The sequence below is a fragment of the Saimiri boliviensis genome, chromosome 12, assembly GCF_048565385.1.
Source record: "Saimiri boliviensis isolate mSaiBol1 chromosome 12, mSaiBol1.pri, whole genome shotgun sequence".
NCBI lineage: Eukaryota > Metazoa > Chordata > Mammalia > Primates > Cebidae > Saimiri > Saimiri boliviensis.
In genome coordinates this window covers 106791169-106935347 of record NC_133460.1, presented here as the reverse complement: position 1 = coordinate 106935347, position 144179 = coordinate 106791169, and the positions used below count along the sequence as shown (strand labels likewise).

The following is a 144179-nucleotide window of genomic DNA, read 5'->3' as shown; positions in this document are numbered from 1 at the left end:
TTTCTGGTAAGGCAGAGGAGCTTTAGGACCCGCGTTTGTCAGAGACAACATGGCAATGTTTTCCCATGAGCTGCTTCTTTATTTTTTAAATTTATTTTTTCAAATATGTTATATATTCATGTGATTCTACATTCAAGACAATATAATTATGTAAGCCATGAATGGCTCTTTCCCATCACTGTTTCATCTGTTGAATACCTACTGTTTTATTAGTATTTGTGTTATTCTAAAGTTTCTTTATGTAAATACAAATATATACGTGCTTATTTTTCCCCTCCCCAATACAAAAAGGTAGCGCAGAATTTAAATATGTTTGCCTCTTGCTTTTTGCATTTGATTATGTTTCTTGGAGTTATTTCCATATAAGATCTTTCTTCCTTGATCTTTTTCACTACTATAGTCCTATACGCCTGTGTTACTCCATTGTATGACTAACCAGAATTCTTGGAACAATTCCTGGTTAACTAATATTTGAGTTTGCTATGAGGTTTGTCACCTCAAACAAGGTTACATTGACCAACCTTGTGCATAATTTATTTTGTACACATAACTGGGTGAAATGCATTTATATTTTTGATACATATTGCCAAATTACCTTCCATAGGGTTTTGGCAATATCCGTTCCCACCAGTGCCATTCTTGACCAAACCTTTGACCAGGGACTCACGACAATTGTTTACTGAGTCAGCAAACTGAGCATCTGCCCTACACCATTCCTGAAGAATAAGATGCTGTTGATAACTTTTTTCAATAGAAGGAGAGACAGACTTACCAAGAAATCTGACTTACCAAGCAAGTCGATATATGAGAAAGCACCATAGCATGATGCTTTCAGTGCTGTGAGAACATGGACAAAGGGTGATCTATTCTACAAGGAGACATTCAGAGGAGGCAACAATTAAGCTGGGTCTTGAGAAACAAGCAAGTTGCCAAGGATAAGAGAGGTATCCAACACATGAGGGGACTATGAACAACAGCTTAGATCAGGCGTCCCCAAACTTTTTACACAGGGGGGCAGTTCACTGTTCCTCAGACCGTTGGAGGGCCGCCACATACTGTGCTCCTCTCACTGACCACCAATGAAAGAGGTGCCCCTTCCTGAAGTGCGGCGGGGGGCCGGATAGATGGCCTCAGGGGGCCACATGCAGTCCGTGGGCTGTAGTTTGGGGACGCCTGGCTTAGATGCTTGTTTTGAGAATGACGGATAGTGTGTTGATCAAGCATGAGGAGCTAAGGCTGAAGAGGCAAGTGAAAACCCGAGAGACTTTAGTTGACCGAGTCTTCCTCTTGTGAAAACTGAGCAGTCTTGTGGGTTTGTCAATGGCAGTGACATGGTCAGATTGCCTCCCAGCCACATTCTCTATCCATTTTTCTTTGGACTCCAGCACACCAGGAGCCTGGTGGTGTGTGTCCATTTCACCCCAGGGGATCATTTGATGTCTTGAACTCAGACCTCACAATAGCACCCAAGTAAGCCAGTTATGATGCAAGAAATATTTGTGACTGACCCTTGGGCTCCCATCACTTTGTCTTAGAAACAAACTCCAGACATGAACATCTCCTTTTTAGCCTATTGCCAGAGTTCAATCAGAGAATGGGAGAATTACTGTCAGAAGATTGGAAAACAGAGGGTTAGTGATACAATGGCCCAAGAAAGAAAGAACAAAAAGCCAATCAGAGTATTTAATACCAGCTATTCCTTTCAGGATCAAGCCCCAATGTGTTGCCAAGAGAATATGACTTCTGCTTCACCGTTGTGGTAAGTGTGACTTGTGCTTTAATCGGTCCATGTCAGAAAGAAGCCAAGTGGAGGAGCCCACTCAGTGGCTACAGAAACCCCTGCTCATTGCAGCCTCAGCCTGGCTAGTGTAGCATAACCTTTGTGAGCCTTCCCACTCCAGGAGGGAAAAGTAGGAAGAACCTCTCAATGATTCTGATACTCCTGCTTCTGTTCTTCCAGGACATGGAGCAAATTCTACAGATCAGACCCACGGATTGCCCTCGGGAAATACTCTCCCTTGGAAAAAGAGATCCTAGTAAGTATCCCTCAGTTTTCACACAGAGGCCTCACTGAAGCCAGCCAGTTTAGCTAGGGAGAGCCAAAGGTTCAGAAACCACCAGTAACAGAGATGCCTCTCAAACAGTGAACTCACATTGGCTGAGTCTGCTAGTGGCTTCCACACTTGCACAGCAAAATACCCTTATTGACAAGTCCCAATTAGAAAGATAAGTAATAACAAATGATGCAAACAGTTATCTCTTCAGCTCCTACCTTGCACTGGTCACTTTCATATATGTTGTTTTGTCGAGGCTTCACCATGACCCTGTAAAGTCAATAACATTATTCTGAATTCATTGTAGGTCAGAGGAGAGTCAGAATTTTTACCCAATCTTATCTGACCCCAAAGGTTCATCCTGTTTTCCACTACAGAGGGTCTCAAACACTTTCTGCAACGGAGGGAGAATCAGCTACTAGCGAATTGTGTCTGTGAGTGCTGCCTGCCCCTGTACTACTGTGATTTTAACATTTTTTTTCTCCATTGTCAGCGTCTTGGTGGCATTCACACTATAGCAGCAAGAAGGCTTTTGGCTTACAAGCAAGAGGAAGAATGGAGAATGCTCAAGAAACTACAGCTGCAGTCTCCAGACTACAAATGGGCAATGGAGTTTCAAAAAGAACATTCCTCTCCTTGTGCTATTTGTGGACCCCTAGAAAAAATATGGACAGCAAAGGTGATTGTGCCCCCAGAGGAGTTTCAAATGCCGCAACGAGAGCAGGTGAACGTCAGTAAGCACATAGAGAGAATGAGGCTTGCTCGGGCTCTGAGAAATAATCAGCTTTTACCCTATATTGAAAAGTTTAGATACTCCTCATTTCTGTCTGGAGTGGGACTGGGTCCAATGGCAAAAAATAAGGCCAGACAAGAGGACAACCATGACAGCCGTAATTGTGACGATGCCAATCAAGCTGAGAAAGAGAAAGCAGAGGGTAAAAACACAAAAAGAGGAAAAATAAAAATGAATGTAGTTTTCAAGTCAGAAGAACCAAAAATACGTTTAACATACCATGCAAATGATCGCAAATCCTTCCTCCCTGCAAAGAAACCGGAACGGTCCATCACAGGCCTAACAAACCGAAATCTTTTCTGCATATCGGAATTCCCTGGCGACTTAATGCTAATGAATCAGGATTTTATATCACGGAGAGTCCACTTCAGTGATGTGGCCAAGACCTAAAGCCCAGAAGAAGAGAGTATCTGGAAACAGCGCATGGGTAAAGCAACTCCTTGTCATTATTAAAGTTTTATTTATTACCCAGGGTAACCACGTGTGCTGGCCCTTATTATTCCTGCCAGCTGTGCCCCAGGCTCCTTCCCAACCCATCTTATTTTGTGACTCTGGCTTCCCAAACCCAGTCTCCAGGTGGGCCTTAGGGTAAGACCTACCTGCTGAGGCTCCTGACCTCAGGTGACTCTTGGCTGTTGCTCCCACCCTCAGCAACAGCCCAGGTCTTCTCCTAACCTACTCCCATTGGGGTGTGTGTCTGTTATCTATTTCCGTGAAACAAATCACCCCCAAATTTAGTGGCCTAGAACAACAACCATCAATTTTGCTTGTAATTTTGTGGGTTAGCAATTTCAGCTGGGCTCAGCTGGGCGCCTCTCCTGATCTCCGCTGGGTTCCTCATGTGTCTGCAGTTAACTGCAGGTAAATTAGTTGGCTCTCCTTCTGGGAACTGGCAACTATGAACTAGGTCAGGCATCCCCAAACTACGGCCCGCGGGCCGCATGCGGCCCCCTGAGGCCATTTATCCGACCTCCCCCCCCCGCACTTCAGGAAGGGGCACCTCTTTCATTGGTGGTCAGTGAGAGGAGCACAGTATGTGGTGGCCCCCCAACGGTCTGAGGGACAGTGAACTGGCCTCCTGTGTAAAAAGTTTGGGGACGCCTGAACTAGGTCAATGGGGGTGACTGGGCCACATGTTTTTCTTCATCCGGTAGGCTAGCCCAGGCTTGTTCACAGGGTCATTGCAGGGCCCAGGAGGGTGAGTGGAAGTTTGCAAGGCCTCTTAAGAACAAGGCTCATCACTGGCACACTGCTACTTATTTGCCATATTTCTGTTGTCCAAAGCAAGACCTGAGGCCAGCCTAGATGCAAGGGTGGGTAAATAAACTTTATGTCTTGATGAGAGGCCACATTGCAAAAGGCATGAAGACAAAGAAGCAGGAATATTTGGAACCATTGCTGCAGCCAGTAGCAGAGTCCCTGGAGCTGGGAGCAGCCTATAGCACAACCGAAGAAAAGAATGGTATGCCCACATCTAAAAGTTGGAGGTCTAGTTCATGCTCTTGACTTCCTTCCCAGGCATACAGCTTCTGCCTTGGAAGGCAGAGCCAGCCCTTTCCAGCCTTATTTCTTTGCTATCCTCCTCTTCCGTGCAACCAGGCAGTCCACACCCTCCCCATCAAGTCAAGTGGAGCCACAGGGCAGGCATGGCTGTAGCATGCACAATTCCTTTGGGCATGTCAGGAGGAGGTACCAAATGTCTCTGAGGTCACTGTTGCTACTTCTATCAAGGGTTTGCCTGTGCCCCAGTGTGGCATATTTAGTAGACAACTAGGGCAGTCAGACTTTATTAAGATGGAGTTCTTGTTTCTTACAGACGCTTGGCCATCAACAAGGAGGATGGATGGCTCAGAGAAGGGCTGGCCCTTCAAGGTTTGCTACAAAATATGAAAATGGGTTTTTATGGGAGGAAAGAATTTGAAGCCGGGAGTTTTCTAGCCTCTTCCCTGTACACTGACTCCTCTAAACACATACACACACCCACACGTAGACACTGCCATGGGACCTTGCTCATTGTGCAGTTCTTATGACAAGTCTGGTTTTCACCAGTGACCCTCAAACCTACTCTGAGCCACACTCACAACCAGCTGCCAACTCAGAGCCATTCTGTCACACTTTCATGGCTAGCACAGACTTCATCAAATTCAAAGCACACATAGCCTGTATAGAACCTGGACATGTCAGTCCAATTTCCTTCCCTCTTTCCCAGTAATCAAGACAGAAGACAGCTGGCCATTGTCCATGACCTCAGAGAACTGCTCCAAATTGTAGGCTTGCTCATAGGCCATTTTCTTCTTCTTCTTCTTCTTTTTTTTTTTTTCGAGACAGAGTCTTGCTCTGTCACCCAGGCTGGAGTGTAATGGCGTGACCTTGGCTCACTGCAACCTCCACCTCCCGGGTTCAAGTGATTCTTCTGCCTCAGCCTCCCGAGTATCTGGCATTACAGGTGCCTGCCACTGTGCCTGGTTTATTTTTGTATTTTTCATAGAGACAGAGTTTCACAATGTTGGCCAGGCTGGTCTCGAACTCCTGACCTCAGGTGATCCACCCGCCTCAGCCTCCCAAAGTGCTGAGATTACAGGCATGAGCCACGGTACCCAGCCCAGCCATTTTCTTGATTCTAAGCTATTCAGTGAAAAACTGCAGTGCCCATTAAACAGTAGGCTATGGGAGCTGGGGGACAAGCAGACCCTGAGCTGCACAGGGACGTGGGCCTTCAGCCTCCTAAGTCTCTTACAGGTCAGACTTGAGTTCTAGGTGTAAATATGAGGTGAAGCACTTTGGGACATCTAGAAGAAATGAGGAAATTTTTTTCCCAAAAGACAGAAATCTTGTTGCCAAAAGTGGGGGTCGTTTTCCAGACACCAAGAGAGGGTCTTGGATCTCACACAAGAAGAAATTCAAGGCAAGTCACAGAGAGCACTGAGAAGAGATAGTTTATTGAAAGCTACTCAGTTGCAGAGTAGGGCATCCTCAGAAAGCAAGCAGAGAAATGCACCATCTTTGTTTTAAGTTTTTCTTATACAAGCATCTTATCTATGTAAAAGCCAAGCTATGACAATGTGAGCATGGGCTGACAGCGTGACGAAATATATTACTTTGTTGATTCAAAAAAGTTATTTTCGGTATTTTAGTGTGTAAGTACATCACAGCATGTCTAGAATCATCTTAAAGCATGTATTATTATGCAATATCAGGACATCCGGATGTCTCATTGTAGTAGGAGTTTCTTCTTGCAAGCTTTATTAAGCTGTTTCCTCAGCTGTTAACATTTCATGATCATGCGTCGTGACTGGCAAGGAATATGCCTTGCTAGTTTTAAGATGGAGTTGATTTTAAAATGGTGTCACCCTGTTTCCCTAACAATCTTACCCTGAGATTGTTAGGAAAACAGCACATTCACCATTTGAGATGCATGATGCACTTGCTCACTGTGTCTGAAGCGTACAGGGATTCCTCGGTTAATCACACCATGTCCTGAGCAGCTCCTCACAGAGTTGGGAAGACCCTGAACTTGTCCTCAGGAACCTACAGCTGCCCCAGGAAGGACCAGATTCCTTTCTAGCTCCTGTTTGCCAGTTGATTTTCCATAATCAGCCCTTTCAGAGCCACAGCTCCCTTCCAAGCAGAGGAAATGTCATTAGCAGGGGGCTTTACCCTGTCTCATTTTCCAACACAACTCCATTGGCCACAGCTACAAGTTACGAGCATTTTGTTTTGTTTTGTTTTAATTTAAAAATACTTTATTGCTAAAAAAAATGCTATTAGTCATCTGAGCCTTCAGGGAGTCATAATCTTTTTGCGGGTAGAAGGTATGGCCTCGATGTTGATGGCTGCTGATGGATCAGGGTGGTAGTCATTAAAGGGTGAGTCACTGTGGCAATGTCTAAAATAAGACAACAAGGAAGCTTCCTGCATCAATTTGGTCTTCCTTTCAGGAAAGAATTCTCTGTAGTATGTGATGCTGTTTGACAGTTACTTTCAAAATTGTCAATGTGCAAAAATCACAAGCATTCCTATACACCAATAACAAACAGAGAGCCAAATCATGAGTGAACTCCCATTCACAATTGCTACAAAGAGAATAAAATACCTAGGAATCCAACTAGCAAGGGATGTGAAGGACCTCTTCAAGGAGAACTACAAACCACTGCTCAAGGAAATAAGAGAGGACACAAACAGATGGAAAAACATCCCATGCTCCTGGTTAGGAAAAATCAATATCCTGAAAATGGCCATACTGCCCAAAGTAATTTATAGATTCAATTCCCCATCAAGCTACCATTGACTTTCTTCACAGAATTGGAAGAGCATTTTGAAGTATTGTATCTATGACCAAGACAGTCATTCTGGGCAGTGTAGCATTGTTCCCAAATATCAGTGAATTCTGATTAAACAATCAGTATAAACCAAAAAAATGAGTTAACTTTTCGGTTGAGGGAAAGTTAGAAATTGGACGTGTGTTGGGGGGAGAGGGGGAGGAAAACATTATTTCCAATGTTTCTATAACTTCCTTAATATGTATAAAACAGTGAATGCCAAAGCATCATCTGAAAACTCAAGCCAGTCTGAAAAAACTAAAAACTATTTATCTGGACCCTAAAAATTGCTTATGATGTGGTACAAAGTTCTCTGAATGAGAAATAAGGAGATCAGTACTCTCCTTACAGCTCTGATCTCAACCAGCTGTGTGGCATGGGTAAGCCACCAGGCACTCTGTGACTCAACTGACATCTGGATGTCCTGATTTTAAATGAGTGCATCAAACTCAATAGTCAGCAAGGCTCAGTTCTATAATTCATTAATTAGCTGTGTTCAATGGAGTTGGGAGTTGACTCAATACTTGCCAACTCCTCACCATCTGCTTAGTGTGGATAGTTCAACCTAAGTATTGTGTTATAAAAAGGCCAGGTGGTGCTGGTGTAGAGACATTTTCACTGACCCAAATTCTTTGAGATGCAGAAGTCACCTCTGAGAACAAATTCAACCCTTTGGAAAGAGCAGAGGTCAACAGAATGCCAAGATATTGCCCTACTGGCTGTTGTCAATAGCAAACTTGTTGATAAGTGTGATATTAATAGCAATAAACATGAATTACCTGGAGCCATCCAGAATATACCCACAGTTTACCATCCCGTCTTTTAGGAAGTCTACATAAAAATAAGTAGGTTAGATTTGAATTTTTGAAGGTTTTAGAAAGTGTCCTGGATTAAGTACTTATTTATCTCAACCACCACTTACCTGAGTTTCATAAATACATCCAGATGATAATATCTGATAAAGAGATCAGTGACCACAAGGCCCTATGAGAGTCTTAAACTCAGTAGATTATGTTGATGGTGATGACAAATTTAGAAAGACTTTGACATCAGCACTGGACACAAAAGAGACCTCTGATAAGGAGTTGCTTAATCTGACATTTCTAACAACCCCTGTTCCCTGAGAAAGCTGATTAACAAAGAAGTGAAGAACAAGTGATCAATTACATTTTTGACCAAAAGTTTATTATTGTGTTATCCAACAGACGAAAGCAAAAAATAAATAGGCTGGGGATGGTGGCTCACACCTATAATCTCAGCACTCTGGGAGGCTGAAGTGGATAGAACACTGGAGGCTTGAAGTTTGAGACCAGCCTGGTCAACATGGTGAAAACCCATCTCTGCTAAAAATACAAAAATTATCCAGAATAGTGGCATGCCTGTAATCCCAGCTACTTGGGATGTGGAGGCAAGATAATTACTTGAATCTGGGAGGTGAAGGTTGCAGGGAGCCAAGATTGTGCCACTGCACTCCAGCCTGGGCAATAGAGTGAGACCCTGTCTCAAAAAACAAAAAGACATTTTGGAAGAAAAGAGTCAAATAGTAGATTTTTATATAAGCTGAAAGTAGTCATTATTGAACAAGTCAGAACTTCTTTGAACTTCTTATACTTTAAATTGGTACTGGTTTTATTTAGAATTGCTTTTGTAAACAGACACCATCATTTTTTTCCATTTCTAGAGGCTATACAAGTTTTAATGTGGTCTCATCTCTGACTCACAAGGGCCCTGTGAAATCAGAAAGGGCTCATCTATGATGATGGTGTCAGAAGTGGGTGACTCAATTAGGGTTAAATAAGCTAAAGAAGGCCAAATGTGGTGGCTTATGCCTGTAATCACAGAACTTTGGAGGGCTGAGGCAGGTGGATCACTTGAGGTCAAGAGTTCAAGGCTAGCCTGCCCAACATGGTGAAATCCCGACTCTACGAAAGAAAGAAAATACAAAAAGTTAGTTGGGCGTGGTAGTGCGTGTCTGTAATCCCAGTTACTCGGGAGGCTGAGGCAGGAGAATAGCTTGAACCAAAGAGGCAGAGGTTGCAGTGAACCAAAATCATGCCACTGAACTCCAGCCTGGGTGACAGAGCAAGGCTCATCTCAAAAACAAAAACAAAATCAAAAAACAAAACAAAACAAAAAAGCTAGCTGCAGGATTCTGGGGTAAAACATCTGGCTAACAATTTGGATGTGACCAGACATTTACCTCCATTTCCTGAAGAGACATTGCACTCTCTCTGTAATCCATCCCTAAACCAATTCCATTGCCCTCTTTAGGGAGCCCATAGCAACTTGACTCTGCTCCTTCCCTCTCACTGACTGGTTTCCTCCTTCCACATGCCATCTGTCTCATGTATAACCCACTGGATGGCAAGCCATTTTTGTAGCCAGTGCGTAAGTCCAATTTAATTATTCTAGTCTCCCTAGCATCTAACATACTGTATGTACTTCAATAAATGATTTCATAATCGTAATGAGGTGCCATTCACATTCCTGAAGAGCTGGCACCCAAATTTATCTTAAGGTAAATTGTTTTTCTTGGGGAAATATACCTTACAGTTTATTTGGAGCTGGAAGGAGATACTTGAGAAGCCTCCTAATAACTAAAGAATGGTTAGGCTCTGCATGAGGAAATGAGAGGAATTTCGTTTTTCTCTTGAAAAGGAGAGGAAGAAGGAAGGAAGAGGAGAGAGCTGCTAGTGAGATGTACCGCACTGCATGCGGATGAAGGACCGTGTAAAACCCCGTGTATCAAGGAGGCTGTGGGTTTTGAGACAAGTACCCAACATGTTGTTGTAAGCTGTTTTCCATACAGAGCTCCAGTGATTCCTCCCTGAGACTCTCATCATCAGAGCCCCTTAAATTTGTGAGTACATGGTATGAATGAGCTTCAGGGACTGGTGTTTGTGGATTGAGGATAGGGCTGAGTTTCATATCAGGCATAGAGTTCAGAAGAGAGACAGCATGTGTGGATACAGTGTCCAGCCTCCTGGCAGTTCACAGGAATCCCAAAGGCTTTGAGCCTCAACCGGGGGGAAATTGAGAAGTTGAGCCTGACTCATGTAGACCCTGAGAAGGCAGTGAGCTCAAGCTAGATTTGAGATTACAGACTGAATGAATGAGTAAGTGAATAAAAAGTATAGATGCTTAGAAATGCAGGCAGTTTAAATATTGGGTTGGCCATTAATTATCCCAGTTACCCAGCTACTTGCTCTAGTCAGCTGACCATGAACACAGAACAAGATCACCGTCTGTTATCCTATTATACTCTTTTCAGAGATGGTTCCCTCTGTAGAAAAATTGGTCTCAAGTCCACCTTGCCCTGGTCAGGATGGGTTTCTCACCTGGCTCTTGGAGGGCAACCCCAGTGGCATTGGAATGAGCTACTGTTTGCTCTGCACATGACCACTTTACACTGAAGATGCGCTGCACTGTGTTAAGAAACTGGGAGCCTTTAAGCTTAAACTTGACCACTCTGGAGTTGATAGAATAGTGATTAAAGTAGTTGGAAAATAAAATTAATATGAATGAGGTGCTTGCTGCTCTGGGGGATGGGAAGATCTAAATTAAAAGTGTGTGAGTGAGTCAGGGTGGGGCACAGTGGTCATGTCTATTTGTAATGCTGTCACCAAAACCTTGACAATGTAAGAGATAGAAGGGAGCACTCAGGGCTGCCTGTAGACAATGTAGTTTGGGACTAGATGCCTTGGACCAGGCGTCCCCAAACTACGGCCCGAGGGCTGCATGCGGCCCCCTGAGGCCATTTATCCGCCGCCCCCCCCCCACGCCGTACTTCAGGAAGGGGCACCTCTTTCATTGGTGGCCAGTGAGAGGAGCACAGTATGTGGCGGCCCTACAACGGTCTGAGGGACAGTGAACTGGCCCCCTGTGTAAAAAGTTTGGGGACGCCTGCCTTGGACTGTAAGGAGAAATAGATCAAGCAAAGGAGAACGTTTTAAGGTCCCTAAATCCAGAGCTGCATGTAAAAGGAGGAAGAATTATTTCTTCTGATGAATTTATAAGGAACATGCTACATACTACACACAAGATATTTTACTGGAAAGGAGATCATGAGGAAGTTGAGTGCCTATTTTTCCTCTTTTATCTCTTTCCTGGATTTTTAGTGTTTCTTTTTTTAATGCTGTGTCATTTTTAATTTCACTATCATGGAATCAATTGGCATTCATCAGGTCTCATATAATTTTGTCAACCAGTGATAATTGAATAGATGCATTGCATTCCTGTTGGATTATGCAGTGATGCTGCCCCTGAACTTAGAATAAAAGTTTAAAAAAATGGTAGGTGGTTTTAATTTAATTTAAAGGCCATGTTGTAGCTTTGTTAGCAAATGGAGATGTTTTTCTATTCACTGCTCACTTACGTCTTGGAAATTACTGGGAGCCAGTGAACAGTAATTGCATTAAACATTCATATCGCTTCTCAGCCTTTTTGCTAAGATCAAGTGTAAACATTCACAGGGCAGGAGGTGTAATTAATCCTTATGCTTTTATTACCGAAATGTCTAGGGAGTGACAAGACACAGGATGCCTAGAGGATCTTATGTAATTCGGGAGAAAAAAAAAATTCTTCAGAGAAGAGGAAAGGAGGAAGCAGAAAAGCCTCAGTGGTCTTTGGAACACTTTCCTTCCTGGATGGGGTTACCCTCTAATCACTTCTGACTCCAGGCCCAAGGATCCCAAATATGAAGTTATCTTTGAAGATGGAAGGGAGTCTCTGAGTTTTCTGTAGACTTCTGCTTTTCTCAGATCACTACTCTGGTCAAAAACCTTTCATGGTTTCCTATCATGCTTAGCCATGTATAAACATCTCTGCCTCAATGTCAAAGCCACCTGCAATCCACTCAGCAATAGCTACCACGGACTTGGATGCTGGAGGGGTTATATGAACCCTGGCTGTATCATCTGGGACATCGATCTCAGCATCTCTGAGCTTCGAGTTCCTCTCCCACAAAAGGAATCAGAACAGTACCTGCCTAATGGGGCTCCTGAGCATGTTAAATGTGAAGTATTGTACAGTAATTCTCAACCAGGGGCAATTTTGTCCCTCAGCGGGTATTTGTCATTGTCTGGAGATATTTTTAGTTGTCGCAACTGGCGTCTAGTGGAGGCTAGGGATGCTGCTAAACATCCTGCAATGCACAGGACAGGCCCACGTCAAAGAATGACCTGGCCAAAAGGCCAATAGTGCTGAGATTGAGAAACCGCAATTTAGAATGAGGCCCCAAACATGCTAACAGCTCAATATTAGCATTGTTATAGATAGATACCTGTATCTCTCTCTCTCTCTCTCTCTCTCTCTCTCTCTCTCTCTCTCTCTCTCTGTGTGTGTGTGTGTGTGTGTACAGTTGAAGAATAAGACAAATAGTCATAAATGATGGAAATAGGAGTCTGACCTATCCAATCTTATCTCCCTCTGTGCCATAAATCTCCAGTCTCAGCAAACAAGCCTTCAGCATATTCTGAAATAGACTGCTGAAACGTCACCAAGAGCCTGGATGTGGCAGCAACAGACTGGGGTGGAAAAAGCTGTTTCATTATGGGGTGAGCTGTGGGATCTCAGCCAAATTCCTAGACAGTGCTCAGCTTCATGTTCACCATCTGTGAATAGGGGTGATGATAATGTCTACCTCATAGGGAGGTGGAGGATTAAATGAGATAATTCACAGGAAAGATTAAAAACAGCTAATTGAGCATGAGGCTTAGTGAGTACTTCATAGTTGCTTCACATTAGCTAAGAGTTTGTAATACCTGAATCTCTATTATTATCATTGGCTTCAAGCTGCCTCACTTCTGCCTATACCACAGGCTCAGGCCAAGGCTACACCCAGGAAACCATTTCTCTCCATCTACACAGCCACCCCTTGGTCGAAACTACCATCATCTTTCACCTGGACTAATGCAGGAAGCTCCTCAAAGGACCCTCCTCATAATTCAAAATACACCCAGCAGCCAGTATGATATTTTTAAAACACATCATGTTACTTCCTTGTTTAAAACTGTTACATATTGAATTGTGTCCCCCTCCCTGCAGAAGATATGTTGAAGTTCTAACCCCAGTACCTTTGAATGTGACCTTATGTGGAAATAGGGTTTCTACAGAGGTAGCTAAGCTAAAATAAGGTTGAGAGGATGGGGCGTGATCCAGTATAACTGCTGTGCTTATAACAAGGGGGAATTTGGACACAGACACTTGCAGTGGGGGGAGGATGTGAAGAAACATGGGGATGAGATGGCATCTACAAGTCAAGGAACACCAGAGGCTACCAGAAGGTGGGAGAACCACCCTGAAACACATTCTTTTCTAGCGCTGTCAGAGGAAGTGTGACCCTGTTGACAGCTTGCTGTTGGACTTCTAGCCTCTGGAACTGTGAGAGAAGTTTCTGTTGTTCTAAACCATCCAGCTGGTAGTGCCCTGTTACAGCAGGAAATAAATGTCAAACCCTTCCATGCTTCCTCTTGCAGTTAAACAGGATTCAGTATCCTAACTGTGGCCTGAGAAACCTCCTCTGGTCTAGCCCCTAGTCCCTTCTCTGCCCTTACCTCCTCCTTTTCCCCTACCCTCACTCACTCCAGCCCCAGTGAACCTCTTTGAGCCCCCAGAATAAAGGCAGCTTGCTCTTGCTAAAGATCCTTTGCACTTCCAGGAAGCTCTTTCTGCAAATAGCTGCCTCCACATTTTGGCTGGAATGTTACCTCTCCAGAGACAAAGGTCACTAAATGCTTAATATTGCTGGGCTTCGTCAGCGTGACAGGACAAATGGTCTTTGCTGAGCTTCCCTCACCCACAGATGGTTGCTAAGGTCAACAACATGTCCCCCAAAATCAGAATATTTGATGGGCAAAGACAGTCTCCTCATTCCTCTGCTGGATTCATTTTTCTACTGGCCATGCTCAGTTTGTCATCACTTTCCCTTTTTCATTTCTTCTCTTTAACCACTCATTTCCTACTGCATACCTGAAGTACTCAGTAAAGATAAGATAAACTCAAGTTCAAGAGCAATATGGTAAAAAAAAAAAAAAAAAAAAAAAAAAAAAAAAAAAAAAAAAAAAACGTTGGCCAGGCAGACACGACAGGTGACACTGTAGTTACTTTCTGCAATGACTGCTCTTCGGGGCCCCCACAAACCTCCCTCTGAAACCTGAGCCCAGTGCTGCCTGAATGGGCACCCTCACAATTGTGCTCTGAGTCTGCCCTGCTGGTGATTGGCCATCCAACCAGAGGTGGCTGCTCAACCTAGTTCACACAAATCAGTCTCTCCCTGGAAGTTTCCAGATAGAAATCACAGGTGCAAGTGAATCTTTGCTGTCACTTTGAACTATGAACAGTGACATGGCTTGGATCTGCGTCCCCTCGCAAAATTTCACATCAAATTGTACCCCCCAATTTCCCAGTGTTGGAGGTGGGGCCTGGTGGGGGGTGATTGGATTATGGGAAGGATTTCTCATGAATAGTTTAGCACCATCCCCTTGGTGCTGTTCTCATGACAGTGAGTGATTTCCCTCAACATCTGGTCATTTAAAGATGTGTGGCACCCCCACCCCCCTCCTCTCTCTTGCTCCTGCTGTGGCCATGTGAAGTATCTGCTCCCTCTTTGCCTTCTGTCATAATTGGAAGCTTCCTGAGGCCTCTCTGGAAGCCCAGTCGATGCCAGTGCCATGCTTCCTGTAAGCCTGTGGAGCTGTGAGCCAATTAATCCTCTTTTCTCTGTAAGTTATTTCTTTATAGCAATGCAAGAATGGACTAACACAAACAGATACACTTGGGAGCTGAGCTGTGAGACAGCCATCCTCCACAACAGGAACAGAGAAGAGGATGTTATCAGACTAGAGGGGAGGAAAAAGTAAAACATCAAGGTCAGGAGAAGTGGCATCAGAAAGAGAGGTAAGGGCAGCTTCCCAAATTGCTTTCCTGTCTCCACCGCCCCTTCAGTTCTGAGAGCTACTCCTGAATCCTGCAATAAATTTCCTCATTTTTTGTTCAATCTACCTAAATTGTATTTCTGTTACTTGCAAACAAAAGGACATTCACTAGTGTAATAGCAAGTGATTCTTCTCAGCATTTAGTCAACCTGGAAGAAGCGGGTAAATGGATGTAGATAAATAGATATATTAATATATTGGTTTACACAGAAATACAGATATAGGAACAAATGTTGGTTGTGCTTCTTGACGGTGTCATTATCCTTTTTGTGGAAAAGCATGGTAAGAAGTACTGAAACAGATTGACTGGCCAATCAGTTGGGTCCCTAACTGATATAGTATGGATGTGTATTCCCTCTAAATCTCACATTGAAATGTAATCCCCAATGTTGAAGGTGGAGCCTGCTGGGAGGTGATTGGATCATGGGGGTGGATTTCTCCTGAATGCCTTAGTACCATCTCCTTGGTACTGTATTTGCAAAAGTGAGTGAGTTTTAGAGAGATGTGGTTGTTTAAAAGCGTGTGTGTAGCACCTCTTCCCCAACTCTCTCTCTCTCCTGCTTTGCCTTCCACCATGATTGGAAGCCTCCCAAGGCCTCCCCAGAAGCAGATGCTGCTATGCTTCCTGTATAGCCTGGAGACCCATAAGCCAATTAAACCTCTTTTCTTATAAATTACCCAGTGTCAGGTATTTCTTTATAACAATGCAAGCATGGCCTAACATACTAACCCAGTTATAGTATAGTAATAGCCATTAAGGTAGCTCACCAAAGCACTGATTTCCTGCTAAAAACTCTCAATAAACTAGGTATTGATAGAATGTATCATAAAATGCTAAAAGCTATATATGACAAACCTACAGCCAATATCATACTAAATGGGCAAAAGCTGGAAGAATTCCCTTTGAAATCAGGCACTAGACAAGGATGCCCTCTCTCACCACTCCTATTCAATATAGTATTGGAAGTTCTAGCCAGAGAAATCGGTCAAGAAAAAGAAATATAGGGTATTCCATCAGGAAAGGAGGAAGTCAAACTGTCTCTATTTGCAGATAACGTGATTGTATATCTAGAAGACTTCATTGTCTCAGCCCAAAATCTTCTCAAACTGATAAGTAACTTCAGCAAAATCTCAGGATACAAAATCAATGTGCAGAAATCACAAGCATTCTTATATACCAATAACAGACAAACAGAGAGCCAAATCAAGAGTAAACTCTCATTCACAATTGCTAGAAAGAGAATAAAATACTTAGGAATACAACTAACAAAGGATGTATAGGACCTCTTCAAGGAGAACTAAAAAACACTGCTCAGCAAAATAAAAGAGGACACAAACAGATGGAGAAACATTCCATACTCATGGTTAGGAAGAATCAATATTGTGAAAATGGCCATACTGCCCAAAGTTATCTACAAATTCAATGCTATCCCCAGCAAGCTACCAATGACCTTCTTCACAGAATGGGAAAAAACCACTTTAAACTTCATATGGAATCACAAAAGACTCCACATAGCCAAGACAATCCTAAGCAAAAAGAACAAAGCTGGAGGCATCACACTGCCAGACTTCAAACTATACTACAAGGCTACAGTAATCAAAACAGCATGGTACTGGTACCAAAACAGAGACATAGACCAATGGAACAGAACAGAGATCCCAGAAGAAACACCACACATCTACAACCATCTGATCTTTGACAAACCTGGCAAAAACAAGCAATGGGGAAAGGACCCTATGTTTAATAAATGGTGTTGGGAAAACTGGCTAGCAATGTGCAGAAAGCAGAAACTGGACCCTTACCTGTCACCTTACACTAAAATTAACTCCAGATGGATAAAAGATTTAAACATAAAACCTAATACCATAAAAACACTAGAAGAAAATATACGCAAAACCATCCAGCACATAGGCATAGGCAAGGACTTCATGACTAAAACACCAAAATCAATGGCAATAAAAGCCAAGATAGACAAATGGTACCTAACTAAATTCCAGAGTTTCTGTACAGCAAAAGAAACCATCATTGGAGTGAATTGACAACCAACAGAATGGGAAAAAATTATTGCAATCTACCCATCTGACAAAGGGCTAATATCCAGTATCTACAAAGAACTAAAACAGATATACAAGAAAAAAAAGAAACAATCCCATTCAAAAGGGGGCAAAGGATATGAACAGATACTTTCCAAAAGAAGACATATATGAGGCCAACAAACATATGAACAAATGCTCATCATCACTGGTCATTAGAGAAATGCAAATCAAAACCACACTGAGATACTATCTCATGCCAGTTAGAATGTTGATCATTAAAAAATCTGGAGACAACAGATTCTGGAGAGGATATGGAGAAATAGAAACACTCTTACACAGTCGATGGGAGTGTAAATTAGTTCAACCATTGTGGAAGACAGTGTGGTGATTTCTCAAGGATCTAGAAATAGAAATTCCATTTGACCCAGCAACCCCATTACTGGGTATATACCCAAAGAACTATAAATTGTTCTACTATAAAGACACATGCACACCTGTGTTCATTACAGCCCTGTGTACAATAGCAAAGACCTGGAACCAACCCAAATGCCCATCAATGATAGGCTGGACAAAGAAAATGTGGTAAATACACACCATGGAATACTAAGCAGACATAAAAAATGAGTTCCTGTCCTTTGTAGGGACTTGGATGAATCTGGAAACCATCATTGTCAACAAACTGACTCAAGAACAGAAAGCCAAACACCATATGTTCTCACTCATAGGTGGGTGTCGAACAATGAGAACATGTGGACTCAGGGAGGGGAGCATCACACACTGGGGGGCAGTTGGGGGGGTTAGGGGAGAGACAGTGGGGGGTGGGGAGGGATAACATGGGGAGAAATGCCAGATATAGTATGCACCTAAAGTAAAATAAATAAATTTTTAAAAATAAAATAAAAGCAAAATTTTTTATTGATCAGTGGGAAATAGAGGAAATTTAACATCTACTCCCTAAAACACTTCATTTTCACCACATTTCCAGATTTTTGAGCAGAAAGCCAGCACCAACTTCTCATTTGTGTTCCCTGGAATTATTTTGCTACTGAAGGCCAGAGAGACAGCAAATTGTCAATTCTGCCTCAAGACAGATTGCATTCATCAGGATTCTCTAGAGGCAGAACCGATTTGATAGATGAGAAAGATACAGAGAGAGAGAGATGATGGATGGATAGATAGCTAGATAGAAGATAGATAGATAGATAGCGAGAGATAGGGAATTTATTTCTTAGGGGAATTGGCTCATGCCATTATGGAGGCAGGGAAGTCTCATGAGAGGCCATCTGCAAGGGATGGAGAGACCCAGGGATGCCTATTGTGTGGCTCAATCTAAGTCTGAACAACTCACAATAAGAGATGATGGTGGTGACACTCTCAGTCTGAGGATGAAACTCAAGAAGCTAAAAGACCACTACTACAAGTCTCAATGTCCAAAGGCCAAATAACTAATAGTTCTGATGTCTAATGGGAAGAGAAGGATGTCCCAATGCTAAAAGACAATGAAAGCATTTCACCTTTTACCTGCATGTTTTTCCTATCTGGGCCCCAGTGGCTTGGATGGGCGACCACTCACATTGAAGGTGTATCTTCCCAACTCAGTTCAGTGACTCACACACCAATCTGCTCCAGAAACACCCTCACAGACTCACCCAGTAATGATGCTTTCCCAGTTATCTTCTTATCCAGTAAAGTTGACACTTACAGTTAACCATCACAAAGGCTTAACTCCTGAGAAAATGAGAATCCACCTGCCTTAAAGATATGTCTGATGGGCTCCCATCATTTTCAGTGAGGGCTCAGTTTCTGCACTGTATAATGAGGACAAATATAGCAGTTTCCTCAGGGTGTTTAGGACCCAATGCGTTCACATGTTTCAAGATTTGTCCTGTAGGAAAATACTTGTTAAACAAATAAATCATACTTGGTAAACAAATAAATCAACAAGCAGCCTACATCACAAGGAAACCACTCCTCCCCCTAACCTGCATCCTCCATGCTACAGTTCTTCCCTCTTTCTTCAAGGCTGTCATCTATGACTCGGAAGATGGAGCAGCCCCTCAGCTCTCCAGACTCTAGGCATTTACATGAGGCTCCTGTCCTCCCCGGACACAGGCTCTGTGGAGAGGTGGCTCTTTCCCTGCCCAGTGAGGCTGTGCAGATGAGGCCTCCTGAGGCTTGGAGGACTTGGTGGGAGAGCACAGAGAGGGAACCATGTGTGCAGAGGGCAGTTTTGGACTTGAGCAATGCTTAAGCTGACATTCACATACATGTACCACTTTACTTTGGCTGAGAAAATGGCCCAGCACATCCTGTTGAGACATTTGGTGTCCAACTCAGATAAACATAGTCCCTGTGTGAGAATAGGGAAAGGGTGAAAATACATTGCTCATATTTACTTCTTGTCATTTTCATAAATGGATGATTTCTAAATAAACATAAAAACAGAAAAGCAAAATTGAAACCTGGAAGCTACCAATGGGTCAAGGCAGGAGAATGGAAAGACCACACTGTGAAGAGTTGCTTCAGTGCAAAAGGACAGAGCTGAGCAGGAAGAGGAGGTGGCATTGCTGTCCCCATCCCTGGGAACAACACTGGGTCACCTGGAAGAAAGGGAGGAAAGAAAAAACAGCTCTGAACAGTCGAGGACCAGCTCGCTCACTGCTTTCCCCTTGTTTCTCTGATTCAACTCAGAGTGCCATAGCCCCAGTTTGGCACCATGGGCTGAAAACTCTGCTTTGACCAAGGTCAAAGGTCCTGGTTTTAGATAGCTTTTGCTGCTTCATCATTGAAGATCTCTTGCCTGTGGGACCTCTGATCTTGGGCAAAACACAGACGATTTTTCCACACCAAATTTTTCCTACTTTTTGGTTACCGTAAATTACATAATGAAATCAATAATAAACTTGAATGCAATGTTTAGGTGAGGGGAGATGACACGTCTTAATTCATGGAGGTATCATTTCAAGCACCCATCACATAGTATCTCTGAGTGCAATCGCAGGCATCCCTTGAGTAACGTGGCTCTGTGGCTCATGCTTGTGATGGATGTGGTGGGAGGAGCCCGGACCCTGCGTCAGATGGCCTTTGTCACAGCCCTAAGCTGGCATGACAGTGAGTGCCTCTGGAGAAGTTATTTTCAACTCTCAATTTCCCCAAAGCTAAAGTAAATTAAGAACAGTACTACTACCCCAAAGAGTTCTTGCCGTGAGGAAATGAAGTGTCCTGTGTGAAATTATTCCTGTTGTACCTAGAGTAGGCTGTGTGGAGTAAATGTTTAATGGTTGTTTCTTTATCACCTGTTTGTGTCTCCAGTTCATACATGAGAACATCATAGTCGACAGGTGAAAAGTCTGACCTAGAGCCGCATGTCAGTCAGCAGGAGATTGGACACAGGAACTTTGTTATTTCTTTGGCTGCTTTTTGGCTGAGGTCTCCCTGGACCATTTCCAGTCAAAGACATCAGAGTGCTAAACAGAAGCCAGGACTCAGCTGCTCCCATCATATTATTCTACTCCAGGGTGCTCTGGGAACTTTAAAGACCTGAACCTGCTCACACTAAGTCCCAGGCTTCTGTGTGCCGTGCGTCAGAGCTAGCGGACAAGGTCTGCCTGTAGTGCCTCTGTACCTGTACATTTAGAAAAACCAGACAGGGCAAATAAAAGCAGGATTCGTTTTTCTTCTCCGAACATGTCAGTGAGTTTCAGGTGATCCTTCAAGCTCCAAGACAAATATTTGGAACAACTTAGATAACATGACGGAGGTGCCTGCTTCACATGAGGTTTACAGGATCCAGATGCTCCTTCCAGCTTTATAGGTAGAGGGATACTCTGCAAGGTCAGCTCTGGAAGGTCACTGGCCCTCCTCTCCCCCAGTCACATACAAGAAGGACTGTGTCCCTCCCTGGGGCCTACTGAGTGTCTTAGAAAAAAAACCCAGGCCCACTCAGAACCAAGACAGACCTGAGCCCTCTTCTGTCCCCTGAGAGACCTCACCCATGGTGAAGGAAGGAGTAGTCACTTCAGCAATGTGCTTGAAATGCACTCAAATGCCCAATGCAGTCCCTAGTGTGAGCTCTGCCCTTCCTGAAACCCTCAGAGGGGCTACGAAATGAACATCTTTCTCTGTTGTTTTTGTTTTTAAATACACTGCACTGGGGTGACTCCACTCCTGCTTATGGCACCTACTCAGCACTTCCTACTCCAGCCTTTTCAGACTGCCTTATGCTGGAGTCCAGCCTGAGCTATACCTCACTGGGAAGCCTGGTGTGATCAGCACAGCTGGGCAGACCCCAGAGCTGGCAGTGTCTGCAGTTCCCACCCACAGCCTGGTGCAGGTGTCGGGGGCCATTGCTTCTTGTGCTGCTGTTTGACCTTTCGTGTGAGCTGGTTTCAGTTCTCAATTGAATATAAGCCTCCTAGGGATGGGGAATATGTGCTGTGTGTTTCAGTGTGTCCAGAGAATGACTCATAGGGCACCAAGTATAATCTCAGTCCAGGAGGCACAAGTGTCTTGTTTATACACGCACACACACACACATATATACATACACACACATACATATCTCTTTATATATTTTCTAGGATTAGTCATATAGAATATGTATATTATACATTCCTTATAGTATACAGTTGATATACTACTCAGTTTGCATAAATACATTAGAAAATGCCACAGGGCTTATAAAATTCAGTAGAAAGAAAGATGATGGCTTCTCAGAGATACATGCTTCTACATCAAGAGGACAGGAACGATAAAGGAAGTTTTCACATCTGATCTTCCAACCTCAAAGATGTGTATGTATAGAAATGCTGGGACAGAACCCGTATGTTTCTCTGGAAGGGTCACTGGGTCACACTCCCTCTCCCTCACCCAACACTGGTCCAAAAGAACCGTGGCTCAATCTTATTTCTGCAGTCACAGGTGTACCTTCTGCCCAACATATACAAAACCAGGCTCAGGCAGGGCAGGGGAGCATGAGCAGGTACCTCTTCCCCCCACCTACCTATTCCCAAAGGTCAATAAAGTAATATATTTCAAAGAAGGAGGGTGGGTGACTGGGTTCTCTGGAGTACTTGATGGTGATAATGTTGGAAGAAGAGCGATAGATGTGAGTGTAGCCGCTGCACTTCCTGGCCAAGGACTCAGACCCTGGAGGTCCATCCAGCACTTCCACATACTCTTTGCCACAGGTGAGTTTGCTAGGTCAGAGGAAAAGGGAAACATCAGCATTTGGATTTGTCCTCCAGCTAGACTGCCACCTCCCTCCACCAATGACTCCACATTGGATCCTAACAGCTTTGCTTGTTAGAAATGCAAGGACGGATAAGAACAAGGGAAGGAAAGTTCATCAGTTCTTCAATAATGCAGGCAGGGCCCCGAGCATCCCCTCCATCTTCCCAGAAACCTTCCCCTCCACCAGGGCAGCAGGCAGCTTCCCAGTCTCATGGTTTCTGTGTCTCCCAGGAAGCCCAGCCCATGGCCCTAGGATTCCAACCCAGGAATTTTAGTCAAAGCAACAGCTGTGTTTCAAATTCCCCAAACAGTGAATGCAGCCAGCACAGTGGTGTGTTTCCTTAAACCGCAACCTGTGTCAGGACGAAAACCACCAGAAATGAATGTGTGAACACCACTCGCTGGTTTCTGCCTTCCTCTCCCCTGACAGATGGCACAGGAAGAGGTGCGGCATGAACCCTCTCCCAGCGCACGCTTGGCCTTGCTTACTCACGGCAGAGGGGAGAGGGGTCTCTATCTCCATCCTGTGAGACAAACTGCACATGGGGGCTCTTAGTCCTGGGAGGCCTCCCCACTTCCTTCTCCTCCCTGTGCTTTTCCAGTCCTGATCTCCACCCCTCATCCTCTGCCCCCAGCAGGTCTTGGTTTCACAGGGGGAGGCCTGGAGCCTCTCTGGGGTATAACAAGACAACAAAGGGACACCCCACCAGGATACACACAGCTGACTTTATACTAGTTTTGCTCTTGGCCCTGCCCGCGTCCCTCCTTGGTGCCAGGGACAGTCAGATCCCAAATCAACTTTGAAAAGGACAAAAGGACCATGTGGGGAACTGTCCAGAGCTGCCCATCCCTCTGGCCCTGGGGAAATTATGACATAGGAAGTGCACAACTATTTCATTCCAGGTTCTTCCTCAACCTCCTTCTCTCCTTGTTTCCCCATCTGGGTCTCCTTGGCCACTCATCCTTTTTTGAATTCCTGAGCCTCAGGGTGGGTAGATTGTTTAAGCCTTGTATTTGATGCAGCTGTCTCTAAGTGTCCTTTACCCCAAGAACTCCTGCATAACCCAGTGGGATTCTGAACCCATAGGCTGCCTGGAGGGAACAGGACCTCTGGGTCACACAGATTTCACCATTTGCCTCAACCACCATTGTGGGCTGTGTTTGGCTTGGTCTGGACTTGATAGAAATGTGGCTCCCATGCTGAAATCCATGAACAGTGCCCTGGTATAGGAATGCACTAACTCAGGCTGCATTGGAAATGCCTTCTGTGGCTTCATCACTTCATTCATTCGTTCATTCATTCAAGAAAAATATCTGCAATCCAAAGACAGACTCCTAGTAAACACAAATGAAGTCATACGCAAGAGTAACCTTACACTATAAACTCAGTGTAGAGCTTTCCAGGGGGTACTATGTAAGCCCCTGTGAGAAAAAGACCTGTCCTCCTCTGCAGAGTCAGGAAAGGGGTTTTATTGTTACGGAGGTTGTTGCTCTTGAGCCAACTCATGAAATACGACATGAAAACCCTTTGCAGAGGGCAGATGAGTCTGGCAGGGATTGAAGAATGCATTTCAGGCAGAGGACAGGTGTGAGCAAAGGCAAGGAACTTCTAGACTCGGGTGTGTTCAGGAAACTTAGTGTAGTGGCTCAGCTTATAGAGGGGTCCAGAGAGAAGTGATCAAAAGTGAGCAGAGAAGAGAAGCCAGTTCTGAAGAATGTGCAAGGCACGACAAGAAGGTAAATTTTATTTGGAGAACAAGGAGTCAGTGAAAAGCTTTCAACAGGAAGTGAAAATGCAGTCCGATTATGTGTCAAATGGCTGTCATGGACGGGTAGAGGGTGAACCCTAAGAGTCAAGATTAGATCCTTCCTAGAAATAACAACATCATCATCAAAGAAAACTCACAACCCAGTACTCACCTGAGGTTTTGAAGGGCCACCATGGGTGTCTCCCCGGGGCTGTACTCAATGACCCAGACACATTCAGTTTTCGGCCCAACATAGTTGAGGATCCTGCCATAGTCATCCGTGTAGTGGCCCCCACAGTCACTGGGTGCTACAAGAGGAGAAATGGGGCCCAGGCATTGCAAGGATGCTCTTGGCCCGGGATTGGCTCGTGCCATTCCCTGGGCCCCTGACATTACTGATTCCCCAAACCTCCCATCCTTGGGAAGAAAGTGTAACCTTAATGGCCCAGTCTGATAGCTCCACAAACAAGGTGGGCTTTTTGGTTTTAGTCTATTCAGAGATTATGAGGGGACCCACATGCATTTTAAAGTACAATTCTTTTATGATGAGTGGGAAATAGAGGAACTTAACTTCCCTTATTAAAATTTACTTTCTCACCAATCATATTGCCTGATTGGTGAGCAGAAAATCAGCACAAACATTTTCTTTTCATATATTTTCTTAGGGCATGTCAGACAAATAACAAATAGGCAGTGCTCCTGCCCCTGTAGCAGCCCAATCCCTGAACAAATGAGAATCCATCTCCTTGAGGTTCAATCATGCCTCCAGCTCCACAAGTGTAACTGAGGATGAAAAGAGCACCTTGCTTGAGTGGTCAAACCTGTTCTGGTTTCTAAAGCACTTAGCCTGTGCCCAGCAACTGGTTAGGCTCTAGATAATCCACCAACCAACAAGCCACCCTGCATCACAAGAAAACTGCTCCTCCCTCTAGCCTGCATCCTCATGGAGAAGCTTGAAGGAAGACAGAAGGACCACAGCATGGAGAAGGCAGGTTAGAGGGAGGAGCAGTTTTCTGACACCAAGGATAGACCAGCTGCTCAGATCTCCAGACTCCAAGTGTTTAGAGGAGGCTCCCATCCTCCAGGGACACAGGCTCTGTGGAGCGGTGGCTCCTTTCCTTTCCCAGCAGGCTGCTTAGACAGGAGGGCCGAAGCAGTAAAGGCTTACTGGGGCTTGGAGGTGTTGGGGGGAGTTGGGAGGAGGCTCATAAGGGGAGCACTGAGAGGGTGGGAGGAGGAATTAGGGATTATGAAGGCTGAATCCAATTATCAGGTACAGAAATACCAAGTTCTTTTGGACAAGAATTGTCCGTGGTACATGCCTTTCTCATTGATCCATTTGGAGTTCAACCCCAAAACACAGTATCTCTGTGTGAGGCAAGAGAAAGAGGGAAACAGTCTTGTCTGCATTTACCTGTGGCATATGGAGCTGTAACAGTTGTGGCTGAAAGACAAAAAAAAAAAAAAAAAAAAAAAAAGAAAAGAAAAATGAAAATCTGAACTTAGTGATGGGTGAAAGCAGAAGAAAGAAAAATGACCACACTGTGAAGAGGAGCTTTAGTGCAAAGGGTTGGAGCTGAGCAGGAAGAAGAAATGGCATCATTGATCATTGTCCCATTCTGGGAGCAGCCCTGGGTCACCCAAAAAGAACGGAAGGAAGGAACTGCTCTCAGCATTCACAGATTCACAAACCAGCTCAGCCACAGCATTCTTCTGGCTTTTCTGATTTGATTCAATTAAAGTTCAATTGTCTCACTCTGGAGCCATAGTCAGAAACTACTGCTCTGACAGGGTGGTCAGCTTGTCCTAAATTATCTGAGACATTCCTGATTTTTTAGCTAAAGGTCTCATGTCACAGGAAACCCCACTTTCCTGGGAAAAAATAAAAAGCGACTTTAACTCTGACATAAACATTTCTCCTTGTAAATTCTATAACAAAACCAGTGATTAATTTGATTTCAAAATAAATATGTTGACTACAATTTTTAAGTGAATTTCCAACTCAAATACCAGCTTACAGCTTCCATCAAAATTAGGGCTATACTGAGGCCTTACGGCAGGTGTAGGAACCCTGAGAGTTTAGTGGAAAAACTTAAACTCACTGTATCCCTGATTTAGATGGAAGATGTAAGCTGGTATCTCAATGAAAATTATTTTCATCTAGATTCTTAGTCATCTTTATTTATGGAAATTTCACTATTCAGGGACCTGAGTTAAATACCTAGATCCAAGCGTGCTCTGCATGCAATCCCATGCATCCCACAGTGCACATGACACTGGGCTCATGTCAGGGGATGGTCTAGTGGGCAGGCGCATGGGTTCAGAATCAAAAGGCCCTGGTCAACCACCCTAACGGCCTAGAGCTGAACAGCTTTGGACAAAGTTTTTACACTCCCTAAGCCTCAGTCACTCATCTATACAATGGGCATCTGGATTTTAACAACCTTATAGGATGAGATTGGGTGCACGATCCTATGGCCCAATACCCAGCACAGGGTAGCCTGGCACACACCTGATCTGTCACTCTAAGAAAGCTCTCCAGACAGTTGCTTCATTTACCAAATTAGATGATGTTTCCTTACTCAGTAAATGAGCAATCCTTATAATGCTACAGAAAGCGCTACACTATAAATTCAGTGTATTCTGACAAGAAAGTCAACCAGGACATCTTAGGTCCTTCCCGGGCCTGAGACTATATGGAGTCTTTGGGGTGCAAAGAAGAATCTCCCCACAGCTGGGACCTCTGTCAATTTGGCTCCGGAAGAAATAAACCATGATTCTCCAGAAAGCAGATCTCAAGTGCAAATCCTGACCATGCCTGTCATATTGAGTGACATTTCTGCACTGTAAGCATGTCTACCTTAAATTATTTTCATCTAGATTCTTAGGTAAGGGCCTTGAGGGATGGCGAAGAAACTGCCCCTTAACAATCACTGACTATACAACCTCCCAGGCTATGAGGCTAATGATCACTTCAGGGAACTTTAGTAATAAACCTGTCTCAATTTGCTTGAGTGGAATCTTTTCCTTCACTAACTCCTCACAACAGCCCTGTTGAGACACCCCAATTTTCCTGCTGAGGTTAGGAGAGGCTGGGTGACATGGCCAAGCCTACACAGCACTCACCGGTATCTGCGTTTAAACTCAGTACCTCTGCTTCTTTTTCATCAGGTTGTCTCTGTGTCTCCTGACTTCACCAAGGACAAGGAAACCAGATGTCAAGCGTATTAAGTTTTTCCACCAAGCTCTCAGGGTTCCTATGACCAGTGGCCCTAAGGCCTCACTGTAGCCCTAATTTAGACAGAAGCTGTAAGCTGGCGCCTGAGTTGGAAATGTAGATGAGCATTTGAAGCTTTAGCCAGAGGAGACCATGTAGTACTGGGGTCTACAGCGAGGCTGAACTTTGCAGGAATCCTGGCAGGGGAGGAGAGCTCCCGGCGATGAGCAGCCCCTGAGGGGAGTGTGCAGTCAGCAAAGCGGAGCAGCGCAGGAGAAATGGGCAAGGCTACAAAGACAGGGCAAGGGCAAGAGAGGAGAGAGAAGTGAGGAGAGTGGGAAACAAGAAGGTCAGGAAAGAACGGGGAGACAAAGAGGAGGATACAAAGAAAGAACGTGGGGAGAATGAGGGAAACAGAGAGCCAGGGGAAAGAGACAGAGACAGAGAGCTCTTTCTGAAGAAATTAATACTCTCTTGCTTTTCTGCCTGCATTTAAAATCAGTTGGCCAATCCTCGTGCATTTAACTCAATTCCCAGGGCCCAGCCCTCTAGAGGGCAAGTGACTCCCCCTCTTTCAGGCATTTCCAGCCAGTGTTGGGAGCTGCTGATTATTGCTGCTCCTGAAGTTGCTGCAGCTGCCATGTGACAACCCACTGCGCAGATGCAGAGCTCCCTCCTGCTGTGGGCTCCCCCAGGGGTCGCAGCTACCCCCTCAGAAGACCCCAGTCACATTTCATGCAGGGAACGCTCACCAAGACACCCCCTTCAGTCAGACCACCTGGAAAACCTCCAAAGCAATTCTCTCAGCTGCTTCTGGGTGAGCCTTGCAGAGTCTCAGCATAAGTTGCTTAAGGCGGGAAGGAAGGTCACCAAACATATCAAGACAGGGAATTCAGGAACCCAGAAATGTTTAAAAATCACAATGGCATCAGCACAGTGACGTAGATATTTTCCCATTTGTCTCTTCCTCCACCAGCACTAAGGGGAAAGTGAAACGTTTTGTGTGGAAGACAGTATCTTTCAGCTAATCAGCCATGGACTTCTTCCTTGGCAATAAGCAAATTCAAAAAATCTCTGCAGCTGAAAAGGAAAATAGTTTGAGGCCCAGGAGAAAGGGCCTGGGGACATGTGTTACCTGTACTGCACAGCAGTGCCCAAGCAAAGGCTCTGGCCAGCCTCATCCTCAGCAGGGTCTGGCACCAACCTCAGGAGTGAGCTTAGCTCTGGTGGCTTGGGTTATATAGAAACATCTGTGAAATCTGATCTTCTCCCTCCCACCTGGAGCCAAGATTGGCCAAGCTGTAGGATCACCGGGGTGGTCTAGAGAGGGAGGAGAAAGGTGTGGCTAGATGCTAATCAACACTGATCTTTCTCAGCCAGGTTCTGGGTTTCACCTAGGCAGAGATATAATAGCCAGGCGTTCCTTTCCTCTCCAGGCAGGTTCAGGGGAAGCATCACAAGCTGGCCTCAATTTGTGATCTCCTACCTGGGCAGCCCTCTTTCTTTGGGCTAACTGGTAGCACTTGCAGCTGTATTGTGTTGCAGAAGCCTCATAATACCCAAGAGGTGAGGCAGGCCAGGGGTCTTTGGAAAGCTGAAGATACCAGATCCAGAGAAAACCAGGAGACTTTCCCACAGTCACAGGGCATCAGGGGCACAAGTAGGGTGAGGTCCCAAACTCCTGACTGCCCATCTCTCCCACAGCCCTCTCTGTGTCACTGGAGAGCAAAGGCATGAAATCGGGCCCTTGAGCGGCTCAAGGTGTGAGTGGGGTACAGTGGGGCCACTGCAGGGGCAGGCCCACCCATGTGGGAATGTTCAGGTGGATGGCATGAGTACCTGTGTCTACATGTGTCATGCAAGGATCCACATGGCTCCGTCCCAGGGGCAGGGTCATGGTTAAAAGAGGTTTCTGAGGAAAATGGGCTGGCAATTTCTTTTGAGATTACACAGAGAGTTCCCTTATGCTCTAGCAATTCCACTAGTATACGAAGGAGAATTAACAGCATACGTCTAGATATAAATAGAAGCATTACTCAATTAATGGAAGAGGGGACACAATCTAATATCATCTGATAAACAGATGAAGAAAACCTGGTATAGCCACAATGGGAATTTCTTCAGCCATATGAAGGAATGGGAGCCAATTTGCCAACCAAAGACTGCTACCAATTTATACAACAGCCAGGACTTCGTGAGGACCCATTTTCCTGAACTCTAACCAGCTCCTGATTTTGTCATATCTTTCAACATGTCCTCTAATCAAATACGATCAGAATAATACCTAATGTTATAAAATGCATTTCCCTGAAGTCGAGTGGGGCTGGCATCCTTTCAATGCCTCTACTCCCACAGCAGCTCTTTCAGAAATGCCTGTTCCTATCTTCAGGATGATCTTGTATTGCATCACCCTTCTTAGGCATCTGAGAAGCTTCCCTTGGCCTTTCCCTCCCACAACTTTATTTGAACAGGCCCTGATGGGTTCACTTTGTGAAGGAGCTTCACCACTCAAGCAGAACAGCGTGGCACTGCTGGGTTGGCGGCCATCTAGACACTCCGCGCATCCCAGCTGAGGAATGGAGGGAGAAGAAAAGTGGGTAAGTTTTCTCTCTGAGCACAATCACCGCAAAAGGTTGTTTTAGTGTTATGCCTCCAGGTATTACAGAAGTAAATTTCAATACTTCCTCGCAGTTCTCCTTCCTCCTCTTACTCCAGATACCCTGTCCCATTACTCCTCATTCACCCTATTCCTGGCCCTGGGCTGGGAAGAGGACAAAGCTCCCTGCCACTGGATGTGAATGCCCAGATGGAGCAAATGCAGGAGCCCATGGAGAGGATGTGTCCTTTTTCTTGTACCCCAGTCCGAGGATCTTGCCATGGGCTCCAATGGGTCAGGATGGCTATGTGACCCCCAGCATCATCCCCCCATGGCTGTGGCTGCCTGAAGGGACAAAGACCTAGTATCTTTTCTGGAGGACCCTGGAAACCAAAGTCTTAGGTACCCCAAGACCCAATGTCCGCGTGGAGGAAAGATTTGGTTAAGCACCAGCTTCCCAGGATTTGCATCCCTCAGAAATTTATCCTCCCCAGTCTTTCCTTGCTCCTACATAGCCCTAAGTGGATTCATCTATTTCCTTTTGTATGCTCTTCTCTCATAGCCTGCTACACTCAGATGTGTCCTCTGCTTCTGCATGAGAGGTTAGTAATTTTCTGCACCTTATTCAAAGACCCCCGTGACCAACTGCCATAAGCAATGTCAGAACTGTCCAGCTGGTCTCCTCTCCACCATTCCAGGTCAGCCATCATCTGCCTCCCCAGCACCCTTGCTCTTATTTTACCAGGAAGAGTTTCAGGGTCTGATGGGCATTTTGTGTGTTATCTCTCTAGTATGGTTTCCCACTTGGAAGCAAAGAACCCCAACTATTTCCAGGTATCTATTTCCACCCAGCATACTCAATGTGTCTTGGAAGCAGCTGACCCCAAACCCAGCTCCAAAAGCTAGCTAGTCACTGATGCAGACTTGAATATGTCACCCAGGTTGGTCCAATGGTGTCAAAGGAAGGTGTGACATAGAGGGAGGTGGACACGGCTGCTTCCCACTTGCTACCAGGATGAGGATGAAGCCAACTCGCAGAGCTGCAGAGCAAAGGCCACTCCAGAGCTGCTGGTGACGTCAGCCCCAAAGCGTCTGCACATCCAGACTCAGGTGTCAATTCCTTTCCTTGTCGTTTAAGCCAATTTGAAATGAGGTTTCTGTGCATGTAGCTGAAAACAACCTAAGCTCTACAAGGCCCCCTGAAAACCAGAAATTAACGTGCTTGCTCTTTAGAGAGTCTCAGAAGAACGAGAACCATCCATCACCTGCTAGAGTCCCCCAGGCTGAGCAGACCTGTCACAGCACCTCATTTTGGAGATTTCAAACAGCTTAAGCAGGTCGTGCCACAGAAACATTCAGGATTTGACAAAATGCTGACTATATCAATTTCTCAGAGGCCCTGAGGTACGTGTATATACTGGGTGCTTCCATTTACTACTTCACCAAAATCTCCAGAAGCCAGACACAGCCATCAGAAAATACAACCATCTAAATTACAAGAATCATCAGAGGGAATTTGTTCTTGCATTTATTTTTCTTCCACCCTGTTGCCATCTTCAGTACCAAGTGAAGAAAACAATCTAGAAAAGGTTTCTGATAATTTGGATCCCTTAAAGAACTTGGAATAAATACACCACTCACTCCTTTTAGGGGTGTTCTTCTTTCTTTGTGGAGTTTCAGCAGTCATGGGCAGATTCTTAGGTCTAAAACTCTCCGTTTTTGTATTTCATTACCTGGTTTCTTTGGCTTTTGGGGGTACTAGAGATTACCTTGTACTGTGAGAAGATCTGACTTTAGTGTGTGTAATGGTGGACAACAGCTACAAATTTAGGGGTGGCTGAGGACAGTTGACAGGAAATGGTCATTACTACAGGGAGGTACTCCCTTCTTCACACATTTGGATAAGAAAATTGTGGTTTAGTCCTTAAAAACTGCATGCTTTCTTGGCCCCATTCCTTAAAGAGCTCTATCCTAAAGCCAGTAATCCAATTAAGCCCAGTTAAAAGATCACCTATCAAATTAAGTTACTTTAATAAAACATTTTCTAAAGAAAATTTACATCATTAAAGGAATTCTCCATTTTGTAAGGGCATTTGTCTCTGTGTCTGTACCACTAGGCACTTTAGGGGAAAAACAATAGCTTAAAGTTTATGTAACAGACCTTGACTTTGCTTAGATCTAAGTCTGTGCCTTTGAGAAGTACATTTTGCAACCTGTTTGACTGAAGTCATGGCTTTGGAAAGGTACGTTTAGAGTTGCTTAGTTAAAAATTATTTTGGACATGGAATAGATCATCAGGAGATTAATAATCTAAAGTAGGGGAAAGAAAAATTTTGAAAACACACAAATGAAAAATCTAAAATGTATAAGATCTGCCTCTGTCTGTGTCCATCTATAGAATTATATGTGTCATGGGGAAGTAATATTTTATGACCAAGTTATATGAAAGAGCTCTAACCAATTGTCTTAAAGAAAAGTCTAAGTGTTTATCAGACTAACAAAAACTAGTTCAGAGGCTTCTCAGTTCACATGATTTTAGTAATCTTTTGTAATATTAACTTGGTAAATTTAGTCTCAAAATTCTCTCCAGTGATTTGAAATCTTAAAGTCATGTTATGTTAAATTAAGCAATCCCAGGATTTTCACTGGGAATTAGAGTTGCTAAGAATTAGAGAAGTAGGAGAGTAAGATGTGTTTTTGGTTAAACAAAAACGTAAGGATATGGTATTTGCTTAAAAAACAGTATATTTTTTTCTAGTATAGAGGACCATTCTACTGGTGTTAAGATAAAAACTACTGCTTTCATCCAACCATTTCAATACACTGGTGAGTTTGTGATGATATCTCTTGGCTAGAGTTCCAAAGTAAAAGCTATAGGATCTCTGTATGGGTGTCCATGTGTGCTTAGATGTATTTATGTGTGCATACATCTTTTCATTTATGTTTTGTAACCAGAGGGTACTAAATTGGCTTTAAAATAAAGCAGTACTCATAAATTAAGGAAATAAGCCTAAATTCTTTTCAAGTTCATGTGACTTAAGTAAATCATTAATAAATAAGCTGGCTTTAAAATTGCTGGAAAAATTAGAGATATCTTCAGAACTACCAGCATACTTTGTTGTTTTTACTTATTAATCAAGCAGCTTTGTAGTTAAAATCTCTACTAGATACTTTAAGATGTCAAAATTTGGCATGAAGGATTTAAAACTATAAGCCCAGCCCAAAACAGAATGATCATTTTGTTTTGTTGTGTTTTGTTTTGAGATGGAGTTTTACTCTGTAGCCCATGCTGGAGTACAGTGGCTCGATCTCAGCTCACTGCAACCTCTACCTCCCAGGTCCCAGTTCTCTGTAAATTAAACATTAATATCAAAGGCACATTGATGCAAGACCAGCCTCTAGGCCCCTATGTCAAATTAGCAATGTTTTCTTGAAGCATTAACCCACTTTTTAATTTTAAAAATTATGTAAGTTTACGAAATGTTTATGGAAATTTTATCTTATGATCAAGATGATTAAACTTTAACAGATTGCTTATAAGAATTGAAAGAAAGATTTAACTGGCCTCTTGCTATCTTCATTAGGATTTATTGTTTGGAAAAATTAAGTCTTCTCTCTCAAAGAATGAAGGTTTGTTACATTTTTAGACTCTGAGTTATGACTTTGGCTAAATGAATGATTTATTTTATAATGACCTGTGGTTCTATTTTGTGATATGAAGTGTTGTAAACTTTTAATATTTGAGACTTTGCAAAATCAAATTCTAAATTCAGTCTCTTTGACCTCTTGAATTTTTTGATATTAGGTCACCTGAAGTCCAAACAAAGCATATTCTGCTTACTGGTATAATAAAATCAAACAGGAAGCACTGTCAAATACAAAATGGTGTTTAACCTTCTTTAGATTACATTTTTATATGTGTTTCAAAAGTGTGTGAGATTCCCAATTCTGATATGTGTTAGCATATGTTATTAGTAATAACTATGACTATTATATAAAATTGTTATATTACAGAAATAACCAAATTTCCTTGTCAATTGTGTCTTTAGCCATGGCTGTTTCAAGACTTCTGCTATCCACAATTATTGTTTTACTTTGACCCTTTTATAGGTCAGTATATAATCAGTGATAGCACTCTGAGGAGTACTCTTAAATGTAGGCTTCTGATAACTTTAGAGATCATGCCATTGAAACAGAGAAAAATTTCTAGGACTCTCATGGACAGCTGATGTATTATTCATGAGGATTTTTTTATCCAATATCAAGCAAAACAGGAGTTAAATGCATGGACTGAACTAATAAAAGACTGAAATAATATTTTATGACTTTTTGTTTAAAACACTTGCTGATTCTTTTTACTTTTTCTGTCAAGAAAATTTTAGCTTCTCTTAAGCTATTTACAGCTTTTAACAATTGAGTAAAGTATACTCTAGTGAGCAAAATTTAAAACATAATTCCTTTCTCTCTAGTTAATTTCTCCAAAATTTGGAAACTATTTGTGAGTATACTTAATTTATGGCATTGTAATTATTTGCATAAGTTCAGTAAGAATCTTTTTTTATAACAGGGCATAATTGAAGACACTGGTTATTTTACCAAGGCTTTGACTGGAATTACATATTTTTAGACTGCCTCGAGAAAATGAGCTGACCTATAGAGCCAATAAAAGCCCCTTAGAAAAACTGACCTCATGTCTTATCCTTTACAGAGTCCTGACCAGTGTTAGTTAAGAATGTCACTTTCTGACAGGCCAAGGCATTTCAAGTTTTCTTGAGATCTTGAAGAGAGGAATTCACCAAATTCTTACAGGCATCTCAGGTACAAATAAATCCTTGGCTAGGCTACAGGCTTTTTATTTTTCTTTTTATTTATTTAGTTTTTTTGAGACAGAGTTTTGCTCTTGTCACCTAGACTGCAGTGCAATGGCATGGTCTTGGCTCACTGCAACCTCTGCCTCCTGGTTTCAAACAATTCTCCTACCTCAGCCTCCCAAGTAGCTGGGATCACAGGTGTGATGCCATGACACTCAACTAGTTTTTGTATTTTTAGTAGAGATAGGATTTTACCATGTTGACCAGGCTGGTCTCCAACTCCTGACCTCAAGTGATCTACCCACCTAAGCCTCCCAAAGTGCTGGGATTACAGGCATGAGCAACCACACCCTGCCTGGGCTAGAGGCTTTTTAAAAGTTCTGATCTTAGATTCCTTATGGAAAAGGTTCCAGCAAAGCCACTGTTTAAAAAAGAGAGGGAGAGAGCCTATATGACAAATGATTATTATTGCTGTACTTTATGCAAATAATCAAGCCAAGATTAAAACTTACTTTGCAAATAAATCGGTTCTACTATAATTTTGTCTTTAATAAAACTGGGGAATTAGAAAGAAAAAAAAAATGTTTCAAAATAAACTATAATATTATTAATGTCCAGCCTTGTCCAGTTTTCCAGTTTTTGTTTTCTATAATTTGAACTGAATCCTAAAACTTTTTCTGCCTACATGTCTCCAAAATAATGTTTAAAATGTTTTTTTATCTTTGTTTTCTTTTTTCATTCTTTTCTGGTTTGAAATTGCTAAAATTTAAACTGTGTTTTCTTAAAGCCTTGCAAACTGAAGCTAGACAACAAACTTCAAAAGAAAATAACAGCAACCTATTAATATACAGAGATCATTTTTATACCTGCCCAGTGACGTATGGAGTTCAGAGTAATATGTTTCATATCAGATTTCCAGGATTGTTCTCCCTTTTTTTTATGTATTATTTCCTCCTTTTATTCCTCTTTTTTTTCTCTTCTTCCCCCTATTTTTTTCTTCACAGGACACAAGACTTCACAACCTGCTAAAAATGAGCTTTTCTAATAACATAGGACCTATCCATCTAGGAATAAACTGTCCTAGCCATGAGAAAACCCAAAACCAGAGACACATTTCTTTTAAAATGCTCTCTCCAAAAAGGTTTTAAAAGTAAAGGAAGAGAGAAATGTGAAAGAAAAATAAAAACTCTGCACACCAAATTACTTTGCCAAAAGGAAAAAAAAAAAAAAAAAAAAAAACTAAGCTGAAAGCTGGATCATGCAAAAAACTGCCTTTCCTTTTGTTTCTAGGCATATACACATTGTTTGTAAGATGTCTTCTGTATATGTAGGGTTATTTTTGTACACAATATAGGGTCTGTATATATTTCCCCTTCTTTTTTATCTGATCAGTCTTAATAGTGGTTTGTCTCTTACTAGCTTCAAAATAAAGCACACAGACTTTGGTTTTGTTGGTCTTCTCTGATATTTTTCCTTAGGTTGACATTACTAAAACCTTAATACTCACTTTTTACTTTTTGTTTATAAGTAAATAAAATTTAAGGCTATATATTTACCTCTAAATGCCACTTTAGCTGCATCTTACAAAATTTGATATGTGCTACATTCACCATCATTATTTCAAAATGTTCAATAATTTCTATTACAATTTTATTTTATACTTATTAATTATTTTGGGTTTTATTTTTACACATGAATAATTTGATAATTTTGTTATTTATGATTTAATTGCACTACAGTTATGAAATACAGTTTATATGGCATTGGCTTGTTAGAAATCGTTAGATTTTCCTTAAAATTTATTATATGATTAATATAATACCACTATTTTCTGACTTATGAAAGCAAAGTTTGGGTACAGAGTTGTAGTGCTGTTTTTGTAAGAGCCATTTCCAAGGTACCCTTCATCCTAGAAAGTCCCTGAGTAACTTAGTGGGCATCCTGACACCACCCACATCTGGAGAGGCTAGAGCCCTTAGTCATACAGATTTCATCACCTGTCTCATCCGTCACCATGGCCTGTGCTTAGCTTTGTCTAGAGTTAATGGAAATGTGACTCCCACGTTAAACTCCATGATGATGGTCCTGATAGCAGGGCAGTAACTTATTGCTAGGTTGCTAATGGCTTCCGTGATCTTATCATATTATTCAGAAGTTCATTCATTTAGGAAATATGGCTTGAACCCAGAGTTAGAGTTTCCAAAGTGGCAGACAAAAATAAAAAATGCTAATAACATTTTATGCTAAAATCCACTATAGATTTTCATGGAGTGACTGATGGGGCAAAGGGAGAGAGAGGTACATTGACCTGAGGAGCTTTAAAAAGTTGGCATGGAAGAGGTAGCCCTCAAGATGCATCAGAAAACATTAATAGAGGACCCTCAGAGGAGGGCAGATGAGTCAGATGGGGAAGAAAGATATGTTCCAGGCAGAGGGGATGGCGTGAGTGAAAACATGGATCTGCCAAAACAGCTGGTGTTTCCAGACGTCTCCATGAGTTACACCTGGCACAGAGAGAGGCTTCCAGAGGAGAAAAAAATGAGAAGGGAGGACAGGTGTAGAAGCCGGGCTGTGCAGGATTTTGAGAAGCCATGCTAGGATGAGAAACACGAAACAAGCAGGGAGTTATTAGCAGGGTCTGTAAGTGGATTCAGTTTTATTTTACAGGCCTGCTGCTTTAGATGAGCGGAAGATGAAGTAGAAGAGGTCAAGGTGAACTTCACCCTAGAAAACTACAATACCTTCAGCAAAGACAACTCATATCCTGAGCACTCACTTGGGAGCAGGAAGTGCCAGCAAGGCTCGCTCAGTTGGCCTCACTAGTATGGTCCAGATACAGGGAAAGTTGTTCCAAAGGAAGCTGATAAACCAGCCCTGAAGCATGCATGAAGGGGCCCCCACATACCCCAGGCTCTGAAAACAGAAGGAAAGGACATCAGGGAACCTCAGGACTGCTCCAGGACATGAGGGGCTGTGCCATTCCCAGGGCCCATATCCTTGTTCATCCTCCTGAATTCCCAGCCCTTGGGAACAGCACACAGCAAAGATACCCAGAGGGTGAGGCTCCCACAGTGTATGCTTTTTTGTTTTACTCTTCTCAGAACTGTTAAAGGGACCCATGCCCAGATTCAATGTGCTATTTCTTGTTGAACAGTAGGAAACAGAAGAAATTTAACACAAATCCCTAAAACATTCTTTATTTTCACTACATTTGGCAGATTTTTGAGCAGAAAGCCAAGGCCAACATCTCATTTGTATTCTCTGGAGTTCTTTTACTACCACAGGCCAGAGAGACAGCAAATCAACAGATCTGCCTCAAGACAGACTGCATTAATCAGAGTTATCCAGAGAGACAGAACCAACATGATAGATGATTAAGAGAAATGATAAATAGATAGATAGATAGCATTAGGGGAATTCGCTCCTGGTATTATGGAGGCAGGGAAGTCTCATGAGAGCCCATCTGCAAGCTAGAGACCCAGTTGTGTGGTTCAGTACGAGTCTGAAGGCCTCGCAATGGGAGATGATGATGGTGTCATTCTCAATCTGAAGATGAAACCTGAGAACCTATTAGTGCACTGCTGCAAGTCCTAAAGTCCAAAGACCAGAGAACCAGGAGTTCTGATGTCCAGAGCAGGAGAAGAAGAGTGTCCCAGCACCAGGAGACAGAGCACATGATTGCCTGGTTCCCTGGTGTTTTTGTTCTACCTGGACTCAATGAATTGACTGGTGACCACTCACAGTGGTGGCAAACTTTTTAAATTCAGTTCACTGATTCACACCCATCTCCTCCAGAGACACCCTCAGAGACACACCCAGAAATACTGCTTTCCCAGTTATCTGTATGCCTTTTAATCAAATCAAGTTGAAATTTGTAATTAAACATTACGGAGGCTAAACTACTCAGAAAATGAGAATCCATCTGCTTTGAAAAGTGCATCAGAATGGGCTCCCATTACGCCCAGTAATGAGGGCTCAGTTTCTACACTGCATAATGTGAACAAATATAGACGTTTCCTCGAGGGCTTTCTAGGATCCAATGTGTTCCTATTTTAAAAGGTTTGTTCTGTACCTGGCAAGTCCTCTGTCCTTGGTAAACAAATAAATTAATAAGTTGCCTGGATCACGAGGAAACCACTTCTCCCTCCAACCCACGTCCTCCATGCTGCAGTTCTTCCCTCTTCCTTCACAGCTCTCACTTTTGACTATGAAGATGAAGTCGCCCATCCACTCTGCAGACTCCAGGCATTTAGAGGAGGTGCCTATCCCCCTGGGACACAGGCTCTATAGAGAGGCAGCTCCTTTCTCTGCCCAGTGAGGCTTCCCACTGGCTTGCAAGAATTAAACCATGGAAAACAAGGACATAGCTAGATTCAATGGACAATATATTGCTAACTACAGCTACAATTCCACATTCACAATGCAACAAATAACCCCAGTACCATTGTGAATAATTATTGCTCATCTTTGGTACAGAATCAGAATACTTTAAATTAAATAGACCTAGAAAGTTCAAAATACTTCATTTTCAATGAAAATATTCAAATTCCTATATAAATTAATTGATGCTTTGGTTTCACCTCTCTCTCTCTCTCTCTCTCTCTCTCTCTCTCTCTCTCTCTCTCTCTCTCTTTATTCTGTGGTAATAGCCATCAGAGAGACTAAGCACTTAAAGTCCACAAAAATACCAAATGCATCACTGAATTTTACTCTATTCCAAATTAGCTTATCACTTGTCATTTGGTAACTGCTGTTATTAATGAGTTGTATGGCTTTTAGCTTTCAAGTTAGTCATTATCTTGAAATTCTTTCATGCACTGCTTTTGACCATCCAACTCATCTCACATATCAGAGGTTGTTTCAACCATTTTTGACATGGAGAGCATAAAATATTCTTTTCTGCTTAGAGGGGAGATTTTTTCTATTTAAATATGAAATGCTTTCAAAGAGTCAAAAAGCATTTCTGTTTTTAAAATCATGGTGGTATTTATTGATTGCAATGTAGGGGTGAAATGTTAGCCAATTACATTTTCATCCTAATGAGTAACTGGTTCATTGCCCCAAAAGGTAAACATTATGACCTTAGTAACTGTGTCTCCAATAGCAGAGAGAGAGAGAGAGAGAGAGAGAGAGAGAGAGAGAGAGAGAGAGAGAGAAGAAAGAAAGAAAGAAAAGAAAGAGAGAGAGAAAGAGAGAAGAAGGAAGGAAGGGAGGGAGGGCGGGAGGGAGGGAGGGAGGGCGGGAGGGAGGAAGGAAAGAAAGAAAAGAGAAAAGAAGAAAAGAAAGAAGATCAACCCATTTTCACATTGCTCCTTACATCCAAGCTGATTGTGGACACCCATAAATGTAGGCCTTAGAAACCTTTATTACAATTATACAGACTTATACAGTTCAAAGCTATATGCCAACTGATGAAATTATTTGTTTAAGGAAAAAATGTCCAGGGCAGAGGGAAGGGTGATGTCAGTAAGATGGCAAAATAGGAACCCCCAGCTCTCACTTCTCCACAGAACAACAAGTTGACAACCATCCACAGACATATACACTTTTATGGACCAGGACCCAGGTAGGAGGTTGTGACACCCCATTGGAACCCAAGAGCATGGAAATCTGCTTCTAGAAGGTATGCCTGTGCCCCAGGAACAGGCCATCTACCATAGCGTCAGCCCCAGACCCAAAACCAGCCTGCATGGTCAGCTCTAGCCCTGCTGTCCACAGTGTTAAAGGCAGTCTTTTTTCTCTGGGGACCCCACAGAAACGATCACCTGCACCCATGATAACAAGACTGCCAACCATGGACCCAAATGAAGACATGAAAGAAGTCCCATGACCAACAACCATCCCAGCTTGACTGCAGTCCCAGAGGCAGCATATCTGTCTAGGGACCCAGTAGATCTTTTCCTGCAAAATCCAGTCTTTAACGATCAAAAGAGGTGATGACTCTTCAGATGCAGACACCAATGCAAAATTACAAGGACCATGAAGAATCAGGCAAACATGATCCCATCAAGGGAAACTAATAAAGCTTCAGTAACCAACTCTAAAGAAGTGGAAATCTATTAATTGCTTGACAAATAATTCAAATAATCGTCTTAAAGAAGTTCATAGAAAAGAACAGTTTTAGTACTACATGAAATCTGCAAAACAACAATGAACAAAATTATAAGTTCGTTAAAAAAATAGAAACATAAAAAAGAAACAAGCAGAAAATTTACAGCTGAAGAATACAATGACTGAGCTGAGAAACTCAATAGAGATCTTCAATAGTAGGCTCAATTAGCAGAAGAAAGAATCAGTGAAACTCAAACACTGGTTATTTTAAATCATCTGGTTAGATTAAAAAAAAAAAGGAAGAAAAACAAAAAAGAGGGGAGAAAGACTGTGGGATTTATGTGACACCATCAAGTAAACTAGTGTACGTATTCTGAGAATTCCAGGTGCAGAAAAGAGAGAGAAAAGGGAGAAAAACATATTTAAGAAAACCACAATTGAAAATTTCTGATATCTAGGCGGAGAGAGGGACATCCAGATTCATGAAGGTCAAAGGTTACCAATAGGTCAAATCCTAAAAGATTTACACTGAGATACAATGTAATTAAATTTTCAGTAGTCAAAGAATTTTGAAAACAACAAGAGAAAAGCAACTTGGGATATGAAAAGGAGATCTCCTTAAGACTATGAGTGAATGACATCATAGCAGAAACTTTGGAGGCCAGGAGAGAGTAAAAATAATAAATTCAAAATACTGAAAAAAATATCAGTCAACCAAGAACACTTTAGATAGCAAAACTGTCCTTTGTAAATGAAGGAAGTATAAAGACTTTCCCAGACTAACCATAACTAAGGGAGTTCATCAGTTCATTACCACTAGACCTTCCCTACAAGAAATGCTAAAAGGAATTATTCGAATTGAATTGAAAAGAGACTAAAAAAAGTGGAAGTCTAAATTTCATGGCTGAAGGTTTTCCAGTCTTCTGTGTTTGATGATTGTTATGGCACCTGGACCTCCTCTCCCCTCTCCCCTCAGAGACTCTAGAGTGATACAGCCATTCTGGCTTGTCTGGGATTGAAGGGTTCCATAACTTGAGGTTTGCAGTGCTAAAACTGGAAAAGTCCCAGGAAAATCATACTGAATTGATTCTCCTACCAGAGCTCTGAGTGTAATTTAAAGGAAAATCCAGTGTATCAGAGAAAGGGAGAAGAGACAGAGATTGTATTAACTGGGTGGACATCCTGACATAATGGGAGCCAACCAAATCCTGACCAAACCTAACAAGAGAGGCTTCCACAAGATTTAAGGGTTCCAATAGCTTCCTGATACCCCCTCACCAACTCCACTCCTCTCCTCACAGCACACAGAAGGCATCCCTCTGGGAGAAGGTGACAAGTGGGGGCAGTCACTGTGGGTCTCTATCCTGAGAAGTTACTGATCCTGTGTCCCCTGTAAGTGTCTTCATAATCTTCCAACCCCACACACCCCTCCAATACAAAAGTCTGAACTTGGCACTATCCCTAGGTACCCCAGGCCCGCATTCTGCCCTTCAGTATTTACATACTTGGGAGAAGACAGGTATCAAGAAGCAAAGACTCTCCATCTTTGCCACCTGTAGCCCCATACATAGAAAGCCGCAAAGGTGTACAGGGTGGAGGTGGGTTGGTTGAGGAGAGATTCTAACTTCATCAGAACACAGGAAAGTCTGGGTGGCCATGCATCTATTCCAAGCCACCTTGAGCATGGAGAGTTTCCCCATGGGCCGTGAATGAGGATGGAGCAAATTTTGAAAGAGTTCACTCCTCTATGTTCCCAACTAGCTGTGTACAAATCTTAGATCTCAATCAGATTAGTCATAACTCAGCATGGTGGCCTCACCTCCCTTGGCCTCTCTCTTGTCCTGAGCAGCTGTCCTAGGCCAGCCCTTTAGACCATCAGTGCTCCCACATGACTCCATCACTTAATCTTGGAGCTTAAGCCTCTGGAAGATACTGTTGCAGAAACAAATGTTTGTCTCTGATTCAACAGGGATGCCGTTCCTTATGTCAAAGCTTGGACAAACCATATGGGCTCCCAGGCACTTATACAGGAATAGAGTTCCAGGGAGAACAGAACTGTCACCTGAAGGTTGGCTTAGGCCAGATATCCAAAGCTGGGGCTGAGGGGGATCAGACTTCCTCATGGCTAAGAGGAGCAGGAGAGGGAATTTGGTGCTGGACTCAGGCAGGGGGAGATGAGGCAGGGCTCCGATGCGTGCCATCCCACAACCTCCACCGTTTGACTTCCTGTCTTTGACCTGCCCCTAACCTTGACCCGGGCAGCTGCCTTTCCCCAGGGGTCCAGAGTAGGCCAAGTACAACCACCACTGTTTTCATCAGAGCCTGTAGGAGCTTCACAAGACATCTTCTTTCCCGGGTAGCTTTAGATTCCACACTTGCTAAAATACAGATGCTTTCCAAAAAAAACGTGATGCCAATGGAGGAAACTTGAACATGGCAGCAGACCAATGAACGCTTTTGCCAAGCTCTCCTAGTGTATTTGCCCCTTTCTGGGTAAACTGTAGGCAGTGGGGTGTTGGGAAATCTTTACCAGTAGGCTCTGAGAAAGGGGAAGCCTCCTTTGTAGCATGATTTCCATGGTGTGAATCCTCTCCCCATTGGCCATTTTATACCAACAATATGACATCACTACATGTGGAGCTGGGAGAGCTGGGCAGTCACTCAGCAGTAGACAGTATTTCCAGCAGACAGACATGACATGACGTAAATATCCTTGGGCACAGATAGTAGTAAAAAGGAGTCAGATAACCAGAAAGTGCTGAGTTTTGGTATTTCATACTTTTGTCCTTAATATAATTTTTAATTGTGGCCATATACCATCCAGCTTGCATAATTTCTGAAAAAGCAGCATTTCACAGACACAGGTTTCCCAAGAGGACCTTCTCCCTCCAGTCAGCACACACTTGGGTGACCTCGCCAAGCATTCGGGACACCAAGTGTTCCAGCCAACCCAGGCAATGCGGGGAGACTCTGAGGTCAAAGGTTTCATCCCCCACAGGAAACAACCATAGGCTGGGCTGTCCCTGGCTCCCACACAGCAGAAGCTACTCAGGTGCCAGCAAACTTGCAGAGGACAGAACCTCTGCCCAGAGCAGAACCCCTTGCTGGCCACTGCTGGGATCCAGATGCCAGGGACAGGGCTGGAGGGTACAGGATCTCGAGGGGCTGCTGGGTGCCACCTTTAGCCTATGGTAGGGACCAGGCAGAAAAGGGAGCTACCATCACTCTGTTGTCAGACAGTAGATCAGATTCTGTTCCCTTAAAGTAAGGAAAAGGGGCCAGGGCAGGCTTTCACAATAGTCTTTCATTACAGCTGAAAACTGTGGACCCCTTCCTATAATGGACAACGACTGACATGCACAATAAACACAGCAACAAGTCCCTCAGGAATAAAATAGCTCCAAGGTTGTTCTGCAGCGCCCTCTGGCATTGGCAGGTGGGATAACAGGAGAGTGGTGAGATGCTGGTGTGGTTGGAAGGGGCTGGAGGGCAGCCTCTGTCCCTACAAGGACACAGGAGACAGCTCAAAACAGGTGCCATGTGGCCTGGCCTTGTGTTCTCCTGGCCCCTGGTTGTCAGTCACTCTACTGAGGGTGGAGCCCAGGGCAGGATCACTGGGCTCTGAGCAGGTCCTGGAGGTGCAGAGAGCTTGGAGGAGCCACCACAGGTCCATTGAGTAGTCCCACGGGGCCAGCTGGGGTATGGGTGTAGTGTGGTCATCACAACCCTCTTGTAACCCCTCCTTTTGCACCTGGTATCACATCCCACACAGGAGCTGCAGACAGGAGTGTGACTGATGCAGTTCTCTGTGCAAACTCAATGTGAGGCCAGGCCTTCTGGACTCATGGTGCCTTGGGGATGATGGAACAGAGATGCTGGAACCCAGGACCAGGAGTCAGTGTCCCCAACTGAGGCCCCAGCTCTGCCACTCTCTGCCTGAACCCTGTGCAGTTCTGTGCTGACTCACGTCTCTCAGCCTCAGTTTCCATCCCTGCCAGGTAAGAATGATAGTACCTGGTCACGCGGAGGATTAGAAGATTATGCCCAAGGTGCCCAGCTGGCAGAAGAGGCTTAATCAGTGTTTCCTCTGTGGCATGTTCTTATGGATGGCAGAGACTGGGGCAAATGTGAATCAGCAGAAATGAGGCACTTCAGGTCAGTAGTACTTTGATATGGTCTTTTGAGACTTGGAAAGTAGGTCTTTCAGGACCATTCAGGGTAAGCCTGCCAAGAGCCCAGCCCCAGGGTCCCCCTCATCCTCACCATGGGAACCCATAGCCTCCACTGCTCCTTCTTATGCACAGGGCACAGCCTGGACTCTTTCAGGGGGACTTAAGGAGCCCTAAACCAACAGCTCTCAATCTCGGAACAATCTGAGTCTGGTGGGTCACCAATCTCCAGAACTACCCCTTGGTTAGATTCTCATCTAACTGTCCCAGGTGCAGTCTGGCAGCAGTAGGTTCAAAAGCCCCTGGGCCATTCTCATGTGCAGTAGAGCTGAGAACACTTGCCTCAAACCACAGTCTCAGTTGCTGGGAACCACAGCCACTTGGTGTCAGCCCAATCCTCCCTGACAGTGATGTGGATGGTAGAGGGGTCGCTTCACCCAATCAAGCCCACTCCTCTGTGTCCCCTGTGACTGGACCCTCAGTCACACTCTGAAAGCTTTAGTCCAGAGCCCCTGTCACCAGTGGCCCTGTCTTCTACTCCACCTGTCATCTGGACCTCACTGCCTCTTGCTACCAAACTCATCTCTCCCTGATAGCCACACGCTTGGCTGGGCCCTGCTGACAAAGGAGCCATTACCTCCTTCCTTGAGGGGCTGACAAGTGGCTAAGACTGCGGTGGTCATCTGTGAAGAAGCACTAAGGAGAGACGACACTTCAGGAGGTGGAAATGCTTCCAGTAGAAATAAATTTCCCCTTTATAATGGTGGGGTCATGCATGACCCCTCTTTGTATCCACAGGTCCAAGCACAGAACCTGATTTGTGGCTGTCACCCATTGGGACGACTCAGGGCAAGCCTGCTGAGCCCCCAGCCCCAAGGTGCCCCTCATCCTCACAGCAGGACCTGTAGAGCCTCCACTGCTCCTTTTCAAGCTCAGGGTACAACCTGGACATGAATGAATGAATGAATGAATGAATGAAGTTGGGATTCCATGTTGGGTTCCCAGCCTCTGAACCTTTTGTGAATTATCAGATGTCTGAGTTGAGGGTAAGTGACCCTCAACCTCCCAGGCTGGGGCAGTTAGGGAAAGTGTGGGAGGTTAAAGGTAAGTGTGGGAGGTGATGGCAAGGAGAATGAAAACCAGGAAGAGACAGTCCCTGGGGCACCCTAGCTCCTCTGAATTCTGGTAGGGCCCGAGACTCATCCTGCATCCCATGGAGGCTCATGGCCTCTCACCGCAGTTGCAGGGGTGGGCAGCTCTCGGGCAGCCCTAGTCAGCCCTGCAGCTATGACCAAGTCTCTGTTGGAATTCTCTGTCCCCTCATCCTGGGGTCTCCCCTGCAGCTGTTGCCCTGCTGGGATCTCACGCAGCTCAACTCACACATCTAGAGTTAGGTTGTCTTGGCTCTTCCCCGCCTGGGACAGGGGTCCTGAGGTTGCCTTCATGGGGCAAACATTGGTATTACCACGGCAGTACACAAAAACTCCCATTCCTGCCAAGCCTGACCTAGGAGTCCTGAGTCTGGTTTCACTCTGACTTTCTAGGCAAATTCACCGCCTCCTTGGAACCCAGCTCATTCCTTTGTTTCTTCTGAACTCCTTGGGTGGCCTGTCAATCCCCTTCTCTCTAGAGACTTCATGCAGACAGGACTCCTTTCCTAAGGGACTGAAGGAGTTTGCTTCTTTCCCTGAACTGCTCCAGCCCACAGTTCTGCAGATGTCAAAACCCACAAGAGGCGGATCCGTAAAGAAGTGGGAGCTCAGAGGCCGACCACTGCTGCTGCATGTCTTCCTTCCCAGTGTGAAGGCCGCCACAGCCAGGACCACAGCCAGGAAGACCCCTGCAGCGATGGCAGCGCTGTGACAGCTCCCCTGGGAGCTGGCCATCTCCTCCGCCTCAGCCACCAACAGGTCTAGGAAGGAGAGGAGATGGCAGTAATAGAGTAGGGACCAGGATGGAGCCTGGCAGAGGAGAAGAGAGATAAGCAAAGGCCGTGGCCCCCTACGCATGGTAAAGGCCATCAGAGCTGTTTGGTGGGGAGGGATAAGAAACATGGAAAAGGAAGTGCTAGATGGGAAACTGAGGGCAGGCCCCAATGGGCAGCTGAGTGTCAGACTAGAGAGATTTCACATTTGTCAGCCAAGGAGAGAGTCAGGGAAGGTTTTCTGAGCAGAAACCGGGAACTGGGCTTTGGGAGAACAAATCTAGCCTGAGGCTCCAGATGGATAGGAGGGGAGAGAGTTGGGTATTTTAGACCAGCTGGAAAATGATCACAAGAGTCCTAGGTAAGAGGTCCCCAGGACGTGAGCTACTGCAGCGGCTGCAGGGAACAAAAGGGAGAGGAGGAAAGTTAGCCTGTGCCCGCAGGTGCCGTCACCCTGCCCTGCCGTCCTTTGCTCCTCGCTCCGGTCCCGTTGCATGTACCATGCATGAGACTGACTCTGAATTGCATCTTTTCCTGCAAGACTGTAAGCCCCTCAAGGGCATGGATTTGAACTACATCTGTTTATTTATCTGCCTCTTGGCGCATAACAGGCCTTTGTCAAACATGCATTGAATGAATGAATAAGTGAGGAAAGAGTCCGGAATCAGCTGGACATGAAGATGGCCTGAATAGGAATCAAGATGAGAGAGAGCTGTCACAGATGCCCATGGGCAGTGCCCTGACCGAGGAGAGGGCATGTGACAATTACTGCTGCCCCATCCACCCCCAACACCATGGCCACCACGTCCATTGACCTGGCCCTAGCCTGGGCCAGAAATCCTGGGCATCACTCTGCAAACATGCATTCCCTCATCCACACCCACAACACAGCAGCAGGTGTGCTCCCCGTTCTAGAGAAGAAAAGTGACATGGCTTGTGCCGAGCAGAGCCTGCCAGCGGTCAGAACAAATCCATGCTGCTGGCATCCCCACGGCCCTGTCTAGACCCTGATGTCAACACGTCTGCTGTTACAGTTACCATCATTGTGAGGAATACTGTCATCATTCGTGTTGTTAACATGGGTGAAAACAGCAAGAGTAACAAAAACTACCATTGACCAAGCACTCAATGACTCGCACCAGGCACAGCCTGAGGCAGTTTCTCCAAAATTCCTTTATGTAACTCTCTCAACAGTGCTAAGAAGTAACAACGTTTTCATTTTGCAGATGGGAAGCATGGTTTCTGGGTGGTCAGGTCTGTGGGACATCCAGGTCAAAAGTCTCTGGACCATGCCCTTCAATGGGTCCTCCAAGGACCATGAGCCTTGGGGGAGGTGGGAACCAGGTCTGATTCAACTCCGTATGGCCAGGCGTATCACAGTGGAGTGCTCAAATTTCAGTTGGAACATGAAACCAAGAGAAACATCTCAAGTCCCCGAGAGTCAAGGGTGTGCGCCCCGCTGGCCAGTGGGGTCTGAGAGCGACCACCTACCGAGGCTCCTCTTCTTGGCGTGGTGAGTCTGCAGCTGGATGGGACCCAGGACGACATCCACCTTTTCCTGGTAGGAGCCCACATCCCTCTTGGACCTCACCACGCAGCCTCGGTAGCAACGGGAAGAGTAGTCATACGCCCTGCACACCACCATTTTACACTGCAGGTACACGGAGGGGAAGCGGCTCAGGAAGTGGAAGGCACTGAACTGGAAGCGGGCAATGCCAGGAGACGGCTGTGAGTAGGGCCGGTAGCTTTCATCCTTCACGCATCTGGAAGAGAACAGCAGCCCCTTAGCTCTTACCAAGGCACGATTCCTCATGACTCAGCTGTGCCAGGCGAGAAACTCCACAGCCTGTCCTCACTGCCCTGGCCTCCTGCACACCTCGCCTTCCTTCTGTCAGAACGTGTGGCTCAGACACTCACTGCGGGGCCTGCAGACAAATCCTGGCAGCTGAAGCACCTCACCGGTATCTTTAGGCAGCAAATCCTGTGGGGACTTTCCCAACAGAGAAGCAGGCCCCATACTGCATAGTGGGTTGGGGCCTAATCCCACAAAGACCACATCCTCGATGGCCCCAGGTAAGCCAGGTGAGTCAGGGAAATAGCTGGAGTTTGGAGCCCAGGAGCGGGACCCAGAGACAGGGCAGAAAAGAAAATGACCTTTCCTTCTGTCTCCTGGTGCCAGAGCCAGGCAAGGTCCCATCTGGCTGCACTCTGAGTACAGAGTCCTGGCCCTCCTTCTCCCAAGGCCAATCTCTCCTGACCCTTCTCAGCCTGCCCTGAGTTTCAAGAGCTGTAGTTTCCACACTGGCCTGCAAACCCTCCGGAAGTCCCTACCCCAATATCAACTCCATCCTCTTTCCCTCAGGCATCTCCTCTCAGGTAGTGTCAGAAGGAAAATAATCTCAGGATATACTTACAGGAATTTTCCTAAGATATGGAGGAAGCAGCTCACACCACCCCAGTTATTATAGAATTGTGGGATTTTGAAGAACATGGGAAAGAGAAGAGCCAGGACAGCTGGCCCACGGGCCCAGGATGGGCATTTCTCACAGGTGGTGGGTATAGTCTCCAGGGCAGCCTGGCTGCACCCGGGAACGTGGCCAGGGCCCGCTCTCCTCCTTCTGTCTTCCAGAGCCTCCTTCCTTCCTCCATGTGCAACCCAGATTCTCTCAAACACTGAGATTTTTTTTTTTTTTTCACAGCAGCTTCCTTAGTGGCAAAGGAGGAAGCAAAAATAGCCAGAGGCTTGTTCAGAGGTGGGGTCCTTGGGAAAAGGTTAGGGTCACTCAGAAGCCTCCGGGCAGTCACTGCATTTGTCATAAAACCCTGCCATTCAGGGCTCCACACAGACCAGAATGCCACAGCCAAGCACAGCCAAGGCTACACCTTGGAATCACTCAAGGAGTGCTTTCAGTGGCCCAGAATCATGCACCTGCCACATGGCAAAGCTGGCAATTCAACCTTGGTCTGCTCCAAATCAATGCTTTTTCCACTATACACAGGTCTTTTTAACCCTATGGCTGCAGTTCAGTCACCTGGAGTCTAATCCCAGTTTACAGCTAACGTACTGGGTGAACACTGCTGAGCTGTCTATTCTCCCCAGGTGTTAACTGGAGATGATACACGGTCATCCTACCTGATGAGAAATCAGGGATGTGATACAGAACACAGAGTAAAAGCACTTCAAAAGGTAAAAGCTACGGGACGTTACTACATGTAGAAAGGGATCTAGTTAAGCTTGAAGCTCTGGGAACTACAGTTCATCAAAATTCGCATTCCTCAAGCCTTTGAGGCTACTCACGTTTGAGTTACCAAGTAAAGGTTTAAGGCCATCTCTTAAAGACACTCCTTACCCGCTCCGGATGAGATCATAAGTCAAAGACGTGAAGTCATTGGAGTATGGTGATGCCACGCAGGTGTCCACAAACAAGGCCAGCGTGGCATCAGAATGGAGGATTTCAGCCTGAAGATACAAGTTCTGGTTCAGGTCCACGTAGTAAGGGCGGCTGGTCACAGGATACAAGAAAGAGGAGGAAGAATAAAAGGAAATGTTCACGTCGAAATTGCCATACTGCACTTCTTCGACCCGGATGGTGTCATTAGCAATGTACATGGTGTTGACCCAGGTGTTCTGAAGCATCTTGCAGCTGACGTGAATAAGGAGGTCCTTCCTCCTCTTGATGATGCCATGGGAGACTGCTGCTTTGAGGAAGTTGGAATAGTTGATGGTGTCATTGTCTACCTAGGAGGGGCAGGCAGGAGAGCAGAGTCAGGCACATGTCACCTGCTAAGGGAATCCCATGGCTGATGTGGGTGTGAACGAGAGGGGCAACATGACGCTACAAGACTTCCACCCCTCCCAGAACCACTTGGAGATGGCGTGTGCCTATCCTTTGGCAAGCAGAGGGCGCCAGAGTCCGCACTCTGGGTCCAGGTCTGGGGAAGAACCAAAGGAAAGGGTTCTGCGTTCTCCACCTGCTCTTAGTATACGTTTTCTGACTTCAAACTGTCTTAAAAAAAGGTTTTTTTGCTTTATATTTCAGTGCCAACAGTTGTCACAATAAGCCGTATGACTTAACAATCAACCGTATGACCCTTCTTCCTCTTTCAAAGACACTCTCAAGTGCTTTCCATTGAACTCTATACATTAACATAAATATTTGCGTGGATGTCACATTTGCATATGGTGTCTACAATGGAAGTAAATTCTGAATCCACTCCAAACAATGCACATGAAATGCAGATTTATTTCTTGGTCAGAAGAAGCAGATCTGATTTTAGATTAAAATCCATTATTAGATACTGCTCAGTTTGGAAGGAAGTCAGTTTGGTATGTAATGGAAAGTTTTACAGATAAATCAATGGATATTTCCAAAGAGACAATCCAACTCGTGGCAGGAGGGCCTCATCTAGCTCAGCCACACCAGCAAACTTTTATCATATACCTGCTAACCAGGCCAGCCTGGTGCAGCTGTGGGGAGCTCCAGTCATGGATCGCCCAGCCCTATGTCTGTGTCTAGACTCGCAGGTCATGGCCATTATTGCCTTGGGCAAGTGGCTTACCTTCTGTGAGTCTTCGTTGCCTCATAATTAAGTGGGAATAAAGTTGTCCTGATAATTTTAAAAGTCAGATAGCACACTTAGTTCAGTGTCTGGCATCCATATGAGCTGCTGATAATACTATATATCAATCCTTAGGCTCAGGACTGGGGCACTGGGGGTTGCAAAGATGAACGAAACATTGGCCCTGCCCTGAGGCACTCAGTGTGATAGGCAATATGAGTATTTAAAGAAAATAGAGGAGGCCAGGCGCAGTGGCTTATGCCTGTAATCCCAGCATTTAGGAGGCCAAGGCAAGAGGATTACTTGAGCTCAGGAGTTTGAGACCATCCTGGAACACATAGCAAGATCCCACCTCTACAAAGAAAAACGTTTTTAATCAGCTAGACATGGTGGTGCATGCCCATAGTCCCAGCTACTCTAGGGGCTGAGGCTGGAAGATCACTTAAGCCCAGGAGCTCAAGTCTGCTGTGAGCTGTGATCTGCCCCTGCACTCCAGCCTGGGCAACAGAATGAGAACCTGTCATTAAAAAATTAAAATAAATAAACAAGTGGAGGAATAAGAATGTGACATGTGCTGTGCATGATCAGCCAAGTTAGAAGAAACAGGGCGACAGGGTTGTCTGGCTGCTCCAAATGGGTGTGAATGAGTGTGAATGGTTGTGAATGGGTGTGAACAGGTGTGAAGGGCCCTCAGCAGGGCCACTCAAGCATCAGTCTGCAGGATGCATAATTGGCATGGGGCAATGGTCACCTTCAGTGGACTGACCTCCATTGACCAAACCCACAAGCCAGAACCCAACACAATTAAGGCCGGGCACAGTGGCTCACACCTGTAATCCCAGCACTTTGGGAGGCCAGAGCGGGTGAATCACCTGAGGTCAGGAGTTCGAGACCAGCCTGGCCAACATGGTGAAACTCTGTCTCTACTAAAAATACAAGAAAATTAGCTGGGCATGGTGGCAGACACTTGTAATCCCAGCTACTCAGGAGGCTGAGGCAGAAGAATTGCTTGAACCTGGGAAGCAGAGATTGCAGTGAGCCGAGATCGTGCCACTGCACTCTAGCCTGGGCAACAGAGGGAAACTCTGTCTCAAAATAAATAAATAAATAAATAATCAACAAAATTAATGTACAGGGTGAAATATAAAAGCCAGAACACATGTGTGGCATGCCCAATATATACTCATCTTTGCAAGTGAATCTACCTGGCCCATTAAAGTCCTCTCCAAAGAGGAAATGGTGTATTGGAGTCTCAGGGAGCCAGGTGACCACATGCCTGCTGCAGGCCCTTAGAACAAGGCTACAGAGCCCACGAGCCCAGCCAGCTGCTACATGAGAGTCCCTTTGCCCCTCAGTGTTTCTTGTGTGTCAAAGGAGCGGGGTTGACTTTGCCAGGCAAGGAACAGCATGACCTTGGCACCTAGCATGGTGCCTGCCACATGGCGCCTGCCACCCAGCAAACAATAGGACATTGGTGAATGAACGTGATCCGGACAAACTGAAGCCATCTGAACGTGTGTGTGCCAACGTGCGTGCTCTGTGCACTGTACTCAGGTGAGCCATTCATGCTGTGTATACTCTACACTCCCAAGCCAAATAAAAGCATTGGCAACTTTTTCTGTCTTTGACAGACAAAATCTTAAAATAATTATTTAGGTTCGAGACAAAAATTCAGAATTTAGAGTGGCTAACTTAGAATAAATTTATGCAAAGTTAAATGCCGCTATGACAAATGTCCGGTTCAATGAGGCCTGATAATGAGATTGCCACAATAAGAGTCAGAACAACTCCAGCCCAAGCAGCTCCTTCCTGCCCCTCTGCCATCTGCCCCCTCTGCTGTTCATTCCTTCCAGCCTGGCAGCCGGCAGCCAGGGGATCAGCTTTCAGTCATTACACACTTAACGTTCTCCTTCTAAGTTTCATATAAATGGAATCACAGAACACCCACTTTTCTCCATCCGGCTTTCTTTGCTCAGCATGATGTTTTCTATCTTCTCAGATGCCAACTTTAGCCCTACTACTTCCTGGCGGAGTAGCCTTGGTGCCTCTTGGCTCAGCCTCCCCCATAAAGTGGGGATGACGATAGGAGAATACTCGATGAGGACTGGGGGAGTATGATGAAGACTAATCACAGCATCTGCCACTGTAGGGTCACTACCTGTCCCCGTTCACCTGGAGTGAGGGGTTTCCTGGAACACGTGGGACTTTCTATGCTAAAATCTGCAAAGTCCCAGGCAAACCACAGAAATCTGTGGTAGGAGCTGTTGAAAATTTCAGTATAATCATAGTTGCAGCCACCTTCAAGCCTGTAGAGAAGGGACACACCATTTTGGCTTCACTTTCACCCAGAATTGGAGGCAGGAAGTCATCTCAGATGGTGATAGCTCAACAAATGGTAGCTTCAGAGGTCAACTGACTGTGGAGCTCATGAAACTGGAGCTTTGGGGGCTCCTCTACCCTGCCTGGTGCAATGTGCAGGCCTCCTCCAAGGCCTAGCAATGTGTTTGCACAGCCATACGTTTTTACAAAGTTTCTAAAAGTTCATAGATATTTGTATTCTTTGGCTTAATAAGTCCCCTGCCCCTCTCCACACCCACTCCCCAAAACCCTAACTATATAAACTTCAGGCCCTGCAAAATCTGGAGCTGCCCCAGGAGCTGCTGTTGTTATTGCTGATGGGACTGGCAGCCTGCCAGATGCCCTCTCTGCTGAACACAGCTGGAGAGACTCTACCTGCTAAGCTTCCTTCCTCTTATTTGGAAGTGACTGCAGCCATATCACAGCAGCAGAGGTTTATCTTCCTTTATTCCAATTATGTCCTGATTATACCCAAATCATAATTTCTATAGCCCCAGAATTCAAGAAGCCCAGCACATACCACTCTAAGAAAGCTTGTGCACTGGGACATGGAGTGGAAAGCCCCAGGCTTACCTGCTTGATGGTGCCGCAGCCTGAGTAGGGAATTGTGAATATCACCTGGCTCGGCGTTATCTGGGGCCGACACTGGTAGTAACCGTTCCAGTTGGAAATGACAAGGTCACTGGCAGAAAAGCCCAGGGATTGGAGGTAGCTCCTGCTCACACTGGCTTGCATGTGATTTGGCAGACAGAGCAGGTCTAATGGACAAGGACAGATAAAACACTCAGTCAGCGCCCCGGACTCCACCAGTATTATGGGGCCAGATGCTCTTTCCACTTAAAAAGTACACAGATCACAGTGGCTGACAGGGAGAGTCAGCACTTAAGATGTGGGCATAGGCCTCACGGAAACCCCCAAAGTACCCTGGGGTCAAGTCAGCCCCATCCTTATGAAAGCCCAAGGAGAACATGTGGACTCAGGATTCCTCTGATGGAGAAGTGGAGGCAGGATTTTTAAATAAGTGGAATACTTGGCCAAGTTACCATTTATCTATGAAGTAAAGTAACTGTATGGTCAAATTGTGGAGATATCATGAAACAAGGTCTTTTAGCCATGAAGCAAGTCGATCTTTAATCCTAAGAGCATAAGCCACCCTGCCTGGCCATTGGCCAATCTACACATCAGTTGACACAGCAACTCAAATCATGGCCATACAATCTCTGCTGGAAGTGGCTGAGTGACCTTATCTCTGCCACTTCCAGCCACTCAGCTCAGTTCATCTCCAGATAGAAGCCAAATGTGTTAGGTCTCAGGCCATCGTCACAGTGTCCCTCACTCTGAGAAAGTCACAAGGTTTCAAGCCAACTGGTTACCTCTGCCTCTGGCACCGACTCATCACGCACTGCTAAGAGCATCATCTGAGACTCTCTACTTAGGTCATTACTCTCTGATGACCACAGTAAGGCCAATCATCATCCGTCAGCCAGTTCTAGCCCTGACTTCATTTCTGGGCAGCCAGAGTCCCAAGGCCCACTGCTCCTGGCCCCTTTCAGCAGGAAATCAAGCTCTGGTGACCTGAAAGGGTGTCTTCATTTCTTATTTCACAACCACGGGACAGTTGAGCCACAGAAGCTCTCAGGATGTCCCCAGTCCCCCCAGAGCATTCCCACAGGGGGACGTACTGGTGCTGTCATTGGAGGGACTGGAGTAGTACTCAGCCCGGAACCCTCTCTTCGTGACGCTGCGGTCGCTGATGAAGCGAATGGACATGAAGTTGGAGGAGGAAGTGAAGGAGCCACTGGCCCCATCACAAACTCGAGCGATGAGAGGGGAACTGTGGTAAGGGCCGTCGAAAACTTCAATATAATCATAGTTGCAGCCACCTTCAAGCCTGCAGAGAGAGGACACACTGTTTTGGCTTCATTTCCTCCCAGAATTTGGTGCAGGGAGTCAGATCTCAGGGTGGGGTCGCACCTCTGTGCCAGAAACTCTGACAAAGTTCATCATTGAAAGTCATAGTTCTCCTTGGCTGGGCACAGTGGCTCACACCTATAATCCCAGCACTTTGGGAGGCTGAGGCGGGTGGATCACCTGAGGTTAGAAGTTCAAGACCAGCCTGGCCAACATGGTGAAACTCTGTCTCTAATAAAAATACAAAAAATAGCCAGGCATGGTGGCATGCTCCTGTAATCCCAGCTACTTGAGAGGCTGAGGCAGGAGAATTGCTGGAACCTGGGAGGCGGAGGTTGCAGTGAGCCAAGATTGTGCCACTGCACTACAGTTTGGACGACAGAGTGAGACCCTGTCTCAAAAAAATAAAAATATAATTTTAAAAAAATCATAGGTCTCCTAAAATCAAGGGAATCTCATCTTCCTCAGCCTCCATGCTGGGTTTTAGTCCGGCCCTTTGCAGTCACACATATGAATTCTGCAGCCCCTCACCTGTCAGCCCTTTACATCAAGAAAGGAAGGACTCACATCCTAATTTAAACCCTTTTTCTTCCACTGAAAAGTCCCTAGTGCCCCCACAGAATAAAATTAATATCCATGAGTTCATAGTGAGAGAAATAAATAATCGAATAAGTAAATATTGGGCAAGTCAAATAATCTCTCTGAAGCTTTTCCTACTTACAAAGGCAAAATTCTGATCCGTGCACCCTGAAGAGGGCTGTGGTGAAGCTCAAATAAAACAGCATACAGCAAAGGGCTTTGTAAAATGTCACAAATGGTGATGGTCATTTCTATCAAGATGCTGGTTAAAGAACCAGATACGGTTAACCTTCTCCCAAAGGACTGTATAGGTTTTACATGCAATCTTTGTATTGTAACGACAAAGAGAATAAAATGATGGATCTTTTGCAAAATCCCAAATGAATTAGTAAGGCAGAGACTCTAAAGTCCACTGCAAACAGAAATCAACAGAGAAAACAATTTTGTTCAACAGTGGCCGTTAGAGAAGAAATTAGTGTAGCCCTTTGTTCAGGACACTAGAAAATACTGTTGCCTCTTCACGGTCAACTGGGCCTCACTTCCTTGGATAAATCATACATTAATGTGCTTTGGATGTCAGGCACGGTGACTCACACCTGTAATCCCAGCACTTTGGGAGGTTGAGGTGGGAGGATCACCAGAGGTCAGGAATTCTAGACCAGCCTGGCCAACATAGTAAAAGCCTGTCTCTAATAAAAGTACAAAAATTAGCCAGGCATGGTGGTGCGTGCCTGTAATCTCAGCTACTTGAGAGGCTGAGGCAGGAGAATCACTTGAACCTGGGAGGCAGAGGTTGCAGTGAGCCGAGATTGTGCCACTGCACTCCAGCCTGGGTGACAGAGCAAGACTCAATCTCAAAAATAAATAAACAAACAAAAACCATGCTTTTGGTAATGTTCCCTCTGCCCAAATCAATGATTTCTACTTGTGATTGGATGAAGAGCAGATACCCTACCCTCTGCAGCAGCAATTCCCCCACCTCTGCCCGATCCCTGGGGAACTCACATGAAGGAAGGAGGGAGTAGAGAAAAAGGGCTCCACAAAGCAGATATGACTGTTTTTGTTTTGTTTTCCTGAAACAGGGTCTTACTTTGTTGCATGGAGCTGGAGTGCACTGGTGCTATCACAGCTCACTACAGCCTTGAACTCCCAGGCTCTAAGCGATCCTCCCACCTCAGCCTCCTGAGTAGCTGGGACTACAGGTGCAGGCCACCATGCCCAGCTAATTTTTGTATTTTTTGTAGATATGGGGGTCTTCCTATGTTGCCAAAGCTGGTCTTGAACTCCCGGGCTCAAGTGATCCTCCTGCCTTGGCCTCCCAAAGTGTTGGAATTAACAAGCCTGAGGCACCATACCTGGCCAGTGTGGTGGTTAATAAGATTATTTGTGTTATTATTGGCTCTAAGACTGTCATAACTCCTAGCAACCATCTTTTTCCATTGGATAACATTTTGTAAATATTTTCACATCTCTCTCTCTCTCTCTCTCTCTCTCTCTCTCTCTCTTCTCTCTCTCTCGTGACCTTCCCAGGAACCAGTGAAGTGAGGAAAGCAGGTATTTTATTCCCCTCTTTTGACTGAGGCTCAGGAAAGTTGAATGACTTCCTGTGGTCATACAGCAAATAGGTGGCAGACCTAGGACTTGAAACCAGAGCTCTGTCCACTCCAAGGCTCTGTGCCTCCTCCCCTACTCTCCACAGGAGGCCTCTGGGCTAGGTCGAAAACTTCTCCTGGACAAACATCTCTCCTGATGCTCTAAGTACCATTTATTCTCTCTTGAAAGGTCTGTGGGGCCCCCAGGCATTCTTCATGGTACACACTTACTGGACATCTCTGAAGATCACAGTCACACGGTAGTTGCTTTGAACCTCAATGTCCCACACACAGTTGGCACTGTTCGGATAGTTCCCAGGATAGAATGGGCTGGAGAAGTGCCCTGATGGTTGGTTCAGGAAGCCTCCACAGGAATAATTTGCTGTCAGGACAAAACAGGCATCCTGGTGACCCCAGAGCACACTGCACTGTCACCTGGGGACGATCTTAAATTTAAATGACTTTAACAGTTTTAAAAATAATTCCCAAGACAGAAATCAAAGAAGAACAAGAGGTGGCCTCAACTGGGACTGTCCACTGAGGACTGGCGGGGCACTCTTGCAGGGAGACCACGTTTGGGAAAACCATCTCCCTCCCCAGCTCCATTGTCACCGAGGGAACGGGAAGAGGGATTTCCAGGCCACTCTGCCACAGACTCGTCATGGAGCTCAGAACTTACTGTTTGGATGACTGACGGTGGGAAAAGGAGCTGTTGACAGAAAGAAAAGATCAGGATCAGTTTTCTGGCATCCCTGGCCCAGCGGTTGAGTGCTCGTGGACTGTGCAGATGCTGGGTCTGCAGAGAGGAGCTGGGCACAGGCCTTGCCAATGGGGAGCTCACTCGCCCTTGGGGAGGTCTGGAGGAGAGCGAATCCCAGCAGAGTGGGAAGAGGCTGAGACTGAGCAAAGCCTAGCAAAGGAGACCTCGGAGGTCTCACCCCGCCCCAGATCAAGTAGGGAAAAGAGGGCAGCAATTACGGGGCAGGCAAAGAGGTAGAAATGGGGTGTCCCAGGCCGAGGAACACCGGTGGAAGAGATTTGGTAACCTCCGGGTGGACGGAGAGGCAGTGGAGGGGAAGAGAGCACCAAACATAGGGACTGCATCATGAGGAGCCCTGGCGGTCATGCTGTGCTGAGGAGGGGGGTCACCACCAGCAGCCCCTGAGGATTCACTTGAAGGCAGATGCACAGGAGAGAATGGATGGGAGGGGACAGGCCTGAAGCTGCTGCTGTGGGAGGCCAGGAGGAGGATGGCAAGGTGAGGGGGGAATGGAAGGCAAAGACCTGAGATGCCAGGGCCGTGCTGGGAACACTCAGAGCAGCTCAGGGGCAGGCAGGCAGGAGCTCAGCGTGCAGTGGGCCCCATTCGGCCAACACTGACCAGGGTCTGGTGTCTGGGAGGACAAGCAGGCCTGACAGGTAGCAGGCCTCGCCTTGGGACTGACTGGAGATCTGAATCTTACGTGGACCAAGCCACACTGTCCTGGTGGCCGGCAGGGGAGGGGACAGGAGCTGCAGGGGATGGCTCCACAGACGAACTCCTTGGAGAGTGAGCAACTCTCCCTGCACAGTCTAGGCAGCAGCAAGGAAGAGACCCAGACACCAGGGAGGCGGGATGGTAATTGGGAAGACTTACCAGTTGTGGACAGCTGGTATCCTGAAAAGGAAGAGAAGAAAAGCATAGGTTACAGATGCGTGGCTTGGAGGAGCGACCAGAATGAGGCAGAGATACACCCACACGGCTCATAACCTGCCCTGCCTCGCTGAGGGTCCACCAGGGCCACCAAGCGATTGCTGTTGAAAAGCCTACACAGCTTCCCCAGATGCTCCCTAAGTCCCATCGTATTTGGGCTCATCAGGATTACCGCTGAGGTCATAACACCCATCACACTCTACTTCACGATTGTTCCAAAATCATCCTAATGGTTGTCTGTAGCAAGTACTATCATAGCCACCCCAACTCAACAATCAAGGAAACTGAAGCATAAAGAAGTTAAATCATTGCTGGAGGTCCTTAGTCAGATGAGTGCTCGGCATAATGGCCCTAGGACCAGAAACTGGCCAAACATAAAGCAGCCCCTGCATGCCCTTCTGGAGTGCACAGGCCACAGGGACACATTGACCAGCTCCTGCTAGGGCCACAGACACCATCGGCCACTGGCCTTAAGCTCTCCTTTTATAGCAGGTTACAGGTGAAACAGGTCTTCCATGGCATTGGGCCATACCTGAGCAGATGACACCAGCATCTTCTTGGTGACGACAGTTGTGGGAGAACCAGCCTCGGTTCCGGCACTGCCAGAGAGTAGATTCTGTCCCCAAGCATTCTACGTCATCCAGGGTGATGGGGCCAGAGCCAGAGCCGAAATAGGCGTTTCCAAGGGCTGAGAGTGCATGTCCACACCCTAGCTGTCTGCAGACCACCTCAGCTTCATGAATGGTCCAGGAGTCATCACAAACTGTCCCCCATGTACCACGATGGTAAACTTCCACACGCCCAGCACATAGACCATAGGATGAGTTTAAATTGACCAACCTCAAGCTGGCATCTGAAAGACACATTACCTGAAAGATCATGGCCATGTCCCACAACAAATGTCCCACCACAAGCCTCAAAGGCCAAGCATCCCACAGGCCGTTCCCCACCCCCAAAATCACCAAATGGAAATGTGGAAAAGTTGGGGTGGGGGCACTGGACTGCTCCATGCAGAGCTGAAAGGGGCTCCAGACATCGCCAAGCTCAGATCCCCTCACCTCCAGATGGGGAGGGGTGACTCTGCAAGGAGGGTCACCAGGTCTCCTGGAGAGTTGGTGGCAGATCCAAGGCCAGGTCTGACCCCTAGTCTGCACCCTTTGCTGCCTTGCCAAGGGCCTGCCCCTCCTTGAGGCTCACACAGTCAGTGCCGAGAGGAGAATGGGCAACGCATCACTGAGACCCTTCTTTGATTTCCTTGGGGAACAACGATGCCCCCAAAGAGGCAGCTGGGTAAACCCATTAAGCCTCATAGGCATGGTCTAGTGTGTACTTACCGCTTGGGAAGGAGTTATACCAAGCCAAAAAGCCGGTATTTTGGAAACTGATGTCACTTCGAAAGTGAATGGTCATTCGGTTGTAAGAAGATGTGAATATTTGCCTGGTATCATTACAGATTTTCCCCAGCAGGTGGCTGCTGTTCAGTGATCCATCAAAGATTTCAACATAATCAAAACTGCAGCTATTGTGCCCCTCCAACCTGTATGGACAAAATGTATTCAAGTCAACACTGAAATTCCTATTGCCCCTCCGTTTTATAAATAGTTTGGACTTTACAAGTGATGCCGTTGAATACAGGTTTTTCTTCTAGCTTTTCCTCAATTAAGTCAAAAGACTTCCCAGTATTGCCTGATGCTTTATGGTAGGGATCACAGCCACCAAACACTTGTCCATGGTACACGAGAGTGAAAAGCATCGCAGCCCAGGACACAGTCTAAACCACTGCGTGTGCTGCAAAGGAACTCACCCCTCACCAGATGTCCAAGCATTACTTACTGCAGATTACTGAAGCCCAGATTTATGCGGTAATCGTAATTCACTTCTATTTCCCAAACACACTTAGCATTGTTGGGATAGTATCCAGGGTAGGATGGACTGGAGAAGGTCCCACTGGCATTGAATAAGAAGCCACCACAATTTGAAGAGGGTCCTAGAGAGGAGAGAGGGGACATCTCCATTGCACCAGGTCTTCAGGTATTTTGTGACAAGCAGTCATCTTCTGCGTTAAGTATCATCAGGTTTCATCCTCTGCAATTTATAACATGACTTAACTTTCCCTGTAAACAAGTCCCCTCTCTTGGGCCTAGTTCTAGGTGGCTCAACATTAGGAGCTTTGATTCAAGTCTCTGTTTTCCCTTTTGGGCCTGGACAGCAATCCTCTGGGAGGAAGAGACCTTAGCTTCAGAGGGAGCATGTGTCACCTGGAAGCAAAAATGCCAAGATACCAACAAAGTGACTGCTATCGTTGTTCAATCAGCTACAGACAGGGACGTGGGATAACATAGCATAGCACTGACCGTGGAGAGCAGTTCATAACACAGTGTATTCCCTAGCATCTTCCATGAGCACAGGACTCTGCCATTTCACAAGTAGTGCGACGTGGGGTCAGGAGCAGGGTTTCCGCAATAGGTAGCCTGGGTTTGCATCTTGGCTCTGCCTCTATCAGTTCTATGATCTGGAGCCAGCTACTTAACCTCTCTGCCTCAGTTTCCTCATCAGAAAAATGAGAGTGGTAAAGGCATCTGCCTCATCAGACTTTTACAGATATTAAATAAGATACATATATACAAACATTTATACATACATGAGATATGTTTGTATGTCTATATAAACTTTTAGTACCAGATACATGAGCACCCAGTGATATTAGCTTTTATTGTTATTTATCAGAAAGGGATAAATACTAAATGGTCAAACATTTTGTTGGTTGGCTTATTGTAATAAAAACTTTTGAAAAACATGGGCACACTCAGTGATATAAATTAAATTTTTTTTTCTTTTTCATAACTTTTTGTTTACTTTTTCTAAGGAAGACAAGTCCATGGTTTTTAGCATACTCAGAGCTCTGAAACCACCACGGTCAATTTTAGATTATTTCATCACCCCAAAAAGAAACCTTGTACTCATTACAATCACTCCCCATTTCTCCATATCCTCCATTCCTGGCAACCACTGATTTCTCAGCATGTTTCATCACGTTGTAGCATAAATCAGTATTATTATTATTATTATTATTATTATTATTATTTGAAACAGAGTTTTGCCCCTGTCACCGCCCAGGCTGGAGTGCAGTGGCACCATATCGGTTCACTGTAACCTCTATCTCCTGGGTTGAAGCAATTCTCCTAACTCAGCCTCCCTAATAGCCGGGATTACAGGCACCCACCACCACACCAGGATAATTTTTTAATATTTTTAGTAGAGACAGGATTTTACCATATTGGCCAGGCTGGTCTCGAACTCCTGACCTCAGGTGATCTGCCTGTCTTGGCCTCCCAAAGTGCTGGGATTACAAGTGTGAGCTACCACACCTGGCCACTATTAAATTCATTTTTATTGCTAAATAATACTTCATTGCATGGATGTACCATATTTGTTTCTCTATTCACCATGATGGACATTTGCATTGTGTTCACATTTGGCTGCTATGAATAAAGCTGTTCTGAACATTCACATACAAGTTTCTGTGTGGACATATGTTTTCATTTCTCCTGGGCATATGCCTAGGAGTACAAGTGGTGGGTCATATGGCAACTCCAGGTCTAACCTTTTGGGGAGCCACCAAACTGCTTCTCAAAGTGTCTGCACCGTTTTACATTCCCGGGAGCCATGCACGAGGGTTCCAATTTCTCCACCTCCTCACCAACTTGCTATCATCTGGCTTTTTGACTATAGCCCACCTCCTGGGTGTGAAGCGGCATCTCTCTTTGGTTTCCATTTGCATGTTCCTGGTGGCTAATGACATTGAGCATCTTTTCAATGCCTGCTCTGCCATTTGTATATCTTCTACAGAGAAATATCTTTCCAGTCTTTTGCTCATTGTTCAGTTGGGTTATTTGACTTTTTATCACTAACTACAAGAGTTACTTATTTATTCTAGGTACAAGTCCCTTATCAGATATATGCTTAGAAATATATTCTCCCATTTGGTGGGAAGAAAGTGCTTCTTGAAGGTCCTTTGGCCTGCCCACCAGCTCTGTTTCTACACTGGGAAATGGTTAAGGATACAGTCAAACTTTCAGAGACAAGGATATAAATTACATATTTCTAAAAATTAAATAGAAATAGTTATAAAATATGCTATTGTATATAGTAACTTAACATTATACATTGTAATTGAAAACAATGTTTTTGCCCCACAATAAGTAGCCGATTAACTAAATTATGGTATCTCTATACAATGGAAAATGGTGTAGTCATTAAACCTTCTTCTATACAAATAATTTCAATGCTATAAAAATGCTAATTTTAAGGCCATGAAAAAGTATTTTATACACTTAAATAAAAATGATGGGTTATATAATGGGATATTAAGCATGTCGTTGTGTGTGTGTGTGTGTGTGTGTGTGTGTGTGTGTGTGTGTATGTGTGTACAGTGTATGGAATGTATGCCAAAATGCCAACAGTAATTATGTATTTATTCATTAATTTATCCAGTCATTTATTCTTTCAATAAACATTTCTTGAAAGGCAAACACAATGGTAGATAATAAGGATACATTATGAAAAAGGCCCCTGCCTTCAGGAAATGCACAGATTGGCAGAAAAGATAAACATGATCTTTTGCAAATATATTTCCAGTTAGCTAACTCTCAAGCTTAAAACCCTTCCACAGCCTCTCTACCCTTAGGATAAAGATGGGACTCTTAATCTACTCACAAGGCCCTAACTGATCTGGCTTCACCCAGCAGATCTCCTACAGTCCCTCCTTGACACCACCCCACCCTCCTTCAAAGAGCCAAGCTCCTTCCTACCCTGGGGCCTTCAAAGCATTCCTTCTGGCTGGAAGACACTTCGGCAAATGAACCTGATCCTCTATTAACTCCCAGTTTAAATGTCACTTCCATAAAGAACTTCCCCTACCTCCCCAATTGAGGAAGATCTCTACTAATACTTCCTCTTTGCACACTGAACTTTTCCTTGGAAACACTTGTCACAATTGTAATCTTCTAGTTGGTTGAGTACTAAATAATATTGTGAGCTCTGAGGAAAAAGATCACTTTGTCTCTTATGTCATTCCATAATTTTACAACCATTCTTCATGGCAGTTTGACCATACACATAGCAAAATCTTAAAATACCTAACACAGTAAAAGTTAATATGTACAAAGTACATTCTATGTACCAGGCATTATGTTGACATTGACTTTATTCTAGTAAACCTATTTATATCCTAAAGAAAAAATTAGTGAGGTATGCAAAAAATATGTCTATAAAAATATTCTTCATCACAGAATAATTTACAGTACCGAAGAAATGCAAACAAATATCTAGCATCTGAGGATCTGTTAAATAATTCATGGCATAGCTGTATAATAGAATACAATACAGGCACTTAAAATGATGGTAAGAAAAGATTTCATTACACAGAAAAGTAGCCCTATCATTTTTTAAAAGCAATGAAAATCTATTGAAACATATCCATATAGTGAAATAAAAATGACATGGAAAAGCATAACTTGTAGTAAAATTATCCATTTACTATCTGTCTTCCTTCTTCTTCCCAAAGCTTTGGAGACACCCCCCAAAATAAAAGCCTTTAAATCTATTATTTTAAGAATACTTATCTCATTGATTCAAATGAAGAGAAAATACTGTAGAATGCCTTAGTTAGAACAAAAGTCATATTCCCAGCAGGGGAGATGTGAAGAGGGTGTGTGACTGCTGGATGAAAAGTGTAGTGAGACAAGCCAGGGATATGTGCAGATTGAGGAAGGCTGGGGGTGGGGGCAGAGCGTTCACTCATGGATAGCCACACTTACAGATAGGAAATGTATGACCTATGGTTCAGGTAGAAAATGTGATACTTACTTGCAGTGGTTGTAGTTATTGGATGCCACCAATCTAGAAAAAAAAATAAAGCTGTTTAGAATTTTACTAGATAATTTTTCCATTCCACAGTCATTTGCTTGATTGACACAGTTAAATCCTTTTCCTTAGTACAGGACTTCTCAGGGCCTTGACCATTTCAGTTTACGCTGTTCATGGCCAGTAAGGTCTAGAGTAGGTAGTATCTCCCAATGTATTTGGCCCAGGATATTCTCAATGTGGCACAAAGAACACCTTGTGGATGGCTCCCTCAAAGTGAAGGAATTCTTTATTTGACAAATATGTGCAGAAGTATTACTTGGCCCTATTTCTAAAATGAAGGTCCCAATTTTCCTTGGGTTAATTTAGACAGTTATTTTCATCTGACATGATGGGAGGCCCAAAGCCTCCTTCCATAGCAGCATCTGTGCCAGCACTTAGCACCCTAAGCAGGTGATAGCAGGAGGCCACAGGGGCCCTCTGCGGTGAGCCAGACATGAGAATGATGGCCATGGGAACTCAGCTCGTCACCCTCACAAAGCTCAGAGTCCTCAGAGAAAAATCACCCCTCAGGAGGAGCCGGCCCTACTCCTCCTACTTCTGGAAACAAGAGAAGGTGGAATTCCCAAGAGGAATATTACTAGGCTGGGGTGGAGCAGACTCACCTGCCACAGTAGAATTTATCTGGGCGGCTGCAAGGAAAAGAAGAAAACATGAGTCAGTCTCAGTGCCCAGGAGGATGAGTGAGAGAAATGCTGAGTACCTGTCCCCACCTGGTCACTTAGAAATACTCCCAAGGAGTCATTCAGGAAAATGGAATTATAGATATAAACCTTAAGGGTTTGTCTCAAGAGAAAGTGTTGAAAGAATTGATTCCTACAGCCTAAAAGTAGATTGAACCCTTGTTTGCCATAAGAACCTATGTAAGGAAAAAGCCAGCACCCATCCATAAAATTCAAAGACACCAACAACATTTGCTGATGTTATCGCCCTGTTGAGATATCAGAGAAACTGCCCATCTTGAAGAGGAGCTCGGGCTGAGGGGAAGCCAATGCAAAGAGAAGCCATGTCTTGGAGAAAAGTACACACTAAAATAGAGGCCCAAGGTCTTGGAGGCCCACCTGAGCAGATGACCCCAGCGTCTTCACTGTGCTGATAGTTATGGGAGAGCCAGCCACTGTGGGGACAGTTCCACAGGTCGGACTCACTCATTCCCTGAGCAGGGCATATCTTCCAGGACAATGGGTCCTGAGCCCTGACCAAACCTGGCATTTTCTGGGGCTGCCATGGCCCAGCCAAAGCGCAGCTGCCTGCAGACCACATTGGCACCATTGGTCTCCCAGCTGTCATCACACACGGTGCCCCAGGAGCCTTGGTACAGGACCTCCATCTGGCCCTAACACCAGTCACCTCCATTCACCAGCCTCAGGACCAAACCAGAATTGTATTCTAGAAAAGACAGGAAAATTCACTCTCTCCTGTATCTCCTAAAGGAAGAGGGTCTGAGGTCAGAGTGATATTCAGAATTCTTTTAGAAGGCCAAGGTTTCTGGGTCTCCAGTTAATGTTCTCCAGCAGCATAGACATTGGCCAAAGCCTGTTCTTCATCATGTTATCCTTAAGGGTTGTTTTCTAGAACCCTTGGGTGTGGACTGAGCTGTGCATGTTCTCCAGTGGAGTTACTCCAGTGCCCAGCAATTCAAGTGCTGAGCCTGGTCTTGAGATTCAAAGGTTAAAGTGCAGGAGCTGTCAGCCTGGATCTGCAGGGACCACTGGCTCAAGCGCCCCTGCAGCAGGATGCAACCAAGATCGGCTCCCAGCCACCTGACAAGGTGCAGCCTTAGAACCTGTTCTTGGGAGATTCCACCTCTCCACCTCTGGCTGACTCACTCTGCTCACAGGGACCACTCCATCAGGCCCAAGGCTTGTTCTGAGTCACTTTCAAACCCAAAGCTTGTCCTCAATATGCAATAAAACTTGGACCCACTGAATACCATGAGCTACAGGGACAGTGGGCAGAAGTGACTACGATGACACCTAGTTGTACATACCAGGTTGTGCCTATGCCGGAGAGTGGAGGGAAAATGGCAGAGTAAGGCAGGAAAGTCACATGCTAGACACAACACTGGGTCAGGCATCCTGATCCCTCTGTGTACCTGAACTCTGTCCTGTGAGCCTGGGAGCTGGGCTAAGATACTGACATTAGTCTAGGTGCCCTGGTCTTCAGTTTAGCATCTACAAAATGAAGCCTCTGTTCTCCCAAGAATATGTACAAAGGGCCCACCAGCACATGAAAAGATGCTCAACATCATTGGTCACCTGGAAAACACAAATCGAAACACCATGAGATACCACCTTACACCCACTAGGATGGCCATGATGAAAAAGACATCTTAACAAGTGCTGGTGGGGATATGGAGGAATCAAAATTCTCAGGCATTACTAGGAGGAATGCAAATTTGTGCAGCAGCTGTGGCAACTGTTTGGTGTTTCCATGGTAAATTAAACAGAATTACCCTACTACCCAGCAATCCTACTGCTAGGTATATATCCCCCAAAATTGGAAACAAGTGCAAAAAATTGTATACTAATGCCCACAGCAGCATTATTCATAACAGCCAAAAGATTAAAGCAACTCAAATGTCCATAAGCTGATAAATGGATAGACAAAAGGTGGCATAGCTATACAATGGAATATTAGTTGGCAATTAAAAGTAATGGAGTCCTAACACATGCTAAAACATGAATGAACCTTGAAAACATATGTTAACTGAATGAAGCCAGACAGAAAAGGCTATGATTCCATTCACAGAAATGATCAGAGTTCTTTAGCAAAATCTGCAGAGACAGAAAGCAGATTAGTGGTTGCCAGGGGCTGAGGGAAAGAGGAATGGGTTATGAATGGCTAAGGGGTAAAAGTTTTCAGGTGAGGATAACAAAAAAGTCCTAAATGAGACAGAGGTGATGGTAATGAACATGGCCAACAGCCAGGGAGAGGGAAGGTTTCATCTTGGGATAGAGGGGTAACATCAGCCAGCAAAGAGCAGAGAGTATCAAAGGAAAGGAAGGGTCAAACTGAGGGACTGCTGTCTCTGTCCTAAACATCCTGCCTGTTTTTTATTCTAATAGAAACAGTCATTTCTTAAAAAAAAAAAAAAAAAGTAGCATCCTACAAGGTTCAAGTAGAACCTAGTGCCCACATCCTTCTCATCGCCCCTAGGGAACATGAAGGTGGGTATAGAACTCTGATGGAGCCATCAGAGCTAATTGAGATGGTTTGGAAGAAAGCAGCTGTGGACAAGCAGGTCAATCAGAGTCCTCCCAGGCCTTGTCAGACAGAGGTACCGGGACAGATTGATTCATTCTCCTGGTGGGAAATAGACTTGTGGCTGCCCACTGCTGTCTTCCAGCCTTGTGAAAAAAGCAACTTGACAGTGAAGCCCACACAGAGAAAAGAGTAGACGTAAGTAAAGCATAGGAAAAGAAGACTTGGAACTTCTGGAAGCAGCTGTACCTGAACCTCCAGATCTACCACTAAACATTCTGGACACCTGAGCCAATGAATTTCTTTCTAGCTTAAGAGAGTTTGAATTGAGTTCCTGCCATGTGCACACAAAAGCATCCCTAATACTAGATCCTCTTTAAAAATCAATTGACAACTGGTAGATAAGGGAACCTTCCACATTGGATGAGGTAGGGAGTGGCTGTAGGCTTCAAACAGGGCCCAGGAGTTTCACCCAGACTTGCTGAATGCCAATGTCTTGGCTGGACAAAGATCCTTCTTTTAAGGGGTCCAAGCAGATTCTACCCACCATTTCCAGCTCGAAGGAGATTAACTCTGTGTCTGGATGTGATGACCAAGTTGAATGAAAACCAACCCTTTCCCTCACAGGTTTTAGCAATTCACAAAGTCAGTCAGTCTCAGGATACCACTCCAGCAAAAATCCTATGTGTAATCTTCTAGCACAACAGACAGGCAACAACCAAGGCTTTGCCTGGCAGATCTCATGGGGTCTGCCCTCCCAACAACAGACTTGGCACATAGTCAATGCACTGCAGTTCTTTGGAAGGAACCGAAACTGACCAAGATCCAGGTCACACATGCACAGACACCATTGTACTCCTAGCCCATATGCCTACAATCCAAATGCTCCTTATAGGAGGCTCAAGTGAGAATTCCCTACCCCAAAATATGTCCTCTCCTCTCCATGAGCCTCCTACCAATGAGAGGATCCCACCCTGTCCCGCTATCTGTGCTGTGTCCACGATACCCTCACCCAGTGCTACTCAGTAGAAGAGAAATGGAGCCCTGGGGAGCCAGCACTTTTCTCTTCTGACTTCCTTGTACTGCCTCAGGGTGGGGATAAAGTCTGGGTTGTTGTTCGAGTTTGATCCCCTGTCCTAAGTTACCACAGGAACACTAGAGAATGAATTCATATGGATTCTGAGCAGAGCGCTAAGGAGATTTCAAAAATATGAGAAACATAGAACAAGTTTTAAGTGGGGAAATCACAATGTAATTAGGACTTTCTTCCTGAGCAAACTCCAGCCCAAGAGAGGGAGCCCAAGGTCTTGGAGGCCCACCTGAGCATGTGACACCAGCGTCTGCACTGTGCTGACAGTTGTGGGAGAGCCAGCCATTGTGGGGGCAGCTCTACAGTTGGACTCATGCCCTGAGCAGCGCACATCATCCAGGACAATGGGTCCATAGCCCTGACCAAACCGGGCATTTCCTATAGCTGACAGGGCCCAGCCACAGCCCAGCTGCCTGCAGACCACATTGGCATCATTGGTGTCCCAGTTTTCATCACACACGGTGCCCCAGGAGCCTTGGTATAGGACCTCCACTCGGCCCTGACACTTGACACTTCCATTCACCAGTCTCAGGGCCAAACCGGATTCAGACCGTACAGAAGAACACACGAACTCTTGATCCACATGGATCATGAGATCAATGATCCAAGAAATGTTCCACACTCAGAGCACTTCCTGATGGCCAAAGTCTCTGGGATACTATTACAAAAAGAAGTTCAGCCTCATCGTAGTGGAAGAAGTACTAATGTCCTACTCTGCACAGGTCTGTGGAAGCTCAAGTACTCGAGAAGAACCTGTAACCCCTCTAGAGGTGACAGAAATGGACGCCTCACTCCCCATTCTGAGCTCCATTCTCACACAGGATGAAGCTGCACAGCTCCAGATTGGAGGGCGAGAACTGCCCCATGTTCAGGAGTTTGGAGGCACCCACAGGGTCCTCTCTGGCTTCTGGCAAAGTGCCAGCAATAACAGGACATTTCCAGACAGATATGGGGACAGGCACTTTCCTCAACTCATCTCAGGACTGCACCCATTGGCTGAGGACCAGAACAAGAACCCAGGAGGATTAGGGAGCTGCCCAGGGCTTGTCTTGAGCACCTGGATGAGGATCTTTCCTGAACACATAACACAGATTCCCAAGGGAGACAGGTCACCAGCACCCTCCACCCTCCAATATCAGACCCAGGACTAGGTTCCCAGGGAGGCCACATTCCTCCCCAGGCAACCTGCAGGGACATGAAAAATAGAGGTACCCACATTCAGTACCATTCTATCACTTTCTAAAGAAAAGTTTGAAAGAGGTAGAGAGTGAGTCCTAGAGAGCGGTCAGAGGATGATTTACCTATTGTCGATGCAGTTAAGTCAGTGGCTGGCCAAGCATCTGGAAATTGCAACAAAGAGAAAGGACAGAATTAGACTTGAGGGTGAAAAGCTCAACAAGGAAAGGTCTCTGGACCAGGCAAGCATCAAGAAAACTATCCAGTTTCTGGTTCATGCCACTTGCTCCAAGTGTCTGTCCAAGTCTTCAGCTCAGTGAACTAAACCAGGAACAAAGGCCTCACTGGAGACCAGTCCTATCCGTCCTAGATGTCCTCTTCTGAGACACAAAGGAAAGCCTGCCCCATCCACTGACACCTGGACTGATGGGCACATGTGACACCATTGCTGAGATTCTGGCAGTTCCACCTGTTAGGGGAACCAAGGAGACACCCAGTGGGCTATGAAGTTTCCTGGTAAATGGAAGCACCAGAAATAGTATTGCTCTCCATGTGGAGCATGGCCTCTGCCTTTTCTGGATGCAGATTTGGCCCTGCAGAATATGGGGTGTTTGAAGGAGTGAGGGATGGAGGTATCAGCCTGCAATGACATTGCATGCCAATAGACAAAGTCATGTTTAAGGCTTCCGTGGACATTGCATTCCGAGATGACTTTATCAACCACTCTCAATTCTCAGAACGGAGAGATCAGCTCTGAATATAAAGCAGCCAAAGCTCATTAAACATGAGGCCACTTCCTGAACCTGCAACGGTTACCCATAGTACAGTATGAAACTGCTTCAGGAAAGCTGAGATAAATGGAACAGAAGTCAGAAGCCTCTTCCCTCCTATGTCTGTTGAGGCGCTGTGCTGGGGTCTCAGTTACAGAGTGGTGGGGAAAATAATATGCCCCACGGTATCTGCCCAGAGGAGCTGGAGAGCTCTGTGGATTGAGGCTAGGGGTAATTAGGCAGAAAGAGAAGGGACATCGCAGATGCTGGGGACTCACCTGGCCTGGGCGTTGACTGGGACTGGGAAGCTGTAAGAAAAAGAGAAAGTCACATCAGAAGCACTAACAGAGACCGGCAGGACTGGAAAAAGGAGGAAGGAACTGGGCCACTCTGACACTCAGTCCATCCTAGTCCCCTATCACAGAGGGATGGACATTGTCATGCACACCCCACAGAGATGCTCCTTGCAATGGCTCAGGGCAGATCATGTCCATGATTGCCAGCTTCAAGGAGACTAACTTGGTGTCTACTAAAGGGGACCAGGTTGACCCAAAACCAACCCTCTCCATGGCACCTCTAGGCAGTTACTAAAGTCAACAAGACTGAGGAGGCCACTCCAGGCAAAATCCCTCAAGTGATCTTCCAATAACAACCACTGGCAATAACAAGGCCATGCCTGGCCGGCCTCATGAGGGCTGCCATCCCCCACCATACCTGGGACACAGCAGTGCTCCACAATGTTCTGTAAGGAGCTGTGATCAAAGACTCCAACCCCACGTGACCTAGGCCTCACATGAACAGACACTCTAAGCCTGACACGAACTGTCACATTGACACGCAAAAGCTGTCTGCCTCTATTTCTAGTCCTCCTTATTGGGTCTCACCTGAGAACCCACCTCTGTACAAGCATCCTTAGTTCAGAGATTCCCCCAGTGAGAGGATCCCTCCACTGCCCCACTGTCTGTGCTGTATCCACGAGACCCTCACCCAGTGCTACTCAGCAGGGGAGAAATGGAGCCCTGGGGAGCCAGCACTTTTCTCGTCTGCCTCTTCCTTGCACTGTCTCAGGATAGCGATAATGTTGGGGTTGCAGTTTGAGGGTGATCCCTTGTCCCAAGTGACCACAGGAATACCAGGCAGTGAATTCATATGGATTCTCAGCAGAGTGCTAAAAAGATTTCAGAAATATGGGAAACAGAACAAGCTTTGAGTGAGGAGATCAGAATGTAATTAGGACTTTCTTCCTGAGCAAACTCCAGCCCAGGGGAAGGAGCCCAAGGTCTTGGAGGCCCACCTGAGCAGATGACACCAGCGTCTTCACTATGGCGACAGTTGTGGGAGAGCCAGCCATTGTGAGGGCAGCTCCATAGGTAGGACTCATGCCCTGAGCAGCGCACGTCATCCAGGACTATGGGTCCATAGCCCTGACCAAACCGGGCATTTCCTGGAGCTGACGTGGCCCAGCCACAGTCCAGCTGCCTGCAGACCACATTGGCATCACTGATGTCCCAGCTGTCATCACACACGGTGCCCCAGGAGCCTCGGTACAGGACTTCCACTCGGCCTTGACACCTGTCACCTCCATTCACCAGCCTCAGGGCCAAACCGGATTCAGATCCTACAGGGGAACACAAGGATTCTTCAATGTGGAAAGTAGAAAGGTTACTTTTAAAAGTTTTCTTTCTTTTTGCAGAATAAGTGTGCTAATAACGTTGTTAGGCCTTATCCTGTATAACTGTTAGTAGACAGGCCATGCTTACAGGTACATAGTACCTTCTACGCCCTTGTACTTTAACCAAGATATCTGTGCTGGACTGCTCACAGGCATGTCCGAGCTCTCCGTTGCCTTTCCCTGTTTAGAAAAGTTTAAAGAAGTTCTTAACGAAGCAGGTTTTAGTTTAATATGTGAGGTCTGGCTCCAGCCACTGGAGATCAGACATCAGCAGTGAGGACAACCCCAAAGGCGTAAGAAATAAATGTGTGTGTATTCGCTTCTGAGCTCCATTCTAACACAGGATGAAGCTGCACAGCTCCATAGAGAAGGTTGACACCGGCCCCATGTTCAGGAGTTTTGTGACACCCACATGGTCCTCTCTGGCTTCTGGCAAACTGACAGGAATGGCAGGACATTGCTCAGTCACCTGAAGGGACAGGCGCTTTCCCCTGCTCTTCACAGATCTATAAACTATGGCCTGAGGGCCAGGAACGAGGACCCATCAGGATGACGGAGCCATCCAGGGCTTGTTCTGAGCACCTGAATGAGGGGCTTTCCTAACCACACAAAACAGAATACCAGGGCAGACAGGTCACCAGGACCCTCCGCCCTCCAACATCAGACCCAGGACTAGGTTCCCAGGGAGGCCACTTTCCTCCCCAGGTAAACCACAGGGACATGAAACACAGGAGAGCACACCTTGAGTCTCATTCCATCATTTTCAAAAGAAATACTTGAAAGAGGTAGAGAGTGAGCCCTAGGGAGTGGTGAGAGGATGATTTACCTATGGTCGATGCAGGTAAGTCAGTGGCTGGCCAAGCATCTGTAAATTGCAACGAAGAGAAAGGACAGAGTTAGACTTGACGGTAAAAAACTCAAAAGGAAAGGTCTCTGGACCAGGCAAGCATCATGAAAACTATTGAGTTTCTGGTTCCTGCCACTTGCTCCAAGTGTCTGTCCAAGTCTCCAGATCAGTGAGCTCAGCCAGGAATAAATGCCTCACTGGAGACCAGTCCTATCCTTCCTAGATGCCCTTTTCTCTGCCACAAAGGTTAGCCTGCCCCATCCACTGACACATGCACCGATGGGCACATCTGACACCATTGCTGAGACTCTGACAGGTCCAGCTAAAATGTTTAGGGGACCAAAAAGCTGCTCAAAGGGTGTCAAGTTTCCTGGTGAGTGGAGGCACCAGAAATATTTGCTATCTCTCTCCCAGCGAGCACGGCCTCTACCTTTTCTGGATGCAGAAGTGGCCCTGCAAAATCTGGGGTGTTTGATGGAGTGAGGGGTGAAGGTATCAGGCCTGCACTGGCAATGCTTGCCCATGGAAAAAGTCATGTTTAAGACTGGTACTGACATGGGCTTCCCAGGTGACTTTATCAACCACTCTCAGTTCTCAGAAAGGTTAGATCAGCTCTGAATAGAAAGGAGTCAAAGCTCATTAAACATGAGGCCACTTCCTGAAATTGTAAGGGTTACCCATAGTACAGTATGAAACTGCTTCAGGAAAGCTGAGCTAAATGGACCAGAAGTCAGAAGCCTCCTCCATCCTATGTCTGTTGAAGCGCTGTGCTGGGGTCTCAGTTACAAAGTGGTGGGGAGATGTTATATGCCCCACTGTATCCACACAGAGGAGCAGGAGAGCTCTGTGGAGTGGGGGAAGGGGTAATTGAGCAGAAAGAGAAGGGACATCCTGAGAAAGGATGCTGGGGACTCACCTGGCCTGGGCGTTGACCAGGACTGGGAAGCTGTGGCAAAGAGAAGAGAAGATCAGATCAGATGCGCCAACAGAAACTGTAAAACTAGAGCAAAGGAGGAAGGATCTGCACGAGTCTGACACCCAGTCCATCCTTCTCCCCTGTCACACAGAGGGGCGTTGCCATGCGCATTCCCACAGAGATGTTCCTTGGAAGGGATCGAGCAGATACTGTCCATTATTGCCACCTCCAAGATGATTAACTTGGTGTCTGCCCAGGGTGAGCACGTTGACTGAAAACCAATCCTCTCTCTGGCATGTCTTGGCAGTTCCTGAGTCAGCAGAGCTGAAGAGGCCGCTCCAGCCAAAATCCCTCATGTTATCTTCCAGCCCCAACCACAGGCAATAATAAGGCCATGCCTGGCAGGCCTCATGGAGGCTGCCGTCCCCACACCGGACTCGGGCACAGGCAGTGCTCCGCAGTGTTCTGAAAGGAGCTGTGATCAAGGACTCCTACTCCGTGTGACCCACGCCTGACAGGAACAGACACCCTTGTGCACTTGTCAGCTTTATGCCTCTATTTACAGATTCTCCTGTTGGCTGTCAGCTGAGAACCCACCCGCAAACAAACATCCTTAGTTCAGAGTGTCTTGCAGAGAGAGGATCCCTGCCCTGTCCCGCTGTCTGTGCTGTGTCCATGATACCCTCACCCAGTGCTACTCAGCGAGGGAGAAATGGAGCCCTGGGGAGCCAGTACTTTTCTCTTCTGCCTATTCCTTGCACAGTCTCATGATAGCGATAAAGTCTGGGTTGCAGTTTGAGTTTGGTCCCCTGTTCCAAGTGACCACAGGAACACTAGGCAGTGAATTCATATGGATTCGGAGCAGAGCGCTAACAAGACTTCAAAAATATGGAAAACACAGAACAAGCTTTGAGTGAGGAGATCAGAATGTAATAAGGACTTTCTTCCTGAGCAAACTCTAGCCCAGAGGAGGGAGCCCAAGGTCTTGGAGGCTCACCTGAGCAGATGACACCAGCGTCTTCACTGTGCTGACAGTTGTGGGAGAGCCAGCCATTGTGAGGGCAGCTCCACAGGTAGGACTCATACCCTGAGCAGCGCACGTCATCCAGGACAATGGGTCCATAGCCCTGACCAAAGCGGGCATTTCCTGGGGCTGACATGGCCCATCCGCATTCCAGCTGTCTGCAGACCACATTGGCATCACTGATGTCCCAGCTGTCATCACACACGGTGCCCCAGGAGCCTCGGTACAGGACTTCCACTCGGCCCTGACACCTGTCACTTCCATTCACCAGCCTCAGGGCCAAACCGGATTCAGATCCTACAGGGGAACACAAGAACTCTTCGTCCATATGGATCATGAGATCAGTGATCTAAGGAATCTTCCACACTCAGGGCACTTCCTGATGGCCTAAGTCTCTTGGGCAAGTAATCACCTTTGAATACGTTACGAAAAGAAGTTCAGCCTCATGGTAGTGGAAGAAGTAGTGATGTCCTACTCTGCCCAGGTCTATGGAAGCTCAAGTACTCGGGAAGAACCTGTGACCCCTCTAGAGGTGACAGGAATGGACGCCTCACTCCCCATTCTGAGCTCCATTCTCACACAGGATGAAGCTGCACAGCTCCAGATAGGAGGGCGAGAACTGCCCCATGTTCAGGAGTTTGGAGGCACCCACAGGGTCCTCTCTGGCTTCTGGCAAAGTGTCAGCAATAACAGGACTTTGCCAGACAGCTGTGGGAACAGGCACTGTCCCCTACTCAGCTCTGGTCTGCAACCGTTGGCTGAGGACCAGGAACAAGAACCCAGGATGATTAGGAACCTGTCCAGGGTGTGTCTTGAGCACCTGAGTGAGGATCTTTCCTGAACACATAACACAGATTCCCAGGTCACCAGCACCCTCCACCCTACAACATCAGACCCCAGACTATGTTCCCTGAGAGGCCACCTTCCTCCCCAGGCAACCTGCAGGGACATGAAAAACAGAGACACCCACCTTCAGCCTCATTCTATCACTTTCAAAAAAAATGTTTGAAAGAGGTAGAGAGTGAACCCTAGGGAGCGGTGAGAGGATGATTTACCTATTGTAGATGAAGGTAAGTCAGTGGCTGGCCAAGCATCTGGAAATTGCAACAAAGAGAAAGGACAGAATTAGACTTGAGGGTGAAAAGCTCAACAAGGAAAGGTCTCTGGACCCGGCAAGCATCAGGAAAACTATTCAGTTTCTGGCTCCTGCCACTTGCTCCAAGTGTCTGTCTAAGTCTTCAGCTCAGTGAACTCAGACAGGAAAGAAGGCCTCACTGGAGACCAGTCCTATCCCTCCTACATGTCCCCTTCTGAGACACAAAGGTTACCCTGCCTCATCGACTGACACTTGGACTGATGGGCACATGTGACACCATTGCTGAGATTCTGGCAGTTCCACCTGTTAGGGGAACCAAGGAGGTGCCCATTGGGCTATCAAGTTTCCTGGTAAATGGAGGCACCAGAAATAGTATTGCTCTCCATGTGGAGCATGGCCTCTGCCTTTTCTGGATGCAGATTTGGCCCTACAGAATCTGGAGTGTTTGCAGCAGTGAGGGATGGAGGTATCAGCCTGCACTGACATTGCTTGCCAATGGACAAAGTCATGTTTAAGGCTTCCATGAACACTGTCTTTCCAGATGACTTTATCAACCGCTCTCAATTCTCAGAAAGGAGAGATGAGCTCTGAATATAAAGCAGCCAAAGCTCATTAAACATGAGGCCACTTCCTGAACCTGCAAGGGTTACCCATAGTACAGCATGAAAGTGCTCAGGAAAGCTGAGATAAATGGAACAGAAGTCAGAAGCCTCCTCGCTCCTATGTCTGTTGAGGCGCTGTGCTGGGGTCTCAGTTACAGAGTGGTGGGGAAAATAATATGCCCCACGGTATCTGCCCAGAGGAGCTGGAGAGCTCTGTGGATTGAGGCTAGGGGTAATTGGGCAGAAAGAGAAGGGGCATCCCAGATGCTGGGGACTCACCTGGCCTGGGCGTTGACTGGGACTGGGAAGCTGTAAGAAAAAGAGAAAGTCAGATCAGAAGCACTAACAGAGACCAGCAGGACTGGAAAAAGGAGGAAGGAACTGGGCCACTCTGACACTCAGTCCATCCTAGTCCCCTATCACAGAGGGATGGACATTGCCATGCACACCCCACAGAGATGCTCCTTGCAATGGATCAGGGCAGATCATGTCCATGATTGCCAGCTTCAAGGGGACTAACATGGTGTCTACTAAGGGGGACCAGGTTGACCCAAAACCAACCCTCTCCATGGCACCTCTTGGCAGTTCCTAAGTCAACAAGTCTGAGGAGGCCACTCCAGGCAAAATCCCTCAAGTGATCTTCCAGTAACAACCACTGGCAATAACAAGGCCATGCCTGGCCGGCCTCATGAGGGCTGCAATCCCCCCATCATTCCTGGAACACGGCAGTGATCCACAGTGCTCTGTAAGGAGCTGTGATTAAGGACTCCAACTCCATGTGACCCAGGCCTCACACAAACAGACACTCTAAGCCTGACACAAACTGTCACGTTTACTCTCCTAAGCCGTGTGCTTCTATTTCTAGCCCTCCTTATTGGGTCTCAGCTGAGAACCCACCTCCGGACAAGCATCCTTAGTTCAGAGATTCCCCCAGTGAGAGGATCCCTCCGCTGCCCCACTGTCTGTGCTGTGTCCATGACACCCTCACCCAGTGCTACTCAGCAGGGGAGAAATGGAGCCCTGGGGAGCCAGCACTTTTCTCGTCTGCCTCTTCCTTGCACTGTCTCAGGATAGTGATAATGTTGGGGTTGCAGTTTGAGTGTGATCCCTTGTCCCACGTGACCACAGGAATACCAGGCAGTGAATTCATATGGATTTTGAGCAGAGCGCTAACAAGACTCCAGAAATATGGGAAACAGAACAAGCTTTGAGTGAGGAGATCAGAATGTAATTAAGACTTTCTTCCTGAGCAAACTCCAGCCCAGGGGAAGGAGCCCAAGGTCTTGGAGGCCCACCTGAGCAGATGACACCGGCGTCTTCACTATGGCGACAGTTGTGGGAGAGCCAGCCATTGTGAGGGCAGCTCCATAGGTAGGACTCATGCCCTGAGCAGCGCACGTCATCCAGGACTATGGGTCCATAGCCCTGACCAAAACGGGCATTTCCTGGGGCTGACGTGGCCCAGCCACAGTCTAGCTGTCTGCAGACCACATTGGCATCACTGATGTCCCAGCTGTCATCACACACGGTGCCCCAGGAGCCTCGGTACAGGACTTCCACTCGGCCTTGACACCTGTCACCTCCATTCACCAGCCTCAGGGCCAAACCGGAATCAGATCCTACAGGGGAACACAAGGATTCTTCATTGTGGAAAGTAGAAAGGTTACTTTTAAAAGTTTTCTTTCTTTTTGCAGAATAAGTGTGCTAATAACGTTGTTAGGCCCTATCCTGTATAACTGTTAGTAGACAGGCCATGCTTACAGGCACATAGTACCTTCTACATCCTTGTACTTTAACCAAGATATCTGTGCTGGACTGCTCACAGGCATGTCCGAGCTCTCCGTTGCCTTTCCCTGTTTAGAAAAGTTTAAAGAAGTTGTAAGCCAATCAGGTTTTAGTTTAATATGTGAGGTCTGGCTCCAGCCACTGGAGATCAGACATCAGCAGTAAGGACAACCCCAAAGGCGTAAGGAATAATTGTGTGTGTATTTGCTTCTGAGCTCCATTCTAACACAGGATGAAGCTGCACAGCTCCATAGAGACGGCTGACACCTTCCCCATGTTCAGGAGTTTTGTGACACCCACATGGTCCTCTCTGGCTTCTGGCAAACTGACAGGAATGGCAGGACATTGCTCAGTCACCTGAAGGGACAGGCGCTTTCCCCTGCTCTTCACAGATCTATAAACTATGGCCTGAGGGCCAGGAACGAGGAGCCATCAGGATGACGGAGCCATCCAGGGCTTCTTCTGAGCACCTGAATGAGGGGCTTTCCTAACCACACAAAACAGAATACCAGGGCAGACAGGTCACCAGGACCCTCCGCCCTCCACCATCAGACCCAGGACTAGGTTCCCAGGGAGTCCACGTTCCTCCCCAGGTAACCCACAGGGACATGAAACACAGGAGAGCACACCTTGAGTCTCATTCCATCATTTTCAAAAGAAATACTTGAAAGAGGTAGAGAGTGAGCCCTAGGGAGTGGTGAGAGGATGATTTACCTATGGTCGATGCAGGTAAGTCAGTGGTTGGCCAAGCATCTGTAAATTGCAACAAAGAGAAAGGACAGAGTTAGACTTGAGGGTAAAAAGCTCAAAAGGAAAGGTCTCTGGACCAGGCAAGCACCATGAAAACTATTGAGTTTCTGGTTCCTGCCACTTGCTCCAAGTGTCTGTCCAAGTCTCCAGATCAGTGAGCTCAGTCAGGAATAAACGCCTCACTGGAGACCTGTCCTATCCCTCCTAGATGCCCTCTTCTCAGCCACCAAGGTTAGCCTGCCACATCCACTGACACATGCACCGATGGGCACATCTGACACCATTGCTGAGACTCTGACAGGTCCAGCTAAAATGTTTAGGGGACCAAAAAGCTGCTCAAAGGGTATCAAGTTTCGTGGTGAGTGGAGGCACCAGAAATATTTACTATCGCTCTCCCAGCGAGCACGGCCTCTGCCTTTTCTGGATGCAGAAGTGGCCCTGCAAGATCTGGGGTGTTTGATGGGGTGAGGGGTGAAGGTATCAGGCCTGCACTGGCAATGCTTGCCCATGGACAAAGTCATGTTTAAGACTGGAACTAACATTGCCTTCCCAGGTGACTTTACCAACCACTCTCAGTTCTCAGAAAGGTTAGATCAGCTCTGAATAGAAAGGAGTCAAAGCCCATTAAACATGAGGCCACTTCCTGAAATTGTAAGGGTTACCCATAGTACAGTATGAAACTGCTTCAGGAAAGCTGAGCTAAATGGAACAGAAGTCAGAAGCCTCCTCCATCCTATGTCTGTTGAAGCGCTGTGCTGGGGTCTCAGTTACAAAGTGGTGGGGAGATGTTATATGCCCCACTGTATCCACACAGAGGAGCAGGAGAGCTCCGTGGAGTGGGGGAAGGGGTAATTGGGCAGAAAGAGAAGGGACATCCTGAGAAAGGATGCTGGGGACTCACCTGGCCTGGGCGTTGACCAGGACTGGGAAGCTGAGGCAAAGAGAAGAGAAGATCAGATCAGATGCACTAACAGAAACTGTAAAACTAGAGCAAAGGAGGAAGGATCTGCACGAGTCTGACACCCAGTCCATCCTTCTCTCCTGTCACACAGAATGGCGTTGCCATGCGCATTCCCACAGAGATGTTCCTTGGAAGGGATCGGGCAGATCCTGTCCACTATTGCCACCTCCAAGATGATTAACTTGGTGTCTTCCCAGGGTGAGCACGTTGACTGAAAACCAATCCTCTCCCTGGCATTTCTTGGCAGTTCCTGAGTCAGCAGGGCTGAAGAGGCCGCTCCAGCCAAAATCCCTCATGTGATCTTCCAGCCCCAACCACAGTCAATAATAAGGCCATTCCTGGCAGGCCTCATGGGGGCTGCCGTCCCCACACCAGACTCAGGCACAGGCAGTGCTCCGCAGTGTTCTGAAAGGAGCTGTGATCAAGGACTCCTACTCCGTGTGACCCACGCCTGACAGGAACAGACACCCTTGTGCACTTGTCAGCCTTCCGACTCTATGTCCAGATTTCCCTATTGACTGTCAGCTGAGAACCCACCCGCAGACAAGCATCCTTAGTTCAGAGTGTCTTGCAGTGAGAGGATCCCTGCCCTGTCCCGCTGTCTGTGCTGTGTCCATGATACCCTCACCCAGTGCTACTCAGCGAGGGAGAAATGGAGCCCTGGGGAGCCAGTACTTTTCTCTTCTGCCTATTCCTTGCACTGTCTCATGATAGCGATAAAGTCTGGGTTGCAGTTTGAGTTTGGTCCCCTGTTCCAAGTGACCACAGGAACACTAGGCAGTGATTTCATATGGATTCGGAGCAGAGCACTAACAAGACTTCAAAAATATGGAAAACACAGAACAAGCTTTGAGTGAGGAGATCAGAATGTAATAAGGACTTTCTTCCTGAGCAAACTCTAGCCCAGAGGAGGGAGCCCAAGGTCTTGGAGGCTCACCTGAGCAGATGACACCAGCGTCCTCACTGTGCTGACAGTTGTGGGAGAGCCAGCCATTGTGAGGGCAGCTCCACAGGTAGGACTCATACCCTGAGCAGCGCACGTCATCCAGGACAATGGGTCCATAGCCCTGACCAAAGCGGGCATTTCCTGGGGCTGACATGGCCCATCCGCATTCCAGCTGTCTGCAGACCACATTGGCATCACTGATGTCCCAGCTGTCATCACACACGGTGCCCCAGGAGCCTCGGTACAGGACCTCCACTCGGCCCTGACACCTGTCACTTCCATTCACCAGCCTCAGGGCCAAACCGGATTCAGATCCTACAGGGGAACACAAGAACTCTTCGTCCATATGGATCATGAGATCAGTGATCTAAGGAATCTTCCACACTCAGGGCACTTCCTGATGGCCTAAGTCTCTTGGGCAAGTAATCACCTTTGAATATTTTACGAAAAGAAGTTCAGCCTCATGGTAGTGGAAGAAGTAGTGATGTCCTACTCTGCCCAGGTCTATGGAAGCTCAAGTACTCGGGAAGAACCTGTGACCCCTCTAGAGGTGACAGGAATGGACGCCTCACTCCCCATTCTGAGCTCCATTCTCACACAGGATGAAGCTGCACAGCTCCAGATAGGAGGGCGAGAACTGCCCCATGTTCAGGAGTTTGGAGGCACCCACAGGGTCCTCTCTGGCTTCTGGCAAAGTGTCAGCAATAACAGGACTTTGCCAGACAGCTGTGGGAACAGGCACTGTCCCCTACTCAGCTCTGGTCTGCAACCGTTGGCTGAGGACCAGGAACAAGAACCCAGGATGATTAGGAACCTGTCCAGGGTGTGTCTTGAGCACCTGAGTGAGGATCTTTCCTGAACACATAACACAGATTCCCAGGTCACCAGCACCCTCCACCCTACAACATCAGACCCAAGACTATGTTCCCAGAGAGGCCACCTTCCTCCCCAGGCAACCTGCAGGGACATGAAAAACAGAGACACCCACCTTCAGCCTCATTCTATCACTTTCAAAAAAAATGTTTGAAAGAGGTAGAGAGTGAACCCTAGGGAGCGGTGAGAGGATGATTTACCTATTGTAGATGCAGGTAAGTCAGTGGCTGGCCAAGCATCTGGAAATTGCAACAAAGAGAAAGGACAGAATTAGACTTGAGGGTGAAAAGCTCAACAAGGAAAGGTCTCTGGACCCGGCAAGCATCAGGAAAACTATTCAGTTTCTGGCTCCTGCCACTTGCTCCAAGTGTCTGTCTAAGTCTTCAGCTCAGTGAACTCAGACAGGAACGAAGGCCTCACTGGAGACCAGTCCTATCCCTCCTACATGTCCCCTTCTGAGACACAAAGGTTACCCTGCCTCATCGACTGACACCTGGACTGATGGGCACATGTGACACCATTGCTGAGATTCTGGCAGTTCCACCTGTTAGGGGAACCAAGGAGGTGCCCATTGGGCTATCAAGTTTCCTGGTAAATGGAGGCACCAGAAATAGTATTGCTCTCCATGTGGAGCATGGCCTCTGCCTTTTCTGGATGCAGATTTGGCCCTACAGAATCTGGAGTGTTTGCAGCAGTGAGGGATGGAGGTATCAGCCTGCACTGGCATTGCTTGCCAATGGACAAAGTCATGTTTTAAGGCTTCCATGGACACTGTCTTTCCAGATGACTTTATCAACCGCTCTCAATTCTCAGAACGGAGAGATGAACTCTGAATATAAAGCAGCCAAAGCTCATTAAACATGAGGCCACTTCCTGAACCTGCAAGGGTTACCCATAGTACAGCATGAAAGTGCCCAGGAAAGCTGAGATAAATGGAACAGAAGTCAGAAGCCTCCTCGCTCCTATGTCTGTTGAGGCGCTGTGCTGGGGTCTCAGTTACAGAGTGGTGGGGAAAATAATATGCCCCACGGTATCTGCCCAGAGGAGCTGGAGAGCTCTGTGGATTGAGGCTAGGGGTAATTGGGCAGAAAGAGAAGGGGCATCCCAGATGCTGGGGACTCACCTGGCCTGGGCGTTGACTGGGACTGGGAAGCTGTAAGAAAAAGAGAAAGTCAGATCAGAAGCACTAACAGAGACCAGCAGGACTGGAAAAAGGAGGAAGGAACTGGGCCACTCTGACACTCAGTCCATCCTAGTCCCCTATCACAGAGGGATGGACATTGCCATGCACACCCCACAGAGATGCTCCTTGCAATGGATCAGGGCAGATCATGTCCATGATTGCCAGCTTCAAGGGGACTAACATGGTGTCTACTAAGGGGGACCAGGTTGACCCAAAACCAACCCTCTCCATGGCACCTCTTGGCAGTTCCTAAGTCAACAAGTCTGAGGAGGCCACTCCAGGCAAAATCCCTCAAGTGATCTTCCAGTAACAACCACTGGCAATAACAAGGCCATGCCTGGCCGGCCTCATGAGGGCTGCAATCCCCCCATCATTCCTGGAACACGGCAGTGATCCACAGTGCTCTGTAAGGAGCTGTGATTAAGGACTCCAACTCCATGTGACCCAGGCCTCACACAAACAGACACTCTAAGCCTGACACAAACTGTCACGTTTACTCTCCTAAGCCGTGTGCTTCTATTTCTAGCCCTCCTTATTGGGTCTCAGCTGAGAACCCACCTCCGGACAAGCGTCCTTAGTTCAGAGATTCCCCCAGTGAGAGGATCCCTCCGCTGCCCCACTGTCTGTGCTGTATCCACCACACCCTCACCCAGTGCTACTCAGCAGGGGAGAAATGGAGCCCTGGGGAGCCAGCACTTTTCTCGTCTGCCTCTTCCTTGCACTGTCTCAGGATAGTGATAATGTTGGGGTTGCAGTTTGAGGGTGCTCCCTTGTCCCACGTGACCACAGGAATACCAGGCAGTGAATTCATATGGATTTTGAGCAGAGCGCTAACAAGACTCCAGAAATATGGGAAACAGAACAAGCTTTGAGTGAGGAGATCAGAATGTAATAAGGACTTTCTTCCTGAGCAAACTCCAGCCCAGGGGAAGGAGCCCAAGGTCTTGGAGGCCCACCTGAGCAGATGACACCGGCGTCTTCACTATGGCGACAGTTGTGGGAGAGCCAGCCATTGTGAGGGCAGCTCCATAGGTAGGACTCATGCCCTGAGCAGCGCACGTCATCCAGGACAATGGGTCCATAGCCCTGACCAAACCGGGCATTTCCTGGGGCTGACGTGGCCCAGCCACAGTCCAGCTGTCTGCAGACCACATTGGCATCACTGATGTCCCAGCTGTCATCACACACGGTGCCCCAGGAGCCTCGGTACAGGACTTCCACTCGGCCTTGACACCTGTCACCTCCATTCACCAGCCTCAGGGCCAAACCGGAATCAGATCCTACAGGGGAACACAAGGATTCTTCATTGTGGAAAGTAGAAAGGTTACTTTTAAAAGTTTTCTTTCTTTTTGCAGAATAAGTGTGCTAATAACGTTGTTAGGCCCTATCCTGTATAACTGTTAGTAGACAGGCCATGCTTACAGGCACATAGTACCTTCTACATCCTTGTACTTTAACCAAGATATCTGTGCTGGACTGCTCACAGGCATGTCCGAGCTCTCCGTTGCCTTTCCCTGTTTAGAAAAGTTTAAAGAAGTTGTAAGCCAATCAGGTTTTAGTTTAATATGTGAGGTCTGGCTCCAGCCACTGGAGATCAGACATCAGCAGTAAGGACAACCCCAAAGGCGTAAGGAATAATTGTGTGTGTATTCGCTTCTGAGCTCCATTCTAACACAGGATGAAGCTGCACAGCTCCATAGAGACGGCTGACACCTTCCCCATGTTCAGGAGTTTTGTGATACCCACATGGTCCTCTCTGGCTTCTGGCAAACTGACAGGAATGGCAGGACATTGCTCAGTCACCTGAAGGGACAGGCGCTTTCCCCTGCTCTTCACAGATCTATAAACTATGGCCTGAGGGCCGGGAATGAGGAGCCATCAGGATGACGGAGCCATCCAGGGCGTGTTCTGAGCACCTGAATGAGGGTCTTTTCCTAACCACACAAAACAGAATACCAGGGCAGACAGGTCACCAGGACCCTCCGCCCTCCACCATCAGACCCAGGACTAGGTTCCCAGGGAGTCCACTTTCCTCCCCAGGTAACCCGCAGGGACATGAAACACAGGAGAGCACACCTTGAGTCTCATTCCATCATTTTCAAAAGAAATACTTGAAAGAGGTAGAGAGTGAGCCCTAGGGAGCGGTGAGAGGATGATTTACCTATGGTCGATGCAGGTAAGTCAGTGGCTGGCCAAGCATCTGTAAATTGCAACAAAGAGAAAGGACAGAATAAGACTTGAGGGTGAAAAGCTCAAAAGGAAAAGTCTCTCGGCCAGGCAAGCATCATGAAAACTATTGAGTTTCTGGTTCCTGCCACTTGCTTCAAGTGTCTGTCCAAGTCTCCAGATCAGTGAGCTCAGCCAGGAATAAACGCCTCACTGGAGACCAGTCCTATCCCTCCTAGATGCCCTCTTCTCAGCCACAAAGGTTAGCCTGCCCCATCCACTGACACATGCACCGATGGGCACATCTGACACCATTGCTGAGACTCTGACAGGTCCAGCTAAAATGTTTAGGGGACCAAAAAGCTGCTCAAAGGGTATCAAGTTTCCTGGTGAGTGGAGGCACCAGAAATATTTACTATCACTCTCCCAGCGAGCATGGCCTCTGCCTTTGCAAATTCTGGGGTGTTTGATGGAGTGAGGGGTGAAGGTATCAGGCCTGCACTGGCAATGCTTGCCCATGGACAAAGTCATGTTTAAGACTGGAACTGACATGGCCTTCCCAGGTGACTTTACCAACCACTCTCAGTTCTCAGAAAGGTTAGATCAGCTCTGAATAGAAAGGAGTCAAAGCTCATTAAACATGAGGCCACTTCCTGAAATTGTAAGGGTTACCCATAGTACAGTATGAAACTGCTTCAGGAAAGCTGAGCTAAATGGACCAGAAGTCAGAAGCCTCCTCCATCCTATGTCTGTTGAAGCGCTGTGCTGGGGTCTCAGTTACAAAGTGGTGGGGAGATGTTATATGCCCCACTGTATCCACACAGAGGAGGAGGAGAGCTCCGTGGAGTGGGGGAAGGGGTAATTGGGCAGAAAGAGAAGGGACATCCTGAGAAAGGATGCTGGGGACTCACCTGGCCTGGGCGTTGACCAGGACTGGGAAGCTGTGGCAAAGAGAAGAGAAGATCAGATCAGATGCGCTAACAGAAACTGTAAAACTAGAGCAAAGGAGGAAGGATCTGCACGAGTCTGACACCCAGTCCATCCTTCTCCCCTGTCACACAGAGGGGCGTTGCCATGCGCATTCCCACAGAGATGTTCCTTGGAAGGGATTGGGCAGATCCTGTCCACTATTGCCACCTCCAAGATGATTAACTTGGTGTCTTCCCAGGGTGAGCACGTTGACTGAAAACCAATCCTCTCCCTGGCATTTCTTGGCAGTTCCTGAGTCAGCAGGGCTGAAGAGGCTGCTCCAGCCAAAATCCCTCATGTGATCTTCCAGCCCCAACCACAGTCAATAATAAGGCCATTCCTGGCAGGCCTCATGGGGGCTGCCGTCCCCACACCAGACTCAGGCACAGGCAGTGCTCCGCAGTGTTCTGAAAGGAGCTGTGATCAAGGACTCCTACTCCGTGTGACCCACGCCTGACAGGAACAGACACCCTTGTGCACTTGTCAGCCTTCCGACTCTATGTCCAGATTTCCCTATTGACTGTCAGCTGAGAACCCACCCGCAGACAAGCATCCTTAGTTCAGAGTGTCTTGCAGTGAGAGGATCCCTGCCCTGTCCCGCTGTCTGTGCTGTGTCCATGATACCCTCACCCAGTGCTACTCAGCGAGGGAGAAATGGAGCCCTGGGGAGCCAGTACTTTTCTCTTCTGCCTATTCCTTGCACTGTCTCATGATAGCGATAAAGTCTGGGTTGCAGTTTGAGTTTGGTCCCCTGTTCCAAGTGACCACAGGAACACTAGGCAGTGATTTCATATGGATTCGGAGCAGAGCACTAACAAGACTTCAAAAATATGGAAAACACAGAACAAGCTTTGAGTGAGGAGATCAGAATGTAATAAGGACTTTCTTCCTGAGCAAACTCTAGCCCAGAGGAGGGAGCCCAAGGTCTTGGAGGCTCACCTGAGCAGATGACACCAGCGTCCTCACTGTGCTGACAGTTGTGGGAGAGCCAGCCATTGTGAGGGCAGCTCCACAGGTAGGACTCATACCCTGAGCAGCGCACGTCATCCAGGACAATGGGTCCATAGCCCTGACCAAAGCGGGCATTTCCTGGGGCTGACATGGCCCATCCGCATTCCAGCTGTCTGCAGACCACATTGGCATCACTGATGTCCCAGCTGTCATCACACACGGTGCCCCAGGAGCCTCGGTACAGGACCTCCACTCGGCCCTGACACCTGTCACTTCCATTCACCAGCCTCAGGGCCAAACCGGATTCAGATCCTACAGGGGAACACAAGAACTCTTCGTCCATATGGATCATGAGATCAGTGATCTAAGGAATCTTCCACACTCAGGGCACTTCCTGATGGCCTAAGTCTCTTGGGCAAGTAATCACCTTTGAATATTTTACGAAAAGAAGTTCAGCCTCATGGTAGTGGAAGAAGTAGTGATGTCCTACTCTGCCCAGGTCTATGGAAGCTCAAGTACTCGGGAAGAACCTGTGACCCCTCTAGAGGTGACAGGAATGGACGCCTCACTCCCCATTCTGAGCTCCATTCTCACACAGGATGAAGCTGCACAGCTCCAGATAGGAGGGCGAGAACTGCCCCATGTTCAGGAGTTTGGAGGCACCCACAGGGTCCTCTCTGGCTTCTGGCAAAGTGTCAGCAATAACAGGACTTTGCCAGACAGCTGTGGGAACAGGCACTGTCCCCTACTCAGCTCTGGTCTGCAACCGTTGGCTGAGGACCAGGAACAAGAACCCAGGATGATTAGGAACCTGTCCAGGGTGTGTCTTGAGCACCTGAGTGAGGATCTTTCCTGAACACATAACACAGATTCCCAGGTCACCAGCACCCTCCACCCTACAACATCAGACCCAAGACTATGTTCCCAGAGAGGCCACCTTCCTCCCCAGGCAACCTGCAGGGACATGAAAAACAGAGACACCCACCTTCAGCCTCATTCTATCACTTTCAAAAAAAATGTTTGAAAGAGGTAGAGAGTGAACCCTAGGGAGCGGTGAGAGGATGATTTACCTATTGTAGATGAAGGTAAGTCAGTGGCTGGCCAAGCATCTGGAAATTGCAACAAAGAGAAAGGACAGAATTAGACTTGAGGGTGAAAAGCTCAACAAGGAAAGGTCTCTGGACCCGGCAAGCATCAGGAAAACTATTCAGTTTCTGGCTCCTGCCACTTGCTCCAAGTGTCTGTCTAAGTCTTCAGCTCAGTGAACTCAGACAGGAAAGAAGGCCTCACTGGAGACCAGTCCTATCCCTCCTACATGTCCCCTTCTGAGACACAAAGGTTACCCTGCCTCATCGACTGACACCTGGACTGATGGGCACATGTGACACCATTGCTGAGATTCTGGCAGTTCCACCTGTTAGGGGAACCAAGGAGGTGCCCATTGGGCTATCAAGTTTCCTGGTAAATGGAGGCACCAGAAATAGTATTGCTCTCCCTGTGGAGCATGGCCTCTGCCTTTTCTGGATGCAGATTTGGCCCTACAGAATCTGGAGTGTTTGCAGCAGTGAGGGATGGAGGTATCAGCCTGCACTGACATTGCTTGCCAATGGACAAAGTCATGTTTTAAGGCTTCCATGGACACTGTCTTTCCAGATGACTTTATCAACCGCTCTCAATTCTCAGAACGGAGAGATGAACTCTGAATATAAAGCAGCCAAAGCTCATTAAACATGAGGCCACTTCCTGAACCTGCAAGGGTTACCCATAGTACAGCATGAAAGTGCTCAGGAAAGCTGAGATAAATGGAACAGAAGTCAGAAGCCTCCTCGCTCCTATGTCTGTTGAGGCGCTGTGCTGGGGTCTCAGTTACAGAGTGGTGGGGAAAATAATATGCCCCACGGTATCTGCCCAGAGGAGCTGGAGAGCTCTGTGGATTGAGGCTAGGGGTAATTGGGCAGAAAGAGAAGGGGCATCCCAGATGCTGGGGACTCACCTGGCCTGGGCGTTGACTGGGACTGGGAAGCTGTAAGAAAAAGAGAAAGTCAGATCAGAAGCACTAACAGAGACCAGCAGGACTGGAAAAAGGAGGAAGGAACTGGGCCACTCTGACACTCAGTCCATCCTAGTCCCCTATCACAGAGGGATGGACATTGCCATGCACACCCCACAGAGATGCTCCTTGCAATGGATCAGGGCAGATCATGTCCATGATTGCCAGCTTCAAGGGGACTAACATGGTGTCTACTAAGGGGGACCAGGTTGACCCAAAACCAACCCTCTCCATGGCACCTCTTGGCAGTTCCTAAGTCAACAAGTCTGAGGAGGCCACTCCAGGCAAAATCCCTCAAGTGATCTTCCAGTAACAACCACTGGCAATAACAAGGCCATGCCTGGCCGGCCTCATGAGGGCTGCAATCCCCCCATCATTCCTGGAACACGGCAGTGATCCACAGTGCTCTGTAAGGAGCTGTGATTAAGGACTCCAACTCCATGTGACCCAGGCCTCACACAAACAGACACTCTAAGCCTGACACAAACTGTCACGTTTACTCTCCTAAGCCGTGTGCTTCTATTTCTAGCCCTCCTTATTGGGTCTCAGCTGAGAACCCACCTCCGGACAAGCGTCCTTAGTTCAGAGATTCCCCCAGTGAGAGGATCCCTCCGCTGCCCCACTGTCTGTGCTGTATCCACCACACCCTCACCCAGTGCTACTCAGCAGGGGAGAAATGGAGCCCTGGGGAGCCAGCACTTTTCTCGTCTGCCTCTTCCTTGCACTGTCTCAGGATAGTGATAATGTTGGGGTTGCAGTTTGAGGGTGCTCCCTTGTCCCACGTGACCACAGGAATACCAGGCAGTGAATTCATATGGATTTTGAGCAGAGCGCTAACAAGACTCCAGAAATATGGGAAACAGAACAAGCTTTGAGTGAGGAGATCAGAATGTAATAAGGACTTTCTTCCTGAGCAAACTCCAGCCCAGGGGAAGGAGCCCAAGGTCTTGGAGGCCCACCTGAGCAGATGACACCGGCGTCTTCACTATGGCGACAGTTGTGGGAGAGCCAGCCATTGTGAGGGCAGCTCCATAGGTAGGACTCATGCCCTGAGCAGCGCACGTCATCCAGGACAATGGGTCCATAGCCCTGACCAAACCGGGCATTTCCTGGGGCTGACGTGGCCCAGCCACAGTCCAGCTGTCTGCAGACCACATTGGCATCACTGATGTCCCAGCTGTCATCACACACGGTGCCCCAGGAGCCTCGGTACAGGACTTCCACTCGGCCTTGACACCTGTCACCTCCATTCACCAGCCTCAGGGCCAAACCGGAATCAGATCCTACAGGGGAACACAAGGATTCTTCATTGTGGAAAGTAGAAAGGTTACTTTTAAAAGTTTTCTTTCTTTTTGCAGAATAAGTGTGCTAATAACGTTGTTAGGCCCTATCCTGTATAACTGTTAGTAGACAGGCCATGCTTACAGGCACATAGTACCTTCTACATCCTTGTACTTTAACCAAGATATCTGTGCTGGACTGCTCACAGGCATGTCCGAGCTCTCCGTTGCCTTTCCCTGTTTAGAAAAGTTTAAAGAAGTTGTAAGCCAATCAGGTTTTAGTTTAATATGTGAGGTCTGGCTCCAGCCACTGGAGATCAGACATCAGCAGTAAGGACAACCCCAAAGGCGTAAGGAATAATTGTGTGTGTATTCGCTTCTGAGCTCCATTCTAACACAGGATGAAGCTGCACAGCTCCATAGAGACGGCTGACACCTGCCCCATGTTCAGGAGTTTTGTGATACCCACATGGTCCTCTCTGGCTTCTGGCAAACTGACAGGAATGGCAGGACATTGCTCAGTCACCTGAAGGGACAGGCGCTTTCCCCTGCTCTTCACAGATCTATAAACTATGGCCTGAGGGCCGGGAATGAGGACCCATCAGGATGAGGGAGCCATCCAGGGCGTGTTCTGAGCACCTGAATGAGGGTCTTTTCCTAACCACACAAAACAGAATACCAGGGCAGACAGGTCACCAGGACCCTCCGCCCTCCACCATCAGACCCAGGACTAGGTTCCCAGGGAGTCCACTTTCCTCCCCAGGTAACCCGCAGGGACATGAAACACAGGAGAGCACACCTTGAGTCTCATTCCATCATTTTCAAAAGAAATACTTGAAAGAGGTAGAGAGTGAGCCCTAGGGAGCGGTGAGAGGATGATTTACCTATGGTCGATGCAGGTAAGTCAGTGGCTGGCCAAGCATCTGTAAATTGCAACAAAGAGAAAGGACAGAATAAGACTTGAGGGTGAAAAGCTCAAAAGGAAAAGTCTCTCGGCCAGGCAAGCATCATGAAAACTATTGAGTTTCTGGTTCCTGCCACTTGCTTCAAGTGTCTGTCCAAGTCTCCAGATCAGTGAGCTCAGCCAGGAATAAACGCCTCACTGGAGACCAGTCCTATCCCTCCTAGATGCCCTCTTCTCAGCCACAAAGGTTAGCCTGCCCCATCCACTGACACATGCACCGATGGGCACATCTGACACCATTGCTGAGACTCTGACAGGTCCAGCTAAAATGTTTAGGGGACCAAAAAGCTGCTCAAAGGGTATCAAGTTTCCTGGTGAGTGGAGGCACCAGAAATATTTACTATCACTCTCCCAGCGAGCATGGCCTCTGCCTTTGCAAATTCTGGGGTGTTTGATGGAGTGAGGGGTGAAGGTATCAGGCCTGCACTGGCAATGCTTGCCCATGGACAAAGTCATGTTTAAGACTGGAACTGACATGGCCTTCCCAGGTGACTTTACCAACCACTCTCAGTTCTCAGAAAGGTTAGATCAGCTCTGAATAGAAAGGAGTCAAAGCTCATTAAACATGAGGCCACTTCCTGAAATTGTAAGGGTTACCCATAGTACAGTATGAAACTGCTTCAGGAAAGCTGAGCTAAATGGACCAGAAGTCAGAAGCCTCCTCCATCCTATGTCTGTTGAAGCGCTGTGCTGGGGTCTCAGTTACAAAGTGGTGGGGAGATGTTATATGCCCCACTGTATCCACACAGAGGAGGAGGAGAGCTCCGTGGAGTGGGGGAAGGGGTAATTGGGCAGAAAGAGAAGGGACATCCTGAGAAAGGATGCTGGGGACTCACCTGGCCTGGGCGTTGACCAGGACTGGGAAGCTGTGGCAAAGAGAAGAGAAGATCAGATCAGATGCGCTAACAGAAACTGTAAAACTAGAGCAAAGGAGGAAGGATCTGCACGAGTCTGACACCCAGTCCATCCTTCTCCCCTGTCACACAGAGGGGCGTTGCCATGCGCATTCCCACAGAGATGTTCCTTGGAAGGGATTGGGCAGATCCTGTCCACTATTGCCACCTCCAAGATGATTAACTTGGTGTCTTCCCAGGGTGAGCACGTTGACTGAAAACCAATCCTCTCCCTGGCATTTCTTGGCAGTTCCTGAGTCAGCAGGGCTGAAGAGGCCGCTCCAGCCAAAATCCCTCATGTGATCTTCCAGCCCCAACCACAGTCAATAATAAGGCCATTCCTGGCAGGCCTCATGGGGGCTGCCGTCCCCACACCAGACTCAGGCACAGGCAGTGCTCCGCAGTGTTCTGAAAGGAGCTGTGATCAAGGACTCCTACTCCGTGTGACCCACGCCTGACAGGAACAGACACCCTTGTGCACTTGTCAGCCTTCCGACTCTATGTCCAGATTTCCCTATTGACTGTCAGCTGAGAACCCACCCGCAGACAAGCATCCTTAGTTCAGAGTGTCTTGCAGTGAGAGGATCCCTGCCCTGTCCCGCTGTCTGTGCTGTGTCCATGATACCCTCACCCAGTGCTACTCAGCGAGGGAGAAATGGAGCCCTGGGGAGCCAGTACTTTTCTCTTCTGCCTATTCCTTGCACTGTCTCATGATAGCGATAAAGTCTGGGTTGCAGTTTGAGTTTGGTCCCCTGTTCCAAGTGACCACAGGAACACTAGGCAGTGATTTCATATGGATTCGGAGCAGAGCACTAACAAGACTTCAAAAATATGGAAAACACAGAACAAGCTTTGAGTGAGGAGATCAGAATGTAATAAGGACTTTCTTCCTGAGCAAACTCTAGCCCAGAGGAGGGAGCCCAAGGTCTTGGAGGCTCACCTGAGCAGATGACACCAGCGTCCTCACTGTGCTGACAGTTGTGGGAGAGCCAGCCATTGTGAGGGCAGCTCCACAGGTAGGACTCATACCCTGAGCAGCGCACGTCATCCAGGACAATGGGTCCATAGCCCTGACCAAAGCGGGCATTTCCTGGGGCTGACATGGCCCATCCGCATTCCAGCTGTCTGCAGACCACATTGGCATCACTGATGTCCCAGCTGTCATCACACACGGTGCCCCAGGAGCCTCGGTACAGGACCTCCACTCGGCCCTGACACCTGTCACTTCCATTCACCAGCCTCAGGGCCAAACCGGATTCAGATCCTACAGGGGAACACAAGAACTCTTCGTCCATATGGATCATGAGATCAGTGATCTAAGGAATCTTCCACACTCAGGGCACTTCCTGATGGCCTAAGTCTCTTGGGCAAGTAATCACCTTTGAATATTTTACGAAAAGAAGTTCAGCCTCATGGTAGTGGAAGAAGTAGTGATGTCCTACTCTGCCCAGGTCTATGGAAGCTCAAGTACTCGGGAAGAACCTGTGACCCCTCTAGAGGTGACAGGAATGGACGCCTCACTCCCCATTCTGAGCTCCATTCTCACACAGGATGAAGCTGCACAGCTCCAGATAGGAGGGCGAGAACTGCCCCATGTTCAGGAGTTTGGAGGCACCCACAGGGTCCTCTCTGGCTTCTGGCAAAGTGTCAGCAATAACAGGACTTTGCCAGACAGCTGTGGGAACAGGCACTGTCCCCTACTCAGCTCTGGTCTGCAACCGTTGGCTGAGGACCAGGAACAAGAACCCAGGATGATTAGGAACCTGTCCAGGGTGTGTCTTGAGCACCTGAGTGAGGATCTTTCCTGAACACATAACACAGATTCCCAGGTCACCAGCACCCTCCACCCTACAACATCAGACCCAAGACTAGGTTCCCAGAGAGGCCACCTTCCTCCCCAGGCAACCTGCAGGGACATGAAAAACAGAGACACCCACCTTCAGCCTCATTCTATCACTTTCAAAAAAAACGTTTGAAAGAGGTAGAGAGTGAACCCTAGGGAGCAGTGAGAGGATGATTTACCTATTGTAGATGAAGGTAAGTCAGTGGCTGGCCAAGCATCTGGAAATTGGAACAAAGAGAAAGGACAGAATTAGACTTGAGGGTGAAAAGCTCAACAAGGAAAGGTCTCTGGACCCGGCAAGCATCAGGAAAACTATTCAGTTTCTGGCTCCTGCCACTTGCTCCAAGTGTCTGTCTAAGTCTTCAGCTCAGTGAACTCAGACAGGAACGAAGGCCTCACTGGAGACCAGTCCTATCCCTCCTACATGTCCCCTTCTGAGACACAAAGGTTACCCTGCCTCATCGACTGACACCTGGACTGATGGGCACATGTGACACCATTGCTCAGATTCTGGCAGTTCCACCTGTTAGGGGAACCAAGGAGGTGCCCATTGGGCTATCAAGTTTCCTGGTAAATGGAGGCACCAGAAATAGTATTGCTCTCCCTGTGGAGCATGGCCTCTGCCTTTTCTGGATGCAGATTTGGCCCTACAGAATCTGGAGTGTTTGCAGCAGTGAGGGTGGAGGTATCAGCCTGCACTGACATTGCTTGCCAATGGACAAAGTCATGTTTAAGGCTTCCATGGACACTGTCTTTCCAGATGACTTTATCAACCACTCTCAATTCTCAGAACGGAGAGATCAGCTCTGAATATAAATTAGACAAAGCTCATTAAACATGAGGCCACTTCCTGAACCTGCAAGGGTTACCCATAGTACAGTATGAAACTGCTTCAGGAAAGCTGAGATAAATGGAACAGAAGTCAGAAGCCTCTTCCCTCCTATGTCTCTTGAAGTGCTGTGCTGGGGTCTCAGTTACAGAGTGGTGGGGAAAATAATATGCCCCACAGTGTCTGCCCAGAGGAGCTGGAGAGCTCTGTGGATTGAGGCTAGGGGTAATTGGGCAGAAAGAGAAGGGGCATCCCAGATGCTGGGGACTCACCTGGCCTGGGCGTTGACTGGGACTGGGAAGCTGTAAGAAAAAGAGAAAGTCAGATCAGAAGCACTAACAGAGACCAGCAGGACTGGAAAAAGGAGGAAGGAACTGGGCCACTCTGACACTCAGTCCATCCTAGTCCCCTATCACAGAGGGATGGACATTGCCATGCATACCCCACAGAGATGCTCCTTGCAATGGATCAGGGCAGATCATGTCCATGATTGCCAGCTTCAAGGGGACTAACATGGTGTCTACTAAGGGGGACCCGGTTGACCCAAAACCAACCCTCTCCATGGCACCTATTGGCAATTCCTAAGTCAACAAGTCTGAGGAGGCCACTCCAGGCAAAATCCCTCAAGTGATCATCCAGCGCCAACCACTGGCAATAACAAGGCCATGCCTGGCCGGCCTCATGAGGGCTGCAATCCCCCCATCATTCCTGGGACACGGCAGTGATCCACAGTGCTCTGTAAGGAGCTGTGATTAAGGACTCCAACTCCATGTGACCCAGGCCTCACACGAACAGACACTCTAAGCCTGACACGAACTGTCACGTTTACTCTCCTAAGCCGTGTGCTTCTATTTCTAGCCCTCCTTATTGGGTCTCAGCTGAGAACCCACCTCCAGACAAGCGTCCTTAGTTCAGAGATTCCCCCAGTGAGAGGATCCCTCCGCTGCCCCACTCTCTGTGCTGTGTCCACGACACCCTCACCCAGTGCTACTCAGCAGGGGAGAAATGGAGCCTTGGGGAGCCAGCACTTTTCTCTTCTGCCTCTTCCTTGCACTGTCTCAGGATAGTGATAATGTTGGGGTTGCAGTTTGAGTGTGATCCCTTGTCCCAAGTGACCACAGGAATACCAGGCAGTGAATTCATATGGATTCTGAGCAGAGTGCTAACAAGACTCCAGAAATATGGGAAACAGAACAAGCTTTGAGTGAGGAGATCAGAATGTAATTAAGACTTTCTTCCTGAGCAAACTCCAGCCCAGGGGAAGGAGCCCAAGGTCTTGGAGGCCCACCTGAGCAGATGACACCGGCGTCTTCACTATGGCGACAGTTGTGGGAGAGCCAGCCATTGTGAGGGCAGCTCCATAGGTAGGACTCATGCCCTGAGCAGCGCACGTCATCCAGGACAATGGGTCCATAGCCCTGACCAAAACGGGCATTTCCTGGAGCTGACGTGGCCCAGCCACAGTCCAGCTGTCTGCAGACCACATTGGCATCACTGATGTCCCAGCTGTCATCACACACGGTGCCCCAGGAGCCTCGGTACAGGACTTCCACTCGGCCTTGACACCTGTCACCTCCATTCACCAGCCTCAGGGCCAAACCGGATTCAGATCCTACAGGGGAACACAAGGATTCTTCATTGTGGAAAGTAGAAAGGTTACTTTTAAAAGTTTTCTTTCTTTTTGCAGAATAAGTGTGCTAATAACGTTGTTAGGCCCTATCCTGTATAACTGTTAGTAGACAGGCCATGCTTACAGGCACATAGTACCTTCTACATCCTTGTACTTTAACCAAGATATCTGTGCTGGACTGCTCACAGGCATGTCCGAGCTCTCCGTTGCCTTTCCCTGTTTAGAAAAGTTTAAAGAAGTTGTAAGCCAATCAGGTTTTAGTTTAATATGTGAGGTCTGGCTCCAGCCACTGGAGATCAGACATCAGCAGTAAGGACAACCCCAAAGGCGTAAGGAATAATTGTGTGTGTATTCGCTTCTGAGCTCCATTCTAACACAGGATGAAGCTGCACAGCTCCATAGAGACAGCTGACACCTTCCCCATGTTCAGGAGTTTTGTGATACCCACATGGTCCTCTCTGGCTTCTGGCAAACTGACAGGAATGGCAGGACATTGCTCAGTCACCTGAAGGGACAGGCGCTTTCCCCTGCTCTTCACAGATCTATAAACTATGGCCTGAGGGCCGGGAATGAGGACCCATCAGGATGAGGGAGCCATCCAGGGCGTGTTCTGAGCACCTGAATGAGGGTCTTTTCCTAACCACACAAAACAGAATACCAGGGCAGACAGGTCACCAGGACCCTCCGCCCTCCACCATCAGACCCAGGACTAGGTTCCCAGGGAGTCCACTTTCCTCCCCAGGTAACCCGCAGGGACATGAAACACAGGAGAGCACACCTTGAGTCTCATTCCATCATTTTCAAAAGAAATACTTGAAAGAGGTAGAGAGTGAGCCCTAGGGAGCGGTGAGAGGATGATTTACCTATGGTCGATGCAGGTAAGTCAGTGGCTGGCCAAGCATCTGTAAATTGCAACAAAGAGAAAGGACAGAATAAGACTTGAGGGTGAAAAGCTCAAAAGGAAAAGTCTCTCGGCCAGGCAAGCATCATGAAAACTATTGAGTTTCTGGTTCCTGCCACTTGCTTCAAGTGTCTGTCCAAGTCTCCAGATCAGTGAGCTCAGCCAGGAATAAACGCCTCACTGGAGACCAGTCCTATCCCTCCTAGATGCCCTCTTCTCAGCCACAAAGGTTAGCCTGCCCCATCCACTGACACATGCACCGATGGGCACATCTGACACCATTGCTGAGACTCTGACAGGTCCAGCTAAAATGTTTAGGGGACCAAAAAGCTGCTCAAAGGGTATCAAGTTTCCTGGTGAGTGGAGGCACCAGAAATATTTACTATCACTCTCCCAGCGAGCATGGCCTCTGCCTTTGCAAATTCTGGGGTGTTTGATGGAGTGAGGGGTGAAGGTATCAGGCCTGCACTGGCAATGCTTGCCCATGGACAAAGTCATGTTTAAGACTGGAACTGACATGGCCTTCCCAGGTGACTTTACCAACCACTCTCAGTTCTCAGAAAGGTTAGATCAGCTCTGAATAGAAAGGAGTCAAAGCTCATTAAACATGAGGCCACTTCCTGAAATTGTAAGGGTTACCCATAGTACAGTATGAAACTGCTTCAGGAAAGCTGAGCTAAATGGACCAGAAGTCAGAAGCCTCCTCCATCCTATGTCTGTTGAAGCGCTGTGCTGGGGTCTCAGTTACAAAGTGGTGGGGAGATGTTATATGCCCCACTGTATCCACACAGAGGAGCAGGAGAGCTCCGTGGAGTGGGGGAAGGGGTAATTGGGCAGAAAGAGAAGGGACATCCTGAGAAAGGATGCTGGGGACTCACCTGGCCTGGGTGTTGACCAGGACTGGGAAGCTGTGGCAAAGAGAAGAGAAGATCAGATCAGATGCGCCAACAGAAACTGTAAAACTAGAGCAAAGGAGGAAGGATCTGCACGAGTCTGACACCCAGTCCATCCTTCTCCCCTGTCACACAGAGGGGCGTTGCCATGCGCATTCCCACAGAGATGTTCCTTGGAAGGGATTGGGCAGATCCTGTCCACTATTGCCACCTCCAAGATGATTAACTTGGTGTCTTCCCAGGGTGAGCACGTTGACTGAAAACCAATCCTCTCCCTGGCATGTCTTGGCAGTTCCTGATTCAGCAGGGCTGAAGAGGCTGCTCCAGCCACAATCGTCATGTGATCTTCCAGCCCCAACCACAGGCAATGACAAGGACCTGCCTGACTGGCGTCATGGAGGCTGCCGTCCCCACACCAGACCTGGGACACAGGCAGTGCTCCGCAGTGTTCTGAAAGGAGCTGTGATCAAGGACTCCTACTCCGTGTGACCCACGCCTGACAGGAACAGACACCCTTGTGCACTTGTCAGCCTTATGCCTCTATTTCCAGATTCCCCTATTGGCTGTCAGCTGAGAACCCACCCGCAGACAAGCATTCTTAGTTCAGAGTTTCCTGCAGTGAGAGGATCCCTGCCCTGTCTTGCTGTCTGTGCTGTGTCCATGATACCCTCACCCAGTGCTACTCAGCAGGGGAGAAATGGAGCCCTGGGGAGCCAGCACTTTGCTCTTCTGCCTCTTTCTTGCACTGCTTCATGATAGGGATAAATTCTGGGTTGCAGTTTGAGTTTGGTCCCCTGTCCCAAGTGACCACAGGAACACTAGGCAGTGAATTCATACGGATTCTGAGCAGAGCACTAACAAGACTTCAGAAACATGGGAAACATAGAACAAGCTTTGAAGAGATCAGAATGTAATTAGGACTTTCTTCCTGAACCAATTCCAGCCCAACAGAGGGAGCCCAAGGTCTTGGAGGCTCACCTGAGCAGATGACACCAGCGTCTTCACTGTGCTGACAGTTGTGGGAGAGCCAGCCATTGTGGGAGCAGCTCCACAGGTAGGACTCATACCCTGAGCAGCGCACGTCATCCAGGACAATGGGTCCATAGCCCTGACCAAAGCGGGCATTTCCTGGGGCTGACATGGCCCATCCGCATTCCAGCTGTCTGCAGACCACATTGGCATCACTGATGTCCCAGCTGTCATCACACACGGTGCCCCAGGAGCCTCGGTAGAGGACCTCCACTCGGCCTTGACACCTGTCACTTCCATTCACCAGCCTCAGGGCCAAACCGGATTCAGATCCTATAGGGGAACACAAGAGCTCTTCATCCATATGGATCATGAGATCAGTGATCTAAGGAATCTTCCACACTCAGGGCACTTCCTGATGGCCTAAGTCTCTTGGGCAAGTAATCACCTTTGAATATTTTACGAAAAGAAGTTCAGCCTCATGGTAGTGGAAGAAGTAGTGATGTCCTACTCTGCCCAGGTCTATGGAAGCTCAAGTACTCGGGAAGAACCTGTGACCCCTCTAGAGGTGACAGGAATGGACGCCTCACTCCCCATTCTGAGCTCCATTCTCACACAGGATGAAGCTGCACAGCTCCAGATAGGAGGGCGAGAACTGCCCCATGTTCAGGAGTTTGGTGGCACCCACAGGGTCCTCTCTGGCTTCTGGCAAAGTGCCAGCAATAACAGGACAGACAGCTGTAGGGACAGGTACTGTCCGCTACTCAGCTCCGGTCTGCAACCGCTGGCTGAGGGCCAGGGACAAGAGCCCAGGAGTATTAGGGAGCTGTCCAGGGCTTGTCTTGAGCACCTGGATGAGGATCGTTCCTGAACACATAACACAGATTCCCAGAAGTGACTGGTCACCAGCACCCTCCACCCTCCAACATCAGACTCAAGACTAGGTTCCCAGGGAGGCCACATTCCTCCCCAGGCAACCTGCAGGGACATGAAAAACAGAGACACCCACCTTCAGCCTCATTCTATCACTTTCTAAAGAAATGTTTGAAGGAGGTAGAGAGTGAATCCTAGGGAGTGGTGAGAGGATGATTTACCTATTGTAGATGCAGGTAAGTCAGTGGCTGGCCAAGCATCTGTAAATTGCAACAAACAGAAAGGACAGAATTAGACTTGAGGGTGAAAAGCTCAACAAGGAAAGGTCTCTGGACCAGGCAAGCATCATGAAAACTATTCAGTTTCTCGTTCCTGCCACTTGCTCCAAGTGTCTGTCTAAGTCTTCAGCTCAGTGAACTTGGCCAGGAACAAAGACCTCACTGGAGACCTGTCCTATACCCTCTAGATGTCCTCTCTGATCCACAAAGGTTAGCTTGCCCCATCTACTGACACCTGTACTGATGGGCACATGTGACACCATTGCTGAGATTCTGGCAGTTCCACCTGTTAGGGGAACCAAGGAGGTGCCCATTGGGCTATCAAGTTTCCTGGTAAATGGAAGCACCAGAAATAGTATCACTCTCCCTCCGGAGCATGGCCTTTGCCTTCTATGGATGCAGATTTGGCCCTGCAAAATCTGGGGTGTTTGCAGAAGTGAGGGATGGAGGTATCAGCCGGAGCTGACATTGCTTGCCCATGGACAAAGTCATGTTTAAGGCTTCCACGGACACTGCCTTCCCAGGTAACTTTATCAACAGCTCTCAATTCTCAGAACGGAGAGATCAGCTCTGAATATAAAGCAGACAAACCTCATTAAACATGAGGCCACTTCCTGAACCTGTAAGTGTTACCCATAGTACAGCATGAAAGTGCTTCAGGAAAGCTGAGATAAATGGAACAGAAGTCAGAAGCCTCCTTCCTCCTATGTCTGTTGAAGCACTGTGATGGGGTCTCAGTTACAGAGTGGTGGGGAAAATAATATGCCCCACAGTATCTGCCCAGAGGAGCTGGAGAGCTCTGTGGATTGAGGCTAGGGTTAATTGGGCAGAAAGAGAAGGGACATCCCAGATGCTGGGGACTCACCTGGCCTGAGCGTTGACTGGGACTGGGAAGCTGTAAGAAAAAGAGAAAGTCAGATCAGATGCACTAACAGAAACTGTCAATACCTGAACTACAGTGGAAGAAACTGGGTGAGTCTGACACTCAGTCCTCTTAGGTCCCTGTCACAGAGGGAGGGACATTGCCATGTACATTCCCACAGAGATGAGCCTGAGATGGGAACAGGGCAGATCCTGTCCACAATTGCCACCTCCAAGGTGATTAACTTGGTGTCTGCCAAGGGTGACCAGGTTGACCCAAAACCAACCCTCTCCATGGCACCTCTTGGCAGTTCCTAAGTCAGCAAGTTTGAGGAGGCCACTCCAGGCAAAATCCCTCATGTGATCTTCCAGCCCCAACCACAGGCAATAACAAGGCCATGCCTGGCCGGCCTCATGGGGGCTGCCCTTCCCCCACCAGACTCGGGCACAGGCACTGCTCCGCAGTGTTCTGAAAGGAGCTATGACCAAGGACTCCAACCCCACATGACCCAGGCCTTACATAAACAGACACCCGTTTACACTCCTAAGCCATGTGCCTCTATTTCCAGACCTCCTTATTGAATTTTAGCTGAGACCCTGCTTCCAGACAAGCATCTTTAGCGCAGAGTTCCTCATAGTCGGAGGATCCCGGCCCTTTCCTGCTGTCTGTGCTGTGTCCATGATACCCTCACCCAGTGCTACTCAGCAGGGGAGAAATGGAGCCTTGGGGAGCCAGCACTTTGCTCTTCTGCCTATTCCTTGCACTGCCTCAGGATGGGGATAAAGTTGGGGTTGCAGTTTGAGATTGGTCCCCTGTCCCAAGTGACCACAGGAACACTAGGCAGTGAATTCATATGGATTCTTAGCAGAGCACTAAGAAGACTTCAGAAATATAGGAAACATAGAACAAACTTTGAGCGAGGAGATCAGAATGTAATTAGAACTTTTTTCTTGAGCAAACTCCAGCCCAGGGGAGCCCAAGGTCTTGGAGGCCCACCTGAGCAGATGACACCAGCGTCTTCACTGTGCTGACAGTTGTGGAAGAGCCAGCCATTGTGGGAGCAGCTCCACAGGTAGAACTCATGTCCTGAGCAGCGCACATCATCCAGGACAATGGGTCCATAGCCCTGACCAAACCGGGCATTTCCTGGGGCCGAAATGGCCCAACCACAGCCCAGCTGCCTGCAGACCACATTGGCATCACTGATGTCCCAGCTGTCATCACACACGGTACCCCAGGAGCCTCGGTAGAGGACTTCCACTCGGCCCTGACACCTGTCACCTCCATTCACCAGCCTCAGGGCCAAACTGGATTCAGATCCTACAGGGGAACACAAGAACCCTTTATTCATCCCTATTAGCAGTTCAAGAATCTAAGGCTCGTTCCACACTCAGGGCACTTCCTACTGGCCAAAGTCACCTGGGCCGGCAGTCCCGATTGCATATGACTGCAACCAGAATTTCAGCTTCATCATAGAGGAAGGAGAGGGGATACCCTATTCTGCCCCGGTTTGTGGAGGCTCAAGTTTTGGGGAAGCGTCTGTGATCCCAGTGAAGGTGACAGGAATGGACCCCCCCACTGCCTACTCTGGGTACACACAGCACTGAGCTCCACAGCTCCAGAGGGCAGGCCCATGCCATCCCCGTGTTCAAGAGTTCAGTGGCACCCATGTGGTCCTCTCTGGCTTCTAGCAAATTGTCAGGGATGGCAAGGCCTTGGCCAGAGAGCTGCAGGGACAGGAACTTCCATCCAACCTTGCAGTTCAGCAGTGCATGGCCAGAGGGCCAGGAATGAGGTCACAGCAGGATTAGGAAGCCCTCCAAGGCTTGTTCTCAGCACCTGGATGAGGATCTTTCCTGACCACTTGGAACAGAATTCCACGGGAGACAGGTCACCAGTACCCTCCACCTCCAACATCAGACCCAAGTCTGGCCTCCCAGAGACTCCACCTTCCTCCCCATGTAACACACAGGGACGTCAACAAGAGAGGGGCCCACCATGAGCCTCATCCTGTCATTTACAGATAAAACATTTGTCCTGAGGTAGAGAGTGAGCCCTAGGGAGAGGTGAGAGGGTTATTTACCTTCTGTCGATGCAGGTAAGTTGGTGGTCGGCCACGTGTCTGTAACTTGCAACAAACACAAAGGCTAGAATTAAACTTGGGGTGCAAAGCTCCTAAAGGAAATGTCTCTGGACAAGGCAAGCATCATGAAAACTACTCCATTTCTGGTTCCTGCCACTTGCTCCCCATGTGTCTGCCCGTCTTCAGTCCAGTGAGCACAGCCAGGGACAGAGGCCTCACTGGAGACCAGTCCGGTCCCTCCTACCTCTGAAGTGTGGGATGTCCTCTTCTCAGCTACAAAGGGTTAACCTGTCCCAGCCACTGACACATGGACTGACAGACACATCTGACACCATTGCTGAGACTCTGACAGTTGGAGGTAAAATGCTGGAAGGATCAGGGAGCTGCCCAAAAGAATATAAAGCCTCCTGAAAAATGGAGGCCCCAGAAATGTCTATTATCTCTCTCCCTGCCCAAGTACAGCCTCTGCCTTTCTGGCTGTAGATGGGGCCCTGCAGAATCTGGGGGTGTTTGAACGAGTGAGGAATGGAGGTTTCAGGCCTGCACTGGTATTGCTTTACCCACGGACAGTCATGTTTAAGATTTCAACTGACATTTCCTATTCAGTGACTTTGGCAATAACTCTTAATTCTCTGAAAGGTCATACCTTCTTAACCATGGATGGCTAAAAAGTGCCATTCTGGGGTCTCAGTTGCAGAGCAGAAGAAATAGTATGACTCAGAGTATCCACACAGATCAGAAGGAGGGCTCTGTCACATGGGAAAGAGGATAATTATGCAGAAAGAGAAGAGACATCCCGAGGAAGGACACTGAGGACTCACCTGGCCTGGGTGTCGACCGGGACTGGGCAGCTGTGAGAAAGAGGAGATCAGGTCAGATGCACTGCATAGAAGCTGGAAAAACTGTAACAAAGGTGGAAGGCCCTGGGAAAGTCTGACACTTAGTCCATCCTAGCCCCCTAACACAGAGGGTGGGGCATCACCATGCATGTCCCCACAGAGATGCTCCTTGGGAGGCATCTGGGCAGATTGTGTCTGCCTGTAGTAATCAGGCTGACACAAAACCAACCCTCTCCCTTGCACGTCTTAGCAGTTCCTGAGTCAGCAAGTACGAAGAGGCCATTCCAGCCAAAGTCCTGCCTGTGATCTTCTAGCCCAGCCTACAGGCATTCATAATAAGGCTTTGCCTAGCAGGCATCATGGGGGCTGCCCACCCCACACCAGACCTGGTGCACAGGCAAGACTGCTATGCTCTGGAGGGAATTGCAGTCAGGCATTCACACTCCCAAAACCCAGGCCGGACACCAACAGACACAGACCTATACTCCCAACCTTGTGAATCCATTCTGATGCCTCCTTGCTGGACCTCAGCAGAAAACCTCCTATTCCCAGCAGGAGTTTTTGGTTCTGGGCTCCTCCCAGTGAGATAGTCCCTCTGCCAATCCCACTATATGTGCTTCATCTGCCTCACCCTCACCCGAACCTTTCAGTAGGAGAAAGATGGAACCCTGGAGAGCCAGCGTGCAATAGTTTGGATGCTTGTCTTATCCAAGTCTCATGTTGCGATTGGAACCCCAAGTATCGAGGTGAGATCTGATGCACCCTGTAGGGTCACGGAGGCCAACCCATCGTGAGTACCTCAGTGACCCCCCTGGTCAGGGGTGAGGTCTTCTCTTAGTTCATAACTAGAGCTACTAGTTGAAAAGGGCCTGGGCCCTCCCTCTTGCTCTCTCTTGCTTCCTCTGTGACCTCTGCCGAGGACAGCTCCTCATCCCCTTCTACCAGGAGTGCAAGCAGCCTGAGGCCCTCAGCAGAAGCCAAGCAGATGCCTGCACCGTGCTCCTATGGAGCTGCAAAGCCACGGTCCAAATCAACCTCTTTCTTCATGAATAACCGGGCCCCAGCTACTCCCTTCCAGATGCACTAAAAGACAAAGGCCCGGCGCTTTCCTCTCTCTCCTCCTGCTTGAGTTGCCTCAGTAGGTGAACAAACACATGATCCTCATTTCAATCTGGCCCATTGTCCTCCCTGACCTCCCCAATACCTGGCAATGTGGCAGTGACTCATGCTGTTTCCTAGCAGAGAACTAAGGAGATATCTAGGAAAAGCTCTGAGTGAGGAGATGACAGCAGAATGAGACCTCGCTTCCTGACCACACTCCACCCCAACACAGGGAGCCCCAAGCCTTGGAGGCCCACCTGAGCAGATGACCCCAGCGTCTTCACTGTGCTGACAGTTAATGGAGGAGCCAGCCACTGTGGGGACAGCTCCACAGGTAGGACTCATGCCCTGAGGAGTGCACATCATCCAGGACAAATGGGTCCATAGCCCTGACCAAACCGGGCATTTCCTGGGGCCGACATGGCCCAACCACAGCCCAGCTGCCTGCAGACCACACATTGGCATCACTGATGTCCCAGCTATCATCACACACGGTGCCCCAGGAGCTTCAGTAGAGGACCTCCACTCAGCCCTGACACCTGTCACTTCCATTCACCAGCCTCAGGGCCAAACTGGATTCAGATCCTACAGGGGAACACAAGAATTCTTCATTCTTCCCTATCAGCAGGTCAACAATCTAAGGAATGTTCCATATGTGGGGCACGTCCTAATGGCTATAGTCAGCTGGGCAGGCAGTCACCTTTGAAAATGACTAAAACCAGAGACTCAGCTTCATCATAATCGAAGGAGCAATGGCGCCCTATCCCGCCTGGGTTTATGAAGGCTCATGTTTGGGGAACACCTGTGGCCACACTGGAGTTGACAGGAATGGATACCCACTCTCTACCCTGGGCACACAGAGGATGGAGTTACGTAGATCCAGTTGGCAGGCCCAGACCCTTCCCTGCTCAGAAACTTGGTGGCAAACCCATAGTCCTGTCTGGCTTTTGAACATTTCAGAGGTATCACTGGGCCTTGGCCAGAGAGCTGCAGAGACAGGCACTTTCACCCACTCCCCACACCTCTGCGGCCCACGGCCTGAGGGCCAGGAACAAGGTCCCAGCAGGAGTAAGGATTCCTTCAAGGCTTGTCCCCAGCACCTGAATGAGGATCTTTCCTGATACTTGGAATGGAAATCCATGGGGGACAGTTCATTAGCACCCTCCATCTCCAACATCAGACCCAAGACTGGCCTCCCAGAGACTCCACCTTCCTCCCATGCAACCCACAGGGACATCAACAAGAGAGGGGCCCACCACGAGCCTCATCCTGTCATTTACAGATAAAACATTTATCCAGAGGTTGAGTGAGTCCTAGGGAGGGATGAGGGTTATTTACCTTCTGTCGATGCAGGTAAGTTGGTGGTCGGCCACGTGTCTGTAACTTGCAACAAACACAAAGGCTAGAATTAAACTTGGGGTGCAAAGCTCCTAAAGGAAAGGTCTCTGGACAAGGCAAGCATCATGAAAACTACTCCATTTCTGGTTCCTGCCACTTGCTCCCCATGTGTCTGCCCGTCTTCAGTCCAGTGAGCACAGCCAGGGACAGAGGCCTCGCTGGAGACCAGTCCGGTCCCTCCTACCTCTGAAGTGTGGGATGTCCTCTTCTCAGCTACAAAGGGTTAACCTGTCCCATCCACTGACACATGGACTGACGGGCACATATGACACCATTGCTGAGATTCTGACAGTTCCAGCTAAAATGTTAGGGGAACCAAAGAGCCATCCAAAGGGGTATCAAGTTTCCTGGTAAGTGGAGGCACCAGAAATAGTATCCCTCACCCTGACAAACATGGCCTCTGCCTTTTTTGGATGCAGATGTGGCCCTGCAAAATCTGGAGTGTTTGACCATGGAATACTATGCAGCCATAAAAAAGGATGAGTTCATGTCCTTTTCCGGGACATGCATGAAGCTAGAAACCATCATTCTCAGCAAACTGACACAAGAACAGAAAACCAAACACCACATGTTCTCACTCATAAGTGGGTGTTGAACAATGAGAACACATGGACACAGGGAGGGGAACATCACACAGTGGGGCCTGTTGTGGGGGCTAGGGGAAGCATAGCAGTGGGTGGAGGGATTGGGAAGGGATAACATTAAGAGAAATACTTAATGTAGGTGACAAAGGAATGGATGCAGCAAACCTCCATGGCATACGTATGCCTATGTAACAATCCTGTACAATCTCCCCGTGTAACCAGAAATTAAAAGTGTAATAAAAAACATCTGGGGTGCTTGAAGGAGTGAGGGATGGTATGGGACCGGCACTGGCATTGCTTGCCCATGGCCAAAGTCATGTTTAAGGCTTCAGCTGACGTTGCCTTCCCAGGAGACTTTGGCAATCACTCTCAATCCTCACAAAGGTCATATCAGCTCTGAACAGAAAAGGGCCAAAGCGGATTAAACATGAGTCCACTTCCCGAACCTGTAAGGGTAGGTCACTGGGACGGTGTGAAACTGCTTCATGAAAGCTGAGATAAATGGAACAGAAGACAGAAGGCTCATGACCCCTATGTCTGATAAAAAGTGTCATGCTGAGATCTCCATTAAAGAGCAGGGGAAAATAATATGCCCCAGAGTGTCCAATCTGAGAAGAATGAGGGCTCTGTGGAGCGCAGGAAGTGAGAATTGTACAGAAAGAGAAGAACATCCCAAGGAAGGATACTGGGGACTCACCTGGCCTGGGCGTTGACCGGGACTGGGCAGCTGTGAGAAAGAGGAGGTCAGATCAGATGCACTACACAGAAGCTCACACAACCGTAACGAAGGGGGAAGGAACTGGGCAGGCCACGCCTTCGGTCCATCCTAGGTCCCCATCACAGAGGGTGGGACATGGCCATGCACATCCCTGCAGAGATGCTCCTTAGAAGGCATCTGGGCAGATCCTGTCCACTACTACCAGCTCCAAAGTGATTGACTCTGTGTCTGCCTGTAGTAATCAGGCTGACACAAAACCAGCCCTGTCCCTTGCACATCTTAGCAGTCCCGGAGACAGCAAATGTGAGGGGGTCACTCCAGCCAGAGTCCTACCCGTGACCTTTCAACCCAGCCCGCAGGCATTCATAACGAGGCTTTACCTAGCAGGCGTCATGGGGGCTGCCCGCCCCACACCAGACCTGGTGCACGAGCAAGACACTGCAGTGCTCTGGAGGGAGTTGTGGCCAAGGATTCAAAGCCCACAAAACCCAGGCTAGACACGGACAGACAGAGATCTGCACTCCCAGCCTTGTAGCTCCATTAAGACAGAACCTTACTGAGCCTCAGCAAAAGATCCCACTTCCTAGCAGAAGCCTTTGGTTCTGGGCTCCTCCCAGTGAGACAATTCCTCCCCAGTCCCTTACATGTGCTTCATCCACCTCACCCTCACACAAAACCCTTCAGTAGGCGAAATACAGAAGCCTGGAGAGCCAGTGTACTACACTGTGGGTGCTGGTCCCATCCAAGTGTCATGTTGGGATTGGATCCCCAAGTACAGAGGTGAGGCCTGATGCACCCTGTTGGGTCATGGAGGCCAACCCATCATGAATACCTCAGTGACCCCCCTGGTCAGGGGTGAGGTCTTCTCTTAGTTCATAACTAGAGCTACTAGTTGAAAAGGGCCTGGGCCCTCCCTCTTGCTCTCTCTTCTTCCTCTGTGACCTCTGCCGAGGACAGCTCCTCATCCCCTTCTACCAGGAGTGCAAGCAACCTGACCTCCTCAGCAGAAGCCAAGCAGATGCCTGCACCGTGCTCCTATGCAGCTGCAAAGCCACGGTCCAAATCAACCTCTTTCTTCATGAATAACCGGGCCCCAGCTACTCTCTTCCAGACGCACTAAAAGACAAAGGCCCGGCGCTTTCCTCTCTCTCCTCCTGCTCGAGCTGCCTCAGTAGGTGAACAAACACATGATCCTCATTTCAATCTGGCCCATTGTCCTCCCTGACCTCCCCAATACCTGGCAATGTGGCAGTGACTCATGCTGTTTCCTAGCAGAGAACTAAGGAGATATCTAGGAAAAGCTCTGAGTGAGGAGATGACAGCAGAATGAGACCTCGCTTCCTGACCACACTCCACACCAACACAGGGAGCCCCAAGCCTTGGAGGCCCACCTGAGCAGATGACCCCAGCGTCTTCACTGTGCTGACAGTTATGGAAGAGCCAGCCACTGTGGGGACAGCACCACAGGTAGGACTCGTGTCCTGAGCAGTGCATATCATCCAGGACAATGGGTCCATAGCCCTGACCAAACCGGGCATTTCCTGGGGCCGACATGGCCCAACCACAGCCCAGCTGCCTGCAGACCACACATTGGCATCACTGATGTCCCAGCTGTCATCACACATGGTGCCCCAGGAGCCTCAGTAGAGGACTTCCACTCGGCCCTGACACCTGTCACCTCCATTCACCAGCCTGAAGGCCAAACTGGCTTCAGATCCTACAGGGGAACACAAGAATTCTTCATCCATCCCTATCAGCAGGTCAAGGATAAGACATGTACAACACTCAGGGCACTGGGCAAAGAAATCAAGTTTGAATATAAATGCCAAAGTCACCAGGGCACACGGTCACGACTGAAGATGACTGCCCAGCAGTTAAGCTCTCTCCTAATGGAAGAAGAAGTGATACCTATTCTACCCAAGTCTATAAAAGCTCCACTTGTGGGTAAGCGCGTATGACCCCAGTGGAGGTGACAGGAATGGACATCTTACTCCTCACTGTGGGTGCACACAGGACAGAGCTCCACAGCTACAAATCCAGGCCCAGACCCACACAGTATTCAAGAGCTCTGGGACACCTGCATGGTCCTCTCTGGCATCTGGCAAATTGCCAGGGATGCCAAGGCCTTGGCCAGACACATGCAGGGACCAGCACTTTTGGAATGCACCACTCTTTGGAGGTCTCCAGCTCATGGCCTGAGGGCCAGGAACGACGTCCCAGTAGGATTAGGGAGCCCTCCAGTGCTCGTCCTGAGCACCTGGATGAGGATCTTTCCTGACCACTTGGAACAGGATCCCACGGGAAAGAGGTCACCAGCACCCTCCACCCTCTAACATCAGACCCAGAACTGGCTCTCCAGAGACTCCACCTTCCTTCCCATGTAACCCGCAGGGACATGAAAAGAGAGGGGCCCAACATGTGTCTCATCCTATCAGTTTCAAACAAAAATCTGTCCAGAGATAGTGAGCCCTAGGGAGGGCTGAGAGAATTATTTACCAGCTGTTGATGCATGTGAGGCTGTGGTCGGCCAAGTGTCTATAAATTGCAACAAAGAGAAAAGACAAAATTAGGATCTAAGTCACGTTCCACACTCAGGGCACTTTCTAATGGCCAAAGTCAACCAGGCAGGGAGTCACCTTTGAATATGGCCGGAGATTAGGCTTCATCACAGAGAAAGCTTCATCTAAGGAAGCTCAAGTTTTGGGGGCACCTGTGATCCCAGTGGAGGTGATAAGAATGGACATCCCACTTCCCGATCTGGGTACACACAGGATGGAGCTGGACGGCTACACATGGCATGCCCAGACCTCTCCCTTATTCAGGAGCAGGGTCTTGTCTGGGATCTGGCTGGCAAAGTACCAGAGATGGTAGGACCTTGGGCAGACCTGTGTGAGGACAGGCACTTTTACCTAATCTTCCCATGGCCTCAGGACCCGGAAAGAGGTCCCCGTAGGATTAGGGAGACCCACCCCCAAGGGCTCATCCTAAGCACATGGATGAGGACCTTTCCTGACCACTGGGAACAGGATCCCACAGGAGAGAGGTCACCAGCACCTCCCACCCTCCAACATCACATCTAGTTCTGGGTCTTCAGAGACCCCACCCTCCTCTCTACCCAACCTACAGAAACATGAAGAAGTGAGGCACCCACCTCACCCTATCATGAGGCTAAGGATTCTTAATGATCTTCTGGGAGGTCCCGCCCCTGTTCCCAGTGCCGATCTCAACCTTGAGCTTGCTGTTTATCACCTGCTGCCATTCTCCCACCCTCACCCCACTTCCCCATCTCTCTTCACAGCAATCATAAGTGAACTATAAAATCCAACGTGTATCCAGAGGTAGACAGTGAGCTCCGGGGAGTGCTGAGAGGATTATTTACCTTCTATGAGTACAGATGATGTCCTGGCAGGCCAAGTGTCTGTAAACAGCAACAAAGAGAAAGGATACAGTTAGACTTGATGGGGAAAAGGTAAAAAGCAAGCAGTTCTCTGGGCCAGGCAAGCACTGTGAAAACAATTCCACTCCCAGGTCTGGCCAATTGCTCCCCATGTGTCTGCCCAGGACTCCTGCCCAGGGAACTGATTCAGAGACAAAGGACACCATGCAGGCCCTTCCATCTCTCCCTAAGACAGGGTTGACCTCTTCTCAGTTAGGAAACCTTCACCACCCCCAAAACCACCATCCACTGACCCACGGACTGACTGGCACATCTGACACCATTGCCGAGACTCTGACGCTTGCAGCTAAAATGTTTGGGGGACTAGGGGTTCACCTAGGGGAAAATCAGGTTTCCTGGTAAGTGAAGGCACCAGAAACATTTCTTAGCGTTTCTCTCCCCTGAGCATGGGCTCTGCCTCTTCTGGATGCAGACGTGGCCCTGTACAATCTGGGGATCTTTCAAGTAGTGGGACGTGGAGTATCAGGCTTGTACTGACCTTGCTTTCAACAGAACATTAGAGAGTATCACCCTCAATTCTCAGAAAGGTTGTATCAGCCCTGAATATAAAGGGGCCGAGGTTCATTTAACAGAGGGGCCTCTTTCTGAACCTGTAAGCGTTTCACTGGGACAGCATGGAACTATGTGATGAAAGCTGAGATGGATTGAAGAGGAGGCAGAAGCTGAATACTCTAATACTATGCGTGGTTAAGAAGCACCAGGCTGGGGTCTCAGTTACAGAGAGCATGGGCAGGGGGGAATAATATGCCCCAGAGTATCTCTGCAGAGAAGCAGGAGGGCTCTGTGGAGTGGGGAAGGGGTAACTGAGCAGAAAGAGAAGGGACATCCTGGGGAAGGATGGTGGGGACTCACCTGGCCTGAGTGTCGACTGTGCAGCTGTGAGGAAAAAATGCAACATTAGACACCAAGCCCTCAGTGACCCCTGTTGAGATTCACTTGGGGTGGTTGGCAAAAATATTACAGAAAATATTTAAGATATATTAGGGAAAGTTATAGATTAGTCTCAAACCTTTTGGAAGGCCAAAAGGTTTTACTGAGGCAGACTGAAGGTGACCGGCCAGTCCATTAAGTTAGGGAGAGAGAGATGATCAAAGGCCTTACCCCACACCCATTTGTCTCCACTCTAACTGTTTACTCATGTTAATTTTGTGCAGGGTGGCTCTGTCTGGGGAAGATGAAAGGGGAATTTCCTGTTAATAGCATTTACTCTGGGATCCCAGAACCTAAAGCTTTTGTCATTTTTGTAACCATGTTAATTATCCACAAGTGTGTTAACTTAGAATCTCTGCTGTAAAATCTCAATGGAATAAAAGTGTGATGGACAGAAGGTCTGGGTCGACTGGTTGCATTTCGCCCTCTGAAAGCAGCCAGCGGCCATCCCTAGCCCACTTGAATCACTGCAATGATTGTGTGAGGGTGCATTCCTTCCTCGGTCGTTGAGTCGGGGTCTGTAGGCCGGACTTCTGCAGGCACTGGAGACTGATGGCTCAGATCCCAACTAGAGTTAAGGCGGAAGTGGTGGGGTATCAACACCCTGAGCTGATGCCCTACCAGAGCCCACTGTGAAGCCCTCAGTCCCTCGGGGACCCCACACACCCCAGCATTGCCTCCATTTCTGTGCCTATGGTCCACTCTCTGGGAATATAAAGGTCACTTTGGTGCCTGGGACCGGCCACAACAACCTGGGTATCAACAATAGGGAGCAGCACACAGCCACCCTAAGCAACGAGTTGACAAAGATGCCAACTCTCCCTTGAGCTGCGATGAGCCTGAGGTTTGACACGGATTCCTGGTGATCCTCTGGGAGGCTCCCCCTCCATTTGTCACTCGCTGCCATCCTCCCACCCTTACCCCACTTCCCCGCCTCTCTTCACAGTAATCATAAGTGAACTATTTAGACTTGAGCCCTTCCCTCTGAGTCAGTGGCTGACAGCACTCAAGGTAATACGGTGTTGAAGGGGAGGGGAGGCTTTACCAACCAGATCTCCAAAATGTGCTGTCCCTGAGAAGAAGCCTCAGGGAAAATAGTGGGTATAAGTTATGAGGATGTTCCTGGAGCAGAATAAAAGGTTCTTCATTTCTGCTGTCAGCATGCTGGACCCTGTGTCTGAACACTGGTGCCTCAGTCACCTCCAAACCAATGTTGGGGCACTGCCTGCCGCTTAGGGATCTGTGCTGACCATGTCATTGCACACACAGCTGGATAACCCCAGCTAAACTCCAGAGCCACCAGATGACCAGGAAAGGCTTGGTGAGTGGGGTCCCTGGAGTGAGAAACCTGTTTGTTACCATATTCTCTGAATATAGTCTGTCCCTAGAATGGGCTCAAGTGATTTTTTTTTCACTAGAGACAGGGTTTGCCATCTTACCCAGAGCTGGTCTTGAGCTCAAGCAATCTGCCTGCCTCAGCCTCCTAAAGTGCTGGAATTACAGGCATGAGCCACCACACCCGACCCTCCAGAGATCTTTGATGCCTACCTGAGCAGATGACACCAGCGTCTTCATGATGGCCACAGTTGTGGGAGAACCAACCATTGTGGGAGCAGCTCCAGAGGTAGGATTCATACCCTGAGCAGCGCACGTCATCCAGGACAATGGGTCCATAGCCCTGGCCAAACCAGGCATTTCCTGGAGCCGACATGGCCCAGCCACAGCCCAGCTGCCTGCAGACCACATTGGCATCACTGATGTCCCAGCTGTCATCACACACGGTGCCCCAGGAGCCTTGGTACAGGACCTCCACCCGGCCCTGACACCTGCCACCTCCATTCACCAGCCTCAGGGCCAAACCGGAATCGGATCCTAGAGGGAGGCACAACATTTCTCTTGCACATTCCTACTGACAGACAAGATCCCACGGCCTGCAGGGCATTCAGAGTCTTCCCCATTCAGAGTCTTTGAGAGAATCTCTAACTAGGCTGGGCTCTAACACACCTTGAAGTTAGAATTCTTCATGGGGAAGAGGAGAGTGACTGCTCCGCCCAAACCCAAGCCTTAGAGCTTCAGCTGGAGGACCTGCCCCTCCTAATCTACATCCTGGAGGGGGCCTGGAGATCCACATGACCCTTCTCTAAGCAGATCATGGGCTCTGCCTGATTCCCTCAGACAAGGGACACAGAACACCCCACACGGAAGAGCAGCACAATGACATCAGGCTGTCCTGGGAGGAGCTCTGATGCGTATCTGGGGTGCAAAAGTTGGCATAGAGCATATTTCGCACATGATCTTCCTGGCCAGGATGGCTGGGGTCAGCACAGGGCTGTGGAGATGGGGGAATCTAGGCTGTCACTCTGGACTGGAGGCTGATCCCACTGGTCTCTAATTCCAAAGTACAACAGGCTGTTAGAGACGCCACATTCTGACTGATTTCTCCCTACCCCTGCAAACAAGGGCAATGAAGGAAGCTTCACTCTAGCTGATCTCTGGGGCCCAGAAGGTCACTGTGTGCTCACAAGATTCCCTCCCATCCCATCCCCTAAAACTTTTCCTGAATCACAGTCAAGCCCATGGATGTAGTTGGCATCATGACCTATAGAAAGGGAAGAGTAAAGCCAGTCTCACCCGCAGTTCCAGTGTTATCTGTATTCTTCACCATAGGGAAGAGAAAGAGGTTAAGTCAGGCCTCACCCCATGGGCCACAGGGAGAGGGAAGCAGAGGGCTTGAGGAATAGGAGGGCCTGATGTATGTACCATCAGCATTTCCAACTGCTCCATGCCAACCCTGGGCGAGCCAGAGGCCTTGGTGAGAATGCTGTCCTTGAGCTTCTCCTAGGACCCAAGTTTCCCATGGGAAATGGGAAGTCAAGCCCGGGCTGCCAGAATCCCAGGCTGTATTGACTGTGTCTCCCAGATTTCTCACTGGAGGTACCCAAGGGGGATGTGCAGGACCTCTGGTGCCCATAAGCTGAAAGATTGTGATTTCTCTCTGTTAGGAAGAAACAAGGGTGGCCTAATATGGGCTTAGAGAAAGGGCAAGGGCGAGAATGCTGTCCTAGCAATTTGGCTATGTCAGCAGGTAGGCACCTGCCTCTCAAGGCCCTGCAGCCAGAGATCCAGCACCCTAGCCTGGCCAGGGGTCAGCACAGTTGGGTGAGGACCACAGGAGTGAGCTGCATGGATAACAGAATCTCTAGAGACAGGACAGCAGGCTCCACCTTGGAACTCCTTGGAGATGCATCTTCAACTTGATTCCTCCCCAGTCTCAGACAGAAACCATGGAAGAGATGCCTGTTCAGACCCGAGGACTTATTTGGAAGGGCCCCTCTTGGGAGCTAAGCACCCTACTCTCTATGCCCTCTGTGCCTCTTCTGGATCAGAGGTGAACCTAGGGGTGCAGTTGGGTAATAAGCCCACAGGGATCCCCCAGCATAGACATTACCTTCTGCTACAGTTGTCTCCAGGGGCACCTTCGAGGGAAACAGAGAAGCTGCAGAATGGAGAAAGGAAGAGCTCATTGATGCTAGCCCTCTCCTGGGGAGGGTTGGCCCATGGCTTCCTCCACTCTGAAGCAGAGGCTGGAAGCACAGGTGCTACGGGCATCCTCCATTGCCAAAAGCCAAACACGTGCCAACGGCTCTGTCACTCTGCTGGTGATAGGCTTGGCTAGGATGCCTCATGAGCATCCTTTGCCCTTGCTACTCTCCCCCCACCTCCTCTGCTGCCACAGCCTCTATTCAAAAAGTCACCCAGTCCATTCACAGCCCCGCCGTAGTCATAGGATTGAATGTCAAATCACATCTGTCTGTTTCTATAGGTCAAACACACCCTCAAATGACAAATATTCACCATCACTGAAATACTCCTGAGAAGGTGATTCAACTAGAAAGAAAGATGGTTTATAGAGAAAACCAACCTTTTCAGAATGCCAAAATAAGCCACTCACTAGGGGGCTGCATGGAAGACCATGTCCCCATGGGGAGCCCAGTCCTACTTGGTGCTTGGATTCTCAAGGGCACATCCTGTGCAGGGTGGCATGGGTTCAGTCCCGTCCACATAGCAAATGCCAGAGTTGCTCTAGAAGTGGACCAGAGCAACTAGAAGTTTAACCAGAAACTCCTCCTGGGGGAACATGTCATGATCAAAGGACCCCCTTGGTGTCCACACATCCGGGCACTATATGAACAACTGAAATCAGCACTGGGATTTGCTGGGTTGGGTCCAGGAGAAGCTCTCTTTTCCACTGACGATGTTAAGTATCTCTTATTTGCCGTTTAATTCCCAATGAAGAGAATGCTTTCGTTCACTCCTCTATTTGATGTTGGTATACATTCACATCCTAGGGTCCAGCAGTCCCCCTATCCTCCTCAGCCTTTAAAAGAGGAGAAACTGCCACTTGGGAAGATGTTTATTTGGTGTCCCAGGCCAGGGGTGGTCGTGATGCTGCTCATCAGAACCAGTCCATGAGGTGATTGCATTGGCGGGCTCTGAGGGACTGAGACGGAAGCCTGCCTCCCCGACGCCCAGCTTCAGAAGGACAGGCAGATGATCCCTTGACCTTCACTGTCTCTGAAAAGGGGCAGTACCACCTGCTCTCCAACATCAACTAGAACATAACTTACAACAAAGCAAGTAAAGTGCAGAGCACACACATGTGTACATACACAGCTCACGTGTTGTGATACTGACTCAGACGTGCACATGCAGAGAGTAAGGTGATATCCACAATACCTGAGCACACGACACCAGCATCTTCCCTGTGGGCACATTCGTGGTTGTACCATCAAGCTGTGGGGGCAGCTTGACAAGTAGGGCTCCCTTCCCGAGCAATGCACGTCACCCAAGAGAATGTTTCCGGAGCCCTGACCAAAGTGGGCCCCTCCCAGGGCTGACACAGAATAGCCACAGCCAAGCTGCCTGCAGGCAACATCGGCATCCTGGGTGTCCCAGCTGTCATCACACACAGTGCCCCAGTAGCCTTGGTGCAGGACTTCCACCCGGCCCTGACACCGGTCACCTCCACTCACCAGCCTCAGAGGCAGCCCTGCAGTGACACAGCGGGAAGCCCTTACCCCGGTGCTCTCGGCCCCCTTGACTTGCATCCCTGCCCCCCTCATTCCACTTTCGTCCTCTGACCAGACCTGACACATCCCTTTGCTTCCACGTTCTGTCTTTGCCCTCCTCTCCTTCTGTATTTTCCCCCTGGAGAACCTCATGCACTCTGAGAACTTTCTAGAGGATCCCCAAATCCACCTCTCTGTCCCTGACTCAGCCCTGACAGTCAAGCTCTAATCTCCAGTGGCCTCCTGCCCATCCCACCCCATCCATCACCCCAAACAGTGTCACCTCTTCTTTCCGTTTGAATTAAGGATCTCACCATGCTCCACACCAACCATGCTGGGAATGTGGGCATCACACTCGACTCCTCCTTCTCCTCACATCCTATATCCAACATCACCAAGTCCTTTCCTTGTCATTTTCACTGCCGTTTCACTGGGATAGGCCTTCATCCCCTTGAACCTGGCCTACTCCCAGCTGAATCTTCAATCTCTGCTCCTCCTTTCTCTAGTCCATCCACATGCATTGATTCAACCAGCACTGATGAAGTGCTTACTCTGCATTCATTTTTGTGCTAAGAGGAGTCATCGGTCTCCAGATGGTTTCCAAGTTTTATCTTTACAAAGTACAAATATATTCATCTCACTTCCCTGCTCAAAATGCTTTAATACGCTCTCCACTTCCATCAGAATCAAGTCCAAGAGCGAGCCTCGACCGACTTTTCCAGCCTCCTCTCCTGGAAGGGGCTGAGACAGCCTGTGTCCCACCATGGAGCTGGCCATGCTGGGAAGTCAAAAGCCACCATGTTCCTGCCAGACACGATGCCACTAGACCACCCACCGGGGTAAGCTGCATTAACGTTGCGAGGAAAATAGGCACAGGTCCTGAGGGCGCAGCCCACCCTCCTAATGGCGGGAGCCAGATCCTGGGTATGGCTTTTCAATGGTGAGTTTGAGGTTACAAGAAACTTGTGGCCACAGAGTGAGAGGCTAGAATGGGATGAAACAGGAGGGGGCAGGTTGCTTTTCCTCCTGGAGGGAGGAAGGCCAGCTGGGCCATCTTCAGGGCATCCCAAGGTACATTCTGGACCTCCCATGCTCTGTCCCTCCCAAGTCTCAGGAACATAAACCATGGAAGAGGTGCCTGTTCAGACCTGGGGCCTTATTCAGAAGGGCCCCTCTTAAGAGCTAAACATCCTACCTTCTATGCCCTCTGCACCTCTTCTGGATCAGAGATGAACTTAGGGGTGCAGTGGGGCAATGAGTCCCCTCCTGGTCACCCTGTGAATAGTTCCTCCAGAAGAGTGCTCCGTCTCCCTGCCTCAGCCTTTTCCTTGCTACATGTTGGTCAGAAAGCTGCCTTTCCCAGCCCATTTCTTGATCTCTCAAGGCATGTCCTAGAAGGGGAGGGACTGGCCTCAACAGTGCCAAGGGCCCAGGGGCAGAGTCATCCTAAGTGAATACATAGGAGACTCTGAAAAATCAAACTTGGGCACAAAGGTCTTCACACGCTCACTGGAGAGACAGGGACATTAAGCCAAAGTCAAAGACCAGGGCAGGGGCAGAAGGAGGCACCTATCCTTGACTCAAATCTCTACCCTGCTACTCACCAGACACATGACCTTAGACACAGAAATATTGATAAATTACCTAACTGTGCCCTGCTTTTCCCATCTGCAAAATGGGTATAATCATATTACTTGGCTCAAAGTGTTCTTGGGAAGATTTCATGATAATAGTACCCACTATGTGCATTAGTTGAGCACTTACTGTGTGCCACGTGGCATTTTAAGTCTTTTTAAAATATAGCAACTCATTTCATACATGAAAATCATTTGATACAGGGTGCATAACAAGTGCTTGGTAGACATTAGTTATCTTCCAGATATCTGTCATTATTAGTGAAAAGAAAAGGGGAGGCAGGTGTGGGTGCCTCATGCCTGTAATCCCAGCACGTTGGGAGGCTGAGGTGGGCGGATCATGAGGTCAAGAGATTGAGACCATCCTGGCCAACATGGTGAAACCCTGTCTCTACTAAAAGTACAAAAATTAGCTGGATATGGTGGCATGAGTCTGTAGTCCCAGCTTCTCGGGAGGCTGAGGCAGGAGAATCGCTTCAACCCAGAAGCAGAGGTACCAACCTTTTGTTTCAACTACCTCTCCTCACACCAAACTGAAGCTAATCTCATCTTATAAATGGCCGAGAGCCAGAGAGCAAGAAGAAGGAGAATGACAGCTGGGATTGACTGGGTGTGCACCTGCGACATGCCAAGGGTCTTGGCACCCATGTCTCCTGCCCACCCCTCCGCACCCCCAGCATTCCTGCATTTGACAAGGTGGGCATTTGCTCTGTGACCACAGCTGTGATCAGCCTCAGCTAGCCAACAGCAGCAGAGGGAATCTGACAAACCCCACCAGGGAAGAGGAGTGAAGAAAAGTTCTTACCAGCGTCTGTAGTCCCTGGGATCCACTCACCTGGAAAGAACGTAAATTCGTTTTAGAAACACGATTTACAAATAATTTCCTACAAGTCACAGAAATTGGCTTTCGCTTCCCCGCACAATCACACCAGAGGGCGCTGTGGCTCAATCTTGGGTTTGTGTGTCTCTGAGGTTCTTGCTCAATGAGTTTCACAACAGCAGATTAAAGCAAGTGGATTGGATATGAGGAGCGCCATCATTTTAGGTGTAATGAAGCACATGTCTCTACTAGCCCCCTAACGCTACGGCTTAGAGCGACGGGATGTAATCTATGCACGGAGAAAAGGGCTGGACAAGAGAAGACAGTTTAAGCTGTTGTCCTGTCTGCAATTTGAGGATAGCTGCCATTGACAACAGCCGCTTGGACGCCCCCTAAATAAGAAAATATGTTAGTGTCAGATGTTCTGTTCCTTCTGACCCGTAACCTGAAAACATTTTATTCTATCTTGAAGCAAATAGAAATCTAGAGATCCATGGATCTTTGAATTCAGTGAGGCCAGACAAGGTCCGTCGGACTCAATTGTAGCTTTTGAGTTTCTTTTTGAGCACTTCTAACTATACTTGTGAGTACTGATGTTGCATAGCTTTTATATATTTTAGAGGTCTTTCAAAGATTAGAGAGAATATGTATTCATTTAAAAAATAGGATAAAACTCATTCTATCCTGTAATTACCATATGGATCCATTAGATCCTTTTATAAATCCAAGATTCATTATTGGCATCTGACTTCACTTTTCCTGTATCTTGAAACATTTAACCATTTTATCATCCAAGAAATTATTGCATCATTATTCATCAATTATTATATTGTAAGAAAAGGGTAGAATGGTGACGCTGCCTAGAGGGAAGAAGAAATGGTGATGTAAGTCATCATTCTTCCATGCCCAAAGCATTGTTTTCTTTCAAGAAGTATTTTTTTTTTTTTTTACGATTGGAGACACTGTCTTCATAGTCTGTTTTTAGCTTTCATTGAATGCAGTTAAGAATTCAAATTTTTTCATTATCTACTAGTGATGGCAAAGAGAAGAAAATTAACAAAGGAAGATATTTTGCAATCATTAGATGAACCAGAAGAGGAATATAAAGAGACAAGACACAGCACTCCAGATACTAATAATGACAGAACTGATTGTACAACAGATCAGACTATGAGTCTTCAAATGATGATATCCTAGAGGAATTTCTCAAATTCAAGAATCCAGGAGTCAATAATATAATTCTAAGGTAAAATATGATGCTCTTACCCACTTCGATAGGGATTTTATCACGATATTTTGTAGCAAGAACCTGGACCATATTATTTTGCTAATAAAAGACATGTAGTAGTATTCTTTTGTCTTTCGTGATGCTTATATACCAAAATCTATGTGATACAAAAAGGTCTGCTATGTTTAAATTCTTATTAACATTTCCAACATAGTTTCTTTCATTATTCCTTTTCTTTTTGCTTCCTGGTAAAAGGAGGATTAGGCATTTGACCAAAGTATCAGATGATTATTTTATTTTTAGAGACAGAGTCTTGCTCTATTACCCAGGCTGGATTCAAATTCCTGGGTTCAAGCGATCCTCCTGCCTCCAGTGCTGGAGTAGCTGGTACTACAGGCATGTGCCACTACACCCGGCTCCTCAGATTCTTTGTAAATGTGGGTCCTGAGAGCATGACACTCATGGTTCAGAAATTTGAATTTCTCTAACAGAACCAACAGACCAGTAACAGGACTTGCTGTTTATGGCAGAGAACTGCTTCACCTGCCTCAATAGCCTGCATGTGAAGTCCAAAATGGGCTTCCCCAGCTGCCCTGCTTCGTATTGATGGCTTAGGAAGGAGGCCGCTGACACCATGTGACTACACACCCCTGATAAGGAAGCAACTCACAATAGAAACCAGGACATTCTTTCAACAGAGATAGCAAACTAGGGAACATCTGTACCAGAACATCCCCACCTCATTTTTCACATGCCATCCCTGCTCCCACACTCAAGCACATGCTGACTGACGTGCCTGAGAGATCCTGCCATTCAAAACTCTGCCATTTAAACAGTCTGCATGACACCATGCAATTCCCACTGCCAATGAGTATCCTGGGTATCCCGCTTAATTTCATGGCAGTCAAACTCATCCAACTCACAAACTCAGAGCTCCAGGGCCTTGACAAGGCTCATCTATAGCACAGAACAGAACACCGAAGTTGTTTCTGGTTCTGCTATGTCCACACATTTTGAATAGACCCTTTTTCATCTATTGAGATGAATTTTTAGTTTTCCAAGAATCAACCACATAGCTGTAGATAACCCCAGCTGCCATTGTGGGCATGGTAGTAAATTACCTATAAGGGGAGGTTCCCACTTGTAATTTTTTTTTTTTCCAGGAAATGGAGACAGGCTGATGTCTATCACTGGGGATCAGTGTCCAACATAGCTAAGCCATCAGAATGGCCCAACCAGAAGCCACCAAGAGATCTGTCAAGGTATTTCCCAAAGACATAAGCATTTTCTAAGAGATCTGGTGTCTTTCCATTTGAACTGTCACTGCCACAAATCTCATGAAGATGAGAAACATATCTATTGTGTATTTACTGCTGAGGAAGCGTTTGAGCAAAAAAAAAAAAAAAAAAAAAAAAAAAAGAATAGGCAAGGTATCATCAAGCTAGCCCATGTCTACCAAGTAGGCTACTCCATTGAAGCTGGGAGAGAGGCCGAAGAGCAGGAGCAGTATTGGGAAGAGAATCGAAGCAAGCGTTCATTTTGACTTACCGTGAAGTCTTACTGTGTCTTCATAGTTCCTTGAAGATAATACCGTTTTTACATATATTATCTCTTTTAACCTTCCCACCAACCTTGCCATCAGCACTTACAGATGAGAAACTGAGGCACAGACATTTGGAGGGTAGGTAAGGACACGGAGACTGTGACATCCCTGTCCACCATGTTCCCCTGTACTCCCTCCTGCAAAACCACGGTCTGCTACCACCCAGTCCTGTGGTTCTTGCTGATGCAAGGAAGGTGGTCCACGCTGACCTACTTTCCCCGGCCCACCAAAGGTGGGTCTTCAATGCGAAGTCACCCAGCAGCCTTGACCAAAGCTCCACATTGCTTTTCTATTGACTTTGCAGCACTATTCAAGATAAGACCATTTTGATCCTCGCAGTTTTCATCTTTAAGAAGGTGGTAAGCCCTTACCCTTCATCCACCACAAGCACACAGGTTATCTCACACTCCCAGGCACTGTCTTTCCTGCTCCATAGTCTGCATCTGTCTCAGCAGGGTTTAAGGATTTTGTGGATGGGAGCCTCATGTGAGCCCTTGCCATGGAGTCTCACTGTCCCCAAGTGAACGGAGACAGCCCGAGGGGATGGTGTGGAGGAAGTGGAGGATGTTACAAAGTGGATATGCTGATGGATTGCTCATTGCTCAATGTGTCGTTTGAGACATGACCAAGAATGAGCTCTCCAGAGATTTCCTCACTGACCATGTCTGCAGGCCTATCCCTGCCCTCTCTCCCGGGATTTAGACAAGGACCTAAAAAGCATGTAAGAACCGAAACTGACAGCAGCTGTGCACGCACCTGTTCTTTACCCCTTTATCCCCAAAGACCAATATTTTCCTGCCACCAAAGGCAAGCACCACTTTCCAAACTTCACTGATCAAAAGCCTTTTTTCCTAGAGCTTCAGCAAACGTATCAAGAATACAGAGAAATGGGACTTCAGGAGAGCCTCCCATCAGAGCACCACCCTGACTAGACAGCACATTAAGGCGGCTGAGCAGGGAGGACATATGGCTTCTGGGGGATGGTGGCTACAGTCAGTCTAAGTCTGTGCCTGTTTCTTTCAAGTTTCTGACAACAGTGCCAGAAGGGAAGAGGCAAACACTCTTCTTCCCCACTCTGCCTGGCTACTCCTGCACCTGCTCCAGACCTCAGCTCCCTGCGGCTTCCTCAGGGTCTCTCTCCTGATGAGCTGCTCACACCTCTCCTGCCATGCACTCTGGCTCCAGCGCTTTTCACATTTGTCATTGTGCCTGTGTGATCAGTTGATGCATCATCCCTGAAGGCAGGGGACATGTTCCCAAGCTGTGGGCTCTCCTGCTTAGAAGGCTCCTAGGAGGACTGGGGTTCTCCAGATGTGGTGGCAAAGATGTTAAGGCTATTTTGAGAGGTCAATGTTAAAAGTTCAGTGACAGCAATCTGCTCATGAAAAACTCTTTAATATCAACAAGTCAAACTTAGGACGTAGCCAAGAACAGTTGGGAACTGTTAAAAATTTAAATTCACTTGATGACAATAAATTAAAATAGGCAGCATTTAAAGGACACACACACACACACACACACACACACACACACACGCTTCTGTCACTTTCTTTGTAACTTCTGACCAAAGCAGTGCTTTCAAAATTACACTGCAAACACCAAAGTTTAATCCATATTGGGCCATGCAGGATGGTTTCTCAAACTGTGGTCTGCAAACCACCCTCATGTGTGATGTAAAACTGAGGATTCTTGAGCCTCACCTCAGGCCCTCCAAACAAGGGTCTCTAGAGGGAGGAAGAGGAATTCCAAGGATCTATTCAAACAAATACTCTAGTTGATTCTGACATGCATGAAGTTTAAGGTGAGATAAAATAAAATTGAAACACTCACACACACACACACACACACACACACACATACACATAACTGTATAACCATGTGGTCCATTCATGCTGAAAGAAGTTTCTTTTGCCTTTGTCTTTCAAGGAGGGACACAAATCGTAGTTTTATGGAGTCCTTATGCCATTCATTAAAGCTCAGAAAAGCAGCATTTATTCTTAAGATATAAATAACTATATAGGATTAAAAAATTATAAACTAATATAGGATATTCTTTTCAATGCACTTACTAAGTGTTGTGAGATGATCTGATTCAGCGGCTGAAAAGAAATAAAAGAAAAATCAGACACATGTATTTCACCCACAGGAATCCTGACCAAAACACCCACCTTTGAACCAATAGAGTGAGCCGTGAAGTAGAGCTGTGGCAGCTACACATAAACCCCATCAACAGATCCATAGTCTGCTCTGGAAATGGAATCCAAACTGATAACAATTTCATGAGTCTTTAGTGTATCCAAGGCAAAATGCAAAACTAGCCCCTGGAAATGTGGTGATTAAAAAAAAAAAGGTTCTGAATATCTTAAAAAGAGGTTTAATAAAATACTCAGTAATAACTTATACATTTGCTCCTGTATATTTCCTGCTGAAGATAATTTGTTATTTTAGTAAAATATAATTAACCCTTAATCACGGTAGAAAAGCAAATTAGGCTTGTGCACAAATGTGGGACTCGCTGCTTTTCTTATTTCTTTGAAAAAAAATTATCCCATCCAGCTTGTATTATGGGCCTGAGGAGTTGAGTTTGAGCGTTTTGAATTAATTTGCTAGCTTTCAACGAACTGAATGCAATTGCTTAAAGTGCAGATTAGCAATTACTTGGACATAAATTCAAAAAAGTCAAGTGATGTGTTGACAAAAACCAGGGGAGATGAAAAGGCCTTTTTTTTTCCATAAAATGACAGAGATAATCATTTCTCAAGAATTACTACCTCTCTTAAGGTTATTGGGAGAATTAAAGGAGAAAATGTAGACGCAATTCTTATCCTACTAACTGGCACACAGTCAGCACACAACACTATGAGGTGCTAGAGTAATATCAGTGATGATGATCTGATTGCACAATTTCTACCACTCTTGTTTTAAGCATTTCACCTATATTATGTCATTTGGTCTTTATGGCAACTCACGATGGAAGGGTTTTTCCTCTTGGCTTATAGAGATGTAAACGAAAGCACTTAGAGGTAAAATAACTTGCCCAAGATATTAGTATTATTTCCATTTGCCTTTTAGGGAAACGGAGGCTTAGGGAGGAATAGCTATCATTGCTACTATGACTCTGCCCTGTGCTACACATTTGTATTATCTCTTGGAGGCCCACCTGAGCAGATGACACCAGCATCTTCACCGTGGCCACAGTTATGGGAGAGCCAGCCATTGTGGGGACAGCTCCACAGGTAGGACTCATATCCTGAGCAGCGCACGTCATCCAGGACAATCGGCCCTGAGCCTGGGCCAAACCGGGCATTTCCTGGGGCAGATACAGCCCAGCCACAGCCAAGCTGCCTGCAGACCACATTGGCATCATTGGTGTCCCAGTAGTCATCACACACGGTGCCCCAGGAACCCTGGTATTGGACCTCCACCCGGCCCTTACATCGGTCACCTCCATTCACCAGCCTCAGAGCCAAACCTAGAGGGAGATACAGAGATTTCACTTCTCTGTCCCTTGCCCTACACTGTGAGCAAAGACTCCAAAAAGACCTGACCATCTGAAACCCAGATTCCTCAGCATGTTTTCCTGTTTGAACTTAAGCTCAACTTTCCTGACTCTTCAGTAGAGTTTGGCCAACCTTGTGTCTTGAGGGGGCCCACGTGGCATCATCAACTTCAGGTCCCTCCTTGCTTCTGGCCTGACCTGTCAAGTCACGTTCCAATTGTGAAGAACCTGTCCCGCCCATGGCAACTCCTTCTCACCATTGGAAGTGCCCCACATGAGCACAGCACTGTGATGGGAATTACTCTGGATGTGCTACCTTCAGAAAACAAAGCAGCCTGCCAGGTGTCACCGGGGGAGCTAGGCTTGTTTCTGAGGTGCCTGTAACCCTGCACTTCACACTTCCACACTCCTGACACCTCTTCTCCTCCCTCCCTCCCTCATGCCCCAAAGTGCCAATTTTGAAAGCCTAATCATGGCAGATGATTTGGGGCATTTGCTAACATGGGAACCTCAGTTCTTGTACCAGAACTTTACACGTATCATCTTAGCTAATTCTCAACTCTACCCCATGGAGAAACTGAGGCTCAAGAAGGTTACCCACTTGCTAGTCAACTGACTCGCAAGTAACAGGGCTGGGCATGTCCTCAGGCCGTTGCTCTTAAACATTGCATGCTTCTGCCTCCTGCTATATATTTCTTTTACATTTGAAACATTTGACCCAATTCATGGCCTATGCTTTTGCACAAATAGGCACTCACATATCCACACAGGACTCTAGTAAGATGAAGAAATATTGAGTAGAGGCAGTTACCATTTGAATTACGAACTGGAACAGAGTTTTCTTCTGTTGCAAATCCTAGAAAAGAAGAGAAAAAATAAGGGATTATATATATCCAAAAGTCCTCAGTTACATCCTGCTGTACTCATGGGCCTCTGCTGCCCTGGAGACTGGGTACAACTCCCTGGACACCCAGTGGGGCAGACTGGGGACAAAAATCAGAGGCACGAGGTGTGCATAGGCAGGGGTGGGGACGGAGGCCCAGGGCCTGTCAGCTGGAAGGAGGAAGGGGCTGAAGGGCTCAACCCTGGCAACCCCACCAAAGGAGGTTCTTCCTGTCCTATGTCTAAAACCTAGCAGGGCCTGGATGCAGTGGCTCACATGTGTAATCTCAGCACTTTAGGAGGCCAAGGCAGAAGGATCACTTGAGCCTAGGAGTCGCAGACCAGCCTGGCAACATGGAGAGACCTTGTCTCTACAAAGACTTAAAATAAAATAGCCAGGCATAGTGGTGTGGACCTGTGGTCCCAGCTACTCCAGAGGCTGAGGGAGGAGGAAGGCTTGAGCCTGGGAGGTCAAGGCTATGGCGAGCCATATCAGGACCACTGCACTCCATCCTGGGCAACAGAACAAGACCCTGTCTCAAGTGTGTGTGTGTGTGTGTGTGTGTATTTTTTAAACAAAGCCCAGCAGAATTTTCTGCAGCAGGTTCTCCTGATTCCTTGGGGTGGCTTTGGGCACCACAACTCCCCAGCCCCAGAGCTTAGATACAGCATTACCAGTTATCATGTGAGTCTCCTGTAAACCAGCTTCTGTGGTGTCTGTCACTGTTACTGTTGCTGAACCTGCAAAGCAAAAAGGCCAAATGAGAGGTCATCTGAAAACAAGAGTTAGATCTGACACCCTTCCTAATTAAACTAAATACCACATTTTAGTTTGGGAGTTCACTGAGTTTGTCACTTGTTAATTAATTCAATCAGTGAATATGGAATAATCTCTGCCTGCACCATGAAGCATCAAAAGTCAGTGAGAAAAGAAGAAATTTGTCCTAAAAAGTAAGTCTCAGTCCTCCAGACCTCACAGGCCACTTGGGCAGACACAATCAGGTGATCATTTGTGTTTAGCCTAATAGGGGCCCAGAGTAGGGGAGAAGTGAAAACCTCAGAGGCAGAAATTCACGGGGCCTCTCCAAGCAGGAACTACCCAGAGAAAAGTGGATATTTGGCAGGCATGGTGGCTCGTGCCTGTAATCCCAGCACTTTGGGAGGCTGAGGCAGGCAGATCAGAAGGTCAGGAGTTTGAGACCAGCCTGACCAACAGGATGAAAGCCCATCTCTACTAAAAATACAAAAATTAGCTGGGCATGGTGGCACGCGCCTGTCATCCCAGCTACTCAGGAGGCTGAGGCAGGAGAATCTCTTGGACCTGGGAGGTGGAGGTTGCAGTGAACCAAAACTGCACCATTGCACTCCAGCCTGGGTGACAGAGCAAGACTCCATCTCAAAAAAATAAAAATAAAAAAGAGAGGAGTGGATATTTTACATAGACTTGAACAGAGACATAAACATGTGTCAACAGAAAATGGGGTGAAAGTAGAATTATCATATAAAATACAGGACATCCAGTTAAATTTGAGCATCAGATAAACAAGAAATATTTCTTAAATATAAGTATGTCCCAAATATTGCATGGGACACATTTATATTAAAAAAAAAATTATAAACTAACACCATAAAAACCCTAGACGAAAACCTAGGCAAAACCATTCAGGACATAGGCATATATAAGGACCTTATGACTAAAACACCAAAAGCATTGGCAACAAAAGCCAAAATAGGCAAATGGAATCTAATTAAACTCCAGAGCTTCTGTACAGCAAAAGAAACAATCATTAGAGTGAACCAACAACCAACAGAATGGGAAAAAATTTTGCAATCTACCCATCTGACAAAGGGCTAATATCCAGAATCTACAAAGAACTAAAGCAGATTTACAAGAAAAAAAACAAACAACCCCATTCAAAAGTGGGCAATGAATATGAACAGACACTTTTCAAAAGAAGACATTTATGAGGCCAACAAATATATGAAATAATGCTCATCATCACTGGTCATTAGAGAAATGCAAATCAAAACCACATTGAGATACCATCTCACACCAGTTAGAATGCCGATCATTAAAAAATCTGGAGACAACAGATGCTGGAGAGGATGTAGAAAAATAGGAACACTTTTACACTGTCGGTGGGAGTGTAAATTAGTTCAACCATTGTGGAAGACAGTGTGATGATTCCTCAAGGACCTAGAAATAGAAATTCCATTTGACCCAGCGATCCCATTACTGGGTATATATCCAAAGAATTATAAATCATTTTATTATAAGGACACATGCACATGTATGTTCATTGCAGCACTGTTTACAATAGCAAAGATCTAGAACCAACCCAAATGCCCATCGATGATAGACTGAACAAGGAAAATGTGGCACATACACAGCATGGAATACTAGGCAGCCATGAAAAAAAAACAATGAGTTTGTGTCCTTTGTAGGGACATGGATGAACCTGGAAACCGTCACTCTCAGAAAACTAACATAAGAGCAGAAAATCAAATACCACATGTTCTCACTCATAGGCGAGTGCTGAACAATGAGAACACATGGACACAGGGAGGGGAGCATCACACACTGGGGTCTGTTGCGGGGGGAACAGAGGAGGGACGGAGTGGGTAGGGAGGTTGAGGAGGGTTAAAAACAATAAAAAGAAAAGAAAAGAAAAAAAATTTTGTATCTGAAATTCACATTTCAGTGGGTGTCCCGTATTTTTATTTGAGGAGTCTGGTAACTCTGGATAAAAGGTACCACAGAGGCAACAGCAGGCAGGAAATTCTCTTCACTAACCTTCAGTTAAACCCCAGCCAGGTCAACTGAAGCCCTCCATCCTCTGTAACCCACTGAGCACGAGTGTGGGTGAGCCAAGCACACTTCGCACACCTGGCGGGTTCCACTCCAATCAACTTTGTGTGGTCATCTAGAGTCAAATGTGAATCCCAAACCTATTTGTGCCAGCGGTACTTGGCATGACATTAACCTAAATATGAAATAAATTAGTGAAATATGGGTGCAAAAAGAAAGGTGTCTTTCTACAAAGATAAGGCAGAATGCTTTGGAAAGACTGAATAAGTTGCTGAAAAGCATCAGGTGGGTGCACCCCACCTCCAGGCCTACCCACCTGATGCTTTTAAGCAACTTAGTTTATTCAGTAGAAGAAAGATATATATATTTTTTTAAAGTAGAAGAAAGGTATATAAAACAATAGAACTTTTGCACCTTTATTTGCTTTGCAAATGCTTTCAATTTCAGGTTCCTCTTTAGAGAAACCAATATTAGAAATAATAGATGATGCATAATGGGTGTGGTTTATGCCAGAAAAATACTGCAGGACTACTGAAGATCCCTGCAGAGAGGCCTACATCAACAAATTAGGGAATCAATGTGTGTATTACATATTTTAAGTTAAAACAAAACATCTAAAGTGTATGTACCATATTTTCTGATTTCTCTTTTTTTTTTTTTGAAACGGAGTTTCGCTCTTGTTACCCAGGCTGGAGTGTAATGGCACGATCTCAGCTCACCGCAACCTCCGCCTCCTGGGTTCAGGCAATTCTCCTGCCTCAGCCTCCTAAGTAGCTGGGATTACAGGCACGTGCCACCACGCCCAGCTAATTTTTTGTATTTTTAGTAGAGACGGGGTTTCACCATGTTGACCAGGATGGTTGATTTCCCATTTTAAACAACTTTTTTGAGTAATCAATCAACTACCTGTCTCAGTCACATTAGAAAAGAGTTCTTCTAGAGAAATGATTCCAAGCTGGGTTCCATGCAGCGTCACCCAGCACCTGGAAACTTGTTGAAAATGTGAAGTCTTAGCCTCACCCAGACTTACAAAGTCAAGAACTCTGGAGGTGGCACTCAGCGCTGTGTTTTCAGAAGCACTCCCGTGATTCTAACACACACTAAGCTTGAAAAGTGCTGTGCTGCAGCATATGTAAAGGGAACAGTAGCAGCAATGTTATTAGGGTGGTAAGGAAGAATTCATTTACAACTACATACTGAGCTGCAGCTATAATAGATGCTCTTCCACCAGGCAGGAAGAATATTGAGATTATATGACACCTCCACTGCCCTTTGGAATTAGGCTCTAGTGGGTAAAACATACAGGTAAGCAATTAGTAGCCATAGCAAACATACAGGTAAGCAAGCAGAGCATAGCGGCGCCAATGGAGGGATGTTCAGGAGCCCAGCAGCAGGTCCCATGTGGTTGACCCTCAAGTCAAACAATCACTGAGCTATACCAGGCAGGATGGACAGAAGGCAGCCAGGCAGAGGCGAAGGTCCATGTTAAAATTAGCACTAAGGAAGTAGAGACACTATGAATAAACCACTCCTTCGAAACAACCTCCTAAGAATAAAACTACAAACTATGCAAAACTTCTTGAGCGCCTTCTGGCAGACAGAGAAGAACCAGGTTTCTGGATGGAAACACTGACCATAGAAATGTTGATCGTTCGAAACTAATTCATAGGTTTCATATAATTTTTACTAAAGGGTTTTTCTTTGTTTGACTAGTTCTTTCAAAAAAATAATTCTACAGTTCCTCAGGACAGATAAATAGGCTAAAAATAACTGACAAAATCTTGAAAAATAAAACATACTGATAGGGCAGGGTGTTAGGAAGATGGAAATGGGGATGGGAGACCCTGTGTTCCCCATGGACATGGGAAGCAGATGACCAGGGTTCAAGTTCTAGCTCCGCCATGTATTTTTTTTCTCTGAACACAGGTAAGTCAGGTGACCTCACTGGTCTTCATTTCCTCATTTGTAAAAGGGTGATTATGCTACCTCATAAGGTTATTGTGAAGAAAAAGTCAGAAAACGTAAGTCAAGTGTTTAGTACTGTGTTTGCCATGTAATAGCACTCAAAAAATTGTTTGCTCAAAATTAGTAAAATAAAGTGAGATAAAGTAAATTATAGCTATAAAAATTAAAATCTAGAAAAAACCTTATTTACCTCACACCAGAAAGCAAATAATTTTCAGAACTAAACAACTATTTTTTAAATGCACAAAAATAAGAATAGTGACATTTTTATCTGATTCCTGTTAGAAATTTCTAGATTTAAAAATCAATAGAAGAAATTAGCCAGGCATGGTAGCTCATGCCTGTAATCCCAGCACTTTGGGAGGCTGAGGCAGGTGAATCACCTGACCTCAGGAGTTCAAGACAAGCCTGGCCAACATGGTGAAATCCCGTCTCTACTAAAAATACAAAAATTAGCCAGGCATGGTGGCGGGCACCTGTAGTCCCAGATACCCAGGAGGCTGAGGCAGGAGAATCACTCGAACCCAGGAGGCAGATGTTGCAGTGAGTCAAGATCACGCCACTTGCTCTGGGCAACAAAGCAAGACTCCGTCTCAAAAAAAAAAAAAAAAAAAAAAAAAAAAAAAAAAAAAAAAAAAAATCAATAGAAGAAATCACAAAGAAAAACAGCAGTCCATTTAATTACACAAAAATGTAAAATATGTGTGCAGAAAAAAATCAAAATCAAAATTAAAAGGCAAACCACAAACTGGGAAAATATGTGTCATCAATATAATGCTAAAATATAAGCACCCAAAATACAGAGTTTATATAATCAATAAAGAAGACACTAACTTTAACAAAATTTGAACAAAGGACATAAACAGGTGATTCAAAGTAAAGGAGTACAAATGGCTTAAACATGTTCACTCTCACTGTAAGCTAAGAAATGCAAATTTAACGGATCGTATGCCATTTTTCCATCCAGCAGTTCAGCCAAGATTTTTGAACAATAACTTCAGAGCTGGTGAAAGTGCAGAAATTGCTACTCATGTTTTTTACTGGTAGGAGTAAGAATTGGCACATTTCTGGAAAATGATTTATTTAATTTATTTATTTTGAGACAGAGTCTCGCTCTGTCACCCAGGCTGGAGTGCAGTGGCACAATCTCGGCTTACTGCAACCTCTACCTCCTGGGTTTAAGTGCTTCTCATAGAAACAAACACTGGTACCTTCCTACTAAGTTTACTCCAGGCTTTATTTGGATTTCACCAGTTTTTCCTTTTTTGTTCCAGGATCCAATCCAAGAGCTCACATTACATTTAAGAAGCTGCATTTGGATAAACCATTAGGAAAATGTCTAGAGTAGTAACACTAAATAATTCTGAGGCTCTGTCCACCTGCCAGAGAGACACGGCATGGGTTGAAACATAACCCCCACATACAAATGAGTAAACTGAGGCTCTCAGAGTCTCCACGTGGGCAAGTGGCAGAGCAGGGGCTTTCTGGGGCCAGCAGTGGGTACCACAGCACAAACCTGGGCAGACTGAGTTTTTTTCAAGAGGTTGCATAAAGACCAGAGCTGACGGGTGCCTGCCACCTCAGTACTTCCAGCGCAAAGCTCTGTGGCCAGGCTCCAAACACTGAGTTAGATGCCATGGTTCAGTTCATCACCTCAGCTCCTTGCAAGGAGCGGCAAGGGTCAGTGGCCAGAGCTGCCATCTGAATGCTAGTGAACTTTCATCCAGATTCAAGCCCTAACCCAGCTATTCACCAGTACTGTCTTTGGACGAGCCAATAACTGTTCTGAGCCTCAGTTTCCCCATCTGAAATGTGGAAATAATTGTTCCTAACCTCAGGGATGTTAGCAGATTTAAATGAGAGAATACAGGTCCACTTCAGAGAGCATTAGTTCCCACCTCTGAGTGGCAAATACAGATACACATGTGTGCATGCCTGTCCATATGCACACACGTAACATCACGGGCAAACTACAAATTACCTCAACCAAAGAGCACTGCTGCCTGTTGTTCCTTTGTCGATAAAGACAGGGCAATTCACTCCCGGTCTACAGTGGCTGATGTGAATTCCATGTCATAATTCAGAGCCAATCTGGAGGGTGAACTTGGCACTGATGAGAGCTGGGGCTGAGGATGTGGCCTCCCAGTTTCAGATGCTTCTGATGAAGGCAGGATGAGGATGCTCAGTCTCCACTCCCCCGAGGTCTCGGGCCCCATGGCCGCCAGCCCCTCCACACCATGCACACACTGCGTGCACATGCTGGTCGCACGGTGTGGGCCTGCTCCCTACCACCCAGGTGTGAGAGCTGGGTCTGGGGGTACTGCTTTCATGAAGGCAACCTCCCAAATGAATCTTAGTCTTCATAGCTTTCCCCGCTGAGCCCAAGGGGAGAATGAGAGTTCTGGAAGTTATCTGAAAATTAGGTGATTTTTACCCTGTCTCCTGAAATTCATGAATCTAGCAAAAGGTGACACAAAAGAAAAAAACATGGCAGCAGGTAAGATAAAAAGAGAAGAAGGAAGAAAGAAATGAATAAGGGGAGGGAGAGAAACAAAAAAGGGAGAGAAGAAAGGTAGAAAGAGAGTAGAAACAGAGGGAGAAAGAGAGAGGAGTAGGGAGGGAAGGTGGTAATAGCTGCCCAATAGTTGAAGAGAGAGACAGAGACAGAGACAGAGAGAGAGAGAGGTGCTACTAGCTGCTCAATAGATAAAGAGAGACAGAGAGAGAAAGAGATGGGGAGGAGAGAGGGAGGAAAGGTAATAGCTCCCTGATAGATGAAAGAGACAGGAAGATACAGTGAGCAGGGCAGGGAGAGAAATGCAGAGACAGAAACAGAGGGAGAAGGAGGGAGAAAAGACAATATCTGCCAAAAGATGGGAGAAGGAGAGAAACACAGAGAGACAGACAGAAACAGAAAGAGAGAGAGAGAAGAGAAAAAGTAACAATAACTACCTGGTAGATAAGAAAGAAAAATAGAGAGAGAGAGACACAGGCAGAGAGAGACAGAGAGAGAGACAACAGGCAAACTGAGAATCACTTGTTCCCTTCGTAACTCTGCAAAGCGCCATTGAGATGCAGCAATCATAGTGCTTTGCCGATGACTCTCTCATCTATCATCTGACACTCTAAGAACCTACAGCTATGCTTGAGTGACTGGGCTTCAAGTGTTTGTTTAAAGCTGGGCATGACACACAAACTTGGAATTCCAAGACAAACTTGGAATCTTAATGATCTTGTCTGTGTTCAATTACTTGACCTGATTTTGCTCGGCAAATATTAGCCATCAAGCCCAGACACACTTGTAGAAAGAAGCCACAGAAAGGGCATTTACAGTGGGAATCTTTTCTGCCCATTTTCATTGTGCACAAATTGTGTGTTTAACCAATTGCTGCAAAGTCTGAGAGCCTCTTAACAGTACACAATCCACCTTTCCTGAATTTCAGGGATTTTTCTGACACCAATCAATCATTCCTTTAGTTCAATGACTTACTGAAAACATTGACAGAATGATTGGCTTTTTCTAACCACAACTACTTATATTTCTCATCCAGAAACAAAACAAAAAAGAGCCATTCCTCCCGAACACCTGCAAACAATTACAATTATCAGCAAAGGACTACCCACTCTTTGATATAAAACTTCCCTTGAAATGGAAAGTAGTAGATAACATTTGCCATGATTGGGTCTGCAGGAGTGAAATTAATGAATATAATAATTAAACATAATACCTGTAAGTAGAACTTGTCCCCATAAAAGACATATTTCAAGGATGACCGTGGAGATCCCCATTTTGCTGGGTTCTTCTCAATTGAATAGAAAATCCTTGACATTTATAGGTACCTATCTAAAAGGAGGTGTGCCCTCTAGGGTGGTATATTTCTACTGCTGCTATAAATCAATATAAAGGAAGTGAGGGCTTTTGGTAACAGTCGATGGCTAATCTGTGGGAGAAACTTAGGTGTGTTTGATCGATTGTCATATGAACAATCTGGCTGTTGTCCAACTGCAAATGCAGTGACATAAGTGAACAATTTCCAACTTCCTTCTAGGTGAACCTCGAAGGCTCTCGAGTGTTTCCTGAACACAGGCTTGATTTTCATCCTGGAGAGTTCCAGTTAACCTGTGGGAAGTCTGCCCCAAGGTTTGGGGCAGAGCAGGATGTGGGCTGCTTGGCAAATACAGGACACGGTGCCAAAGGGGAAAGCATCTCTTTGGGATGGTTTTTCCTGGCAGGACATTCTCTCATTGGCCCCTGTGCAGTGTGCGTAACCTCACCTTGGGAGAACAAGGATGACATGAGCGAGGATGTGACCAGAGAGCAGAAGGCATGAGGGAAGATCCCATGGAGACCATGGGTCTCATACTAATTCAACAACAGAGCTGAGAAACACATGACCTCAAACTAAACCACCTCCAGCCATTTCACACAGTTTTGATTTCTTGTCCTTGACATGCACACTGTCTGATGCTTGGAGCTTGGCAAACCCACGAAACCTGCCCCTAACCTCCACCTGCCTTGCACACAATCCCCCTCCTGGGGCTTACTAGGTAAATATCACTTCACTCTTTGTACTCCTCAGAAGTCATCACCAGACTCTGCTAATCCACTCTCTACCCCCACCACTCTACCGAGAAGGTTGCCTGACATTGATCTGTGAACCAAGACACTTTTGGTGGCCAGTAACTCTTGGTCAAAAGGAGACAGCTTTCCAGGACTTGCCTCTGTTTTCCTAACCTGGATAGCTGTGCCCTGTTCCTCAGCTTGGAGGCTGAGGCCATCAAATGACGCTTGGCCTCTTTACCATGCACTGTCATCAGTCATCTGTGCTGTATTCTAGAAGGTACCGTGAGCCCATGTCCTGTGTCAGTCACGAGTCAGAATTCAGGGCTGGAGGTCTGCCTTCAGCTTCATCCAGATGAAAGTTACATTCAGTCCTTGATTTCCTTTTTAATCCTACAACTCTTCTTACTGCTTCCAGGCACCCCTTCTGCCCTTGAGGAGAACAGGCACACAGAATAGGCTCACTGCGTTTCAGCCTCCCACCGTCAGCTCAGCAGCTGATAAGCCCTGGGTGACGAGAGAACAGGGTTACCCATCTACCAGGGAATGCCCAAGACCAGACACAGGCTGAGTTCCTCTTAGAAGGGGATTATGATCCCTTGCTTCCTGGGGTGTTGGGCTGAGAATGATTATGCAGCTGGGTCTGGGACCCTCAGGGTGTCAGCCAGTTAGCACTGTCTGCCGTAAGCACAGCAGGGAAAAATGATGGTAAGAATACTAAATATCTGTGAACAAGAAGCGGGAAAAGTGTCCTTCCTAGACAAAAGCAGACTGCCTGGTGACAATTTCAACAGGGGGTAGCAAGTATGAGTACAAGCTGCTATGAGAACATAAAGAAAAGCATCTAAATAGGATGGCAGAGGCTGTCTCTCAGAGCTAGAAGATTGGATGAGGGACAGGAGAGATTCCCCGGCTGTGCAGGAACATCCTTCTTGAGAATTGTGTGTGATTTTTGGAACTGCCAAACCTCCCTGTTTTTGTTGTTTGGTGACCGCACCCTTTGTCCACAGTGCTTAGCAGCAAAAGTCCCGAGACAACAAGGGCTTGTGAGCTTTCTGTTCAGGAGACACCGGGAAGAAGGAAGCAGCGGTGAAGCCTAGCTGTCATTTCAAAGCCGGCCCAATAGGAAATGGGTGACGTCAGTGGAACAGGATGGATGTGGCGGTCCTGGGCGTGTAGACAGAAGACAATGGGGCTGAGGGCCACCTGCCAACACCCTGTCGGTCCTCGGGCTTCAACGTCAGGTGCCGCATCTTGTCCCAAGGCCATTTTATGGCTCGGAAGACACCATTTAGAGAGGTCTTTCTTGGATGAAGAGGAGGGTTTAGGGGGAAAACCCCCTCCAGCAGCAGCCCCTCCCAGAGGACCCTCATCTTCCCCCGCCTACTGGCTGGAAGCATCTGCTTAAACAGCACGGTATGGAAGACCACAACCACAAAGTTCCATTTTATTCATCACAAAACTGCCATGAAGAGCAACAGAGAGCAAGAGAAGCCCATTAAAGCTGGGAGACTTGGCATTCAGGCCACATTTGCAAAGCACCTTCCCCAGGCAATTTCGAGCCAGCGGCACCCCACAGCACACTCCAGGAGGTGGGACCGAGCCCCTAAATCCCAGCACTGGAGGCCTGGTCTTCATGGGGAAGAGCTCCCTACAGGGGTCATAGGTGACTTTTTTTTTTTTTTTAATAGAGTGAGACTCTGTCACCAGGCTGGAGTGCAGTGGCACTATCTTGGCTCACTGCAACCTCCACCTCCCAGGTTCAAGCGATTCTCCTGCCTCAGCCTCCCGAGTAGCTGGAACTACAGGTGTGCACCACCATGCCCAGCTAATTTTTATATTTTTACTAGAGACGGTTTCACCATGTTAGCCAGAATGGTCTTCATTTCTTGGCCTCATGATCTGCCTGCCTCAGCCCCCCAAAGTGCTGGGATTACAGACATGAGCCACCACACCTGGCCATATGTGGCATTTTTAAAAGCTGCAGAATCCTTTCCTAAATTGGAATTCATGGGGAAGCCCCAAAACATAAAACAGGCCAGTGGAAGGGTCCTGACTGTGGTGAGGGTTCCCCCTTCCAGGCCCCTCCTCTAGGGCCATCTGTGGACAGAGCAGGATTCCCTGTGGGAGGCCGAGCCCTCCCTTCATTAGACAGGGCACTGAGAAGGCCAGCAGGGACCCTGGGGCTGCCAGGCACACACCCCTGCCTGAAGCTGAGCTGCGGTCCCAGGCAGATTCCCCAGAACATCCTGCTGTTCTTCAAAAGATTCTTTCTCCTCACAGCCCAGTGCCCTGGGAAGCCAGGGGCAGAGGGAGAACAGGGAGGCAGCCCAGGGCCGCTCCCACCTCCCACCTCTGAGGGGGTCTCTGATTTCTGAGCCAGGAGCCCTGTGACCTGACAGACAGAACGGGAGCCTTGCAGGAGGGTCGGGGCCGTAGCGCCTTCAGGCAGCTGCTGTTTGGCCTCCAGCCTCTTCATCCGGTAATCTGTGTGACCAGGGCTCCGCTTCAGGTGTCAGTCTGACCCCAAACTCTAATTCTGCCCTCACGGAGTAGCACACCTAATTGTCCGTCATTGTTACCCTTGTAACAGTCTTTTGACATTGAACGTCTGATATTTATAATGTTGCTCATTTTTGTTGCTCAGAAAGCCAGTCTTCCCAAACAGTTATAAGGGCACTCCTTCCTACCCTCCTCACTCCCTCCGGGTCACCCCCCACCGCCCCACACCTCCCTGCTGTGCTTTGAGAACCAGAGTCGCATTGTCTCCTGCTGCACCTCTGTAGTCCCAGTGCCCCAGGCAAAAGCCAGTAGGCACCAGCTTTTGAGGTGGGTATTGCAAGCAGCTCACCCCTGCTGTCCAGGGGTCCCTGGAAAGAAGCCTGTGGTTCAGCGGGGCTGGTGATGAGCCAGTTCTCCTTCACCATTCAGCTTCCAGCTGGGGACCATGCGGTTCAGAGACAGGAAATGACACACAGAGCTGAGACCACATCCAGAACAGCCCTCACAGCAGATGCCGCCTCCCATCTGAAGGACAGATGAGCTCCATGTTCATCAGGATGCCATCCAACTGCGGAATCTTCCAGCAACAAACACAGCCCTCTAGGGACCCCTGGCACACAGAAATCCCATTGCATGCCTCCCATCTTACTCAGAGTAAGGCTGAAAGCACTCCCATGGTTTATAAGGCCCCGCATGAGATACCCCTGCCTCTCTCTCCCCATCTCCCACTCTAACCATCGTCCAGCCCCAGGGCCTTTGCACTTGCTCCTCCCTCTGAAGACTTTTTCCCCAAATGGCTGGAGACTCACTCCTTCCCTCACACAGAGGTTTTCTAACATGCATCTCCTCCATGCAGCCCCACCGGCTGGCCCTCCCCAGCACTCCCTAACAACCCCTCCTCTCCCCACAGCACCCCTCACCATCCAGCCTCCTATTTTACTTCTTTATTCTTTTGACTGTCTGCTCCCACTAAAATGCAAGCTGTACAAGGTGAGATTTTTGTCTGTTTTATCCATTGCTGCACATTCAGAACCCAGAACAATGCTTCACACAAATAGGAGATGCTCAAGAAATATCTGCAGCTAGGCTGGGAGCAGAGGCTCATGCCTGTAATCCCAGCACTTTGGGGGGCCAAGGAGGGTGGATCACTTGAGGTCAGGTGTTTGAGACCCACCTGGCCAATATGGCAAATCCTGTCTCTACTAAAAATACTAAAAATTAGCTGGGCATGGTAGCACATGCCCGTAGCCCCAGCTACTCAGGAGGCTGAGGCAGAAGACTCTCTTGAACCCAAGAGGCAAGGGTTACAGTGAGCTGAGATCATGCCACTGTGCTCCAGCCTGGGCAACAGAGTGAGACTCCATCTCAAAATATATATAGATAGATAGATACATCTGCAGACTGAATTTAAAAGGTGAGCATGGGCAGATCTGGAAGAGGAGGACCAGGCCCCTTTGTACAGATGGTTCAAGTGAGTTCTGCATTTGCTGAAGGATAATGCTGTTCATTCATCTGTTCATTCAGCAAATACACTCTGATGCCTCTAATGTATCAGACACTGTTCTAGGGAGTGGGGCTGCAGCCTGATGCCAGATGGACATGCTCCCTGTCCTCAAAGGGAGGCAACACAGACAACAGACAAGAAATCAGTCAGTAGGGAGAAGGGTTTCAGATTATGTAAGAATTATGGACGAAATGAACAAGGTGATGGCGTAGAGAGTAGCTGTGGTAGGGATGAGGATTTGGATGGGGCAACACATTAACTCACTAACTGCTCCTGGTATGAGAAATCTAAGACTCAGAGAGGTCAAGTAACTTACTCAAAGTCACACACCCAGAAACTGGCAGAGCCAGAGCTTAAATCAAAGTCCGACCCTATAGCCTGGTATTTTTCCAAAAGATGCTGAATCTTTCCCCTTCCCACCAAAAGACTGTTTCCATTCAAATGGTGGGTTTGAGTCCCCTCCACCAAAGGACACCTTGCTATTCAGAACCATTCGAAGGAATATGTAGAGGAAGAAAACTGGCTCTGAGGTCATCAGGAAGAGTGCAGAGTTTTTGACACAAGCCCTGCAAAAGGTGATAAGTGGCCTATCCCCAAAAGAGTGAAGGGAGAATATTTTTATGGCAACACTGGATCTACACTGACCTAGTGAGAATCGCAAACCCAACTAGCAGTTTAGGGGAGGCTTACAGCCAAGGGGGAACTAAAAGGAGATTGAAGCTGTGACCCCCGCCCCCGGGCCCCTGCGCTACCCTCATTTCTCTCTCTCTCCCCCACCGAAGATCCCAAGAGCCATTCAGCTTCGCCAAAAATCAGCATCCTCCTGAAGTTATTTTGCAACTCTCTTCTGTTAAGCCACCTGAGGTTGGTAAAGTACAGTGTGCTGACTCTCCAAGGGGGTTATTGTAACTGAGCAGAGAACCCCTGGTTACAGGTTTCAAGGACAAAGTAAACAAAGCATGAGCCAGGGGCAGCCGTTTCCGGCAGGGCAGCATCACTGAGCCTTAGCCTTTCAGAGCTGGTTCAGCCCAGGGTGATCAGGTTCCAGGAAACCCAGGTACACGAATTGTACTCACCAAATGCTAATTGGTAAACCAGGGGGCCAATTCATCCATTTCCAATAGGGTGTATACTTTGGCTCCAGAATTAGTCTGCTTGAGGGACAAAATTATATATCAATAGTTTGCTTGGGTAGCAAAGAATGAGGACAAGGAAACTGAATGGAATCCAAAAGCAACTCTTATCAAGATAATAAAACCTGGTCATCATGCTTCCTGCAGGAAGAACTATACTGGGTACGTCTAAATGCTTATCAGCATGACTGTCCCCCCTAAATCCCAGACATGAAGCTCTGGTATGTAAGAGGCATGGGAGACTCTTAAAAAGGCCTTCTCCAAGCCAGGGCACCCATGAGCTTAGGCTGCAGCCAATTCAATTCATTTCATAATTATTCGTGTTCAATTCAAGCTGCTTTAGAAGGGTGGCATTTGTTGGTCTTTTTGTTGAATTAAGAGACTGGGGCTCAGTGCGTTTAGAGGAAGTCTTGTGGTTCAAAGGGGGCTGACGGTGGTCAATGTCTACGTAAAGGACGTTCCCCTTCAACACTTTTACCCATGACTTGGAAAGAACATAGAGGGAGGGATGAATAGGAAGCCAGAGATACCACGACTATGCAGGCCAATCTAGGAAGACTGAAATGAGTCACCAGGCAGACATGAGCAAGTGGACCCCAAACCTAGCAAACAACTGTGCAGTTCCTGAACAATAGGGACAGCGAGGACAGTGGGGTGGGTTTTACTGAGCTGTGTGGAAACAGTTGCAGGGTTACAGTTGACTGGAATTGCCTGGAAGTCCAGTAGAATAAGGATGCCATGAAAAGCAGGTGGATTGAGCCGGGTGCGATGGCTCAGGCCTGCAATCCCAGCAATTTGGGAGGCTGAGGCAGGCAGATCACCTGAGGCCAGGAATTCGAGACCAGCACCTGGCAAACATGGTGAAACCTAGTCTCTACTAAAAACACAAAAATTAGTCAGGCGTAGTGGTGGTAGCCCGTAATCCCAGCTATTTGGGAGGCTGAGACAGGAGAATTGCTTGAACCCGGGAGGTGGTGGTTGCAGCTAGCCAAAATAGTACCATTGCACTCCAGCCTGGGCAACAGAGAGAGACCTTCTTCTGGGGGAAAAAAAGCAGGTGGATCTAAGGGCATTTTAATTGTGGCATGGACCCCTGAACCACTTCCATCTG

General features: G+C 47.3%; 3 protein-coding genes across 3 annotated transcripts; 1 reads left to right on the top strand and 2 right to left on the bottom strand.

Annotated features, from left to right (window-relative positions):
- The first annotated feature begins 1643 nt into the window (after positions 1-1643).
- Positions 1644-3237, top strand: C12H10orf120 (chromosome 12 C10orf120 homolog). The gene is made up of 3 exons (XM_003922133.4): positions 1644-1759; positions 1961-2036; positions 2548-3237. Exons 1-3 carry the CDS (start codon positions 1644-1646, stop codon positions 3235-3237), a joined length of 882 nt encoding a protein of 293 aa, XP_003922182.4.
- An 18902-nt stretch (positions 3238-22139) lies between these two features.
- Positions 22140-28515, bottom strand: SPADH (spermadhesin family member). Its single transcript, XM_039465060.2, has 4 exons — positions 28470-28515; positions 25532-25561; positions 24290-24425; positions 22140-22335 (listed from the first exon to the last, which is right to left on the bottom strand). The coding sequence occupies exons 1-4, from the start codon at positions 28513-28515 to the stop codon at positions 22140-22142; spliced, it is 408 nt and encodes a 135-aa protein (XP_039320994.1).
- Positions 28516-48038: 19523 nt separating this feature from the next.
- On the bottom strand, positions 48039-137182 carry DMBT1 (deleted in malignant brain tumors 1). The gene is given in 61 exon segments (XM_074383027.1): positions 48039-48401; positions 48404-48648; positions 50236-50624; positions 54377-54561; positions 55486-55694; positions 58117-58267; positions 58565-58594; positions 59522-59542; positions 60111-60431; positions 60913-61115; positions 61412-61565; positions 65447-65479; positions 66109-66135; positions 71099-71137; positions 72022-72051; positions 73038-73361; positions 74242-74280; positions 75179-75208; positions 76176-76499; positions 77258-77296; positions 78180-78209; positions 79196-79519; positions 80400-80438; positions 81337-81366; positions 82334-82657; positions 83416-83454; positions 84339-84368; positions 85355-85678; positions 86560-86598; positions 87476-87505; positions 88473-88796; positions 89555-89593; positions 90478-90507; positions 91494-91817; positions 92699-92737; positions 93615-93644; positions 94612-94935; positions 95694-95732; positions 96616-96645; positions 97632-97955; positions 98837-98875; positions 99753-99782; positions 100746-101069; positions 101831-101869; positions 102753-102782; positions 103746-104069; positions 104833-104877; positions 105654-105683; positions 108111-108155; positions 109452-109481; positions 111969-112007; positions 112852-112890; positions 113782-113805; positions 115408-115731; positions 117308-117355; positions 121368-121397; positions 126283-126312; positions 127374-127685; positions 128524-128568; positions 129270-129335; positions 137097-137182. Coding segments are annotated over 61 exon segments (7488 nt in total). The 5' UTR covers positions 137158-137182; the 3' UTR covers positions 48039-48372.
- Between the last annotated feature and the right edge of the window lie 6997 nt (positions 137183-144179).

What these genes read in the sequence shown, in the direction of transcription:
- C12H10orf120 (XM_003922133.4), top strand. Translation starts at nt 1,644, where the DNA reads ATGGCCCAAGAAAGAAAGAACAAAAAGCCAATCAGAGTATTTAATACC. An exon ending in ACTTCTGCTTCACCGTTGTG is followed by an intron (nt 1,760 to 1,960) that starts GTAAGTGTGACT and finishes CTGTTCTTCCAG; the next exon opens with GACATGGAGCAAATTCTACA. An exon ending in CCTTGGAAAAAGAGATCCTA is followed by an intron (nt 2,037 to 2,547) that starts GTAAGTATCCCT and finishes CTCCATTGTCAG; the next exon opens with CGTCTTGGTGGCATTCACAC.
- SPADH (XM_039465060.2), bottom strand. Translation starts at nt 28,515, where the DNA reads ATGAGGCTGGCCAGAGCCTTTGCTTGGGCACTGCTGTGCAGTACAG. An exon ending in GGCACTGCTGTGCAGTACAG is followed by an intron (nt 25,562 to 28,469) that starts GTAACACATGTC and finishes TTTGTCTTTCAG; the next exon opens with CCACAACTGTTACAGCTCCA. An exon ending in GTGGCCCTTCAAAACCTCAG is followed by an intron (nt 22,336 to 24,289) that starts GTGAGTACTGGG and finishes CCTCTGACCTAG; the next exon opens with CAAACTCACCTGTGGCAAAG.